This window comes from Salmo trutta, chromosome 1 (genome assembly GCF_901001165.1).
Source record: "Salmo trutta chromosome 1, fSalTru1.1, whole genome shotgun sequence".
NCBI lineage: Eukaryota > Metazoa > Chordata > Actinopteri > Salmoniformes > Salmonidae > Salmo > Salmo trutta.
The window spans coordinates 32387795-32531973 of record NC_042957.1 but is presented as its reverse complement, the minus strand read 5'-3'; the positions used below and the strand labels follow the sequence as shown (position 1 = coordinate 32531973).

Below are 144179 nucleotides of genomic sequence, written 5' to 3'. Positions count from 1 at the left end.
CCAAAGAATATATTGCTAAGAAATTGCATTCCACAAGGGTGTCTTTGTGCCACCTATCTGGTGAAAGACGTCTGGAGAGCAGGACTACATGGTGTTATGACTGTCAAACTGGATCTAATTGAACCCTGCTGGAAGGAATCCACTAATCCTCTCATTTTATGCCCTGTAATTGCACCCCATGTATATCCAATGTCAGACAACTGAAATATGGCTTACTGCATGTGTAGCCGCAACAACACTAATGATGTCCTTGTACAAAACGACCAGCTTCTGAACTCTAACCTCAAATTCTTCTGTTATCTTTAGAGGTAATTGTTTTAGCACTCAAGGGGGACCTGTTGTTTGTCTTGTTCTTCAGTGATTCATGTGTGAGTTTATTCTAGAAGTCCACCACGCAACCATTCAGCTCTACATGTATATGGGGGGAAATGGATGTATTTGATGGTATTCAAAAGCATCTCTGTTTTGGCTTAGCTTAGCTCTCTCCCTCCCTCCCTCCACCCAATTCTCTGTCTGCAGATGTGTGCTGCAGCTGACAGCTGAGTTCGTCACGGAAATAGAGTAAACAATTGTAAATAAAAGTTACATTTCTTGTTAACAATTACTGTTGAATGGAGACCAGGAGGTTAAGCTAGTAATCAGTGAATCTGCATAAACGAGAGAAGTAATGAATTATGTAAACTAGAGGCATTCTCCCCAAAAAGTAAGACAGGTTGTTTCCCAAAACGCATATTTACACTGAACAAAAATATAAATGTAGCATGTAAAGTGTTGGTCCCATGTTTCATGAGCTGAAATAAAAGATCCCAGAAATGTTCCATATGCACAAAAAACGTATTTCTCTCAAATTTTGTTCATTAATTTCTTTACATCCCTGTTGATGAGAATTTCTCCTTTGTCAAGATAATCCATCCACCTGACAGATATGGCATATCAAGAAGCTGATTAAACAGCATGATAATTACACAGGTGCACCTTGTGCTGGGGACAATAAAAGGCCACTCTAAAATGTGCAGTTTTGTCACACAACAATGCCATATATTATCACAACTCAGGATAAGACTCAGATGCAGACACAGGAGGCGGATAGTATAATTCTCAGAATATTTATTATAACAAAGGGGGCAGGCAAAAGGCAGGTCAAGGGCAGGCGGAGGTTTGTCAAACAGATCAGAGTCAGGCAGTTACAGGACGACAGGCAGGCTCAGGGTCAGGACAGGCAGAAAGGTCAGAACCGGAAAGATTGGAAAAGAAAAACTTGAGAACAGGAAATAGGAGACATGTGCTTTGAGACAGAGGTTTAATCCTAGACACATGAAAAGTGGGATGTACACGGAAGGTGCGGGGCAAAAGAAGACGAACAGCAGTGGGGCTTAGGATTTTAGCGGGGTTAAAGCGAGGTTAAGGTTTACGGATGGAAAGCCATACTCTCTGCCCAAGACGATAGCGGGGAGCAGTGGTCCAGTGGCGATCCACCTGTCACCGATACCTGGAGGTGGAGGTCGAAGACTCAATGAGGGTGCAGAACGCCTTCCAGAACCGGGACGAGAACTGAGGACCGCGATCGGAGACCATGTTGACCGGAAGTCCATGGATCTGGAAGACGATCCATGAGCACCATGAGCTGGGCCGTCTGCTTGGCTGAGCGTAACTTAGGAAGGGGAATGAAATGGGCGGCTTTGGAAAACATCTTTTCACCACTGTAAGGATAATGGTGTTGCCATCTGACAGAGGGAGACCAATGATGAAGTCCAGGGATATGTGGGACCAGGGGCCTTGAGGAACATGGAGTGGTTGAAGAAGGCCAGCCGGAGCTTTCCGTGGAGTCTTATTCTGTGTACAGTTCAGGCGGCGACAAATGCGGAGATGTGAGGAACCATAGTGGGCCACCAAAAACGTTGTCGGGTGAAAGCAAGGGTCCGACGGGAGCCAGGATGGCAGGTCAGTCTAGAGGAATGTGTCCATTCCAGTACCGGGGAATGGGCAGAGTCCTGGACAAACATCCGGTTAGCTGCCCCCCCCCCCCTGGGCTCTATATACCCCAGATGACTGCAGCCGCTAGACAGGAGATAGGGAGGATGGTCTCGGGGTCAGACAGTGTAGTAACGGGGCTATACAGGCATGAGAGCGCATCAGGCTTCACATTCTTGAACCCAGGGCGGTAGGATATAGTAAAATTAAACCGAGTGAATAATAGGGCCCATCGAGCCTGCCTTGAGTTGAGGCGCTTAGCAGTGCAGAGATATTATGGTCAGTCCACACTAAGAACGTGCTCTTGAGATGAACGGGAAAAAACAAGTATGTCGTTGAGGTAGACAAACACAAACTGGTTCAACATGTCACGGAGCACATCGTTGACCAGGGCCTGGAACACTGCGGGAGCAGTCCGAATGGCATAACAAAGTACTCGTGGTGCCCGCCAGCCGTGTTAAAGTCTGTCTTCCAATCGTCTCCTTACCGTATCCGAAACAGATGGTAGGCGTTCCGAAGGTCCAACTTCGAGAAGATCATCGCCCCCGGAGAGGTTTGAAAGCCGAGGAGATGAGTGGTAGAGTGTAACAGTTTTTAACCGTGATGTCATTAAGGCCCAGGTAGTTGATACGCAGGTGCAGGGTTTTGTACTTCTTCTCCACAAAGATGAACCCTGCGCTAGCGGGGGAGCAATGCAGAGGGAGAGATGTAGCGAGGGCCTTGTTGAAAAGTTCCCAGAGGTTCTGGTACTCCGTGGGAGTGGTGGAGAGATCTGAGGCTTCTCCCAAGCTGGCAGGAAGACATCCCGCTCAGGTTGTGCCGACTTCGCCCATGGCAGAACGGGCTCCAACCCATGATAGAACCAGTAGCCCAGTCGATCAAGGGATTGTGCCTCTGGAGCTATGAAAACCCCAAAACCACGGGTACATGAGGAGATTCAATGAGCAGGAACTGAATAGACTCACTGTGATTACCTGACACTTGCAGGTTAATAGGAACCGTATTGTGAGTGACTATGCCAATAGAGCACCCATCCAGCACTCTGACGTCCATGGGAATGGAGAGGGGTTGTGTGGAGATTCCCAGCTCCGACACCAGGGTAGCGTCCATAAGGCTCTTGTCGGCCCCAGAGTCAATAAGCACCTGGAGAGATTTGGACTGGTCACCCAACAACAGGAATGGACAGGTAGATATGTAATGTTCTGTTGTTCCACAATACAGACAGCTCTTGGTGCTCAGTCTGCATAAGCGTTCAGTGGGAGACAATCCAACCCTGCCCAGTTGCATGGGCTACAGAGGAGGTGTCGACAGCCCTCAGTGATTCCCGATGGAACTCGGCTGACATCGGATTCTCCCAATGTTGTAGATGCTGGAGACTTCCGTGATGCCTCGGAGGCGAGGTGGGAGCCGTGGATGAGTGAGTGTGACTGAGAACATAACTCCTCTCCCTCCTACGTTCCCGTAGCCGCCCATCGATGTGTATGGTCAAGGCTATGAGAGAGTCGAGGTTCATGGGAAGCTCCCGGGCTGCGAGCTCGTCTTTAACCACCTTCGATAAGGAACATGTCGAATAGAGATTCCGGTTTCCATGCAATCTCGGCGGCCAAAGTGCAAAGATCTACTGCGTAGTCTGCCACACAAAGGGAGTCTTGATGCAGTTGAAGTAGGTTCCGAGCAGCCTCTCTCCCAGACAACGGAGAATCAAACACCTTTCTAACCTCCGCCACAAACTCCTCCAGTTTGAGGCAATTGTTGTGGATTGTTGCTCCCACAACACCATAGCCCAGGCGAGTAGCCCATCAGCGTTATCAGGTACACTATCTTCGAGCAATCTGAGGGAAACAAAGAGGGCTGCAGCTCGAAGATGAGGGAGCACTGGGAGAGAAATGCCCGGCAGGTTCCTGGATCTCCAGCATAGCACTCCGGAGGAGGTAAGCGTGTTTCTTGGTAAGCCAGGGCAGGCTGGAGAGAAGTGTCACTGGTAGCGGGATTACTGGGAGTCTGGGGGGTTACTGTTAAGTCTTGCTGCCTAGTAGGTAATCTGCGGAATTGCTCCAGCAATGCAGTGAAAGCATAGTCATGGTGTCCCGCCAAGGTCTGGAGTCTATCCATAAGGGTTTAAAGTAACTCCTTGTGTCTTCCAATGGCGGCTCCTTTAAAGGAGACAGTGTTGCGGAGCTGGTCCAAGTCTGCTGGATCAATCATGGCCAGTTCATACTATCACGACTCAGAATATGACCCAGATGCAGACACAGGAGGAGGATAGTACGATTCGCTGAATATTTAATAGAACAAAGGGGGCAGACAAAAGGCAGGTCAAGGGCAGGCAGTGGTTTGTGAACCAGGTCAGAGTCAGGCAGGTACAGGACGGAAGGAAGGCAGACTCGGGGTCTGGACAGGCAGAAAGGTCAGAACCAGGAAGATTAGAAAACAAAAACTTGATAACAGGAAAAACGGGAAACACGATGGTACGACCGGACAAGACAAGACGAACTGGCAACAGAAAATGCAGGTATAAATACACAGGGGATAATGGGGGAAATGAGAGACACCTGGTGGAGGGTGGAGGCAAGCACAAAACAGGTGAACCAGATCAGGGTGTGACACAGATGTATCAAGTTTTGAGGGAGTGAGCAATTGGCATGCTGACTGCAGGAATGTCCACCAGAGATGCTGCCAGAGAATTGAATGTTCATTTCTCAACCATAAGCCTCCTCCAATGTCGTTTTAGAGAATTTGGCAGTACGTCCAACCGGCCTGAAAACTGCAGACCATGTTTAACCACGCCAGCCCAGGACCTCAACATCTGACTTCTTCACCTGCGGGATCGGCTGAGACCAGCCTCAAAGACAGTGGATGAAACTGTGGGTTTGCACAACTGAAGAATTTCTGCACAAACCGTCAGAAACCATCTCAGGGAAGCTAATCTGCGTGCTCGTTGTCCACACCAAGGTCTTGACCTGACTGCAGTTTGGCGTCGTAACCGACCTCAGTGGGCAAATGCTCACCATCAATGGCCACTGGCATGCTGGAGAAGTGTGCTCTTCACCGGTGAATCCAGATTTCAACTGAACAGGGCAGATGGCAGACATCGTGTATGACGTCATGTGGGCAAGGGGTTTGCTGATGTCAACATTGTAAACAGAGTGCCCCATGGTGGCGTTGGGGTTGTGGTAGCATAAGCTACGGACAACGAACACACCTGCATTTTATTGATGGAAATTTGAGTCCACAGAGATGAGATCCTGAGGCCCATTGTTGTGCCATAAATCCGCCGCCATCACCTCATGTTTCAGCATGATAATGCACAGTCCCATGACGCAAGGATCTGTACACAATTCCTGGAAGCTGAAAATGTCCCAGTTCTTCCATGGCCTACATACTCACCAGACATGTCACCCATTGAGAGTGTTTGGGATGCTCTGGATCGACGTGTATGACAGCATGTTCCAGTTCCCACCACTATCCAGCAACTTCACACAGCCATTGAAGAGGAGTGGGACAACATTCCACATACCACAATCAACAGCCTGATCAACTCTATGCAAAGGAGATGTGTCGTGCTGCATGAGACAAATGGTGGTCACATCAGATACTGACTGGTTTTCTGATTCATGCCCCTACCTTTTTTTTAAGGTATCTGTGACTAACAAATGCATATATGTATTCCCAGTCATGTGAAATCCATAGATTAGGGCCTAATAAATGTATATAAATTGACTGGTTTCCTTATGTGAACTGTAACATATATAGAAATCAACTGCCTACAAACTGGTTGAGGAAGACGAGGAAGTAGACGAGAAACATGCCTCCACAACCGACATCTCAGATCATACAACATTTGAGCACAGCCCAAAATCTATACGGAAACATTCTCAGTGCTAGGGAGAAAAGAACTTCCTGTAGAAATTCTCCATATAGGTCAGGGTGAATTGCCATAAGTTGATTTAGATCCTTTTCCAGACAGTTCCCTAACTGAAGTATGATTTACACTCATCTAAGTCATATCAGAAATATCAGTGGCACCCCACATCTCTCCCATTAACCCTGGAGGGCTGATCAAGCTGGAATCAGGGCATGATGGATGTTGGTGGGATTTCAACTTCCCATGACCCTTTGCACCACATACCAAACTTCACTGGCAAAGGTGACTGGGAGCTAACCTAGTTTACATTGTAATAACACCCCACCAAGGTTATTAGGGGACATGCACTCCATACATCATCGAGGCTACAGCTTTAAGCAGATTTTCAAACAGGGGCTATACACCATACAGAGCAGCTTACCTCATGTATCATAAGTTCCTTCAACATAAATTCTCAATATTCGTACAAGTCCGACAAGAGTTCTGTTGCTAGGTGCCATTTTAAATACTCTCTACATTGTTGGTTTATCAAGCGGGAATCGATCTGTGAGATGGAAAATACAATGTGTCTGGGGCACAACAACTACTCGGTACACTTTCCAAGAACAAAACAGAACCATGTGGCCCTTCCTTTTCCCCCCAATTCTAAGTTCAGCACAGTCTTTCCCATTAACCCATGGGGAGAGTACTGGGCCTCGATCAATAGTGGCCCCATTAGGGACACCCGTGGAGGGTGGGCTCAAGGCATTGACTGGTCTTTAGCCATCATAATAAGAGTCTGGTAGCAGCAGTTGTGATGTGTGTGCGTTTGTGTGTGTGTGTGTGTGTGTGTGTGTGTGTGTGTGTGTGTGTGTGTGTGTGTGTGTGTGTGTGTGTGTGTGTGTGTGTGTGTGTGTGTGTGTGTGTGTGTGTGTGTGTGTGTGTGTGTGTGTGTGTGTGTGTGTGTGTGTGTGTGTAAGGTGTAGAGAATCAGAGCAGTTGGTCAGTCCAGTTCAAGTGTTCAGTAGTCTGATGGCTTTGTAGATATTGTAGAAACGGTCGCTGAGCCTGTTGGTATCAGACCTCATTCCCCGATACTGTCTACCCGACGGTAAGGGAGAGAACGGCTCGTGGTTGCCCTGTGTGGGGTCCTTGATGATGCTGCGGCCCTTCCTCAGGCACTGTTCAAGTAGATGCCCTTGATTGATGGGAGCACGTTCCCAGTGATGTACTTGGCTGTCTTCACCACCTGCTGGAAGGCCTTGAGATCGTGGACAGAGCAATTCCCATACCAGGCCATGATGCAACTGGTCAGGAAGCTCTTGTATTTTGAGAGGATCCGGCGTGGCATGCCGAAAGTAGAGATGCTGTTTCTCCCTCTTGACAAGAGTGGTGGTGTTGGTCCATGACAAGTCCTCAGTGATGTGAACGTTGACAAACTTAAAACTGCTGACTCTCTCTACTGCAGTCTCGGGGCATGTTCCCTCCTCGGCTTCCTGATGTCAACAATCAATTCCTTTGTTTTGCTGACACTGAGGGAGAGTTTGTTGTCCTGGCAACACAATGCCAGTTCGCTTACCTCCTCCCTATAGGCTGACTCGTCCTTGTTGGTTAACAGGCCTACAACTGTGGTGTCGTCAGCAAACTTGATGATGGAGTTGGTGTCGTGCAAAGCCACGCAGTCAGGGGGGCCCTCTGTTAAGAATCAGTGTGAAGCAGGTGTTGTTGCCAATCAGGAAGTCCAGAAAAAAATGATGAAACAATAAAGCATTTTCCTTTTTAGATAAAACTATACTAAATATGTTCACGTCACCAAATACCTGATTAAAACACACCGTTTTGCTATGAAGGTCTACAGTAGTCTCAACAACACACTCTAGTCTAGCACCATTGTGTAGCTGGAGGACAGCTATTCCCCCTCTTCCTCTGGCTATATTGACTTCAATACAAAACCTAGGAGGCTCATATGCCTTACCCCCTTCCATAGATCTACACGGCAATTATGACCACTTCCCGGAGGAAAGTAACCAATCAAAGCTTTTGTAATATGAACTAACGTTGTCCATCCAATCATAGGATTAGGAACAGAGAGCTAACTTAGTGTGGTGTATTGTGGTTGTGCCACAGAGCCTTATGAGGGTTCTATGTGTTGAGAAGCTTGGTGAGTTGGTGACATATTGGATAGAGATTGAGAGTGAAGAATGATAGTTGAGCATTTTTAGGATATTATTAAATTCAAACTTGTTTCTTCAAACTACAGGAGACGGAGGAGGTAGATTCTATATTGTTTTCTTGGTTTTAGAACTTTATTTTTGTGTTTGCAATTAACTTTAGTAGCAAGTGCTAACGTTAGCTAGCTGCCAGAGTGCAGTTTTCTCCCCCAGAATGGCTAGCTAATGCAAGCAACAATGAGGTGAATTTTTTGTTGAAGAATCCCTTTCATTGGCCACATCAGATACAGGCTCCTTGGAAAAAGCCTCATCGAACATGTAATGGACAAATGTCCGCATATTCATACGGCGCAACACAATGAGAAGGTAAGAAGATACAGGGTCATGAGCAGCTTATCGGCAAGAGTTGGCTTTTACTAAGGGGCATGATGAGAGAGAAAGTTCAGCCAAAAAAGGCAACTAAACTCAGCAAAAAAATAAACGTTCCTTTTTCAGGACCATGTCTTTCAAAGATAATTCATAAAAATCCAAATAACTTCACAGATCTTCATTGTAAAGGGTTTAAACACTGTTTCCCATGCTTGTTCAATGAACCATAAACAATTAATGAACATGCACCTGTGGAACGGTCGTTAAGACACTAACAGCTTACAGACGGTAGGAAATTAAGGTCACAGTTATGAAAACTTAGGACACTAAAGAGGCCTTTCTACTAACTCTGAAAAACACCAAAAGAAAGATGCCCAGGGTCCCTGCTCATCTGCGTGAATATGCCTTAGGCATGCTGCAAAGAGGCATGAGGACTGCAGACTTGGCCAGGGCAATAAATTGCAATGTCCGTACTGCGAGAAGCCTAAGACAGCACTACAGGGAGACAGGACGGACAGCTGATAGTCCTTGGAGTGGCAGACCATGTGTAATAACACCTGCACAGTATCGGTACATCCGAACATCACACCTGCAGGACAGGTACAGGATGGCAACAACAACTGCCCGAGTTACACCAGGAACGCACAATCCCTCCATCAGTGCTCAGGCTGAGAGAGGCTGGACTGAGGGCTTGTAGGCCTGTTGTAAGGCAGGTCCTCACCAGACATCACCGGCAACAACGTCACCTGTGGGCACAAACCCACCGTCGCTGGACCAGACAAGACTGGCAAAACGTGCTCTTCACTGACGAGTCGCGGTTTTGTCTCACCAGGGGTGATGGTCAGATTCGCGTTTATCGTTGAAGGAATAAGCGTTACACCGAGGCCTGTACTCTAGAGTGGGATCGATTTGGAGGTGGAGGGTCTGTAGTCTGGGGCGATGTGTCACAGCATCGCCGGAATAAGCTTGTTGTCATTGCAGGCAATCTCCACGCTGTGCGTTACAGGGAAGACATCCTCCTCCCTCATGTGTTATCCTTTCTGAAGGCTCATCCTGACATGACCCTCCAGCATGACAATGCCACCAGCCATACTGCTCGTTCTGTGCATGATTTCCTGCAAGACAGGAATGTCAGTGTTCTGCCATGGCCAGCGAAGAGCCCGGATCTCACTCCCATTGTGCACGTCTGGGACCTGTTGGATCGGAGGGTGAGGGCTAGGTCCATTCCCCCCAGAAATGTCTGGGAACTTGCAGGTGCCTTTGTGGAAGAGTGGGGTAACATCTCACAGCAAGAACTGGCAAATCTGGTGCAGTACATGAGGAGGAGATGCACTGCAGTACTTAATGCAGCTGGTGGCCACACCAGATACTGACTGTTACTTTTGATTTTGACCCCCCCCCCCCTTTGTTCAGGGACACATTATTCAATTTCTGTTAGTCACATGTCTGTGGAACTTGTTCAGTTTATGTCTCTTTGTTGATTCTTGTTATGTTCATACAAATATTTACACATGTTAAGTTTGCTGAAAATAAACTCAGTTGACAGTGAGAGGACGTTTCTTTTTTTGATGAATTTACAAAGAGCTTGCAGAGGTAATTGTACGGTACGATACTTTACTTGCTGAGCATGTGGAAGTTTCTACTGTCTTCTCTGGGATGTCGAAATCAATTCAGAATTATTTGATCGCTTCCATCGCATCGTCCATTAAAAGTGAGATTAAAAAGAGAGTTTGATTTAGTGCATTTTTTTGCGCGAGCTTAAGTAGGCTTTTTACTTTCCTCCAGTATTTATTTAGAAAGGTGATTTAGAAAGGTGATAACACATAATCACTCCAGACAGACACAAACAAAAACTCATTACATAAATGTTGCAGCACCCTAGACTACACCCAAACATTACAGATCTGACATGCTGTATGGGATGAAAACGAGATGATTTTTCAGTCTGATCAACTGTAGGCTACTAGTAATAGCAGCTGCATACATCCAATGCGCCCTGTCCATCTGGCCAGGGTAATAAAATTGGTAACGTTATGCATTTATAGTCCATTTGTTTGTCAGGAGAAAATGTGAATGTGATCAAATTTGGTTTATATTCAAAAATTGGCTGGCTAGGCTGCCTAAAACTTTTAAATTCAAAATGATTAACTGGAATGAATCACTCAACATAGTAGTTGTATCGGTCTGCATGATGCAAACGTGCATAAAGCAAGCTCAGCCCTGTGGATTCTATTGTCTATCAGTTGTTGTCTCTATGTCTGGGTAGAGGAAACCCGCCTGTTAGCCTAGTCTAAATATAATTCATATGAACAAGTATAAGGTTGCTGCAGTTTGACAGTGTTGTAATCCCCAGACCTGGAGTTTTTTTTAAAACCATGTGATCTGATGAGAAAAACTGGTCTCATCATAACCCACATAAAATATTTTTACAACTGATTCATCACTCTCATACCCTATAGGGTCCAGAGTTTTCCTGGTTAGCTTACCAGATAAGGAACAACTCTGGGACCCAGGGGGAAAAAATTGCCCCACCACTCTGGGACCTATGGTGCCACCAGTCTGCTCGCAGTTGTCAGGTATGTGGATGATCAGGGCATTGTTCAGGAACATTTCTTGTCAAGTGGGCGAGATGCTGTGTTTGACTTTGTGAATTCGGAGATATCTGAGTCTAACTTCATGGAGAAACTTGTTGCGCTGCTGTAATGGAATGCATCTGCTATTTGTATTTACACCTAAGTCCCATCCTGTTCCCTTATTAGCGGTCATGACCTCTCCACTCCACTACCATTGTCAACTCTCTCCTGGCATGAACTGCAGCCATGTCTCATGTGTCCACTCATCCACTGGCACATTGAATGTTTCCTCTCCATGCACTGTGAGTAGACCTGTCAGTTTTCTCTCATTACTGTATGTTGAGTCAATCTCATACACAAACACATTATCAAACATCAACGATTTACTCCTTGCTTGGACAAACTCATTCTTAGCTCTTTTGTCTAACTGTGTAGTGTATTGTGCTATAGTTTTTTGTCTTCCCAGTCAAATCCTGCCCCCAGTGGAGGAGTTGAGCTCTTCTCCAACACCATCCATCCATGAGGAGCCTGTCCTGCACTATGAACACCTCAACCCCTATCCTGTGCTGAAGTCAAGCCTCTAAACACCTCAACTCATGCCTCATACCCTCGTTCAATTACTGCTGTGGTCCCTTCCCAACACTGTGTAAGAAGCCCTCTCATTCCCATTCCCCATAATATTGTACTATAAATGTCTTTATTAAATGCTTTAGGTTAAAATAATTAATGTTTGACAATTTTTTAAACACGCTTTGTCGTGTCCGCGCCTATACCGTAGGTTTCCCATCCTCCTCAATTTTTCAAGTCACCAGTCTCCTCTGAACTGTACTCATCCATCAGGCCCTAGTTTATCTCTCCAGCCACAGCCACCACAGCTCCCTCTCCCAGGTACACAGCGCTAATGGCGGCCTCTCATCTATTCTAGTGGGTTTCAGTGTTATTATGAGCTGTGATTATTGGCTACTTAGGCAGCGCATTTATCAGCTGTGTTTATCCAAATCAAGCATCCTGCGAGAGGACAGCCAAACAGCTGTTGACCACTTTTGCTGCTGGACTACTATGCATTCACTGTGTATTATTTCAGGTCTCAATGAATTGTTGCTAATTTTATTTTAGTCCTTTGGAGATTTTCTTGTGTTGTTTTTCACATTCGTAAGGGCTTATGTACAATACCACTACAAAGGGATAGAGAGGGGAATTGCCGTTAATTTGGCACAAGAATGTAATCGTTTTTATAGGGACGGGGTATCATGCATGTATCGGTTCATAAACAATCATAAAGCAAGATTTCTTCTATATCACAAACCCTGGTCTATCACATTTACCCAGCTACCCCTCTGCTGCCTGAGCCCTTGGCATCTCCTATAGTATCTATTCATTTTACCATGAATAATGTGGCACATATTGTGTGAGATGGAAAGATAATGGTGTCACAAAGCTTGCACACATCTCTCTATTGACAATGGGCTACTCTGTGATTTCACTGCCTCTTCATGCCTCGCATTGCTGGCCAATGAGAGGGCTATTTGCAAAGAAGATGCATGATTGACCCTTCGGCTGACCCTCAGTAGGGTAGCACCCACGCAGCTCACAATACTTGACCTCTTGGTGCAGTGGATGGTAAAGATCAGGTCTGATTTCACTGATTTGTTCCCCACTTCTCCCCCCCTCTCATGATTCCCTTGAGGCGTAAAAACAGAATTGCTTTGTTATTTTCTCAGGTTTGATTTATTTCTATCCTCCCTCCTTAGAACCCAGCTGAGCAAGTGGTACCAATGCTCCAAGTCTGGAACCAATAGAACCCTGAACAGCTTTAACCCTCAAGCCATAAGACTACAAAATAGTTAACCAAATAGCTACCCGGACGATCTGCATTGACCCACTTTGCAGTAACTATTTTGACTCATCACATATGCTGCTGTTACTGTTTATTATCTATCCTGTTGCCTAGTCACTTTATCCCTACCTATATGTACATACTGTATCTACCTCAAATACCTCGTACCCCTGCACATCGACTCGGTACTGGTATCCGTGTAAGTAGCAAAGTTATTGTTACTCATTGTGTATTTATTCCTAGTGTTATCATTTTTTTCTATATTTTTGTCTGCATTGTTGGGAAGGTCTATAAGTAAACATTTCACTGTTAGTCTAGACCTGTTGTTTTACAAAGCATGTGACAAATAAAATTTGATTTAATCAATGATCTTTGCACTTTAGCTGACTAACCCTTCCGTAATGTTATGGAATAGTCATCATCATGCTCTCATTACACTGCAGTGAACAGCAAAATGCAAAGAGATAGATAGGGAATATCTATGATGGTGAGTAAACACCATTGACCTCTCTGAACCCAAGAATTCTGATTCTTTAGATTTCATAAGAAGGGCAGCTGGACATAAATGGCATTTCAAATCCTCCCTCAGCCCAAAAATGTTATCATGAATATATTCCACCATACTGTGTGCAGCTACATGGCTTTGCGAGGCTCGTCTTCACAGTCAGCCATTACTGGGACAGAAATAGAGCCTTGACTAGCTCATGCCATATGAGCTGTCTTCGCCACTGACCAGCTAATGGCAGGGATGCCGTAAATCATTTCTCTCCACTGTGTCTTTGAAGAAACCATCAGATCTGCCAAATCCATCAGCCTTCTCCTCAGAGGCATTTGCCAGCCTGTGAAATTGATCAGCTTCCCAGGGGATGGCAGTCCATAGAGGGGGAGCCATATCTAACTATCCCCTAAATACTTAATGCTGCAAGGTGCCATGGGCCAGGCCGTAAAAAGGAAGCCGTGTGAATCCATGGTGTCCAGGCTATTCCCAATCAAATAGCCCGCGGTAGACTGATATGGTAAAAGCATCTGAAAGGCTTTTCATACTCAAGTCATGCAGCACTCTTCATAAAAAAAATGAGATATTTTGAAAGGTATTAAAATAAAAAGGATTATGATTTAGTATTCTTTGGGGTAAGACGAATGTCAGATTTGCATCAAAAACGCAAGTGACAATTATCCATTCATCTGCCTTGAGCAAACCAGGCTTCAATCAACTTAGCGTGAGTTTGCGAAGTTTATGTCTTTATTTCACCCTAATAAGGACTGATGATTCTTATCTTTAAGCGTTTGAATGTCAAGCAAAGAAATGACTCTGCTGTCATTATCTTAGGTGTGCAGACAGAGACTGTGGTTATTATCCGGAAACCTTTCCCTGCACTTTGTTAATTATTTCTCTGCGTTTCCAGGAAATATTACATAAGCAAAGAAATTATAACGTTTCTGTTTGTCTTCTGAAGGGAAGTCGTGTCTGAGGTAGATCAGTTAAATTGATGACAGATTGTCTCTTCAATTCATACAATCGTTATGTGAATTACATTCTCTCATTAATTCAACTCATATTTCTTAAAGCCAAATATGTGTTTTTAAAATGCCCTTGTATTGGATTTTCATGCTTTTAATTTGCATACAATCCTGTTCATTTGTCTTTATATGTCAAATAAATCGAGCCCCAGAGGATACATTTCTTCCTTCGAATATAAATATACTTCCTGATGTAATGATCAAACCCGACTGAAGCGTAAATGGAGACGTTTGAGTTTTGGCTCATTCTTCTTACCTGACAGAGTTGGTGCAATATCACGTCCACTGTAGTTTCAATGACATACCTTACAACAACAGAAGACATATGTTTTAAAATAGTCTTCAATTACATATATTCACATGTTTTGTGGAAAGACTAAAGACAGACTCTCAAACAATGCTATTAACGATCTCAAACAATGCTATTAAACACCTGCAGGTTTTCGTTCGCCTAGAATAGGGGGCGCTACAGCGATTTTTGAAAAAAAAATTGTGCCCATTTTAAACGGCCTCCTACTCAACCTCAGAAGCTAGGATGTGCATATAAATAATACTAAAACACCCTAAAGTTTCTAAAACTGTTTGAATGATGTCTGTGAGTATAACAGAATTCATATGGCAGTCAAAACCCAGAGACCGATCGTAACAGGAAGTGGAATTCTGAATTGCGGACTCAACTTCAGCACTTTGCCTGTAAATCACACAGTGAGCAATGGTTCATTGAGCACTTCCTATTGCTTCCACTAGATGTCCCCAGTCTTTACAAAGTGATTTGAGCCTTCTACTGTGAAAACTGACTGAATGAGACACTGTGGAAAGTGGTCACATGGAGAGGGCCATCACCATTAGGACGCTGGCGCCCCTGGCTACCCTCCCCTTTCGAAACTTTTTGAAAGACAATGCAATCGTCCCCCTTGAATCTTATTGGAGCTCTGGTTGAAAAAGGCCCTAAAGATTTATGTTATACAACGTTTGACATGTTTGAACGAAACTACATTTTTAAAAAATGAATTTTTTCGAAAGAGGAGTCCCGCGCACGACGGAACTTTTGGTGCAGCCTTCAGAAAGCGCTAACAAGAACAAGCTATTGGAACATAAAGGATTAACTTTTTCGAACAAAAATACATTTGTTGTGGACCTGGGAAACATAGAAGTGCTTTCTGATGAAGACAATCAAAGGTAAGGGATTATTGACAATAGTATACAAGACTAGATTTGATATGCGATTGTTCCAAGATGGCGCTGACCTGTATTGCTAGCCTATTTTCTGAGTATCGCATCCCCTTTTATCGCAAAGTGTGATTACCCAGTAAAGTTATTTTTAAATCTGGCATTACAGGTGCTTTCAAGAGACATTCATCTATAAATCTTAGAATGACAATATTACATTTTAAAAATGTTTTCGAATAGTAATTTAGTAATTGTAGCGCTGTTTCACCGGATGCATTTGAGGGAAAATAGTTAGTCAACGTTACGCGCCGATGTAAAATGCTGTTTTATAAATAAATATGAACTTTATCGAACAAAATAATGCATGTATTGTGTAACATGATGTTCTAGGAGTGTCATCTGATGAAGATTGTCAAAGGTAAGTGCTGCATTTAGCTGTTTTTTGGTTATTTGTGATGCATGTGGTTGGTCGGAAAATGGCTATGTGGCTACTTTTACGATATACTCCTCTAACATAATCTAATGTTTTGCTTTTGCTGTAAAGCCTTTTTGAAATCGGACAACGTGGTTCGATTCAGGAGAGGTGTATCTATAAAACGATATAACATAGTCCTATATTTGAAAAAAATATATATTAAATTTCGTTATGCTAATGGCGATAGGATTTTTCGCTGGATGTCCGTCTCGCATACGGGACGAGCCCGTCATATCCTCAAATTGTAGTGTGTTTTTGAATGTTTAATCAAATCCTTAATTGCTTTTTAAAAAATGTATCTTTTAAGGAAATATGGTCAGTCTTTACCTGGCTAAAAGAGAAGGTATAGAATATATTTTGTTTACACGAACTCATTCTACAAGTTGTGTAGAAAAGGACGGGGGGCTAAGAAACTCAAAAGGTGTGATGATAATTATGCCATTAAATATGCTATTGGACCATAAACATACAGTTGAAGTCGGAAGTTTACATACACTTGGGTTGGAGTCACTAAAACTAGTTTTTCAACCACTCCACAAATTTCTTGTTAACAAACCACAGTTTTGGGAAGTCGGTTAGGACATCTACTTTGTGCATGACACATAATTTTCCAACAATTGTTTACAGACAGATTATTTCACTTATAATTCACTATATCACAATTCCAGTGGGTCAGAGGTTTACATACAGTAAGTTGACTGTGCCTTTAAACAGCTTTGAAAATTCAAGAAAATTATGTTATGGCTTTAGGAGCTTCTGATAGGCTAATTGACATCATTTGAGTCATTTGGAGGTGTACCTGTGGATGTATTTCAAGGCCTATCTTCAAACTCAGTGCCTCTTGCTTGACATCATGGGAAAATCAAAAGAAATCAGCCAAGACCTCCACAAGACCTCCACAAGTCTGGTTCATCCTTGGGAGCAATTTCCAAATGCCTGAAGGTACCACATTCATCTGTACAAATAATAGTACGTAAGTATAAACACCATGGAACTACGCAGCCGTCATACCGCTCAGGAAGGAGACGCGTTCTGTCTCCTAGAGATTAACGTACTTTGGTGCAAAAAGTGCAAATGAATCCTAGAACAACAGCAAAGGACCTTGTGAAGATGTTGGAGGAAACAGGTACAAAAGTATCTATATCTACAGTTTAACGAGTCCTATATGGGCGTAACCTGAAAGGCCGCTCAGCAAGGAAGAAGCCACTGCTCCAAAACCGCCATAAAAAAGCCAGACTAAGTTTGCAACTGCACATGGGAACAAACATCGTACTTTTTGGATAAATGTCCTCTAGTCTGATGAAACAAAAATAGAACTGTTTGGCCATGATGACCATCATTATGTTTGGAGGAAAAAGGAGAAGGCTTGTAAGCCAAAGAACACCATCCCAACCGTGAAGCACGGGGGTGGCAGCATCATGTTGTGGGGGTGCTTTGCTGCAGGAGGGACTGGTGCACTTCACAAAATAGATGGCCTCATGAGGAAGGAACATTTGGTGGATATATTGAAGCAACATCTCAAGACATCAGTCAGGAAGTTAAAGCTTGGTTGCAAATGGGTCTTCCAAGTGGACAATCACCCCAAGCAAACTTCTAAAGTTGTTGCAAAATGGCTGAAGGACAACAAAGTCAAGGTATTGGCGTGGCCATCACAAAGCCCTGACCTTCATCCAATAGAAAATTTGTGGGCAGAACTGAAAAAGTGTGTGCGAGCAAGGAGGCCTACAATCCTGACTCAGTTACACCAGCTCTGTCAGGAGGAATGGGCCAAAATTCACAGAACTTATTGTGGGAAGCTTGTGGAAGGCTACCCAAAATGATTGACCCAAGTTAAACAATTTAAAGGCAATGCTACCAAATACTAATTGAGTGTATGTAAACTTCTGACCCACTGGGAATGTGATGAAAGAAATAAAAGCTGAAATAAATCATTCTCTCTACTATTATTCTGACATTTCACATTCTTAAAATAAAATGGTGATCCTAACTGACCTAAGACAGGGAATTGTTACTAGGATTAAATGTCAGGAATTGTGAAAAACTGAGTTTAAATTTATTTGGCTAGGGTGTATGTGAACTTCCGACTTCAACTGTAAATTATTAGGCTCATTAATCTATATGGTCCAAATAATGAAGATCCACACTTATTTGAAAATATATATCATAATTTATTATGTTTACAGGCAATACATGAGTCAATTATTATGATGGGAGATTATAATACGGTTTGAGGTACCTCAATGGACCGTAAAGGAAATCACACTACAAACTATCACCCTCATGCACTTAAGGATATTAAGAATATTATGGATTTTGGAACTAGTGGATATATGAAGGCTTAAATATCCTGACCTAGTGAGATATACAGTATATGGCAGAGGCTCAGTCAAGCTGGTTGTCTTGACTACTTTCTTATGTCATTTTCACTGGCACCGAAAGTTAATAGATAGAAGACAGAATGTGGTCGGACCATCAAATCATTTGTATACTCGTTACTCTTACAGAATTTCCGCGAGGTCGAGGATATAGGAAATTTAATCGAAGCCTACTGGAAGACAACTTGTTTTTAACCAAGACAGAAGAATTTATAACAGACTTTTTCCCTACATAACATGGGTACAGCAGATCCCCTTAACTTAACTTAACTGACTTGCCTAGTTAAATAAAGGTTAAATAAAAAGAAAAGAAAAAATATTTGTGTGGGACACTTTTAAATGTGCCTTTAGAGGCTATGCAATTCAATACTCATCTTTAAAACAAAAACTATTTAGGTTATAATAGTTTCATCTTAACAAAGGAAATAGTAACAGTACAGATAGCAATAAAAAGCTGTAACATAGAGGCATAAAACAAGTCAGAGGAAAAACAAAAAGAAATAGAAAAAATAAATGGAAGAACTTATTCAAGAAAGATCAAGTGTATCATATTATAAAAAATAAAGCCAATTTGATGGAATATGGGGGAAAATGAACCAAATAGTTTTTTTTATGTTCAACATAGAAATGCTACTATAAATAATTTACAGAAACTTGTTACAAATGACGGAGTCATCCATGATTCACTAAACAATAAAAAAAAAGAGGAAGCAAAGTACTTTAAGCATATGTTTTCGTTTCAGTCTCCTCCATCTCTACTAACTGAAGTTAATTGTAAGGATTTTTTTGTTATTAATAATGTAAAATGAACAGCTATACAGAAAGAGTCACGTAAAGACCAAATTACAGAGGAGGAACTTCTAGATGCAATTAAAGCCTTCATAGGGACTCGCACAATTGGCCCTGCGTCGTCCAGGTTAAGGTTTGGCCGGGATAGGCCGTCATTGTAAATAAGATTTTGTTCTTAACTGACTTGCCTAGTTAAATAACAGTTCAAAAAAACATAAAAATTAAAATAAATAAATAATAAAAGTCAGGGAAAACTCCAGGGCTGGATGGCATACCAGTTGAGGTATATCAAATATTTTTCAATGTACTCAAAGGTCCGTTAACATGTTTTAACCGCTCCTATAGAAATGGTAGACTGTCATACTCAGCAAGAAGATGATATTTCACTATTACTGAAACAGGACCCAGGTGGTAAAGATCCAGTCCACCTAAAAAACTGGAGACCCCTTACACTTCAGTGTTGTGATGCCAAAATCCTAACAAAATGCATAGCGTATAGAATTCAAAAGATATTGTGAGATATTAGTCATTCTAATCAGACAGGTTTTTTACATGGACCATACATAGGAGATAAAAGAAGACAAGTATTGGAAACAATAGAACACTATGACATCTGGGAAGCCACGCCTGGTATTCATAGCTGACTTTAAAAATACAACTGGAATTATATATAAATGCCTGGACTATTTTTTATTTTGGAGAATCTCTTATAAAATGGGTTAAAGTTATGTATACTCACCCCAGGTGTAAAAGAATGAACAATGGCTACTTCTCAGAAAGTATTATATTGTCAAGAGGAGTAAAAGAAGTTTGTCCACTATTGGCATATCTATTTATTATCGCCATCAAAATGTTAGCTATTAAAATCAGATCCAACAATAGTATCGAGGGGCTAGACATCCAGGGCTTAAAAACTGGTGACATTGTACGCTGACGATTCATATTTTCTTTTAAATCCGCAATTTAAACATTTTTACTTTTACATTACCGTGTAGTTTACTAATAAAATGGTTTTACAGTGAAGTGGACATACACTGTATTTAAATCCCAAAATAAATTATCTCACTGCAATACATTTTAATAGAAAGTTAGCCAAATTAGATAAGATCTTGGTACCATGGAAAGGACAATACCGTCTATTTGTGGAAAAATCCTTTAGTCATATCCCAATGTACCTATTTACTTATGGGCCTGGCTACACCTAACGACTTGTTTTTTTAAATTATATGAGCAAAAACATATTCCACTTTACTTGAAATGGCAAGCCAGACAAAATTAAATGGGTCTATTTATATAATGAGTATGAATTCAAAGGGCAGAAATTATAAATATTAAAGCATTGGACCTCTCAAAAAATGCTTCAGTCATACAAAAACTATACTTAAATCCGAACTGGTTTTCTAGCAGACTAGTAAGAATGGCTCACACCGTGTTCAAGAATGGCCTTTTCCCCTTTATTCAGGTTACAACCTCTCACTTTCGGTTATTTTAAAAAGAAATCATCTCCAAAATATTGCTATTTGTTTAAAACAAGAAAGCTGGTTGCAATTTATGTTTAATCCACCAGAAAAGACAGAACAATATTACAAAAAATATTATGTTTAAACTCAAATATACTAATTGAGTAAAACATTTTTAAAAAAGGTTTAAAAATGGTATAATCTTTTAAAATCATATCATAAATAGGACTGGTGGAGTTATGTAACACATGCAGCAAAACAAATGACATGGATATGTCTGCTCTATCTAATTACAACCAACTGATTGCAGCATTACAACAAAAATGGAGGAGGTAAGTGGAAAGGGGAGGAGGTAAGGAACTTGTCTGTTGGCCCTGCATTAAAGACCAATCTTGGCTAAGAAAAATTGTGATGAATACAAAAGTATACCAGTTTAATTTAAAACGTGACAGCTGCGCCATACAGGTTGCAAAATAGCACAGTAGAAAAATATATGGCAGCTATAAATCAACTGGACGGTCTTCAGAGATAGATGGGAGGGGTTGAGGGAAGCTGAAGGCAAAAAAAAGAAGAAAAAAAGATAAACTAATGTAAAATATACTGTGTCCGTAAGCTATAATTAGAAGCATAAATGTTGTTGTCCATTATTTTACTGAAATTAGGTGAGGGGTGGTAGGGTTGGGAGAAAATAATGAAGAAGGAAAATATATTTAAAAAATATATATATAAAAAATAATATATACATATTTACAAAAATATATATATTGTGATTGGAAATGATGCAGACAACTATGTTGATAGAAGACACAATCTATCAGCAATATTAAATCTGATCTACTCCCTAATTTTTATTTATTTCTAAATAAATACATTTATATTTTGGCTGCATTAAAACCCCCACAAACAAATACATTTGCATGCTCAACGTCATCATTATTTAGTCATCAACGTCGTCACCTTGGGATCAGACATTATAAATAGTCCCGTGCCCAGTCAATTACAGGCCCAGAACAAAAAAACTAAATTACAGGCCCAGATGACCTTTGATGTAGTCTCCCCCAGCAACATGTACCTTTTCTTTGTTTGGGGATTTTTTTCATGTGTGCAAATTACATATCTACCCTTGTCTTTTTTTTGTTCTGACAAGTCCACTAGCTCCAATATTCATATTTCAACCAGAAGTGGGTTATATGAGGCATTAAGCAGCAAGGAAGGCACGTTTTCTAGTTAGGCACCTACTACACACCTGACTTACATTGTATACTACACAGAAGAAAACATCAGAATATTGGATGGTGAGCACTTCCGTTATAGACTTTATTGTATCAGAATGGAGTGTAATTTTAGATTTGATAGTACCAGGATGGAGTGTAGTTTTAGACTTTATTGTACTAGGATGGAGTGTAGTTTTAGACTTTATTGTACCAGAATGGAGTGTAGTTTTAGACTTTATTGTATCAAGATGGAGTGTAATTTTAGAGTTGATAGTACCAGGATGGAGTGTAGTTTTAGACTTTATTGTACCAGTATGGAGTGTAGTTTTAGATTTGATCATACTAAGATGGAGTGTAGTTTGTTTCTTGAGTGTACAACGATGAAGTTGTTTGCATGCATTCAGTCTGGAATATCAGAGCAAGTAAGGCTGCAGTAAATGAATGATGAGCAGGTGAATGTGTATTTGCATTGTGTCCGAGAGCCGAGGATGACCCTACCCTGTCCTCTCTGTCCTTTCTACAGTTAATGGAAACAGGAAGTTGGTGACCCACACTGCAGGTGCCAGCCCACACAGGCCTGTGGCCCAGCCAGAGGAGACTGAGGACCACTCCATGGCCCAGGGTGGGCCCAAGAAGACCATGGAGGAGGCCAGACCACCTCCACCACAAGCTTCTCAAGCTCTTCAAGCTCCGCAAGCCACACAAGCTCCTTAAACTCCACAAGCTCCACAGACCCCACAGTCTCGTGACAGGAGCAAGGCAGTGCCCCCAGTCCTGCCACAGCCAAGTCACAGTGAACAGGAGAGCCCTGTCAGTCATTGTGTAAATATTACTTAGCTATGTACATCCTAGCTATAACTCTGGGCTCCTGAGTGGGGCAGCAGTCTTAGGCACTGCATCTCAGTGCAAGAGGCATCACTGCAGTCCCTGTTTCGAATCCAGGCTGCAACACATACGGCCGTGATTGGGAGCCCATAGGGCGGTGCACAATTGGCCAAGTATCGTCCGGGTTTGGCCATCATTGTAAATAAGAATTTGCTCTTAATTAACTGACTTGCCTAGTTAAAAAAAATAAAACCTTTATTTAACTAGGCAAGTCAGTTAAGAACAAATTCTTATTTACAATGATGGCCTAGGAACAGTGGGCTAACTGCCTTGTTCAGGGGCAGAACAACAGATTTTTACCTTGTCAGCTCAGGGATTCAATCCACCAACCTTTCAGTTACTGGCTCTAACCACTAGGCTACCTGTCGCCAGGTAGCCTAAATAAAGGTTATATATATATATATATATATGTATATATATATATATATTTTTTTTTTAAACCCAGTAGGCAATTTAATGCACATGAATCAAAACACCATATGAACAGCTTTGGACAAAAATCTAAAAGAGTTCAACTCCCTGTTCACCCATGACTGCATGGCCATGCACGCCTCCAACTCAATCATCAAGTTTGTAGACGACACAACAGTAGTAGGCTTGATTACCAACAACGACGAGACAGCCTACAGGGAGGAGGTGAGGGCACTTGGGAGTCTGGTGTCAGGAAAATAACTTCTCACTCAACGCCAGCAAAACAAAAGAGATGATCGTGGACTTCAGGAAACAGCAAAGGGAGCACCCCCCTATCCACATTGATGGGACAGCAGTGGAGAAGGTGGAAAGTTTTTTAAGTTCCTCGGTGTACACATCACGTACAAACTGAAATGGTCCACCCATACAGACAGTGTGATAGCGTCTCTTCAACCTCAGGAGGCTGAAGAAATGTAGCTTGTCACCTAAAACCCTCATGAACTTTTACTGATGCACAATTGAGAGCATCCTGTTGGACTGTATCACCACCTGGTACGGCAACTGCACCGCCCACAACCACAAGGCTCACCAGAGGGTGGTGCGGTCTGCACAACGCATCACCGGGGGCAAACTACCTGCCCTCCAGGACACTTACAGCACCCGATGTCACAGGAAGGCCAAAAGGATAATCAAGGACAACAACCATCCGAGCCACTGCCTGTTCACACCGCTACCATCCAGAAGGCGAGGCCAGTACAGGTGCATCAAAGCTGGGACCGAGAGGCTTCTATCTAAAGGCCATCAGACTGTTAAACAGCCATCACTAACACAGAGATGCTGCTGCTGCCTACATACAGACTCAAATCATTGGCCACTTTAATAAATGGATCACTAGTCACTTTAAATAATGCCACTTTAATAATGTTTACATATCTGACATTACTCATCTCATATGTATGTACTGTATATTATACCATCTATTGCATCTTGCCTATGCCGCTCTGTCATTGATCACCCATATATTTATATGTATATATTCTTATTCCATTCCTTTACTTACATTTGTGTGTATTAGGTAGTTGTTGTGGAATTGTTAGATTACATGTTAGATATTGCTGCACTAGATATTGAAGCACAAGCATTTCACTACACCCGGAATAACATCTGCTAACCATGTGTATGTGACCAATAAAATTTGATTTGATTTGATTATAGATTAAAGGTTTTGGTCAGCTGTGAAGAAATGTAATCCATTTGGTATGACTGCATATTATTTTGTGTGTTAGCTAGTAAGCGCAGAGAGAGACAGATTGAGCCACAGAGGAGTCTGATTATCTCATCAACGGCATGTACCTGTAGCAGCCCAGCAGGCACATGCACAGATCGGGCTGTACCTGTGCAGAGCCCAGTTATCTAAAAGGGTCATGATCTATTAACCTGTGGCGGCATACTGGTATTTATCTAAGCCAAGTAAATTGAAATACATTTGAACTGCCTCTTAAACATTCATCTCAATATCAATGTTGACCTTAGTATTTGATGTGAATTGTATGAATAGTAGGAAACTAGTGCTTCAGATTATTAAAGAAATAAAGACATTTCTTCCCCTTAATCCTCTACTGGCAGTCTTTCAGTTTTTCTCCCTCCCTGTCTGACGGTTGAGTTTAGTGCATTATATCTGGGAGATATAAGCTTTTCCTATTCAGACATGGAGAGAAGGCTTTTATAAAGAAGATCATTAACGTAACACCTCAAGCAACTGACTGGAAATAAAACCTCGCCTTTTCCAGCGAGCTTGCACTTTGCAGAGCTCCTTTTCTTTACTTGTTCTGTTGGAGTTTGCATGTTTTCAGCATTAATACTATGTCCAATCAGCCTGCAACCACTCAAAGTGTCCCCATGGTCGTGAGAAAAAAACAACCTCTACCAAAATACCTTTAACATAAATCTGACAAACTAGGAGCCATGAGGCTGGAAGAACACTCTGTGTTCCTATTAAATCAGTCCAACTTTACTGTGTATATCAAAATACCTAAACATTTCCCCATCCCTGTTAGATGGCAGGGTGATAAGCAGGCTGCAATGTACTGTAGGGATTAGTGACAGAGGAGTAACCATGGATCCTCTCTTCCTCTCCCAAAAATGCATGGATGGGGGCCAAACTCCCCTGGAAACATACATTATGGATGTGTCTTAAATGGCACCCTATTTGCTATATAGTGCACTACTTTGACCAGAGACCTATGGACACTGGTGAAAAGTAGTGCACTATGAAGGGAATAAGGTTCCATTTGGAACGGATATTATATGTTTTATGATTGAATTCCATCAGCCTCTGGGACGAGATGTTAAGATTCCACCAACTTAATAAAATAAATATTACAATAATGGGAGATATAATCTTTATAAATCCATTAAGGTTCCTTTGTTTAGCCTAAGTCCCTCAGGATGGAGCTTAATTAGATTTTTTTGTGCAAGGTTGGAGGGCTGGTAATGTCTTTTTAATGACACCATCCCTTGCTGCCTTTCTTCATATATACTTTACCCACCCATGTCATTCACACACACACACACACACACACACACACACACACACACACACACACACACACACACACACATCACGCAAACACACACCATCACGCAAACACACACACACAATCACACACACACACACACACCATCACACACACACCCTCACGCAAACACAAAAAGGTCATGCATTCCATTTGTTTACATTCAATCAAAACAAGTTTGATCATATTCTTACTTTAACATTCAAAGAACACTGATTAATGATTTACAAAATGGTGCATGCTGATGGATATATAAAACGAGATCCTATGTAAAGACATGACACTAATTACGATGGAAAAGACTCCAATGAGAGAGGATTTCTATAGAGATTGTATTATATTTCCAAAAATATATGTACAGTCTATTACAAAGGTTACGAAGCAAAAAAGAAACGTCTATTTAACAAGAAATCGTCTAAGTAATGATTTTACACTTCTGCTGTTTGGGGAAAATACTCTTGACCAATGAATACTCTTAATACTCTCATCACAGAAAAATAAATAATAAATTGACAATTCGTATTACTGTACATTAAACTAAAAGGCAAAAATAAAAACAAAATACAATTCTAAATGGAAAACCTATCAGCTGTCTTTGGTCCTAAATGAGAAAGTATGTACAACTGAAATCTTCTGGGTGACAGTAATCATCTGCAAGTGAGATAGAAAAATATAGTGCATTTTCAATGTATTCAGAGCTCACTACAGAGTAATGTGTGTAAAAAGACAACAACAATATAAATAAAAATGTACAAGTTTTACAATTAGAACATATAAAAAGTTCCCCTCGGACCTCTGATCTTTCTGACACCATCAACAGTGCTGAACTCTTTGGAATTATCCACCATCTATGCAAAGGCGCGTTCACAATTTCCAACAGTTTGTCCAAAAGGTTTGCAAAATATTAACCAGTCTACTTAATATTTTAAATGACTTCTCATTCTTGAATCCAATAAACCCGCCACACAATCTGCCTTAAACTTAGTTGAAACACAATAACACCCCCATATATTGAGTTAAACATCCTCAACTACAAAATGGGTAAGAAACAAAGTAAAAGCGAACAGTAAAAGGTGACATTGCCCGTGAAGGTTACAGATGATTTATATGGCGGATCGATTGTATCCACGTCTTAATCTCAATTTGGCTCAAATTGCTGTCTCTACAGGACCCCTGACTCAGAGGGAGAAGGGGGAGTGGGGGCCTCCAGCACCGAGGTGTGAAGGCCCCCAGGGGCCCGCTGTTTGAGATCAGAGCAGGGGAGAGTAGACAGAGAGAGAGCGGGAGAGGGGGAGAGAACGAGGACTGACTGCTGCCTGCCTGTGAACTGGGGAGTTTTGTGCTGACTGAATGCCTTTGCGCTGGTATTCAATTCAAAGGGCTGGCATAGACCCAATTGCTGAGCTTTGCTGTATGGATAAAGAGTGGCTCTGTCTGTCTGTGACATGGGGCCCAGAGCAGGCTGGGCAAGGTCTGATTCCCAGGTATCCCCCTACCACAGGGGTGAGTCCCTTTGGACTGAGCACAATGGAAATGTATCTAGGAAAGAATAGACAAAATCGCTAATGGCTTTACAAATGCTAAGCTTGCAGCCAAAGTCCATGATGGTGTTTCAGGGTTGGCTTTCCCGAAGACCATTTCATTCTCTACAGGCAAATTGAAGGGCATCTTAAATAATCATTGGAAAAACTGCAGCTTTAAAAATCTGTATCTATGATGAGTCCACAGGAACAAAGACAGCATCAGCTACAGCCAAATACTCTAACATTGGGTACATATACAGTACCAGTCAAAAGTTTGGACACACCTACTCATTCCAGGGTTTTTCTTTATTTTTACTATTTTCTACACTGAAGAATACTAGTGAAGACATCACAACTATGAAATAACATACATGGAATCATGTAGTAACCAAAAAAGTTAGATTCTTCAAATAGCCACCCTTTGCCTTGATGACAGCTTTGCACATTGTTGGCATTCTCACAACCAGCTTCATGAGGTAGTCACCTGGAATGCATTTCGATTAACAGGTGTGCCTTGTTAAAGTTCATTTGTGGAATGTCTTTCCTTTGCAATGTGTTTGAGCCAATCAGTTGTGTTGTGACAAGGTAGGGGTGGTATACAGAAGATAGCCCCATTTGGTAAAAGACCAAGTCCTTATTATGCAAGAACAGGTCAAATAAGAAAAGAGAAAAGACAGTCCATCATTACTTTAAGACATGAATGTCTGTCAATAGGGGAAATTTCAAGAACTTTGAAAGTGTCTTCAAGTGCAGTTGCAAAAACCATCAATCGCTATGATGAAACTGGCTCTCATGAGGACCACCACAGGAAAGGAAGACCCAGAGTTACCTCTGCTGCAGAGGATACGTTCATTAGAGTAACCAGCCTCAGAAATTGCAGCCCAAATAAATGCTGCACAGAGTTCAAGTAACAGACACATCTCAACATCAACTGTTCAGAGGAGACTGCGTGAATCAGGCCTTCATGGTTGAATTGCTGCAAAGAAACCACTACTAAAGGACACCAATAAGAAGAAGAGACTTGTTTGGGCCAATAAACACGAGCAATGGACATTCAACCTGTGGAAATTTGTCCTTTGGTCTGATGAGTCCAAATGTGACAATTTTGGTTCCAATCGCAGGTGAATGGTTGATCTCAGCATGTGTGGTATCCACTGTGAAGCATTGAGGAGGAGGTGTGATGGTGTGGGGGTGCTTTGTTGGTGACACTGTCTGTGATTTATTTAGAATTCAAGGCACACTTAACCAGCATGGCTACCACAGCCTTCTGCAGCGATATGCCACCCCATCTGGCTTGGGCTTAGTGGGACTATCATTTGTTTTTCAACAGGACAATGACCCAACACCTCCAGGCTGTGTAAGATCTATTTGACCAAGAAGGAGAGTGATGGAGTGCTGCATCAGATGACCTGGCCTCCACAATCACCCGACCTCCACCCAATTGAGATGGTTTGGGATGAGTTGGACCGCAGAGGGAAGGAAAAGCAGCCAACAAGTGCTCAGCATATGTGGGAAATCCTTCAAGACTGTTAGAAAAGCATTCCAGGTGAAGCTGGTTGAGAGAATGCCTAGAGTCTACAAAGCAGTCATCAAGGCAAAGGGTGGCTACTTTGAAGAATCTAAAATCTAAAAATTTGTTTAACACTTCTTCGGTTACTACATGATTCCATATGTGTTTCATAGTTTTGATGTCTTCACTATTAGTCTACAATGTAGAAAATATGAAAAACCCTTGAATGAGTAGGTGTGTCCAAACTTTTGACTGGTACTGTATGTTTATCCACCTCTTCTCAAAATACTGTGAACCCCCCCTCCCCCCTTTTTTTTACACAACTGCAGTTGGAAATACCTATATTTTCCTTACTTTTAATGAGAAAGAAATGAGTGAACCAACCATTCGTCAGAGAATAATACAATGCTGAAGACATATATGATAACATTCATTTTGTTGTAAAAGGTGAAGACTGATGGCACCATTAGGTTGGCTTTTTAGCACATCTTCGCAGAGCCCATTCCTAATCTCTGTGCCCTGATTAGCATACAAAGGGCCAGGGAAGTAAAAAAAAAAAAAAAAAAAAGCATGGAAACACTTTTATGCATGTTACATCACCCATACTGTTTGCCTGGCTCTCCTGAATGGCTAGGGCTGGGACGGTAAGTGATTTTCACAGTTTGATCATCGTAATAAGGAGTATCAGGATTTTCTATATATCATGATATTGGGTTATTAGATACTGTAAGTACCTCATATCAAACTGAAGGCCTTCAAATTCAGTGTGGTGCAATGGAAAGGATGATGTCATGACTAATGCATGTGCCTCTCTGCTGCTTGAATGTCATTTCACCCCACTGTTACAGCCATATATTCCAAATATATTCATACACTGTGACCTCGTTATTAAGTCATTAGCATATTCCGGGATACCATTTCGTAAGTGGCATTACTATTTAATGATTTGATAACTTAGTATACCGGTATATTATCCCAGCACAACAGACATTTCTGTAAAACCTAGCACCTTCAAATCTCAGAGGAGGACCATTTCTACCTGGGCTAATTATTGCTCTGTTTGGTCAATCTTCTACCCTACACTGACTGTGTCAATCATCAATCGTGAAATTCAACATACGCAAGTGTGCATGATTTTCAAGTTCAGGATGAATGGAGCAGGTTGGCATTTACTTTCATGAGTCTTGCCCTGGAGGCAGCTCTGCAGGGTGGTCACTAGCTGGCACAGCCACAAAGTCATAAAATCAGATTTTATACCTAACACTAACCTTAACCCTAACCTTGAGGGGTTGGGTTAAATGCAGAAGACACATTCCAGTTGAAGGCATTCGGTTGTACAACTGACTAGGTATCCCGCTTTCCCTTTCCTTTCCTTTAACCACACTACTAACCCTAATGTCTAACCCTTACCTTAAATTAAGACCAAAAAGCGAATGTTTGTTTTCATGAATTTTTACGATATATCCAATTAGGATTTTACAGCTGGCCCATCTAGCGGAAACTGCTCAGTTCTGCCTCCAGGGCAAGATTCGTAACAATAAACGTCAACCTGCATGAAAGGATACCACAAAGAAAATGGGGAACCTTTCCATTCAACCCTACACAAGACCTGTCTCACTGAACTGCAAAAAACATTGCCATTGAATAGCCTAAAAATAATGTCAATACATTAGTCTAACACATTTTAAGGCATTATTACTTCTAGAAAGAACGTACACAGCATTTCCTAGATTCACCCTCAACCACTGTATTCACTAAAATACGAAACAAATACTGTTTGCTGCAACATTGTTTTTTGGGGGGGGGGGGGATTTCAATGGCAACACCGTTTGCGGTGGATCAAGTCATCTCATTAAGTTTCAATACAATCTTTCTGTAGAGCTATCTGTGGAAACGTTCAATTAATGAATTAAACAACGGAAATCAAAGTTCAAATTGAAAGCACATTGGACAATATGATCAAATGATTAATGTGGTAAACATGAACATGTAAAGAATGTTGCCACTTTGATGCTTGATATTAGATATAAAAGTTGTGATCAATCTTAAATCAATTTGAATGATTGGTGTAATACTGTTTCAAAATGTCTACATACAAATTTGAAATCTGATTTTTCCATCATAAAATGGGAGCATCTGTGTTCAAAAAAATGCATACAGCAAAGCACTCCTGTAAGCTTCAAACGACCAAGAGAATACTACTATCTCTGAAGTCACTTATCTGAGGTGCAAGATACCATTTTTCACTTCAAAAACATCAGGAAGAAAAAACACAACTCACTGCAAACAGTTAAAACAGCCAGTAGTGTCTCAAGACAAACTGGTCAAAGTACCTCTAAATCATTTCCACCAAAATGTTCAGACACCATATTCATCCTTTTGGATGGGAACGTTTACCCTGTTGTCAAGTCCAAAATAGAAAAAAGGAAGAAAACAATTGTATGGGGAAAATAAAAATGAAAGATTACGGTACGTACCACACCATATCACTGTGGCTCCTGACACTAACAAAATGAACAAACTAGTAAAGAAAATACTGAAAAACCACCGCAAGGGGAATAAACAAATTGTTTGAAATCTTTTTTCTTTTTCCTTTTTTTAAGTGAAATCCATTTTCATGGTGCACAAATAAAATCATTCACGAGGTTAAAAGAACAAGGTAATACGTATCAAACTCATTTTCCAAAGCTCCATCTCTGTTTGATATGTTGTTGAGAGTTCCTCAGAGCGTTTTAAGTTCGGCGTCATGTTCAGGTAGTATTCTGTCATTCTCTCCTTAGTACCCGTTCTAAAGAGGGGTTAAATCCTTCGCCAAGGATCACAGGAATTATTTCATTCCGAAACATCCGGAAAAAAATAGTCAGATAGGAGACGACATCACGTCACATGATTTTCAAAGATTATCCTGGGAGGTTTTGCCTTAGTGCTGCTCTAGATAGCCCGTCCACAGGGGGCACTGTAGTCTGTCATCACACCTGGATTCCTGTGCCATGGAGATGCAGCATCTGGGCTCTCATAGTCTGTATGCTGCTCATGATCTTCTTCTGATGGCCCACTAAACTGATCCCCAAGCTCATCACATCCCTGCAAGACAAGACGGCCAATCATAAATCACAGCAGTTGACAACGGAGAGGCTCAAAACATCCCATGATGTATAGCAGCACCAGGTATTTCATTAATGGACGAATAGATCTGAAAACATGACAGGCTTGTTTATGAATCACAATGATGAAATAAAAATGCAGTAGTGCCATGTCCAATGATATTGAATGAGAAAATAGTTATATGACAACTCTCCAGAACTGGCTATATTGGATTTGACCTCCACAAGGGTTTTAAAGTTCAGGTTCCTTACTCAATTGACATCCTGGCCACAGAGTCCAGTGAGCTGTAGCCAGCGGCGGTGAAGTTGTCTCTGTATCTCTCCATCTTGATGGCCTCCAGCCACTCCCCAACCGAGCGGAAAGTAGTGAAGTCTGGTGTGCTCTGATCTAACAGGGGACTAATCGGTCTGTTGGATGAGCAAGAGGAAGCCATTAACGTCTCATGCGAAAACTGAAACATTCCCATAACAAACACAAATTGAGCCGGGAGCAAAATACAAAGACAGCCAAAGACATCCCGGGGTAACAGTAAACTGCATGTGAAAAACAAATTAACACATTTTGAAAATTTCAATCGATGTCACAATTCAAAAGTGCCGATGCCGTTTGATCCTCTTTTTCAAACAAACGTGTGTGCTATAAGTAACTATCAAAAACACTCAACATCATATGGATGGTAATTTTACTTCAAACCTCCACAAAATGGCCTTCAAAAATGGAAGCACTTTCTAACAGTTATTTTTTTTGGGGGGGGGGGGGTTACGCTGTCAATCTCACCCAGGGAGATTGTGTTCTGAATGTAAATAGAGTTAATTTGACAAATGTCCCAGAGGGGTCCAGAGTTCCCACAGCACTTAAAAACCCCAGGAACTCATTACAGGGATTGATTTAAAAGCCCTGCTATTGACCATAAAGCCATGGAAGCTGCTTTGGCTTATTGATTCTCCGGGATTTATCTTTCATCTGTGAACTCCTGTGGATAAATCAACCCCTGGATGCTTTGGATTGTCCACTAATGTAGCTCCATAGGAAAGAAATATGAAGAAGCAATACATACTTCCATAGCCTTACAGTTACTTCGGTCACATTTTATAACTGAAGCTGTTAATTTATTCCATTTGGAGGTTTGTAGTGCTCAGTTACAGGGTTTAATGAGACAAGCGTTCCTTACCTCGTGCAGGTTCCCACCGGGGTTTTCAAGGTATTGGGATTGCGAATCATCTTATCAAGGATGCCAACTATTTGATCAAATTTGGGTCGATCGGCCCTGTCTTTCTGCCAGCAGTCCAGCATTAGCTGGTGCAGACCTGGAGGGCAGTCCATGGGAGCAGGGAGGCGGTACCCCTCTTCTATGGCCTTTATCACCTGGGAAAACCAAAACACAGGCAAGTCTTTAAGGGCTATTACCACTACCATTACCACCACATTAACACAAGTCACCATTTACTAGAGTTCATTTCCATTTCATTCTCTAATCAAGATGTTTGTAAACAGGAAGTGTCAGTACAAGTCTTGTGTGGTTCCCTATTTACAGAAGTGGTGCTTTGAGGAGAAACAGGCCTAACCAGATGTAATCACTCAGTCTCAGCTTGTTAAGATGATGGTGAGACCCAAGGACCCAGAGTAGCAGGACCCAAATTAGGAGATATTGAGAGTAGCATCTAGTGTCCCTGTATGGTACAGAGATGGGTCTCTAGAACACCTGCCCATGCCTGTCATATTATACAAATAGACCTGATTGTAATTAATTAAGCAAACACTGGCTCTGTTTTCCCTTAGATGCATCCTTCATATTGTTTGTACTCTTTGTCTCATCAATAGACTGGATTTACACAGGTCTAATGAATAATGAAAATACACAAAGTTGCATATCTTCAAGCTACTTCTATTCTCACTGTGTCAATAGTTAAAAACAAAGTCCATTGAAAGTCAACGGCGTGAGAACTTTAAACATTAGGGGCAATGGGCACCTTTGATTTGAGACTCAACCGTCTCTTCCTCTATTTCGGGGAATGTGAGTTTGTTAATTTTCTGCACATATTCATCTGTTATTCCTGTCAGGGCTATTCAAACAAGACTGAGCTAAGGAAGAAAAAGTGTCAAAGGAGCTGTTTGCCGACATCTTGACAGAGGAACTGTAATCTCTGACATTGATGCCTGTCAAGCACGCTACTTCCATAACCAATCATGTTTAGCATTTCTAACAGCTGATTGTTCAATCAGCAGGCTTCCCATTAGGAGGAGCTGAGCGTAATATAATCCTATTTAGTCTTTCTGCTGAGGAGAAGACTGTTTGTCCTACTGGATTATGTCATCTTTAACTTCGCCACGGGAGAAAACTACCACTGGAGCATCTTTCAGACAAGTACTTGCAAACAGTGGCAAATGAAACCATTTTACCGGTTATTAAGTATCATCGTTACAGACTTTCAAATCGGCGGCCAAACTCCTCTAAAGCCACTCTTACGATCAGCACGATGAACAGATTTGCAATGTTCATCTGTTCCAATTTAGCCTGAAACAAAGCAACGACCGCAGCTAAAACTGAAAGTTCCATATGACTAACTAGATAGCTCCGGCATTATTGAACTCTGACAAACAAGGTTCAATTATCATAACTCATTATAAAGGTTAAAAGCAGTTTTGAAGTCCAAAAAGTATTTTGTATGCCAAGTATTAAGTCTTTCTTTGTATTATCATATAAAAGCATTTTATGAATATCAATCTCTGATTAAAACAGAATGAATGAATACCTAACAATCCTCCTCATTCAACTCTAAATAGTCATTGTGGCCCACGTTTCAATCAGTCCTAAGAATTCAGCAAATTCTGTTATTCTGTTCATTTCTGTAATATGATGGCCAGTCTCTGAGTAACATGTGAAACCTGACATGTATTTGGTGAATGATTGACGTCATGTAAGAGAGCAACTCACATCTTGATTGGACATGTCCCAGTAAGGCCGTTCACCATAGGACATGACCTCCCACATGACAATGCCATAACTCCACACATCACTAGCGGAAGTGAATTTACGGTACTGGATGGCTTCCATTGCTGTCCATCGAACAGGTATTTTTCCACCCTGTTCAGTAAAATGCAGGTCAGTGGCTGGAGTAAAGATCAAATTCATTATATCCTGCATCTTCCCCTAAAACATCAATTAGAATAGAGTTACAACTTTGCACACAGGGTCAGCAAAACTTCCAAACGTTCAAAGCTAAAACTTCACCAAAGAGACTGCAGGCCTTGCATATTGAATAACTAGGCCCAGACATGCATGGGCATGCATGCGTAGTTTATACTCCATTCCCATGCATTGGCTGTTGGCTTGATTTGAGTGTTCAGAGAGAGAGCTCAGGGAGGCTAGGCAGGGAAAGCAATACGGGGCTGGTTTAATTGACTCACCGTTGTTGTGTAGACAGCCTCGGGATCGTCATCGATCACTCTTGACAGGCCGAAGTCAGACACTTTACATACGAGATTGCTGTTGACAAGTACGTTTCGTGCAGCCAGATCTCGATGGACATACCCCATGTCGGAGAGATATCTCATCCCTGCTGCTATGCCCCGCAGCATCCCCACTAACTGGATCACTGTGAACTGACCATCATGTTTCTGTACACAACAGAGGAAAAGAGTCAGCTAAGCAAAATCCACTCAGTTCACAAACGTATTGCAGTGCTATTATTTATAGAATAAGGAACGCTTAATGCGAACATACTGTATTTCACATGTATAACTGGCAAGGGAGTTGCGGTTTACATTTTTTTTGTTACATTTAACCTTTATTTAACTAGGCAAGTCAGTTAAGAACAATGACAGGCTACCCCGGCCAAACCCGAATGACGCTGGGCCAGTTGTGCGCCGCCCTATGGGACTCCCAATCACGGCCGGATGTGACACAGCCTGGATTCAAACCAGGGACAATAGTGACGCCTCTTGCACTGAGACGCAGTGCCTTAGACCGCTGCCCCACTCGGGGAGCATTGAACGCGTTGAAAGGTACTCACCCTGAGAAAAGCGTCTAACGAGCCGTTTTCCATATATTCAATCACAATCATCACCGGTTTGCCTGAAAACAAGGGTGACACATCCATTATTTGACAACAACAACAAAAAATGTCTTGCAATTGTTTATTAACGGCTTGCTAAAACACAAATCCGCCTTTAGTGTTATATTGAACCATTTGTTTCACTGGGTTGTAATTAAGTGCTAACATCTGTTCCTTATTTTAGGCTGTCTAAATGAGACAATATAAAGCAGGGAGCAAGGCTATTTTTATCAGAAACACTATATGTACAAAAGTTTGCGGTCACCCCTTCAAATTTGTGAATTTGGCTGTTTCAGCCACACCCGTTGCCGACAGCTGTAGAAAACTGAGCACGCAGCCATGCAATCTCTATAGACAAACATTGGCAGCAGAATGGCCTTACTGAAGAGCTCGGTGACTTTCAACGTGGCACCGTCATAGGATGCCACCTTTCCAACAAGTCAGTTCGTCTAGCAGGGCAGATATCTGAGCTGCACCGGTCAACTGTATGTGTTATTATTGTGAAGTAGAAACATTGAGGAGCAACAACGGCTCAGCCGCAAAGTGGTAGGCCACACAAGCTCACAGAACGGGATCGCCGAGTGCTGAATCGCATAGCGCGTAAAATTGTCTGAGTTCCAAACTTCCTTTGGAAGCAATGACAGCACAATAACTTTTTGTTGGGAGCTTGAAATGGAATGGGTTTCCATGGCCGAGCACCCGCACACAAGCCTAAGTTCACCATGCGCAATGCCAAGCGTCGGCTGGAGGGGTGTAAAGGTTGTCGCTATTGGACTCCGGAGCAGTGGAAACATCTGAAGTGATGTATCATGCTTCACCATCTGGCAGTCCAAGGGACAAATCTAGGTTTGGTGGATGCCAGGAGAACGCTACCTGCCTCTATGCATAGTGCCAACTGTAAAGTTTGGTGGAGGAGGAATAATGGTCTGGGGCCTGTTTTTCATGTTTTGGGCTAAGTCCCTTAGCTCCAGTGAAGGGACATTTTAATGCTACAGAATACAATGACATTCTAGACGATTCTGTGATTCCAACTTTGTGGCAACAGTTTGGCGAAGGCCCTTTCCTGTTTCAGCATGACAATGCCCCCATGCACAAAGCGAGGTCCAAACTGAAATGGTTTGTCGGGATTGGTGTGGAAGAACTTGACTGGCATGCACAGAGCCCTGACCTCAACCTCATCGAACACCTTTAGGATGAATTGGAACGCAGACCGTGAGCCGGGCCTAATCGGCCAACATCAGTGCCTGACCTCACTAATGCCCTTGTGGCTGAATGGAAGCAAGTCTATTAGTAATACTTTTGGTCAGGAACAAAAAAAGTATGTGCACACCTGCTCGTTGAACATCTCATTCCAAGATCATGGGCATTAATATGGAGTAGGTCCCCCCTTTGCTGCTATAACAGCCTCCAGTCTTCTGGGAAGGCTTTCCACTAGATATTGGAACATTGCTGCGGGGACTTGCTTCCATGCAGCCACAAGAGCATTAGCATTAGTGACGTTGGGCACTGATGTTGGGCATTTAGGCCTCGCTCAAATTTGACAAACTGACTTGTTGGAAAGGTGGCATCCTATGATGGGTGCCACGTTGAAAGTCACTGAGCTCTTCAATAAGGCCATTCTACTGCCAATATTTGTCTATGGAGATTGCATGGCTGTGTGGTCGATTTTATACACCTGTCAACAACGGATGTGGCTGAAATAGCCCAATCCACTAATTTGAAGGGGAGTCCACATACTTTTGTATATATAGTGTATGTACATATTAAGAATGGTCTTTGAGTGCACTTGCTTTACTTTCTTGCTGCAGCTGTAGGCGTGTGTGTGTGTGTGTGTGTGTGTGTGTGTGTGTGTGTGTGTGTGTGTGTGTGTGTGTGTTTGAGAGAGAATGCAGTCCTTACCTCTGGTCACCACTCCCTCCAGATGGACAACATTGGGATGGTCAAACTGGCCCATAATGCTGGCCTCACACAGGAAGTCCCTCCTCTGTTTCTCTGAGTAGCCCACCTTCAGGGTTTTAATGGCCACTGACATGTCCCGTTTCCCTGGGAGCTTCATCCGTCCACTACACACCTCCCCAAACTCTCCTGTGATACAGACACAGAGACAAAACCCCTCATGAGTCATGAACCTTCAGAAAAACTAGCAATCATGTTTTTTTACAAAGTGCTTAGTGTACGTTCAGAGAAAACAGCTGTGCTGCAGGAGATAATAAATTGGAGTAGGACATCTTGTTATGCCCAAGCTGTGGAAATATAGATACTCTCATTGACTGCATCTCTAAAACTGATGTGGCAGCAATTCATCAGCCGTGAAGCATCTTTGCTATTGTCGTACCTTTAAAAAAGATGCAGGCCCACACATTAACTGCAATGAACTTTTCCCCCCTTTTTGCAATTGCCCTATCAATATACAGCGAGGATAAACCGTGTCCCAATTCAAAGTGTAAATATGTGGCTGTCATTGTGATGTATGAGTGTATGGTATGACTAAACAGAGAGAGCTGGGAGACACCAGCCAGACTCACCTGCTCCAATAACTCGCTCAATCTTAATGCAGGACGCGTCCAGCTCCTTGGCAAATTGATGGACAGCCCTGTTCGGGTCCTCGTAGGTTTCAGGGTCAATGTATGTTTTGGTGCCTGGAAATTTAACTGTAGAAAGGTAAGGGGATTACTGTTATGATTAAATATGCATACAGCATGCCGGGCCGACCGGGCGCTTGTCAGACACACCATTACCAACAGCAACCATTCAGAAGGAATTGCTAAACAGCCAGCTGATGGAAAGCACCTGTGTCAAAAAGCTCTTTCTACAAACACCCTTATACCAGACATTTATTCTTTTTTCCTTTTTTATTTTTCCTCCAATAGAAATGAACACGTTATTATATTTTCTTCTCAACCTCCTCACAAAAGGACCAACAAAGGTTTGAGCAGCCTAGAACGAGATTTACTGCCAAGGTTGTCTGCTATACTGAGCAGGTTTTGGAGCTAGCTCAGACCAATCAAGCTCTGCCAGTGAATGAACAGTCTGTTAGACAGACCCTGATATACAGTAATGCCAGTCACGAATGCAAGTTATTTACTTATGGTCGTTTCTGTGGCTTGATTAACCTCCTGAATCATGCTGCCCAGGTAATGGTGACTGTAGTTATATCACAGTTAGATCAGCACAACGAGTACATGTTTTGAATCATGTATCACCATAAAATATGAAGTAACACAAATGGTACTGGAATGACTCATACGTATTCATGCACACATAGGGGAAATGCGTAGTACAAAGAAAAATAAGCATTTAGCTGACCGTGGTTTGAGAAAAAATATATGATATAATGCCACACTAATAAATGACACTGTTATGGTACATGTGTGTGTTCCGCTGACCTAATTTGTTCATATCAAATTCCCCCTAATTACAACATAACCTGCCAACTTCCATACCACAAGCTATTTAATGAGATGCATATAGCTGAAGACAATAACATACAAGGAAAACAGACACACCAAAACACCATAATTAAATTACTAATCAGCTCCAGGCTCAATAACGACAAGCAGAACAAAAAAATTCTGCAATATCCTCTGTTTGCGTCCTGGAAAGCCATATTGGCCGACCCACTAACAAACACTATGCATTGTTTTCCAGCTAGGAGCTCCAGCGATGGCAGCTGATATTTCCCTCCACTCGCTCCTATAATTGCTTCGTCCATCCAAGCTGTCACTGGATCTGATAGGGAGACGTCTTATCACGACTTCTCGCGCTACACAGCGGACAAATTAAGCCTACATGTTGAATTCACGCACTATCTGGCTTCTGTCGCCCTGGCAGCGTTTCCTCATTTAATATTGTCGAGCAAGTCCCTCTATTAGGCCCAACAACAGCGGAGCCGCTCTTGTTTGTGTTTTCATCAGCCAGTGTTTTTAGCAAGAGGACCTGTGCCTTCCTACAGCTTGATCTGTCAAGTACTTAGCAGCCGAGGACCGTGGAACGCCAACACAGCCCTCTTTCTACCGCTGTGGCCATGCCGACACCCTGAACCTTTGTTTCCAAATCGTCAGTTTGCCTGCAGCAACAGATCATTACGGCTTCGCTTGGGAAGATGTCTGCGGCTGCATCTCCAGGGGCATCGTTAGGACTGGGTGGTGTGGTGTGTGTGTTGGTTAAAGGAGCGTGGAAGGAGAACCTTAGGATGGAGTGAATGTATCTCTATCTCTACTCCGAGGAACCCCAGGAAACGAACAGTATACGCCGAGCATACGAAAGAGCCTGAAAAGTTAGTTTTTTTTTCATTTTTAATGAAATATTATCACTTTGAGCTCAGCCCTGGCTCACGGCTCTCTCGCAAATCTCATACGCATGTATTTGCAGTTTGGAACTAAGCCTAATGTCCTCATCTCAACAGATTTGTCCATTAAATCCCAAACAGATGCTAGTGCGAGGGTTCCTGTCTTTCGTTAGAATAAAAACCTATCAAATGAAAGGGATCAAACATTACGGCGCGGGGGCCTTGTTGATGGACCCGTTTCCCGTGTCACGGCGAGGCCGTGCTGTAATTGAGGTGTTTCAATGTGTGCGTGTGAGCTGGCGGGGAAAGAAGGGACTCACATTGGAAATACAGCTCCTCGTCTCCTTCCTGGTCCGCCTTGCTGTAGCCACAGTGTCTGACAGGGAGAGAGGTAGACACACAATCAACTGATTGGGCAGAGGCAGAAGGTAGAATGGTCTGTTTTGCTAGAATCTTAATGCAGCGAAGCCATAATGCAGTCTATACAGATACAGTACCAGCGGAGAGGTATGGGAACAATGTTTGGCTGCTGATGTTGAACTAAAGTACCCTCGTGTGGTACTACTACATGCTGTTCTCTGTAAAAGACTGATCAGCATTCCTTGTTATATTAATTTGCAACACTGATGTATTGAATGCACCCTCAAGCAGGTAATTCATTGCACTATACAATAGTGTTTGCTGGCAAACTGAAAAATGGATGGATGGGAAACATCAAGTAACAAATGGTTGACATGCAGGTTAATATGTCAAATGCATATAGAAATTCCATGTGTACAAGGCTCTACCCCCATGTAAGGCATGCTGTGATGAAATGCTATCCATATAGTAATGAAGCATCATTGGAGGAGCGCACCAGGAAATGGCGGTAATGGTGACTGACACACAGGAGGGTTGCTCTGGTAGGAGATGGCTAGAAGTACTGCCAAACAGTACTTCATCCACCCGAGTGTATTACTGTATAACACCACAGATGTAACACACGCACGCACACACATACATACACAAACACACAGTTAACGGACACACACGGACACACACTCACCATCACCCTCTCACTCGCACGCACACAGAAATATGAGCAAAAACCTTTCATTTTAGAGTACACTTGTCTCTATAATGGATCCATTACAACAACAACAAAAAGACATGCAAAAAATACGGTCCGTTTTTCTTCACAGTGTGAGGACTGGAAAATGATGCATCACAAACCATTAGCACAGCATGCCACAGATGATGGGTGCGTGTGGTGTGTGGTGGCCTGACTCCACGGCTATGGAGGCCAGTGAGTGACAGAAAGGCTAATTGACAAGCAGAGACTCACAGCAGCGGAGAGTCAATGGGGCCCGCGAGAGCGTACCTTCTCCCAATGATGAAGCCGAACACCATGAAGACCAGGATGATGGTCCCCGCCACGGCTACCACCGCGATGATGATGACGGGATTCTGCTCGCTGGAGACAATGGTGGCTGCTTGGAGAGGGACACACACACGCAAGCAGACACACACACACACAAAGGGCACACAGTGTGAACTTTCAGCACATCAGACGTTGGAATCTACAGGGCATAATAGAACCAATGAGGAGTGAGCGGGGAGACTGATAACCCCCTTCTCGCCCTTTACCACAGAGACAAGGGTGTCTAGTTCTATTTCTAGCCTCCGCATGCACGGCTCCACTGTTTCAGAAAGTGGGCTTAATAGTCCCAGATGGTAATGCTGGTGCCCTTCTCCTGAAACAACGACACATTCAGGTTGGATTGTCTCCCATTCAGAGACACATTACACCGCTAGACTATTTGCATTGACAAACCACCAATTGCTCAAAAGAATGGGTGCAGTGGCATTTTCTGCTGTCAGTGCAAACGGTGCATTACTGGGAGAATCCGTGCATTTTAAATCAAGTGAGTTCAGTTGCTATATAAACACCAGCGACAGAGGACGGCAATGATTTCTGAGCCCTGCCACTTTAGTTGAGACCTACTGCTCCTTGTGGACGATCCTCAAGCATATTTCTAAAAGGGAAAATTGGAGCTATGAGATCAGCAGTAACTCGACGAAGGTCTGAACACACTAATCATCTCTATAGAGTGTGTGTGTGTGCTTATGCGTGTGTCCGTGCGTGCCTTTGTGTGTGCACGCCCATGCATGTGTTCTGCTGGTACCTGAGGCCTCCTCCTTGGTGGTGACCTCCAGCCGGGGTCCGTAGGTGCCGTAGCCGGCCGCGGTGAAGGCTCGGATCTGGAACACGTAGGCCGTGCTGGGCTTCAGGTTGTTCACTGTGGCTGACGTGGACCTGGACTTCACTGTGGAGTAGATGCGATCCTTCTGGTCCTTTAGAGAGGAACAGACATTGGCTTTGTGTTATGTTATGTTAGTCCTGTCAATCATAGACACCAAGATACAGCCATTTTTTGAGCATAAATGTTTTGACAATGACAATTGAATCGCGACCCAACATTTATTGTGTGTGTGTGTGGCCTATCAGTGGGAAAGCTGGAATGTTTCTTCAGTTTGATACGTTTATTGAAACTGGGGTGATGGGGTGATGGTTGACAGGTCAACTCGGAGGACATGCTGGCTGTCCAGTCTGTTTCTGCTTTAAGTTTTCAGCACGGCCCTAGCAGAGAAGCCACTTTCACACAGATAGGTAGTGCTGAACGGTAGCAGGATTCTGATTGCATGACAGGCGAGAGCAGGATACTCATTTCCCGGGAAGCGCATGCTCAGTCCGCAAAGAAATGACAGCTCCACCAGCTGATCCTCTTCATTGCCTGGCAACGTGATGCTTACCATCTCCACTCAAAAGGGCTCCCGTATCCAGTCGTCTTGTCTCCTGTTATCCTCTGTGAAGTAGTTGCAAGACTTTCCCTGCAGCTTGACAAGATGCTGTTCAATGTTTTTTTTCTTCAGTGTGTCGCCGTGCGCTTTGTTGACCAGATTCGGAATCTCTACATCAGCATTGGGAAACATGTCAATCCTTCCGTTAGAAACATGACTTTCCCAAACGGTGAGCTTCATCTTGAAGGCATCTACTTTGTCCCTCTGTTCACATCGATTGTGCCCCCTCCCTAGCATTGACACATTGAGCGAATTCAGATGATCAAAAATATCTGGCAGGTAGGCTACCTGCGCCAGCCATTCCTCACAATCGAAATGTTCAGCCAGAGGTGACTTGTTTTCCGAAAGAACCTCAGTAATCTCCGCTCGAAGCTCATAAAAATGACCCAACACTTTAGCCCTGGAAAGCCAGCGGACCTCTGCATGATAAAGCACCTGCTGGTGCTTTACCGTCATGGCAGCTGCCCCATCAGTGGTCACACCGACGCACCAATCCTAGGCCAGTCCCACGGAGTCCAGGAGCATATCCATTGTGTTAAAGATATCCTCTGCAGTGGTGGTGGTGGGCAAATCAGCACTAAAAAGGAACTGCTCCTCGAAGTTATTATCCAAGACGTGTCTGACACAGACCATTAGAATTGCATGGTTGGCCACATCTGTGGATTCATCAAGCCGCACTGCGTAATGGCCATTTGCACTGATGCGCTGTGCTGTCTGGTGCATTGTGTCCTCAGACATGTCCTGGATTCTCCTCATAGTGTCATTGGATAGGGGTGTAGTTTTAAGTTTGTTGGCGTGTGACTCTCCCAAGATTTCAGTGCACATATCAATCGCAGCAGGGAGTATGAGATTCTCTGCGCTGGTGCGGGCTTTTTTGCACTTAGCAATGCGCTGGGCCACAAGGTATGATGTGTGAAGTGCTTTTTCTTGTACCTTGTATACGTTCTTCAATGAATCTTGTGAGGCCTCCAGATATTGACAAGCTCGGATGCTTGGTGTCCAGATGCAGTCTACACTCACCCTGCCTGTCTTCTATACACAGCACCAGTCAAAAGCTGTCATCAAGGCAAAGGGTGGCTACTTTGAAGAATCTCAAATATAAAATATATTTTGATTTGTTTAACACTTTTTTGGTTACTACATGATTCCATATTATTCTAAAAAATATTATTCTAGAAAATAGTAAAACTAAAGAAAAACCATGGAATGAGTAGGTGTGTCCAAACTTTTGACTGGTACTGTATGTAAAACCATATATGAGGAAGTCGGGGTTGTATTTTCTCTTCTTGACAGGGACCGGGTTGTCTGCCTTGCTGTTGACATTGGAAGCAGCAGTAGATGAAGTGGGAGCTGCATGTTTTAAAAACTTGTCCATGATTTTACTCTGACAGCTAGCCTGCATGAGTTAAATGACAGTTAACTATTAACATGTGCAATGCCTGCAGAACACATCTGCATAGCTAGCTGTCAATCAAGCTAGCTGTCTGAAGAAAATCTGTATTATCTGATTGGACGTGTCACATTTAAAACAAAACAATGTTGCAGAGTGCCATTTTTATTGGATCAGTGTGTGTGTGTGTGTCGGGAAATCTGTCATTTCATTGGATCAGTGTGTGTGTGTGTGGGGCGAGGACGTTATTGTATTGGTCAGTGAGTGTGTGCAGCGCGAAACCCTGAGAGTCAGAGTGTAGCTAGCCTTTTCACCACTGCGGACGCCCTGCACGTGTAAAGTCAGCAACAATGAGCGGTGCAGCACACACCTGTGTGTAGCGGTAGCGGTGTGTACAGTCTGCCCCAATAAGCGGTGCGGCGGTATCCTTTCAAAATAAATGTTTTAGTGCGGTGTTTACCTTGCAAAGTAATGTTTTTTAGTGTTTTATTATTCCTGACCGGTAAAGGGGTCTTTTGTCATTGTAGTATGGTCAGGGCGTGGCAGGGGGTGTTTGTTTTGTGTGTTTTGGGGTTTTTGGTCTAGGGGATTTTGGTTCTAGTTTTCATTTTCTATGTTCCGTTTTCCAGGTTTGGCCGAGTGTGGTTTCCAATCAGAGGCAGGTGTCTTTCGTTGTCTCTGATTGGAAGCCATACTTAGGCAGCCTGTTTTTCCTTTGGGTTTTATGGGTGGTTATTTTCCGTTATAGTCTGTGAACCTTACGGAACTGTTTGCTGTCGTTTGTTTTTTCTTTGTTTACGTGTTCTCTTAAAATAAAGAAAGAAGAATGAGCACTATACCCGCTGCGCCTTGGTCTGTCCTTAACAACGCTTGTGACAATATATATATTCTTGCACAAGTCCCGCAACCCCTTAAAATCCTCCTGTGACCACCAGTTGAGAGTCACTGCTGTAAACGCTTTCTATCAAAGCCAATAGGCAGAAAAGAAGCTCTGCGATGCCAGGCTCGGAATCCGTTTGGAATCTACAGACTGCGTGTACTGTGTATTTTGTTGTTGATCTGTAAATTATTTGTCAGCAAAAACACCACATGGAATGCCAAAGACTATTAGGAGAGAAGTCATGCTTGTTTCCAATTTTACAGCTGGGCAGACTACAGCCACAGTACGTGACCCAGGAGACTGATTCCTGGCAGCCTGAGAGGTCGTGCTCAACAGGGTCTGGAACCTCAGGAGCCATGGAATCTAGCCCTTTGATTTGTTGTGTTAAACCCACTCTCCTCAACCTCATCAACCTCCTCACTACCTTGCTCATCTGTTCAGAGTTAAAGCACACGGGAGCTCTATTATATATGAGGGGGCGAGGGAAGATACAGTAAGAGATTGTTAATGCTGGCAAGGTAGTGCAATGAAGTGTGTGCTGCCTGGCATGCGTGTGTGGGTGGCTGTGAAAGACCAGGGACTGATTAAAATCTTATGAGCGTCTCATTCAATTTTGAGACAAAGGACACACTCGCAGAATCCTGCTGATTCCACTCGCAGAGTCTTGCAGATATAATGCAAAATGAAGAGTAGGCTAAATGAAACTAAGAAGAACAGGAGAGAGATAGGGGGAGAGGGTTGAGGAGAGTCAGAGTTGTCTGTGTTCAAAGTTGCCACACACAATCACAGACAGACAGACAGACAGACAGACAGACAGACAGACAGACAGACAGACTCCCTCTGTCTCATTAATGGATTCAGCGGGGCATCACACACTCACTTTTTCGTAGTACTTAATCTCATATTCGGTGATGACTCCATTGGGCTGCTCAGGCTCCTGCCAGGAGAGCTGGATGCTGCGCTGCTGCACTCTCTCCTTGATGACTTCACTGACTTGGGAGGGAGCTGTTGAAAAAAGATGTGTGTCAATACGTGATGGGCAAACATACTCAGAACTCACATCGTGGCACCTGTGTGCTGGAGTTTTACTCTATTAAGTATACTTCCTTTACTTTCTCAAACTCACATCGTCTCACACACACACACACACCACACACACACACGTGCACACGCGCGCGTACGCACACACACACACACACAGTCTTGCAAACTAACCTTGTGGGGACACACAATTCAGTCCCATTCAAAATCCTATTTTCCCTAACCCCTAAACCTAAACTTAACCTTTACCCTAACCCTAACCTTAACCCTAAACCTAGAAATAGGATTTGACCTTGTGGGGACTAACAAAATGTCCCCATTTGGTCAAATTTTTGTTTGTTTACTATTCTTGTGGGGACTTCTGGTCCCCACAAGTATAGTTAAACATGTCCACACACACACACATTCATACACACATACTCACTCCTCCCCTAGCTGCTAAACAACAGTCTTTCTGTGGCCCTCGTGGCTTTGCTACCACTCTGATGAATATTCACATGGCCACTCTTAAATGTTTACACCTCATAATGGATATTTCAATTACAGTAGAAACAGCGGAAGATAGCGTTATCTCAACCAGTGTAAAACAGCAACGTGGGTTATGAATGACAATTAAGTTCAATTCATTCCAGTGAGACTATTCTCCCCCATGGCAGAGGCATTCAAAAAGCATTTTATAGACATTTACCTGTTACCTTGTGACACCTAGTTTATAGCTGAGTAATTATCTGTTGCACTGGGCATGAACTCTGAAACTTTGTCTATTTTTATCTACTTCTACTGCGCAGATACTGTATTGTTGCTGCACCTGGTGTGACGAGCTGTGAAGTTACGATTGTAATTGTACATTGTAGCAGTTCTGAATATTGAAATTCTCACACATTTTTTATATGTCCACAGTTAAGCAAGAGGAAGTAAACACATCGACACGTTTCTTAAGCAAAGATAATACACTCAAGACGTTGAATTCCAATATTTGTGCAGATGGGGCATGCATTGCTCATTGCTGGTGTGAGCTTGAAGATGGACAGATTGATGTCTGATACCCTACTTCCATCTACAGTATCAACCACACAGTCATGCCTCAAGACCAGTTGGCTTCTGAATGAAATGTCACTTTTATTTTCACAGAACCACAAATTATGACCGATACAGTTCAACTCCAAAACTTCAACAGAAAATGGAAAATAGTCCTCGTTGAACTTTAAGTTATTGATATTGTAAGAATATGTCGAAAATATACAACGCAGAGACAGAGGGAAAGAGGGCAAGAAGATGAGAAGTCAATAGAATTAACAATCAATGGAAATTGTGTTTTTTTTCTGTAATGGGGAATTATTTATCAATGGGTCAGAGTCATGGGAGGAATTTATCTATACAGTGAGCCTGAAATAAGATACTTGTTATTTGGCCATTGGCCCAGTTGTACTGCAAGGACTTCTAATTGGTCAACCACAAGCTAGGGCTGGGTAATAAAACAAGATCCTGTCCCTTTGTTCTGGGGAGATAATCACAGGAGAGAACCACTGGAGAGAATCACTGAGAGCATCACTAAGGACAGAGGAGAATGACCATCTACTTCCAAGCATGATTTGTCCTTTTTGAATAAACCTATTTTCCACCCCCTGATTTGCTTTGGGGTCTGTGTTATTAAAGAATAACATAAATTGCTAACAATATTGAGCAGCCATGCTCAAGTGGTGGACCGCAGCTCGGATTCGAACCCAGAACGGGTTCAATATGGACCTGAGGGTCCCGACAAACACAAAAATCACATTTGTAGGAACTCAGTTGGGCTTTTAACTTTCTGCACAAGGTTCAAATTCAAAATTAATTTGCTAGTGAATGGGCAGTTATCCTCTTGTTATGTTTATCACTGACATAACAAAGAGATATTTTTAACCTGTCAGAAATCTCCAGATGATTAACTACTGGCCATGTTAGCGAGATGGGTAAGTTAGGCTAACCAGCTACAGTTGAAGTCGGAAGTTCACATACACCTAAGCCAAATACATTTAAACTCAGTTTTTCACAATTCCTGACATTTAATCCTAGTAAAAATTCACTGTCTTAGGTCAGTTAGGATCACCAATTTATTTTAAGAATGTGAAATGGCAGAATAATAGGACAGAATTATTTAATTCAGCTTTTATTTCTTTCATCACATTCCCAGTGCGTGAGAAGTTTACATACACTCAATTAGTATTTGGTAGCATTGCCTTTAAATTGTTTAACTTGGGTCAACGTTTTGGGAAGCCTTCCACAAGCTTCCCACAACACAGTTGGGTGAATTTTGGCCCATTCCTCCTGACAGAGCTGGTGTAACTGAGTCAGGTATGTAGGCCTCCTTGCTCGCACACGCTTTTTCAGTTCTGCCCATACATTTTCTATGGGATTGAGGTCAGGGCTTTGTGATGGCCACTCCAATACCTTGACTTTGTTGTCCTTAAGCCATTTTGCCACAACTTTGGAAGTATGCTTGGGGTCATTGTCCATTTGGAAGACCCATTAGCAACCAAGCTGTAACTTCCTGACTGATGTCTTAAGATGTTGCTTCAATATATCCACCAAATGTTCCTGCCTCATGATGCCATCTATTTTGTGAAGTGCACCAGTCCCTCCTGCAGCAAAGCACACCCACAACATGATTCTGCCACCTCCGTGCTTCACGGTTGGGATGGTGGTTTTCGGCTTGCAAGCCTCCACCTTTTTCCTCCAAACATAACGATGGTCATTATGGCCAAACAGTTCTATTTTTGTTTCATCAGAGCAGAGGACATTTCTCCAAAAAGTGCGATCTTTGTCCCCATGTGCAGTTGCAAACCGTAGTCTGGCTTTTTTATGGCGGTTTTGGAGCAGTGGCTTCTTCCTTGCTGAGCAGCCTTTCAGGTTATGTCGATATAGGACTCGTTTTACTGTGGATATTGTCACAGTATCCACAGAAGATGGCGCCCCTCCTCGGTCGGGCGGCGCTCGGCGGTCGTCGTCGCCGGTCTACTAGCTGCCACCGATCTATGTTTCTGTGTTCTTTGGTTTTTGTCAGTCTAGGTCCGCACCTGTTTCTTGTCTGTCATTAGTGAGGGGGGGTATTTAGTTTGGTCCTTTGGGTTCGTTTTTTGTGCGGGATTAATTGTATGTCAGCGGGCAGTGTTTGTGTACGCTGTTGTTGTGTGTTCCCAGTAGCGGAACACGTTGAATTATTATTATTGCCGGGCTGCGCCCCGTGCATATTTTTAATTCGTGGATTACCTGTTTTCCCTTTTGGGTATTGTGCGCACCCTGTGCCTTTTTGACCACCGAGTGTTGTCGGTGTAAATAAACTTCGGCACTACTGGACATAAGTCTCCTGCGTTTGACTCTGCCCCTTCCTCCTGCCCTTAAGGATCCGTGACAGATATAGATACTTTTGTACCTGTTTCCTCCAGCACCTTCACAAGGTCCTTTGCTATTGTTCTGGGATTGATTTGTACTTTTTGCACCAAAGTACGTTCATCTCTAGGAGACAGAACGCGTCTCCTTCCTGAGCGGTATGACGGCTGCGTGGTCCCATGGTGTTTATACTTGCTTACTATTGTTTGTACAGATGAATGTGGTACCTTCAGGCATTTGGAAATTGCTCCCAAGGATGAACCAGACTTGTGGAGGTCTACAATTTTTTTTCTGAGTTCTTGGCTGATTTCTTTTGATTTTCCCATGATGTCAAGCAAAGAGACACTGAGTTTGAAGGTAGGCCTTGAAATACATCCACAGGTACACCTCCAATTGACTCAAATGATGTCAATTAGCCTATCAGAAGCTTCTAAAGCCATGACATCATTTTCGGGAATTTTCCAAGCTGTTTAAAGGCACAGTCAACTTAGTGTACGTAAACTTCTGACTCCCTGGAATAGTGATAGAGTGAATTATAAGTGAAATAATCTGTCTGTAAACAATTGTTGGTAAAATGACTTGTGTCATGCATGAAGTAGATATCCTAACAAACTTGCCAAAACTATAGTTTGTTAACAAGAAATTTGTGGAGTGGTTGAAAAACGAGTTTTAATGACTCAAACCTAAGTGTACGTAAACTTCCGACTTCAACTGTATCTAAATATTGTAGTTTTCACAGCCAGATTATGTACCCAGTGACCTCAACCCCCAGGGGTCCCCATTGATTTTGTTGAGTCACTCAGGTATCAAAACACACGACATGGCAAAATGTGTAGAACTGCCAGAAATTTGCTTTAAAACTGCAAAATGTTCTATCTGCCCCATGGCATGGTGTTGAATTGGCGGGAATGAGCTTAAAAATGGCAAAATGTTGTCCATGCCAAAAAGAGGGGTGGGAACAGTTTGGGGTCACAAGGTTGGGGTTTGTTACTACGCCGATAAATGACAATATCAATCCGAACCATTGACATCTAAGAAAAATGTGTGAACGGACCTTCTCAAATAGTAGTTGAGTACCCCTGATATAACGTATATCCTATATCCTATAAGATGAGATGGCAAAGGAATTCCCCATAGGAAGGAGGGGAGGAAAGAGCCCTGATTGTGTGGGAAGGAAGGAATGTTGGTGTTGGAGCTAAAAGCAGATAAAGTGCTGATGTTTCTGTGTCATGCTGCTCAGTGACCCGGTGGGAGAGGGGCTCTAGGCCCTAACACGGCCTGACCCCAGATTTGTTTTAAGATGCCCTCCCCGCTAATGACTGCTGCTGGATTAAAACCTTGTTAGGGCTCATCTGCATTCCTGACAATAATGCACACAGTGGACAGTGGACACCAGAGACGCTGTCACAACCCCCTGTTTTGACATGTCACGTATAATCCCATCAATCCAACCAAAACACTTGAACAATATATCCTTCTCACGATGGCCGGGCAGTTACAGGGACAATTAAGTTTTCCTTTCCGGAGTCACAACAAGCGGTTAGGGCAGCTTAACTTGGACCAGCTTTGATGCTTGTTCTCTGCACCCTGTCATGTGACTAGCCCTTTAATAAGTGCAGACAGCCTCCCCTTCTCCTGATTGATGTAAGTCCTGGTTTGAGTTTAGAACTGCCTCAAGACACCTCTAGTGTGTGTTCCTCTCTGAGGTTCTGCTCTGGCATTTTGTTTTCATATAAACGTGTCAATTACCCTGGGAGGATTTCAGCAGCCATTGATGTGGGTAGATAGATAGATAGATGCAATCTAAAGTGACATTTGTACAGCTGAAAGCACTTGTAGCTCAGTAATTGGATCTTTTTACACTTTACTGTCGGTTACTTGGCTCCATCGACTATTTGTTTGGAGGTTGAACGAAGACGCTGGCTATTGTGTGTCTCTCTCTCGCTCGCTCTCTCTCTCTCTCTCTCTCTCTTCAGCTAAACTAGGACAGCAGCAGCAGCAGCTTGCGTGAGCCACCGTTCCTCACAGAAAACATGACAAAGCCAATAGAATAGATTGAGTCTCTTGCCTGAGATCTGTAATTATACTGAGGTGTTTCTATGATGAGTTGTAACACTGTGACACACACAACCAGACCTCATCATCAGCTCCACCTCATTTAGCCCCCTCTGGCCTTAGGCATTCTGCTGCCATGATTCAGTCAGTCACCCAGCAGCCCCAAAAAATGTAACTCCTCCATCTCACTGCTCCCTCCCCTCCCTCCCTCCTTCACTTAGCCATGGGTGACATAGAGACAAACAATTTGCAGATCAGTTCCACAGGAGAGAAAACCCTAATTCCAGGATAGTAATTCCAAAAAGTAAAGGGTAGCATTGGCCTTTAAGAACCTGCCTCTCCCCTGTGGATTACTATTCAGGCAGCACCCTGTGACGGCCATTAACGACATACTTCAAATTATGGAGGCCAGAACCCAGTCAGCCACTCTGAGACTTTTAACATACCTGAGGGGCTTAGTGTACCAGAAAATGGTATAATTGTTATGCCTGTCTCAAAGTGACTGTTTGGGGGAAAGCGTTTGTGCAATCGCTCACTCTGCAATATTAGAGATCTTATTAGTGACCCGGCAACACCTCCCCCTGTAAAGCTAACTGATCCAGAGACCCACTCTCTCTCTCTCTCTCTCTCTCTCTCTCTCTCTCTCTCACACGTGCCGCACTTGAAAACCTTCATGAATACATTATGCAGGGACATTTTAATATCCGCTTCTTTCACTCAGCCGGTTGGTTCTGAGTAAGTCTACAGTGGCGGAAGCAGTGTCAGAGGCAGAAAAAAATGGCAGCTCGTTATAGAAGCTTCTTTCTTTCTGCTCCTCTGCTTGGCTTGTGAACCAAACCAAGGCTATAAACTACTCGTCTTTTAATTACCAAACTACTGAAGTCACGCTTGAGTATCTTACGCCCACACTATTGATTGAGTATACTAGATGACTTACCGTACACCATCTTAAAAGCCACAGCTACTTGACAGCATTTAAATCCAATACAAGGGGGAGATTGCTGCGTCTATTCTTCAACAGGCTCTGCACAATAGACAGGAAATCTTCTGACAACAGGGACATTTTGAATCAAATGTTTCTGGTCACATGTGCCAAAAACAACAGGTGTAGACTTTGCAGTGAAATGCTTACTTACGAGCCCATTCCCAGCAGTGCAGAGTCAAAAAGTAAGTCACATACATGATGAATAAAAAAAGGAAAGAGCAACACAATAAACACAACAAATACAATAAATAACGAGGCCATATACAAGGAGTGTCAGTACCGAGTCAATGTGCAGGGGTATGAGGTCGTTGAGGTAACTGAGGTAATAAAATATGTACAAGTTGGCAGGGGTAAAAGTGACTAGGCAATCAGAACATAATAAACTGAGTAGCAGCAGCTTATGTAAAGTGTGTCTATGTGTGAGTGTGGCGTCAATATGCATGTGTTTGTGTGTGTTTTGTGGGTGTGAGCGTATGTAGTGTGTGTGTGTGTGTGTTAGAGTGTCAGTGTAGTATGCGTGAGTGTGTGGGTTGAGTCTAGTGAGAGTGCATAGAGCCAGCGCAAGAGAGTCAGTGCAAAACAATTAAGATAAATAAATAAGTAATATAGTGGTCAATGTAAAAAGTCTGAGTAGCCATTTGATTAACTGTTCAGCAGTCTTATGGCTCGAGGGTAGAAGTTGTTCAGGTGCCTTTTGGTCACAGACTTGGCACTCCGGTACTGCTTGCTGTGCTGGAGCAGAGACAACAGTCTATGACTTCGGTGGCTGAAGTTTTTGACCATTTTTAGGGCCTTCCTTTGACACCGCCTGGTATAAAGGTCCTGGATGGCAGGGAGTTCGGCACCAGTGACGTACTGGCCGTACACACTACCCTCCGTAGCCCCTTGCGTTCGGATGTCGAGCAGCTGCCATACCAAGTCAAGTTGCTATCAATGGTGCAGCTGTAGAACTTTTTGAGGATCTGAGAGCCCATGCTAAACTTTTCAGCCTCCTGAAGGGGAAAATGCATTGTTGTGCGCTGCTCACGACTGTGTTGGCGTGTTCGGACCATGATAGGTTCTTGATGTGGACACCGAGGAACTTGAAGGTCTCGGACCCACAATACTACAGCACCGTTGATGTGAATGGAGGTATTTTTTGCCCTCCTTTTCTTGTAGTCCATGATCATCTCCTTTGTCTTGCCTACGTTGAGGGAGAGGTTGCTGTACTGGCACCACACAGCCAGGTCTCTGACCTCCTCCCTATAGGCCAGTTCTATGACCTCCTCCCTATGAACCAGGTTTTTTACCTGTCTCCTCGTCATCGTGTCTTCGGCAAACTTAACGATGGTGTTGGAGTCGTGCGCGGCCATGCAGTCGTGGGTGAACAGGGAGTACAGGAGGGGACTGAGCACAAAACCCTTAGGGGCCCCAATGTTGAGGGTCAGCATGGCGGATGTGTAGATGACTACCCTCACCACCAGCGGGCGGCCCGTCAGGAATTCCAGGATCCAGTTGCAGAGGAAGGTGTTCAGTCCCAGGGTCCTTAGCTTAGTGATGAGTTTGGAGGGCACTGTGGTGTTTAACGCTGAGCTGTTGTCAGTGAGCAGCATTCTTACGTAGGTGTTCCTTTTGTCCAGGAGGGAAAGGGCAGTGTGGAGTGCAATAGAGATTGCATCATCTATGGATCTGTTGGGGCGATATGCTAATTGGAGTGGGTCCAGTGTTTCTGGGATGATGGTGTAGATGTGAGCCATGACCAGCCTTTCAAAGCATTTCATGGCTACAGATGTGAGTGCTACGGTGTGTTAGTCATTTAGACAGGTTACCTTGGTGTTCTTAGGTACAGGGACTATGGTGATTTGCTTGAAATCTGGCCTCCACAATCACCCAACCTCAACCCAATTGAGATGGTTTGGGATGAGTTGGACTGCAGAGTGAAGGAAAAGCAGCCAACAAGTGCTCAGCATATGTGGGAACTCCTTCAAGACTGTTGGAAAAGCATTCCAGGTGAAGCTGGTTGACAGAATGCCAAGAATGTGCAAAGCTGTCATGAAGGCAAAGGGTGGCTACTTTGAAGAATCTGAAATATATTTTGATTTGTTTAATGCTTTTTTGGTACCTACATGATTTCATAAGTGTTATTTCATCGTTTTGATGTCTTCACTATTATTCTACAATGTACAATTAAAAAAATAAAGAAAAATCCTTGAATGAGTAGGTGTGTCCAAACTTTTGCCTGGTACTGTACGTACGGTCACTGTGGGGACAACGTCTTCGATGCACTTATTAATGAAGTCGGTGACTGATGTGGTAAACTCCTCAATGTCATCGGATGAATCGCTGTTTCGCTAGTCTAGCATCCGCTTCATTGGACCACTTCCATATTGAGTGCGTCACTGGTTCTTCCTGTTTGAGTTTTTGCTTGTAAGCAGGAATCAGGAGGATAGAGTTAATGTCCGATTTGTCAAATGGAGAGCTTTGTATGTGTCTCTGTGTGTGGAGGAAAGGTGATCTATAGTTTTTATCCCTTTAGTTGCACAGGTGGTAGAAATGTGGTAAAAACGGATTTCAGTTGTCCTGCATTAAAGTCACCGGCCACTAGGAGCGCCACCTCTGGATGAGCATTATCTTGTTTTCTTACGGCCTTATGCAGCTCATGGAGTGCGGTCTTACTGCCAGCATCGGTTTGTGGTGGTAAATAGACAGCTACGAAACATACAGATGAAAACTCTCTTGGTAAATAGTATGGTCTACAGCTTATCATGAGGTATTCATACTCAGGCGAGCAAACCCTTGAGACTTTCCTAATATTAGAGATCTGTTGTTAATAAAGAGACAAACACCACCACCCCTGGTCTTTCCAGACTCTGAGGTTCTGTCCAGCCGATGCATAAAACCAGCTTGATTTATATTATTCATGTCCTTGTTCAGCCATGACTCCGAGAAGCATAGCATATTACAGTTCTTAATGTTCCGCTGATTCGATAGACTCGAACGGAGCTCGTCCAGTTTATTCTCCAGCGATTGCACATTTGCCAATAGAACATTTGGTAGAGGCGATGTATTCATTCGCTGCTGTAGTCTCACCGTGCCGGCCTCTATAGGGCCTTGTCCGGGTTAATCAACATGTCATTCGCCTCATTCTCGTCCTAATCGAGGTTAGTGATAGCTGTTCTGATGTCCAAAAGCTATTTTCAGTCATAGGAAAACAATGGCGGAAACCGGTGGAGGCTGCTGAGGGGAGGACGGCTCATAATAACGGCTGGAACTGAGCGAACGGAATGGCATCAAACCATGTGTTTGATATATTTGATACCATTCCACCTACTCCGCTCCAGCCGTTACCACGAGCCCATCCTCCCCAATTAAGTTGCCACCAACCTCCTGTGGCGGAATCATTATGCACCAAAAAAGTTAAGCTCAGCACCAAAAAATACACAAAGTAGCAATTGGTCAGGAGCCGGTAAAACGGCCGCAATTCCCTCCCGCGCCATTCTTTTCCCAACACCATAAACACCTACAAACAACATAGACCTACATTGGCTTCTGATATAAATATTAGACTACGGAAACGGCTGTGATATCACACAGACAGGAACCAACTCAGACCTGTATTACACAGAGTAAGTTGTTTTTCGTCTGTCCAGCGTCCTCTAGATTTCCTCCTGTAGAGACCATAATTTTGATATTTATGACCCACTTTGTTAAGGCACTCAACTTTAATAGACTGGGAGCCTTTTTTAAGACATCTTTTCCAGAAGTCTATGAAAACATCAAGATCGGCGACAGAATGGTCCCAGGGTTGACGCTAACGAGCTATGACATAATTCTGATAACTTCCCATTTGACATTGTGACTCCCATAAGAGAGAAAAACTCCCTGGTATTAAATGTTGGCGGCGCCCAGGAGAGAGAGGGACGTTGAAGCAGTGGGCCAGGGGAAGTAGAACTGGTGTGTGTGTATGTGTGCGTGCGTTTGTGTGTGTGTAGGTAGTGGTTGAACTCCCTCATTGTTACACCTAGGTTCCCAAAGCTATATAGCTTGATTGGCTGTGAGGCAGTGTAGTGCTGCCTGGGCTGAAACTAGCCGGGGCCTTAGTAGCCTAGTAGTGAAAGGTATTCAAATCACTCAGTAGTCTGCACACTGGGAGCAGACATGAAAAAGAAGAGAGAGGTGAAAATTCCCTTTTTGTGTCAGTAGAGGCTCAGTGAGTCCGAAAATAAAAACCTCAGACAATGATAGGCTCGGCCTTTGATGAATGTGAGTGGAACTATCGGAATTGGCGTGACAAGGTTCTGGCTAGTGGGCCTCCACCCGTGAGTGTCCTCCGCCCGCCCTCTCTCCTGCCTGCCCGCCAAGACCAGCCACACACGGAAATGTGCTTCCCCATCTGTCGCTCACAGCTTTGTCGCCTCCATTTAGAGCCGGGGAGGGAGACAGAGAGAGCGACCACTGCCGATGTAAATCGTTCAGCCAGTTAAAGTAACGCTTTCATTTTTTGAGGGCTTCAGCTTTCATGTGGATGACATCGCTGAGTGGAGTTCTTTGGAACTGAGAAATGCCCAAGCTCTGCTCTGCACCTTCAGCTAAACGGGGCCTATCTCCTATCACTGCCATCACTTGGCAATCTCATCCTCTTTTCAAACCAGACATCACAAACAGATAATAAGGATCTATGAATTGTAGCTAAAGCTATGTCTTATTCATCGGTAGGTTACAGTTCATTGATCATCTCTATAGTTTATCTGATTCTAATTCCGTGTGAGGGCTACGTATAAATGAGGATGTGTGGAAATACCCATATATAAGTACCCTTGATGGGGTGTGCTTTAAAATAGAGTTAGAAACAGCTAGAGGACAGACACACTACCTGCAAAATGACAATGCTGGAATATAGGACACCTTTGCAAGGGAGGTCACGGGGGCATCTGTTTCAAAGCAATTAGCAAATACTGATTTGGGGAGGCTTGCTCTTTCATGTTCCATCGGAGAACTGACAGCTCCACAACTGAGGGGCCAATGATGAATACATATCTAACACTTCAGTACTGACAGCTAGACGGGGCTTTCAAAATGACATTTCCACATCATTACTTTCCCGCTCAAAGACCTTTTTAGGAAACCTAGCCTCCCCATCGTATATTAATTTGTATTCTCCTGGATCAGTGAGACATCAAATCCAATTTTCTTGGCTTCAGAACTTTTCTGAAAGTGTCACCGTCTATCATGTACTGTATGTTACTACTATTTTTAAATATCACGTGACAATGATATACTATATCTTTTTTTTTTTAAATCGAAGAAAAGCTTTCGGACCGGAATTTGAATCACCAATGAATAATTTCACGATCGCCCAATTTTATGTCTGCAAAGAAATGAGATTGAATGCGTTTCAGTAGGTCTCCTGTGTGTCACCCTCCATAACAACATGAGTAGAGCCTTGTGCCGAGCTGTGAAGCTGTGTGTGTGCCTCATAGCAGAGAGTCCGCGGGGAAAAAATTTGCTCCAGACCCCTTTCATTTTCATGCTACACTGACGTGCACACATTGTGCGCCATGCGCAACATTCCCCCTCCATCGCGTGCTGACAGGGAGTCCGTTCGTTCGACCCTGCCCCTCGATGGCCGTCCCATGCTGTGTGAACACTGTCCTAATCTCTAAATAGCATTCGGTTGTGTAACAGATGCATAAATCACTGGTCAACTTTGTTACATAATTGTTTAGCCAGCAGGGACCCCACTTATTGAAAATCCACTCCGCTGCTCTGTGTCAGTGGTCAAATTAGGGAACAGGGCTAACCGGGCTGGCAGCCTATCATCAGCCTCTCTGAGACACACCCCGATTCCTCCAAGAGAACAGGAGAGTTGAGGTTTTGTTTTCAAGGCCGGGGGCCAAAACAATTCTGTCTTCATTAGGACATTTCCCTGCCTATAATAGTCTGGGCTAATGTACTAAAATGATGGCACAGACAATAATACATGTTTGAACCCAGAAAAAGAATGGCACTGTAACATACGGAGTAAACAAAGGTTTGTGTACTACAGTACAAACCACAACACTACACCGAGACCATGCATTCACCCCTGAAGTCAAATTTGGCCTCTTTACATTTTTTATTTATTTATTTGATTTATTTCACCTTTATTTAACCAGGTAGGCAAGTTGAGAACAAGTTCTCATTTACAACTGCGACCTGGCCAAGATAAAGCAAAGCAGTGTGACACAGACAACAACACAGAGTTACACATGGAGTAAACAAACAAGCCAATAACACAATAAACAAGTCAATGATACAGTAGAAAAAAGAAAGTCTATATACAGTGTGTGCAAAAGGCATTAGGAGGTAGGCAATAAATAGGCCATAGGAGCAAATAATTACAATTTAGCAGATTAACACTGGAGTGATAAATGAGCATATGAAGATGTGCATGTAGAGATACTGGTGTGCAAAAAGAGCAGAAAAGTAAATAAAATAAAAACAATAACTTCATCATAAAATGTGCATTTCTGTCAAATCCTCTGTTGCTCACATTGGGGAGTATACGAGAGCTCAATTTAATGCAATACATTTTACTAGCTGCCAAATGAGGGCTTTTGTTGACTTCCGTTGGCAATCAAAATTTCACTGACTATAAACAGAAGGCCTGGATGTGAGAGGAGAAGAATGGAAACGGCGCTAAACGCAAACGTGTTTCACGGCGGTCGTCAGAAATAAATGACAAGGTCAAAAACAGAGTGAGAGCTCTGCGGCTTTGTAAATAAATCTTGGTTTTGTTTGAGTCCATCTGAACTCACTTAATTAGATTAAATCCCAGTTGGAGAACAGAACAGAACAGCCTTCCTGGAAGATGTACAGTGCCACATCCCGGATCCCAGATCCTAATTGCAGCATTTCCCCGAGATCAACGGAATTCACCGCCCAATAATGAAGTCATAAAAATATGTTATGCCCGTGCTACTCCAAATCCCTTTTTTCTTGTGAGTCGTACTCTAATGATGATATCTAAGTCCTGCTCGGCACACTGAATGTCACAGGGAATCGTCTGTGAAACAACAGATGCGGCCCAGATGAGAAATGAAAGTAGCGGGACAGGCGGTAATGCACTAACGTAGACGCTTGGTTCTGCTTATCGCTCGCCTCAATGACCTTTCTACTGCAGGCAGCTGCCGGGCATGTCTTTTCAAATATACTAACAGGCCTAAGCAGAGATATGCGTTTGCATACACAGTGGCTTCATCATTTATCTTAACAAAACAAAGGCTCTGGCGTGAAAAGGCACAGAGGCAGATTACAGTGGTGGCTCACGCGGACAAACGTTCCTAAGAGTTGGTCTGACTGCAACTGTGGATATTTACAGGAATCCGCTGCTAACCAGCCACAAGGCCCTCCACCTCCTCATCGCTTCTATTAAAGGTCAAAGCACAGCCCCAGGCCCCCGGCGCATGCATCTAAATCCTTGATTGGATATCCAAGCCATACAGGGATTGAAACGCAAGATAATTCATAAAATGCAGTGTGCTGGTGACTGATGGGGCCCTGCTTGGGTCAGAATCCAGGCATGGCTATTATATAGGGGTTTGGAGCATTATGGCTACTTATCTATGCCTTCCCACAGAGGCAGCTCTGCCTGCCTTAAACTGCCTTAACCCCGCATACTCATTTCCTTATCAGCTGCGAATAAATCTTGTGTTTGGCAACGCCACGGCAAATATTAACATTTCAAATTAGACCTCCAAACAAGCGTTTCGCAGGAATGGGGGGGAAAATGTGATCACCGAGGGTTGGCATCGTAAACATCCATTCTACAAATACCTCTGTCATCACCAAGATGATCACATTAATCAGAGTTCTTATGCCCTTAATCACAGTCTTGGACAGCATCCATCGCAAGGAAATCATATCCATAGCCCCTCCAGCCAAGTCTGTAATTTTGCACTGAGCACTGGTGGGACGCATTGTGCTGATTGCCAACAGATCCAGGCCAAGCAGACAGGCCTCTCCCTGTCTGCCTCTACCTTTTTGAAAAAACACTGAGTCAGGTCCATACCTGTGGATTTCAGGCCAAAGGCAGACTATCTCTTCCCCCAGTGTGGAAAAGAACCCTGCCTACTTGAAACAATTTGGACAGATGCGGGGGTGCAGTATGTTGGGAAAGAAAGACATCATCATCACCTCTGGTACTGCTGTGGCCAGCGTACCAGAGTCTGTAAAAAGATAAAGCAGGAGCAGCACAATCATCAAAGGCTGTGTTTTAAAACACCACGTATTTGTGGTAAAAGTGTATTTTTTTAAACGTTTGGCAAGCAGACAGGAAATGATCAGTGGAAAGAGGGACACATCTGTGTGAGTGGGGACATGGTATCAAAATTGGCATCACGGAATCACAACAGTGAGATGAGAGGCGAGCTGTGTTCTATTCAACAAGCACTTGAATGTCGACTAAACAAAAAAAAAACAGAAAAACAGCTCAGATTATTAGTCCCCCCCAAAAAACGAAAACAACTACAAATATCTTAGCCAACCCCAGTAGTTTTCACCACAGCTCTGACACCCTCCGATTACTGCCAGCTCTTGATTCAGGTGAACTGGGTTTCCAAAGCCACAGGTCACGCTCTCAGAGGGGAGGTATGCTGCCTCACAGCTCTCTCATGTCGGCCCGTAAATCCCCCCCCCCCCCCCGCAAATCCAATAAATGCCTCAGCCACAACCCCGCCTAGCAACACCTCATTCTACCTCCTATTTCGCCACGCGATCAATGAAACCTCCTTCGCTACCGCCGCAAACCACAACCCGGCTTGCGCTGAGGTGATAATGACCGTACATGGAAGTCGGAGGAATAGACCAGGTGGGCGTAGGACGGAGCATAACTCATTCCGCCCGTGACAGGCGAGCGTGCCTGTCCATGTAAAAAACAACATCGGCTTTAGCTGTGCCCCATCCGGGAAACGAAGAGAGAAGAGGAGTGCATTACTGGAGTTAGTGTGCCTAGCGATGAGGGACAGAGCTGGCACGCCCACCCAACTCCAAGCAGCCAGTAATGACGGGGAAGGCCCACATACTAGCAGCAGCGGCCGAGATGACTAAACCCTGCCTCACACACCCAGACAAACCTAGCCCTCAGCCCGCCCTCCACTGAGCCATATAGACAGCTAAGACACAGATTGCGCAAAACAGTCTGCTTAGTCACGGTATAGTTTTGGAGGTCGGCTTTTTCAGTCTGTCATCGACGGTGAGCTTCACTATCATTCATCTGTCTGATGTGAAGCAAGCTTGATGTCTTCTTTATGTTCAGACAAAAACAAAATGACAGGGCATGACGAAAAACAGACACACGCGCACACACAAGCATACATTGACAGGGTGTGGCCCCCTTAGCTCACTTTACACTTCAACATCATGCTTCCAACATAGTTCTACCAGAGAATACAGTAGAAATACACAGTAGCGACGGTTCATTCATCTACACTATGTAGATGCGTTGATGATTTGAAATGTGACGGTCCAACCAGCCATATCTAGCTATTCCTTCTGTCATATTAGCTAAACGGAAACACAAACTGATTGTGATTTAATGTCTGCTTAAAATACACAGAGAATCCCAATGACTGTGTCTATGGGGCTTTCCCATATAACACCGCAAGACAATACAACTCCTGCCTTTTGAGAGTCAGTTTGCCACATCTCCCCAGCTTGTAACAATCTGTTTTGATCACAACTGTAACCATGATTAATGATACAGTGTCAGGTAAAAGCTGTTTTTTTGACACGCTAAAACTTACGTTGTTTCCAACCCTAAGTTGGGAATGAGTTGAACCGCATCAGAAAGGGCAGCCTTCCCTCCCCCTGGGATTTCAAATGGCTGTGATGTGCTACCTGCTAAAACAATGACCTCACTCAGGTTGCTTAGCCGAACCCAGAGCTGACTAGAGAGGATATCTCTCTCTCTCTCTGCCCTACAAAGACCAGTCAGACAGTGTCCTTTGTCCCTCCTCCGCCCTACACAGCCAGCTTCCAGGACATGTGATTGGCCATAATTCGCTGGGCACAAATCGGCTTCAGTTTGCCGTGAGAAGCGCAACACCGCTGTAATACCCAGCAGATAACCAGGTTAGCTCCATTTCCCTAGAAAGCAGCCCCCTAATCCTCTTCAACACTGTGCTGTGTGGGATCAGAATAACAATAAAAACGAGAGTTTTGAAGGTAGCCGTCCCACCTCTCAGCTGGTGGGATATTGGCTAAGCTGTACTGTCCACAACAGTATGACCCTTAACCCAGGAAATAGAGCCACAGGAGGTTCTGTCTGCTGATGTAAGAGGATGTGGTCTGTCTGCTGTTGTTTTGTATTCAGTACCTGAACTGCCTGTGGTTAAACTAATTCCCCCAGACCGCAGCTCTCAGGAAAATAACTGATCTTTCAACACAATAGCTGAAATGATTCTACTGCTACACAAGTCAGGGAAATCATTAATGGGGTATTATAAATGTAGTATTTTTTGGTATTCTGACAATACTAGTAAGTGCATGTATGAGTGTGTGAATATGAATGTGTTCTCACATTTTGACATAGTGCCGGAGCCCAGGGTCCCTATCATTATGAGTTACATTGGCATCATTATTTCATGGTAATTATCCCTCAGAACGTTATTCAGTCACCTGACGAGAGGATATATTTGGTTACTAACTCTTGGCCTTTGTAATGACTCTTTCTTCTCCCCTCAATCTCTGACATAAAGCAATATATCGACACTATCAGTGTGGTAGCCTATGGCACTTTGAATAGAATACAAGGAAGTCTCTAGTACTGAATGACAAACGTTATAAAAGCTACAATTCAAAATTTGACTCAAGGTTGAGAAGCGTTTTTGTAGAGGACAGACCAGCTATATTTATGGAGTCGGATTTTGAAGTACCCACAGAAAAGCAGGACAGCTTTTTTGTAATTGTTCCATTAGCTGCATAATGTTTACTGATTTGGGGACCAAAGCAAGACATTTTAATGGCTTTATGATGAAGTTATTGATAGTTGCTTAAAATGACAAACCCAAGGAATGGTCCAATAAAACTCAGCAGATTAATCCGTTTCTCTGGTTGCATGAAAGGAGGAACACGGCCAGCGGAAAGTATTGAAATGTAAGAGGGGAATAGAAAGGCTGGCAAAGGTCTTTGAAGTCTGATTAAAGTTTGGAGCTTGGCTAGATACAAAAAAAAAAACAATCTTACTCCAAATTTTCTCTCGGGAATTGTCATTTATTTCTCTCAAAGAGAAGGCAGGTGCAGTATGAACACAAGTTTCTTTCATCGGAAGGGGGGGGGGAGAAATTCCCTAATCTAGTACAAATGAAATCGCACTCTGGTCAAATAAAATTCTCAGTCGTCCAACTGGAACTAATCAGTAGTCAATGCCTTGAATCACAATCTCATTGTGTTGCTTCTTAGGGCGTTTTCACACATAATTCTTGGCTATAGTTCAAATCAGAGTTTGATTATTTGCTACATTCTATTGTTGGTTGGTTTCACATTGCCACAGTTTAAACAAACTAAACTGCCTAGACAAAACTTTGTGTCCATGCAAGTCCATTTGTTTATTGGAGAAAAGTGCTCACGTTAACCTCTCTAGGGCAGGTGGCACCAAATCGTCCCACCTACGTAACAGCCAGTTGAATCCTGTGGCGCGATATTCAAATACCTTAGAAATGCTATTACTTCAATTTCTCAAACATATGACTATTTTACAGCATTTTAAAGACAAGACTCTCATTAATCTAACCACACTGTCCGATTTCAAAAAGGCTTTACAACGAAAGCAAAACATTAGATTATGTCAGCAGAGTACCCAGCCAGAAATAATCAGACACCCATTTTTCAAGCTAGCATATAATGTCACAAAAACCCAGAAGACAGCTAAATGCAGCACTAACCTTTGATGATCTTCATCAGATGACACACCTAGGACATTATGTTATACAATACATGCATGTTTTGTTCAATCAAGTTCATATTTATATCAAAAACCAGCTTTTTACATTAGCATGTGACGTTCAGAACTAGCATACCCCCCGCAAACTTCCGGCGAATTTACTAACAATTTACTAAATTACTCACGATAAACGTTCACAAAAAGCATAACAATTATTTCAAGAATTATAGATACAGAACTCCTCTATGCACTCGATATGTCCGATTTTAAAATAGCTTTTCGGTGAAAGCACATTTTGCAATATTCTAAGTAGATAGCCCGGCATCACAGGGCTAGCTATTTAGACACCCAGCAAGTTTAGCCTTCACCAAACTCCGATTTACTATTAGAAAAGTTTGATTACCTTTCCTGTTCTTTGTCAGAATGCACTCCCAGGACTTCTACTTCAATAACAAATGTTGGTTTGGTCCCAAATAATCCACAGTTATGTTCCAACAGCGGCGTTTTGTTCGTGCGTTCAAGACACTATCCGAATTGTAAATAAGGGTCATGCGCACAGCGCATTTCGTGACAAAAGATTTCTAAATATTTCATTACCGTACTTCGAAGCATGTCAACCGCTGTTTAAAATACATTTTTATGCCATTTTTCTCGTAAAAAAGCGATAATATTCCGACCGCGAATCTGCAATTAGGTAAACAGACGAAAGAAAATACAGCATGAGGTCGACTCGGGCACGCGCCTAAGCCTTTTGTCCTCTGATCGGCCACTTGGCAAAGGCAATAATGTGTTTCAGCCTGGGGCTGCCTCGATATCGTTCAGCTTTTTCCCGGGCTCTGAGAGCCTATGGGAGCCATAGGAAGTGTCACGTTACAGCTAAGATCCACAGTCTTCAATAAACAGAGGCAAGAACAACAACACCTTGTCAGACAGGCCACTTCATGCATGAAATCTTCTCAGGTTTTTGCCTGCCATATGAGTTCTGTTATACTCACAGACACCATTCAAACAGTTTTAGAAACTTTAGGGTGTTTTCTATCCAAAGCCAATAATTATATGCATATTGTAGTTACTGGGCAGGAGTAGTAACCAGATTAAATCGGGTACGTTTTTTTATCCGGCCGTGTAAATACTGCCCCCTAGCCCTAACAGGTTAAATCCATCTATTATCATCATGTAGCATCACTTACGTGTCCTCATCGTCATATTACTTTCGCTTTGGTCTTCCAACAACACGCGGGAGGAAAACAGCGCGACAGACGCTCTAACCGCGTCACGCAGTCAATACGGTATATTCAGTTGCCTTTAACCCCTGTATAACCCTGGTTTCCTCTAATCTGCAAATGGATGTTTCAGAGATATCACGTTATGATAATGTGTGCATTTTATCAAACGCTCGCAGTCAAACAACAAATAATACTGTTCGAATCGAGTTATTTTCCGTGTGTTTGGTCCGCACCAAGGTAGGAATGGAAAAGGACCCGAGACCATATTTTTTGAGCGAATCCAAGTGCTCTGTTTGATGCGCTCCTGATTCTGGACAGTGTTCACACCAGTCCAAACGAACTGAACTAAGGGTGCAAACGCATTCATATCCATATCCCACACACTCTCCATTTTGCCTCGATGTGGATTTAGGACAGGCGATGAGGGGTAAGGGGGGGTAAGGGGGTGTTTGTAATGCAGATAGATATTCTACACCGAGTAGGACCACCAGCAATGCAGGCAGCACAAACACACCACTTTTACACAGATAGTAGATTTTTTCCCTAACAATGGGCCCAAAGGATAACAAAATTATCTGAAATTGGACTAAGGCGGCTAAATGCTGTGCATATTGGGGGAGTTAGTGACCGAGGATCCCTCAATTGAGAGATCAAGTAAACCTTGTTGATGAAGACAAGCCAGCTGTCACTTCTATCAGCCATTGTGTATTAGAGGGAAGGATTTGCCATTACAGTAATTGGTCATTTCTGTGCGTTGTGAGACAGTAAGGAATAGGCTTAGGCCTAAGTGGGAGGGCTGGACAATCGTTTGCTTTCAGGCCGTTGAGCTTGTCCCGAACTCCGTTCCCAATTACCCCCACAGCACAGTGACAGACAGAGGATTTCGCCTCTCTTTGTGTCACACCGTATGTTTGTCTTTAACAAATCCAAATCCACTTTGTCACCAGTTAATTGGAGGATGTTGTCGTATTATTATGTAAATATCAGGAATGTTCACACAATTTAACATGAGCTACCTTTCAGTTATCTGGAGGTAACAAACGAACAAAACTACCAGTCTGGGAGATCAGCCTCCTCTCACCTGCAAGCAGCAAGCTTAGTAAAGCCATCGTGGAGCAGTATACCTTTTCAGTATCAGCCCATGTGCCAGTTACCTGTAATGTCGTATCCACAGTGAAACAAGAAGGTCTTGCCAAAGTGTATTAGTCTAGCCACTATGTGACAGTATTTATGTTTTGGCCACGGCTAGTCAGTGGTGCGACAGCGAGGCAATTTGAGAGGAATTCAACACATTTCATTATGTCGGTCTCTGAGGACATCAGCTCCTCCAAGTTTCATTTAAATTGAATTTTTCCTGTGAGAATACTTTTCAGAAAACAATCCCCAAAAAAACACAATCCTGGCTCTCTTCAAAGAAAAAGATATTGATAACTCCAGTTAGAAATATGGTCATTTTATATGCATGAGGAACTGTGTGACCTAGAAAGCACTTTTTTTGCCTAAGCTTTAGGCACATCCACACAATCACAACAAACAACAAACACAAAGAATATCAAAAAGACTGAATCTGGTCATGCAAGAATAATGCATCCCCAACACAGACTATTGTCTAATGTACTACCTGAAGAAATATCCTGAGACACCATAGAGGGTAATTAAGCCATTTATCAAGCAGTGTTAAGTTGTGAAACCATGTTTTTGGCACCTGAGTATAAAAGTATTACATTTCACTGATGCTCAAGGTTAATTAGGCAATTAAATTCCCTACTACATGACTCCCTAGTTAATATAGGACACCGAAGGGACCCTTCAAAAAAATGGCTTTTTCTAGATCGTCTCACAGAACTGTCGAAGGATTTTGTTTAAGACAACCAAAGACGACCACAGAGATGACCCCACTCTCTCCTCTGGGCATGGATACTGAGGAAAGGAGGCAGGGAGGAACGTTGGTTTCAAAGCCCACAGAAGGTCACTTCTCGACAGTTAGTCCCAGCTTCTCTCCAGCCCAGATGTGTCCCATCTGCTCCACAACCAGTAACCGACTCTGCGAACTCTGCGGACGCTATAATCTTTTTACTGTTGTTTTTATATCAAATCATTCAAAGCAGCCTAGCAGATGGCTGTCATATATTCCCCGTGCTTTGATAAAAGACAATGTGTTGTTGGTACTGAGCTGCTGGTGTAGCTACGTTGGGGAGGTGAGGGGGCCTCAGTTAGCACAGCTGAGGAGACTAGCAGCTAGTGAGATGAAACCGAGTCGTCGTCGCTGTAAGGCTTTTGAGGCGGCAGCTTTGGGGTCAAGAGGTCGACCATAATTACCAGCGGGCCTTTTCAGAGGTGGCAACTGCTGTTTGAAGTTTTTCCTGGATTTTTGTTCTTTTTCATTTTTCCTCCCGTTCTGAGCCGAAGTGTTCTTCTGACTCAAACTCATTATTATTTCCAAGTGTTATGATCTGAATAAAGGGGAAAGGGTGAAGCATGGGGTTGAAGACATAATTAGTTCCTCTCACTGCAGGAGACAGTGCGCTGATGAGACAATGAAAGAGTGAAACAACAGACCTGTCAATCTGCCTCTATTCTTTTAGTGACTAATGCTCACAGACACAGAGACAAATCTCTCTCTCTCACTGCTATCAAAATACATTGTTGTGTTATGCAACATACAACTTCTGCCAAATCCCTTCCCATAAGACAATCTGTGGTTCTCCCGAAGCTGAACAGAAAAGAAGAAGAAAAGTAAGTAGGTAGTTGTTTGTTTGTTGCAGACATGTTGCAGCTCCTGTTCTGCCGCACAGAGTTGTTTGAATAGAACGGTTCTCTCTGTATAAAAGTCATGGTGACAAGTTGAAATGGACTGATAATGGATATCAAATGTCCTTTAACCTCAGGCTGACCGAGCTGTTTTCCAGTGTGTGGCAGTCTAGCAGACAGAGTTAAACCTGTCACCCTGAGATAAACTGTCTTTGTCGTATGAAAGGTATCCCCCTAGTCTACACCCACAGCAGAGCTGGCAAAATGCCCTCTGTAAAAGGAACAAACCATCAAGGTCTTGAAATTGGGGAATGGCTTCGTGGGAGTGTGTGTTTTTTTTCTCTCAAGTCTATGGGGATTTGGCAACTATCAGGCACCTATGACATACATCACTATTTAGGTTTTATTACCAAACTCCTTTAAGTTCTTCGGCAGGAAATGAAACACTTGAATGCCTATTCTGCAAAGTGCTGGAGCCCTTTCCATCCAGGGGATCTAGCATGCACGAGCATGTGTTCCATATAAACACAGTGCCTGGGAGTCACAGGTGCATGCTGAGTTTGTGTGTGCGTGTGCGTGTGCGTGCGGTGTCAGAGAAAGAGAGAGAGTATATGAGTGTTTACTGGGGCCTCCCAGTCACCCCTATGGGCAGTAAAGGGACTAGAGCCTCTGCATAGCATCACAGGCCAGCCTCAGCTTGCTCTACTTACTGGTCAACTGGACTCATCCAAAGCAGATCCCTGGTACATCGTAAACACAATTTCTGTTTCAAGCACTTTATCTTAATAAAGTTGTTACAACATCATTTCATTCAGCCAAACTTCTATTATTTGATCCATTTGTCACCATGACTATGTACTGTATGTATACTTGTATATTGTACACATACTGTATGTATACTTGTATGTATATTTGTATTTATTAGGGATCCCCATTAGCTCTTGCCAAGGGAGCAGCTACTCTTCCTGGGGTCCAAACACATCAAGACAGTTACATTACACATAAAACAAGACATAAAACAGTACATCATATAACATCGCTAAACCAACAGATATCCACAACAGAAAATGCACAATACCACCATAAAATAAAGCCACAATGTACGAGTGTGTGTGCTAGCATGTGTGTGTGTATGCCTGTGTCGGTACCTGTGTGTGTGCCTCTTCACAGTCCCCGCTGTTCCATAAGGTGTATTTTTATCTGTTTTTTAAATCTGATTCTACTGCTTGCATCAGTTACCTGATGTGGAATAGAGTTCCATGTAGTCATGGCTCTATGTAGTACTGTTAGCCTCCCATACTATGTTGCGAAGAGACCTCTGGTGGCATGAAGAGACGTCTGGTGGCATGTCTTGTGGGGTATGCATGGGTGTCCGAGCTGTGTGCTAGTAGTTTAAACAGACAGCTCGGTGCATTCAGCTTGTCCACACTTCTTACATCTTGAAGGCGCCGGAGGTAATTACACACAAGAGTTTCATACTAATGCTGAATACATTCTCAACAACTCAGAGGTATACAAAAAGTGTGACGTCATTGAAAACAAAGGGTTATGCATTGCGAAATCCATTCCTCTGCATAAGAATGAAGGCATTGTCTCTGAACCTGTGTTATGAGTAATTTTATCAGCGCTAAATATATTTTCATTATTTTCCATTCGCGTTTCATTGTTCGCAGGTCATGCTATTATTTATCCCAGCCCTCATCCGCTATTTCCACCCAGCCATGGACTGCTCCATTTAGGAGCTGTCAGTCAAAGAAACTCGTTAATAATAAGAGTCCAATCAAATTTTAAATTAACTATATTAGAGTTCCATTTTTGTGCTTAATGATATTTCTCAAGTAGACATTTACTTTGTAAGGACATTAATTTCACTGAGCTCATAATCTGTACTACATGGCATTTTCCTATATGCCAGTATCTCCTATATGCCAGTGGTCTTAAACGAATGAGTCATAGAGGAAAAATTGAGATTCCTTGTCCTAGACATAAAAAGTGAAAATTTGAATCGTTGGAACAGTTGAAAACTAGCTAGCTGGCTTAATCTGGCATATTTACAGAAATGTTGACTGATGTGCGTTGTCCCTCTCAAATACATGTAAATAAATAAATAATACGAATATGAAGGGTGTAAATGTTCTGGGACAGTGAAAAGTTCAGCTGCTGTTGCTAAGGTAAACAATAGGTAGCCTGGGAAAAACTTTGTAGCCTCAAACTTGTTTGCAGTTTCACAGGCGTCTAAATAATGGAGCTGGTTTCCATCCTGAATTCTGTGGGAAACACCGGCTAGAAGATAAAACCGAATAAGAATCAGCGCCGTAGCCTTTTCACTTTGACAAGATTCCCAGCTGGGCAAAACAACATCATAATCACAAAAGAATTGCAGTTCCCGGCAGTGTTTTCAATCCAGATATCAAATAACATTCTTTTCTACAAATGTTCACGCATCACTGCAAACGCAACACGCTTAGACACACACATAAACACAAAGAAAGTATAGAATGAGAGACTGATAGGTATTGCTTTCGTCAACATTATCCCAGCTATGAACGGGTAAGGGACAAAAAGTCATTTTTTTGCAAATGCTATTTAGTGGACGGTAACAAATGTGTTTTTCACAGCTCCTCGACACAGCCTGCCTGTAACCGTGTCTGTAAATGTGTCCTTTCCGAGGCAAGAGAGAAAAACGGGGCTGTAATTCTGACAGAGTGCACGGAGCGCTTAAACTATGTGTGTTCTCAGAGAAAGGCCCCTCTGCCACTGGGCTGTCCACTGGTGGTGATAGGCACCAAGTCAAGGGGAAAGAGGGAACACTGTGGGGCTACTGTGAGAGAGAGCTCAGTCATGCACGCCAGATTCGGGGGGATTTAGGTAGCTCGTCTGCCAGCAATAAAAGACTGAAACAGGATACTTGGGGAGATTAATTACCTAGATAGGCCACGATAATGCCATTTAAATAGGAAAGTAATTAAAGTGCACCTTCCATGAAAATTATTCATTGCTGACGGATTGGGTGACAGGCAAATCAGGAGGCATTTACAGAAAGCTACAGGTTAAGTGCCGGAGCGCTTGTGCTTCGGGGAGACCACCGCTGTTTTATTGCAGCTGTTGAATCGGACTGCTTTGCCCAGCTCTCATCAAATTACTGCATGTGGAGGGACAGAGAAAAAAGAGGGGGGGGGGGGCTCCCAGGTAACATAAAACCACTGACAAATGCAACAAAGGAGGATCCGCTTAACTTTAAAATGACACCGTCCACGATGGTGGTGGTCAGTGGGGAATCCTCCGAATCAATCCACTCTATCTAAGGCCACCATGACAGATTAGGACATTAAAAAGAATCAATCAATGGGCCTTTGTTTCCGTAAGTGTTACTCTCACCAACACATTGAGAAATATCCACTCTGCAGTGATAAAGTGCAGATAAAGTGACCATATATATATATTGCCGTTCGAGAACCACAGAGCATCAGCTTGCATGGTTGCCTGTTGAAACACTTCTCACTCCCAACATTTATCTAACTCATTTCACTGTGTTAAAGGGGCAATCAGCAGTTGCTACATCACTTTTTGGACTTTTATTTAATGATATGTACCCATTGATTCTTGAAGAATACAACTTATAAATGCCTCACGATCAACTGTCGTACCCCATCAGAAACCCCAGACAAAAGCTTGTTTTACTCCAATGTTTGTAAACAAAGAAAATGTAAACAAACACTATATGGCCTCAAAACACAGTTCAAACTATCATTTCGATATCATGGATGGTCAATCCTTGCATCTATAGCTCGGTCAATGAATTTCTGAGAGTGATTACATTTCTCCAGCCCCTTCCCTCAGCTTTGTTCATGTTTCTACTGCTGATTGTCGCTTTAAGGGAGATGAATTATCCAATCATAGCACTAATATTTGTTGCTGTAGACCTTCATACAAATGACTGACATCAAACAATAAAGTAGTCCTGACAATACTAGCAGCCCAACAACTTGTGTTGAAAGAGGGATATTTGCTTCTCACGCAAGGCTAGAGCATAGAGGCTTTTCAGATCAAAGCGAAATGCTTAGCTTACACTCATGCGTGCCACAATGCATTTTCTCACTGAGTAAAATGGTGGCAAAGGGAATAGCCCGTTGTTCCCTTTGAATGTTTAAATAGGTTTGCACTTGAGGACACTCTGATCTCATTTGAAGTAAATATGAAGTTACACAACAATAGTCCTGAAGGAGATGATCTGAAAGGAAACCCAGAAAGCAACACTGTTTTATCTGAATCCATTCATCTGCAACAATTGATTCAAAAAAAGGCTATCAACGTGCAACCAATTACAGTTCCGCCATGAAGGAGGTTGGAATGAAGAATAAAATACAACCCCCGATTTTCATTGAAGTGTAAATAAAACATATTGCTAAGTTATATCCCAATCCCACGCTGACTCATACTAGAGGGCTCGGAACACAAATAGCGACAGTAGAAGTTTCTATCGGTATGTAACCTGTTCGCTGCTCCTGGCTAATATGAGCCGTCAGCATTAAAATCAATTTCCACAGCTTCCCCCTTTCCATCTTCAAAGGTGCAATGTACAGAAATCGCTTCGCCATTTCCTGTTTGCTAAAATTCTAACAGTTTGCCTATTTTCTGTTCATATGACAAAACAAGCAATGTACTCTATAGTGTAGAGCAGTGTTTCCCAAACTCAGTCCTGGGGACCCCAAGGGGTGCAGGTTTTGGTTTTTGGCCTAGCACTACACAATTGATTCAAATAATAAACTCATTGTTAAGCTTTGACTATTTGAAACAGCTGTGTAGTGCTATGGCAAAAAACAAAACATGCCCCCCATTGGATCCCCAGTACCGAGTTTGAAAAACACTGGTGTAGAGAATCATTATACCATATAAACCGCTGTGAAATATCTTTTCAATAACCAAAAATATAGTATTTTAAGCTGTTTGAAACTGTTATACAAAACCGAAAGTAAAATACGCAAAAACGAAACTTAAGAACGGGAAGCATAGAAATAGCGCACATAGAACAGATCTACCGCTTCTAAGACTTCAATGAGATTAATCTATAACTCACATTTCTATGTGAATTTGGTCGGTCGCCAAAAAAAGTTACATATTGCAGCTGTAATACATTGTTTACGCCACTTTATGCTCACACCTTAACAGCATCATCCACTGGTCTGTGGCTGAGTATCCCGTCACACATAGTGCTCCTATAGCCCTTCCCCTTAACCAATTCCAATCATATTTCTACCGTGGTTCTCCACAGGGAATTTTCAGGTTGAGATGTGCACACACACTCTCTTGAATAAATATGAATGGTTATTCCATCAGCAGTTCTCACTCACAGGCTTCTGAAAGAACAAAAGTCCTTCTCTACAAGTGTAGCGGCATGAAAGCATCCGGAGTATGGAGGATCTTCGAGGGCAGCTCTCTAGAGTTATCAAGCGACAATAGTGCCCTGATTGAAATGCACTCTCCGTCTAGCTAGCCTAACTTTTTCCGGAAAAATTCCACCTCATCGAGATGTGATGACAAATTCATATTAATTCGCCTGTGTGGGAGGACGTGGTGAGGACACGATGGGGAGAGTCGAAGACAAAACAAGATGATGAACTTGCATGCGCCGCATCTCCAACAGTAGTTATTTAAACACACTTATAGACAGAGCCGGGAGGTAATTTGGTTACCCTGGGAACAATAAGCACTCATCCACGGCTGCAGACTGCCTCACAGCCTTACTCCTCACACGTCCTTTGGTGTAATCAGGGGAGGTGTGAATTCCTAATCAGATGAATCACCGTCTGCATTTTCGCAGTCACCCTGCTCCTCTCCTTCTCTCCTCCTCTCCCTCTGCTCCGCTCCTCCTCTTCACAGGTTGATTATCCTTCAGCAGGGGAGAGAGGCACTACCTGCTAGATGGTCTCTCCTCTCCTCTCTTCAAGGCCTTTTTCAGGACCACGGCTCACTCTCTCGCTACCTCCACCCCGAGGAAAGGTTCATCAATTCTGGATGGCGAGGCGTAAAAGGGTTTGTTATTGCAGTCATTCATTAACAATGTGGCCCGACGGTACATGCTTGCTCGGGAAGGGGCCATTGTTTTAGGAAGCGCCGTCGTTCCAATTAAAAAGCGCTGGAGCGTTCCCTAATGGGCGCCCGGGAACAGCATCCGGACACGATGAAGACCCAGTGGCCAGTGCTGAAAAGCGCCGCAGGACAGAGTTAACGTCTGGGCTGCAACCTGCGCAGCAACACTGATTCTGCTTGCTCTCTCACATGAGGATCTCACTAACAATATGTGTTGGCCCATCATCAAACTGAAGCCAAGCAGTCTGCTACATCCCCAATTGTTGAAATTTGTCATGGTATATCTAGGCTATAGGGTAACAAAAACATCTATAAACACATCTAGTTACACTAAATAGTAGTGAACATCTCAAACTATGTAATCCTTGCTTCAAATAGTAGCCTAATACTAGCTTTAAGACGTAAACATAATTGCTTCCTCATCAAACGCTTCCCTCTATTTCCCACTATTTCTGATGGCTAAATATACCGCAGGGTTAACAGAGTAATTGTCTGTTGTCAACATGCCACGTGTAATTATAAGAGGCTCTGAGGGAGCCATGTGTTAATTGTTTCCCCCATCTTTTCCTGCAGGTCTCCCTCCTTGCGGTGTCCTTGTGTCCTTGGCAAGGCAACCCCTAGAACCATCCAGCGTGTGTCTCTGTCATGAACCGTGTCACGGAACATACATCACTCCCTACAGTTTAACCCACATTCATTCTGCTGCCCGGCCACAATTATCCATTCTATTTCGCTCTCTCTTTCTCTCTCCTCTCTCTCCTTTTGACAGTCTTAGAATGGGGGGTTGTTGCGATATTTGTTCTTCTATCTTGTCTATTTGATTTTTTTTTTCTCAGTACATGCAAACAAATAACACAGTGCAGTATTCTAAATGATTGCACTCCAAACTGTCTGAAATAAAACAGATACTGTATGCATATTCATCTTACTATGAGAGCATCACAGGACATGGCTGCATGTTCAGGATTGCCCCAATTCTTTCAAGAAAAAACTCGAAAGAGTTGCAGCTCTTCTGCGTTCATGTAGAGGGCTGGGTTGGGGTGAAGTTAAGTCTAAAAAGACAACATCCCAAGCCTAATTTCAGGTCATCTGAAAGGTGGTTCAAAGTCAAACTTAAACATATACCACAAGAGCCTCAGTGTGCGCCACACAAGTCCCAGAATTCTCGTAGCTACTGGTTAGCAACATGGTTATGATGATAATATTCCCCAAACACTCTTTACAAGCTACAATGGCTGTGCAACCCTCTTTTAATGACCCTAGTTAGTATTCCCTTTTGACTCCAACTGCGCTTCATGGATGCTTGAGCATGAAAGATAAATCTTGTTTGGTGGATCCATAGAAATAATGAATTAAAAAAGGGTGTAGTGCTGCCTTCAGTCGGAGTGTGTCACCAAGAAAATACAGCATTTTAATTATGCTAGGTTCCCAGGGGAGTTAGCGACACGCACTGTTTCCTATGGTACAACTCGCAGCAAGCCTTGCTATGCTACTAATGTTTTCCACCATAGCTCTGACACACATATTAAATTAATCTGGGTAATATGCCAACTGTAAATGCTGTGTATCAGCCTATGATCATTCATGCCAATGAGGTATGATTAAGGTACTTAGCGTGTTTCCAGTTGAACGGCAGACCTCAGTGCAAAATGGCCATTTGTTTGTATGTAAAATATGCGAAAGTTTGTATAGTGCATAGGCTAAGTGCAAACGTTTCACATTATTCTGTGTCCTAAAAGGGCCATATCTGCCTTGCTTATCCTGAACATCTAGGAGACCATGAAGTGCTGCATCTGAAAATGTGTGTTTCTTTGTAACTTAATCATGAAGGCAATTCTTGATTCACACCAGCAGAATATGAAAGTGCAAGGAATTTAGCAGTAGTTATTAATTAAAGTGTATAGGGAAGGGTGGATGTTAGGATGTAGGACCTTGTTCTGGAATCTAGCCAAACCCCAGAATTCGATCTCTATGAGCCAATCAGACTCCTTACTTGCTTGACTGGTGGCGATGCTGACTGCGGCGAACAGCCTCTGGGTGCGGCTGAGGTCAGATACCCCGTTGACTGCCTCAACCTCGAAGGTGTAGTTGGCGTGGGCCAGCAGGTCCACCACGCTCACGTAGGTGTCCACTAATCCCGCCTGTTGGGGGGAGTATCCCACGTTCCCCCCGCACGGCACGCACTCCTCCGGCTCCCAGCTGCAGCGACGGCACATAATCCTGTAGGTGACGTCGTTGCGGCCACCCGTGTCGGCCGGCGGGCTCCACTCCAGGCTGACCGTGGTCTGGTTGATGTTGTAGACCAGGTTCTGTGGCGCCGAGGGAGGTCCTGTCAGGGAGGGGGGCAGACAAAGAGGGAGAGGAGGGAAGGAAGGAAGGAAGGAGGAAGAGGGGGGAGAGTTAAATAACAGAGTGCCAGGGAGGGGAAAGTGACAGCGGACTGGGTGTGTGCACTGACTGGATATGCGGTTCACTGTTCTGCTCTGTTCTCTCAGACTGACTGGCATGCCAGCTCTGACCCTTTGAGCCACACTGACACACAATTATAATAGAGCTCAGATCTAAAAAGAAAAACTAGTGCAGGTAGGCAGAGAGGAAGTCAAACACCAGCAAAGCCAAGGTCAATGAGGAGTAGGCTGCAAAACTCATCGGGACTATGATAATGCATAATGACTGCATCCCTACCACTCTGATTTGATGCTGTACATGCTAAATACGAATGCGAACGTGTTAAAAGTATCGGTAATTGTCATGTCAAATGTGTAATAGTATTGCCTTTGTGGTGTGATTAGCACTGTTAAGGAACAGGTACCTGTTTAAAGGAGTGAATGGGTCATGCAAGGTGACAGTAGGCCCTTTTTGGATGCCCGTTCTGTTCATTCAATAACCGTGCATTCACGAAGTCACGAATTGTCGTTAACATTCAACCATGGAATATATCAGAAATGTAACATTGGCAGGAAGATCCAGTTGAAATGATCGAGATGTCATTCCATCCCAGAACTATTTATCCTGAACAGGGGATCAGAGGGAGGCAGATACGAGGCATTATTAGCTCTCCCTCAGTCCTCCCCAATATACAATTATCCCAGTGTGAGACAAAGGGTTTCCTTTCCAGTGAATCACAGAGACAAGACACTTAAAGTTGATGTTTTTGAAAAATAGCCCCGGAATTTACAAGTGAGATTAAATCTGAGTTATCACCCCACAATAGCCTCTATATAGAATATCACTGGAAGCACACTAACCACAGGTTCAATAAATTATCCATACTTCACTAGAACATAAACCATTGTCATCTCTGAACAATAGCAAGGAATTACACTCTTCTCATAAAAACAATGATTTACAAATTGCTGCTTTTATCACTCAAATGCAAGCCCTTGCTTTTATGACCCAGATGTTTATATACTGTAGTCCTGCATTTAAGTGATCGTTTTATATCCCTTTTAATGCACTATAGATTATGACTTGTATTCTTTGTTCATGGGCGTTTTTAAAAGCATCTTTCATTTTCTCTGTGAAATACTAAACGACTCCATTTTCATCCAAATCCAAAGAGCTTCTCACCACATTTACTTAGACAAAAGTCTTTACAAATTGGTAACACTTATGCATAGAGCGAAAACTACAATCGTCTGAGTCATTATTTATTTGATTTATTTAACCTTTATTTAACTTGGCAAGTCAGTTAAGAACAAATTCTTATTTTACAATGTCGGTCTACCCCGGCCAAACCCTCCCCTAACCCGGATGATGCTGGGCCAATTGAGCCCAGGATCGAACAAGGGTCTGTAGTGACGCCTCTAGCACTGAGATGCAGTGCCTTAGTGCCACACAGGAGCCCAATATTGCACATTAGTTTATTTTCCTAATTCCTCCCATTAAGAAGAATGAGGCAGGCGGAACCGAGCCATCCATATTCACGGCTACAGAGGGAAATGATGAGATGGAGCCGGTGATACTCTGGGCTCTGGAGATGAAAGAGACACATGTGGCAGCTGAAGAGGAGAGGCGGCACGACTCTCTAGCTAGAGCCAAGGCACGACTTCAGCACTGTCACCTACACTGGACCTGCGCTCATAAAGGGCTAGTTCACTATTTTACAACTTGATGTTAGACAGTTCCTCACCCTAGAAGTAGTCTATGGGCCAGGAGTAATGTAATCCAGGGTTCAGTCTTCTTTAAACAGCCATTACAAATTTCCGCTAACCTTAGCCACCACAAGCTAACAAACTAACAATCAATGTAAGTGATGGGGACATTGTGTTACTTAAAGGTGATTTGGCAACAACAACAAAAATGTACACGCTTACATGCCACCATCACTCCCATTCGTTATTAGCTTGTGGTGGCTAAAGTTAGTAGCGGCTGTTTAAAGAGAACTGAACCATGGATTACAGTTTCTCCTGGCCAATAGACTACTTCCAGGGTGAGGAACCAGCTAACATCAAGTTGTAAAATAGTGAACTAGTCCTTTAATCCTCTTCAGGGACAAAGAGCGAGAGTCACACACATACACACACGTGCACGCACAAACACACACACGCGCACACGCACTCATCTCTCAGGCGTTTGTTTGTACTGCATTACCATGGTCACGGTTACCAACAGACTATTGCTTGTTTTATTTACTCAGCTACTCTCATTGAGTCTCAGGTGACAAGGATCAGGGCAGTGATTTCAGAGATACCAGCTGGAGGAGGATATTGAATTAGAATGAATTTGAGTGGCTTGTGTTTTGTTCTTGTTTTGCGGACATGGAATACAGTGAGCGCAAGCTTCCCTTCGCTGTCCTAGGCTAGACATAGTGCTTCCCGTTCCCTGGGTTGGCTTCGTTCCCCCGCCACCACACAGTTCTCTCCCTGCCTCTGTAAGGTGAGGTGACACTGTCCTCCCCGTCTTACCTGCAGCTAGGAGAGGCGACATCCTGAGCCTCTGCCGTCTGTCTGCTGATCCTCGTAGCTCAAGGGCTTGCCGCCCTCGCTCGCTCGCTCTCTCTCTCTCTCTTTTTCCGTCTCTCGCTCCTCTCCTCTCCTCTCTCTGTCTTATCTCTTTACGTTTCCCCTCTCACCCCCTCCTCCCGGTGAAGTTTCATTTCACGGATTAGCCTTCCATAGCCCTCACAGTCTGAGACGTCTCAATCACATGCTAGCTTCTTCCTTCCAACGCCGCATTGTGTGTGTGTGTGTGTGTGGGTGGGTGGGTGGGTGAATGTGTCCTGTCACCTCCTCCTTATAGCGTAATACAGCTGATTCTCCAGACACTGGGTGAACCTGTGATATTGCTGATGAATAACCGCCTCTGACAGCACATTCACTCATCAACCAAATCGAATGGACCTTTTTAACTGAATGATATTGCATAAACCAAGATGGCTGACTCTTTTTGGATAATAGCAATAGTTACTAGATAATTAGGTCATCTTGCTGAGCCTGTCTCTCTCTGTAGAGCTGAGAGACCTGAGTTAGTCAGAGGGCTTAGGAGAAAACACTAATGTCCTGATCTGCTGGGAGAGAGAGCAGAGCTAAAAGAGAGAGGTGCTCTTGGCCGTCTCAGCCCTCCACTGCCCTATTAGGGGGCTACACACTAATTGGAGGGATGGAGGGAAAGAGGGGAGGCTGGGGGTGAATGGTATTCAAATCAGCCAAGCACTCATCCTTCATCTGCAAACATGTGTCGTGACCTTTGACCTGGGTGGTTTAAAACCTGGCTGAGTGAAGCCATGTGGAAGAGAGGGAGGCCGTGATAGGAGGAAGAAAGGAGGAAAGGGACTCCTACGTTCCACTGGCCCTCATCCGTCCCCTAGCAACTACAGGCTCCAATCAGGATGGAATCTATCTCTTTCTTTCTTTCTTTCTTTCTCGCTCTCTCTCTCTCTCTCTCTCTATTTCTCATTATTTCCTTCTCCCGCTCTCTCTCCCGCTCTCTCTCTCTCTCTCTCCCTCTCCCTCTCTGTGAGATGTCAACTTGTTGAGGTTGCAAATTTGAGTGGGACAACGGGGGCGAGATGGGGGAGAGGGGAGGAAGGGGGAGATGGCTGCTCACAACTGCCCTTTTCAGACCCTGCTAGCGCCAGCACTGCTCACAGCTGTCACATGATTGATGCCCACTCCCCAACCTGTCAGCAGCTTCAAGGCTTTGCTCCGCTTCTGGAAAAATGCTCCCAGCCTTCCTGCAGTGCCATCCCCATACATTTCTCATTATCTCCTGGCTTTGCATAAGAATGGAGTGAGCAAATATTGGAAAAACAATATCATACAATGTGTTTTCCCTTCTCTCTCAACACACAATATTTGCAACAATGATAATGGAAAATATATTGTCCGACGGCCTTTCAAAACTAGTGTCTTAATTTCCGTTTTTGCCTGTTGCAGTGAATTACCTCTCCCAATATATCCACGTTTCATCTTTATCTTCCTCTTCGTCCAATCTTAGTCTCATAAAGACATTCCTAATCCATGTGCTGCAGAGATCTGTCTTTCTGTTTGTACAGAGCCTAAGATAAGGGAGGTTTACAAGCGCCCATTTAAAAATCTGTCAATCAAGCTGTTTGCTCAAGCAATGTAAATTCACTTTCAATTACTATTGAATTCTACCCCAGACCAGACCAGACCAGACCAGACCCCACAAAGGCTGGCCCACGTCGGGGAAAATGTAGGGAAAATGGCGCAGCACACCTTCTACAAAAAGATTCGCATTCAAACTAGGGATTTTGTGGCTAATTGAGGTAAGCAGGTAATTCTGTTAATAGATTATGCATGGATGAACTACACTTGAAACATCCAGCTCAAAGCGGGAGGTTTAAAAAAAGTGTAGTAGTCACCAAAGTTCCAGAGCATGTCTTTATGTAGATAAACAGTGGAATCTATTAAAAAGACAACTTGGCCATGGCCATTTCACATGTCTGTTTCCACCAAAGTAATTCTTCACAGCAGAACAGACAGAGGGCATCAGGAAATAACAAAATAATATAAAACTTCTTCACGGTCAATGGCGTAGCAGTAAAGTTATTGTTTTCATCTTCCGACAGTAAACCCACAGGACGGGCTTGGTGGAGAAAGAAATTGATCAATCTTTCATAAAATCATCTGAGTGGTTACCGTGGAAATGTGGGCTTTTTGTTTACTACCGGTTTCTGGCCCTGTAAAAGCCCCCCGTGGATCTACCTGTCTGGGAGCAACAGATGTGGATTTGGGAGCAAATGAGCCCCGCCTTCTAAAATGAATCCCCTGGCCTGTGTAAACAGGTCATCAATGCCTGTCACATAATTGCAACATTGACCAGAACAAATGGAGACACAGGGTGCTGCTGTTGACTGTAATTGCAATCTTTTAGACGGGAAATGGCAAATTGCTCCTCTGATCATTAACTACCAGCCGGGAGAGGGGGGGTAGAGGAAAAAAACACACTCAGGCCCATGAACATAATTATAAAGACATATTGGGAAGCAGAGGCAGGGGACTGGTATGGGCTCTGGAGTAGATTAGATGGTGAACAGATCTGGGCTTTTCACAATCCTCCAGATTGAACATTCTCAGTGTGGCCAGTGGGGGTCTGGAAGGGAGACTTGCATGTGCACGTGCAAGCATGTGTTCTTGAGTGCATAAATGCAGACTCTAAGACAGGTCCTTCCTGTATTTACCTAGCAACGCTCCAGTACTTACTTGTACAGGCCACAGAGGGCGGGTCCGAGAGTCCCCGGTAGTAGCCGTCCTCACAGTCGCAGCGCCACGAGCCCTCCCGATCATTGTAGCTGTGTGCTGGGCAGCGCGAACACTGCAGGTCCTGGGACGAGGACTTGTAGAACCCACGGCCACATGCTATAATCAGAGAAAGAAGGAAAGGGAGGGGGGGGGGTTTGGTTCACACTTGAATTCCCAGAAAAGAGAAAGGGCATGATAGAACAGAGCATTACACTTTTGTTCACATCACAGAACAGCTGGTGTTCGGATCAACCTGCCCCTCTGGCTTCATCAACCAGCTTAACAAACCCCACTTAAAAACGCATCACCAATATCACCATGTCAAAGCCTGCACTGGATGAGGAAAAATGACTGCTTATTAACCTGAGAGGGAAAATAGGGCTATTTTTGTTCTGTTTTTTTATCCCCCGGTCAGTAAATAAATACGTGTTTTGTTTATCAAAGCCCAGCCTGAGCGGGAGTGCTGTCCTAGTCAGGCATACAGTGCTAAGTGAGGTGTGAATAGAGAAAACAGACAAGGTTGTAGAAACCCTTAATGGATTATTTGAGCGTTTCAGCTTCGTGAATATGCACGTATGCCAGGGATGAGAGACAGCGTAGGAACGATTCCCTGCTGGTCACATGGCTGTTTGTGTGATGGGTAGAGCCCTGTTTTTTGATTGAGCATGTCACATGACCTGGATTTGAAACTTTAAGCCTTTTCCAGAAATGAGAATTACGCCCCAAAAAAAATGAAAGCGTTTGTCTGAGGATGGCGCTGGACCGTCTGACATAAAAATAAAAGAAGAAAGTTTGACGAAAGTAAAGTTTAAAATCCAGGTCACGCGACACGATCAACCAAACAACGGGCCCTAGCGATGAGTTAACTCAGCCACTTGTGAGTTATTAGGGATCATTGTTTCACGCAACAAGCCAAACACTAAATCTGGAGGGGGAAAAAAACAGGGACAGTAACTGACAGAATCCAGCAATAATGAAAAAGAAAATTCCTGTACAACAAACGAAACGATTCATACAGAGGGCTTTGTGAATCACACGCGTGATCCAAATTCACTTTTAAGCATGAGTGAATAGGGAAATGTCTATTTTGGGTATGGCTTTTTTAGTCTCAACACTTCAAGACAAGTAAGCCACAGTGACCCGCTGTTAGTGGAAAATCCAACGCTAAGCCTTGTGGAGAAATAAAACCTCAATCTAGGCCACATGATTTCTGTTCCAATCTGCAAAGGAATCTATATGCCTGTAAATAGCTCTGCATACAAACTATCAAATTATACAAAACATTTATTTTACATGAGCTGCTGGGGAAACGGGCAAAGTGTTTTTATACCGAGGTCCCCCGTTTCACATCTCCGTTACACTCTTTTTTTCAGAGGTTCAGAATCTTGCCGTACTTCTGTGACAGGTCTAAAATAGAGAGGATAAAGGAACCTGGCTTCCCCTCATTCTAACACCTCCACAGCGCGAGGAGGAGACCGAGGGACGGGGTATCCCCGTTTCAGCAACATGAAAGCCCTGTCACTCTCTATTTATCTCACCGCACTAGCCTCGTGAAACAAGACCTTTTTCGGAGAGGGGGAAAATAGATGATTTTATCTCTAATACTTCCTTACCTGAGAACGGCAGTAATTGAAAACAGGGTTTTAAAGCTGTGAGAGAGGTGCCTTGTGATGGGAGCTGTGTGCTGCCTACCGAAACATATTAATCACACAAATTCTCATGTACCAATCCACCATAACGTTAGACATTAAGTGCAAACAATGTACCTACACATATATACCCACACCTAATGCACCATACCACTCTCTGATAAGACTACGTAAATATTCACATACGTTAGCTTGTGCCTGTGATAACACAGAGCAGTCCATTTGCAGAATGTTCAAGATTGGTCAGCGGTGCTTTTTGAAAGGCTGCTCTCTCCTCTCCCACTACGCATGGCTGTTTAAACACTCTGATAAGCCAGCGTGTCTGTTTGCCTTTGGGTTTGGGTAGTGGTGCTCCGCTGGGTGGCCAGCAGTGTTGAGGGGAGGCCCAGCTCTCTCCCATTGCTACTGCCACTCTGCCTGCCTGGCTCTCAGGCATCCAAACTGAGTCTCCAGATTAGTGCTATCTCAGCCACTGGAACAACAGGGCTTTCAGAAGTAAACAGTACTCCAAGTTAAAGTTCCCATGCAAAAATATGGTTTATTTCCCGTTTCTTTTTTTTTCATGATGGCCCCTGTGTTTATCAATGTGTCTGACCGGCTGTTTACAGAAGCAACGAGGCGGCAAAGTAGGGCATCAAATCAAACAGCTGTGTGACATGGGTAACCATTTTTCTGGGCTCGCCTTGGCTCTCCCTCTCCCGTGCTCTCTCACAGTGCACTGAGTGACAAGGGCAAACACAGCCATCCCAGAGCCTGCATTCCTGTCCAAGCAGCACAGACGCTCTTGGCCAGTTCCTGGTCTTGGCATCATCAGCTGAAAACACACTCTTTAACAGAGATGTTGAAGCATTAGATGAAAGCGTGTGATAGTGAGTGATTTTTCTCCTCGTCTTTCCTTTGCAGCAACATATTTCTTCAGAGGGGGGAGAAAAAAAACTTGGCCGCATAATTACCCTGGGTTCACTCTCTAGTGCTTGTCTGTAATATCAGGGCAAACCTGGCGCGCCTCTCGTACAGTACTTGAGAACTTCGCTAACAAAGTGTTACACTGACAGCGAAACCCATTAGAACCCTGTACGTGTCTCCCGACTCACGATAATCCCTAGCACACCCTAGATTGATCACATCCAGCAGACAAACGTATAATTACACGCATGTGAGGGGGGAAAAAGTACATAGTGACAACTTAAAAAGGCCCTTCAACACCACTCAGATGAAGGCTAATACGCTTGTGCTCGTTGACACAGGCGAGGGGGAGAAAAACACAGAAAACACCAGCCTCATTTACACTACACTGCGAATATAGCCAGTCCTTAGAGAACAGGGCTGAGGTTGAGCAGAGAGAGCGAGGGAGGGAGGAAGAAAATACAAATCTGACATTCCACCCCGCTCCTTAGCGAGGAGTAACAGAGCCAGCATCTGTAATTTTCCTTCCAGTGGTCAAACGCTCTCATTCAGCGATGGGGGAAAAAACAGTGTGCAGTCAGCGTTTTTATGCACCACACTGATAGAACAGAAAAGGCCTCAGTTAGGAATGACTATGGCCCCGACTCACTCTATCTCTTCTGAGGACGTTTAAATCACTCTCCACATTGTGTGAGACAACGAGAGGATAAAACAAGAAGCCGTTATCTGGAACAGACACACACTAAGAGACGAAATTCTCAATATTTATTTTTCCTCCGAGTCTGGCTTCTTAACATTTTTGAATTGCATCCAGACAGCGGCTCTCACTGTTTGGCGATTAAATGACAATCTGGATAAAGGACACGGAGGCGGAAAAAAGGGAAGAGGATGGATGAGATTCCTGCGTTGACATTTTGTGACAGGCTGACATATCGCTTCCTGTGGCCTTACCAGATGATAATTATTCCTAATGTCCCGGCGCAATGGCACTTGAACTGTATTTCCTGCGTTTAATCTTCCACTTAGATTGACAGTTTGCATTTCATTTCGACTTCTAGCTAGTGTTACCATTACGGAAAAGCAAAGGTTTTACCTTTGTTTTAGAGAGTCGGTGAAATATGTAAACAACCCTCTTCCACTTCCCGAATTAACCCTCACAACTAATCAGGTTCTCCTTATCAACTATAGAGGACAGAGGGGACAGAGGGGTCTTAATAGGCTAGAAGTAATATAGAGTTTCACCACATCTGCCTCATTGTACTATGGTAGAGGTTCAGAGGGACAGGCGTAGCCCCTAGAAGTAGTACAAGTAATCCTGCCTCGGATGAGAGTGGGGGGAATGGTGCTGGTGGTGATGGTGAGTGTTGTGCTCCAGCTCTCCTGGCCAACAGTGCGATGAGATGGACTAGTGTGTGCCAGTCTGTCTCCATGGCCTGCCGTGATGAGCCCTGTCAGAGCCGGGCCTCCCCCCTGGCCACCCTCCCATCTAGCTTGATTATGTGTTAAATCCGCATGCGTGTCCCATCTAGCTTGATTATGTGTTAAATCCGCTTGCGTGTCTTTCAGGATTGATGTGGAAAGAATGCAAGAGTCGGCCGGCCGGCAAGCGGAGAGGAGCGGAGGCTAAAGAGGCCCGGCGAGAGAGAGAGAGAGCAGCGTGGCGAGATAGCACGCCATTAGAGTGATAAAGGAGGCCGAGGGAGAGAACTGCAGTCGACAGGACCAACAGGCAGGCCAGGCTCTGCTCGCTGATGAATGCCAGGTGGAGCGGGTCAAACGCGATAAAGGAAACAGTTTATTTTCTTATTTCAAAACGCCATTGCCTTTCCTTAAACAGTCTCCGTCGCCACCGCCACCGCTACGATAGGGAAATGTCCTTATAAATATCAACTATAAACACAGGCCCCGCGAAGGATGGGATTCTAGTCTACGATGCTTTTTATTAATCCATTTCCTCCGGGTGTCTTTCTCTCCTTCCTTGTTTTGCTTGTTCTGACCTCGGTGCTCAGTTGTCTGGCTAGACAGCATAAACACATCTACCTCCTATTCTCTCTGCTAGACATTGTTTCATCAACTCCATTATACTGCTAACTCAATGTTAATATTACCAGGGACATTCTTTGCCAGTCATTTTTTTTTTTTTAAACGTCCTGTTTCTAAATGTTCACAGAGCCATGACATTCTATTTCGGAATCATTGCTTTAGATCCATGTTTGGGTTTTAACTTCTAAAGCATAACTAAGCAATAAGGCACGTGGGGGTGTTGTATATGGCCAATAAACCACGGCTAAGGGCTGTTCTTAGGTGCGACGCAACCCCGAGGTTGTTGCTATTATAAACTGGTTACCAACATAATCAGAGCAGTAAAGATAAATGTTTTGTCATACCCGTAGTATACGGTCTGACATACCATGGCTGTCAGTCAATCAGCATTCAGGACTCGAACCACCCAGTTCATAATATACAATTATGACCGTGACACTGTGTTGTAGCTGGAAAGGGATGCCAATAGCTCTGGAGAAGCTGATTTCTTATGCATTACTTAACATTGGCTACAGGGTGTATACTGTGTGGCTTAGATGTAACTTGTGTGCTTGCCTCAGTAAATAGTATGTGTGCACATCCATCAAGCTCTGTTTACTGACATGTTATGTACGCTACACTCTCTTTTATATGCTAATGAAATTTTGTTTCACTGCGTCCGCCTAGCAACAGGTGTTTTTACACTTTTCCACCTCTGTGAGGAAAATAATATTCAGGTAGCCTACTGCACTTTCTATTAAATCTCCCTTTTTTTATCTAGAAAGAAAGAAAAGAAAGGGAAGCTAAGCTGAACAACTGGGCTTTTTCCCTGAGACATGTTAATCTTTCACCTTTGAAAGGCGAGGCGCCTAACCAGCTCGTGGAAACAGTGGCACAACACACACAGAAGTGGAGGGAGAACGAACTGACACCCTGCTGGAACTCTCTTCGCAGGGGACGCAAATTTAGTTTGAATGTCTAACCCCTTCCAAACAAGCTACTTTCAAACACCTACACCTCCTGTGGGCTTTAGATGGGGGGGGAGACAAGGCTACAGTGAGCGAAAAACTATCAAATGTTCAGATTAAGAGTCTTAGCTAGAAAGAACCAGATTAAATGGTTAAAACACCTAAAACTATCATATTGTCGATAATTGTTTCCACATAGGCCCACCACGCACAGCTGGATTGGCTGGCTTGGCACATCCAGACAACTGCTCCATTCATCGGTGCTAACTGTGCTTAGGGGGAGATAAGTAGCTTTACCATGAGAAACAAAGAGAAGATTAGCATTCCCTTACACTGTGTTAGAGGGCGCACTCCCTGAGGAAGTGTCTGGTTAGATGTACCGAGCTAAGATCAAAACTAGCCTACCAATTTTTTATTTTTTTAAATCTACTCTGTTCTGGCTAACCAGACATTCCATATAATTTAAGTCTTAAAGTATTTGGGTTGTAGAATTAGAAATATACACATCATTGGGAATGAAATCTAACAGGGAAATATGGTTTCAATTTCACAGCAAAATGAACTGATTTAAATGATTTAGGCCTCTGATTTAGGCCCAGTGCAGTAAAAAAAATAAAAAAAATATCATGGGTTTTATATATATTTCCACATTATGGAATAATACTGTGAAATTGTGAAAATTATGATAATGCACTTTTACTGTAAGAGCTGAAATTTCCACCTGTTTTGGTGGGAGGGAGTTTTGGCCTTCCATGCAGTACATTAGTTAATAGACCAATAAGTAAGACAGTTCTAAACCTCTCTACCAATAAAAGCTAATTTTCTGTTTTCCCCTGCCCACTCAGACCACTCCCAGACAGTCCTAGCAAAATTCTTGCTTGAGAAATTGCTCTTTGCTAAGAAGCTATTTTTCTTTCTTTTTGAAGCTTTTAATTGAAAACAATCACTGCAAGGTGCTTAATTGTTACCCAGAAGTGATTTGATATTGAGATAAAAAACCACTGCATTGGATCTTTAAGTAAAATAGCAGGGCAATCTAATTACTACTGAATACATTATATTTCTGACAGTCCCATTTGTGTTGGCTCCACTTTGTCGTCCGTAGTACCAAAGGAAGTATCTTTAGCCCCGCTTGTAATTGTTCATGTGTTAAACCTAAAGCCAAGACATCTATGTTAAAATGATGTCTTAGAAGAGAACGTATTGTATCGGCTGTGTTGATAATCATGCCAGCACATCCAATTCAATAATCAATATGTACCGTCGTTTTGGTAAATGTCGCTGCAGTTACAAAAGTCACATGATAGGTGTGAAGAAAACATAACATAATTTACTTATAACCAGTTCATAACTAGTTTCCAAACTTTTCAAAAGACATCTGCTCCTAATGCATTACAGCCTGCGCTGCTGCATGTTGTCAGAAATACAAATAAGCAACAATAAACTCCAGCACCTGTTTCCTCCCTCAGCTTTCATATTGATTTACTGCATGGATCTGCAGATGAAAAATGAAGGATGTTATCACATTAAATCAATTATATTACAGAATTTATAGCTCTGGTCCCGCCTGAGCAGAAACTGAACATTGCGTCCGTACAAAACGAAAGCCTCTTCCAGAGAAAGAGAGAGGTCTTCACTTCTTTAATTCATCATGCAGGGTAAAGGCTTTCCAAATGACTTTCCAGTGACATGGAAAATGTCCCTGCCTAATCGTCTTTTATTTAGTTCATTTAACTCGCATGGCGACGGGAGAGAAAAGTCTTAAGGGCAGCTAGGCCGTGCAGCTACATTTTAATGGAGGATGTGGTCAGCTCTGAGAGGACCTCTGCTGAAAGACTTCTAAGGAAAGGAGAAGAGACTGTGCTGCTCTGGAGATAAAAGCAGTGGGCCAAAGGTTTACCCAGAACCAAAGCCCCCTGCAGCCACAACGAATCAGCACTCAAAATGTCCCCAGTCAGCAACTAAGCATTATATCCAGATTGTGCCAATGCTCCCCACTCTCCCCACTCCCTTCCACCCCACTCCAATCCCCATGGTCCCACTACTGTGACAGAAAGGACTGAAACACAGGGACAATGTCAAACCAGCCGCTAGTTTCCCCACCGCGGTCCAGCCCCCGTGGCCTCCAGTGACACAAAGGTGTCCGTTTGCCCTCAGATGGCCGTGCTGCCGTGCACGCTGCTCCAGAGACAGCCAGGGCCCCTCAGGAGGCCGAGAGAACCATCGATCAAGATTTGACAACCAACCACACCAAATCTAAACCCAGTTCCTGTCCTGACAACTAACCACACCAAATCTAAACCCAGTTCCTGTCCTGACAACCAACCACACCAAATATATACCCAGTTCCTGTCCTGACAACCAACCACACTAAATCTAAACCCAGTTCCTGTCCTGACAACCAACCACACCAAATATATACCCAGTTCCTGTCCTGACAACCAACCACACTAAATATATACCCAGTTCCTGTCCTGACAACCAACCACACCAAATATATACCCAGTTCCTGTCCTGACAACCAACCACACTAAATATATACCCAGTTCCTGTCCTGACAACCAACCACACCAAATATATACCCAGTTCCTGTCCTGACAACCAACCACACTAAATATATACCCAGTTCCTGTCCTGACAACCAACCACACCAAATATATACCCAGTTCCTGTCCTGACAACCAACCACACTAAATATATACCCAGTTCCTGTCCTGACAACCAACCACACTAAATCTAAACCCAGTTCCTGTCCTGACAACCAACCACACCAAATATATACCCAGTTCCTGTCCTGACAACCAACCACACTAAATATATACCCAGTTCCTGTCCTGACAACCAACCACACCAAATATATACCCAGTTCCTGTCCTGACAACCAACCACACTAAATATATACCCAGTTCCTGTCCTGACAACCAACCACACCAAATATATACCCAGTTCCTGTCCTGACAACCAACCACACTAAATATATACCCAGTTCCTGTCCGTGGCCGCTCCAGTTCAAACAAATGCTAATCACAAGTTTATGGATTATAATTATCATGATAATTAGAACAAACTTGATTTTTTGCATCTGAACAAGCAGTATCACTGAGATGCTTTGCTTACGTGAGCAGATACAATTATGTGGAGTGAGGAAAAACAGACGGCTTGAGTCAAAAATACATGATCTGTTTTATAATTTTTTATAACTTGCTTAAATGTTTTATTTGGTAATAACCTAGCACAGAAACACACTCATTGCCTGCCTCACAAAGTAGCTTGTATTCCTCTGTGCAGTGCTTTTGCTCTTTGTAACCCCTAGTTATGAGAAAAGGGCAGTTTCTTCTGCTTCTCATTAGTATAAAGTAGCATAGTTCCTTCCTCTGAGAAATGTAAAGAGCACAAAATGGTTTAAATTGTGAATTTGGAGAGCTATTGAATTGTACATTTGGACAGTTAACAGGGTATTCATTTTAATGTTGGATCCAATGTCTCTCCCTTTTAAATATATACTACCACTTCCGAATGAGAAATAAAATAATACAAAATAAAACTTTTCCCTGGATATCAAGTCTCCTAGCTGCACAATGCTGCCAGGCCTGACATTCTGCAGGAACATCCACATGTCAAATTAAATACAAATGCCTCGTTTTCCTAACAAGAAGGTTTTACTGGGCTCACTCTTTTCCATTCATTTTGGTTTGGTAAATATTTGTTTCAAAGTCATATGCAAAACTAGAATAGCCGATATGCATCGATTCACATGATTATAGGCCTTAATCTAACATTAATGCATATTGGGTTAGGGCAATATCAAACGAAAAGAAAACTCTATTATCTTTCATGTTTGCTCCTACTGTTTGTCATTCTTGCAGATATTATATCTATAGATAAAAGTGGATATAATGAGTATATAATGAGTATAAAATCCACACCTAAAAGTATCCGGTATAAGTCTCCCCGCAGACAACACGTTGTTGCTCGCTTGCTGCCTGGTCATTGGTAAAAGGTTTTTTTTTCACCTCGCTTGATAAGCTGCTGGAACTAACTCATGTACATATGATTAGAAATCAGAGAGTAAAACATAAACCGCTTAAAACTTGTCGGGACACACCAACGTGTCCAGAAGACACTAATAATAGATTACATTTATTTAACCCCTTCGCTGAATAACTGTTAATCAAATGGGGCAAAATCAAATATATTATCCCTCTAGTAAGCACACTTTGAGTCATGCTAGTTCAAAATGGAGAGTAACTAACTGACACACATTAATCATCTATAGATGTGTCACTAAATAAGAGCTGTCAGGCCAAATTAGAGACCCAAGTTGAATTTCATGAATAGACAGAAGCCTAGTAAACATTCTCTGTTTTGAAGCAAACAAAGACAACGAGGAGAGGTATGTGGGTAGACATTGTTGACCCTAAAATGGAGACCTTTGCTATTTTGTGTCAGATTGTGTTATTTCCAATGTGACACCGGGGTCTCTCATTGGCTATGCATAAGGTCAGGGAATATTAACTTCCTTTACACACGGCTACAAACAAGGACGGGCTGGACAATGGAGGCCTGCCTCTTGCGCTTAGTAACGTGAGCGCCCTGGATGACAGGACACTGCCAAGATGGAAGATGGATGATCGCAGCAGATGACCCTTGGTCATCAAAAGAGTCACCTCTCCGGCTCCCTCTCTCCGCACAACAATAGCCCCTTCCCCGTGCCTCAGCAGTCCTCATCTCCACTTGCACTAACAGGTTCAGACACCTCCATCGATCCCCAGTTCTATACCTCTTGAGATTGCGGGCTTTACTTCTCTTTGGCTATCTAAACTGTGGCACAGATGTCTTTTTTTGTAATTGCTCAGCCGCTGACTCTTGGGAGGCATGCGATCGGACAGGCGAACACGATGTCAGAAGACAACGTCGTGCCATTTAGTGGTACTGTCCCTGTGGGTGAAAGTGATATGTGACTGGGCCCGGGGTCTTAGCACCTAGCCGTGTGTCAGGGAGGGCCTTGTCTGTTGTCAGCGAGGCTCTCTCCTCTGGGAGCTCTGCAGACTGGTGGCTCTGCACTTCAATCTTCCTTTAAGAGGAAAATCAATAACTTATTACATAAGCTCACACTTTTTCCCACTTACACCCAGAGCAGGCAGAGGGAGGACTTAAAAATGTGCTTGGAAGTGCTCTGTAGCATGAAAGCCTAGTGGTTTTGTTTCCCAGTGACTTGTTCTCCTTGTGCAAAATAGGCACATGCTCTATTACACAGTAACTATACATTTTGGGGTGTGTAAATAGGTGAGGGTGTTTACTATCTACGTGTCTCTCCAGCTACTAACAAAACAAGCATTACAATCTCCATCAAAATGAACAATAATATCCCAAGCTTGGTAAACATGTATAAGCCTACATACTATTTAGATGAATCCGCCCCAAAATACAAAACAAATTCGTTTTCAGATTCGATGTAAGCTGTCGACCATGTTTGTGTTCAAAAGCAATAGATACAATGGCACATCTGTGCCTATATCACTGTGCTACCTGCCAGGTCAAACAAAAAAAACTGGAACAACCCTGAAGCTGTGAAAGAATGCAGCTATTTACAGGAACTTAGCCAACACTGGCGGTGACAAGACTAAACACAATCTATCACCAAATTATTTCAATCTTGAGTGATTTAAATCCAGTTGCGTCTCCTGGGGATTCCTTGTGTGCCGTTATTTGCATAATTAAGCTTGGTAGCGGTTACAAAAGGACAGCCATTTGGAGCATTAAATTCACACCTTATCAATCAGGAGGAGCGTCAAGATGCATGAGGTCCCCTGACTCCTGGCTTCCTTTGAAATGCTAAGTAGTTGCCTGGGCCTGGAGCTGGGCTGGGGCCTCTCTCCCCTCCACACAGACACACCTTGGCTTCTGTGGTCAACCCCAACACAGCTAGGTCCTTCCCTCAGGGGCCTCGGCCCATCAATCAGCCCCAGACTAACTCCTGTCTGACTTCCTCCTGTCTGACTTCCTGACACCCCAAGATGGATGCCATCGGTGTCTGCAGGATGCTAAATCCTTTCATTAATTCTCTTGTTAGCATGTAGCGATAGCGCTGGGATAAGGTTGTGTTTTTATCTGTTTACTTGAGGTACCAGGCCTTTCACACTGGAGAAATAGTTGAGCAGGTCAATAGTTAATCCGTTTTCAGGATAGGTTGCTAAAAAGGGCAACTCCGACACTTTTAACATTTGGGTTGCTATAATGAAGTATTTAGCAATGTCCTACACAGTTTTAGTGTATATCATGATTTCATGTATATTGACTCTTTAGTGATGAGGAGGATCCCTGAGATGACGAATAAAATCTGTAGTTTTTTGATCATGGTGGAACTCCCTGCTATATGTTGCTCTGGTTGTCTAATAACATCTGGGAATATTTCAAACAGACGCTCAAACATCTAATGACATTTTCAGCCAGCTTACTCCAATATACTTCTGTTGTTCAAGGCTCAAAGTCCCATGATTCCATTCTGCAAAACCACTCCCACCATCCCTGATGAAGTTGCGTGGACATATATTTTTATGGTTACTGCTATCCGGGATCATTGGGACGTCACTACCATGAACCCTAACCTTAACCCCTATCCTTACCCTAACCTTAACCCTTAACTTAACCATTTTAAATGTCAACTTCAATGGGGTAGGCACATCTCAAGGATCACTAATTGCAAGGAACATATTTTCGTATCAAATTACTTGTTAACTTTTTTTATTAGTTCCAATAGGTCTTCAGTGTTGTTGGATGGTTGCTTGGACAGTTCTTAAGGTTGTATTTGGCTTCTTTTTTTAAACACTTTATTTCAGATGCAGCAGGGTTAGCTATGTAGCTAGCTAGCATTGCTAATATTAGCACCAAAGATACAGGTTCAAGCATTTACATTTACATTTACATTTAAGTCATTTAGCAGACGCTCTTATCCAGAGCGACTTACAAATTGATGAGGGACTACGATTCCGTAGTGATGTGCCTGTACATTTCATAACACGCCTGCATGTTTTTTGACTGTTGTTTAAGACAGTCACTAAGATTAAACTTGGCTGTAATTGTTGCAAACACTATTATTTCTGATATAGCAGTCGGGTTAGCTAACTATCAGACACGGTAACTTAGGGTTAGCAATCATTAGAATCTAAATTCGAATTATTTTTGAGTGTAATGCAATTTATTGGTGACAATGTCATGAACATATATTTAGCATGATATTCATGCAAACATTATAATATATTTACAACCCAAAAGTAAAGTGAAATGGACTCATAACTTATGACATAAGTTTCGTCTGGGTTTGCTAGCAAACTAAACTAACTGAAGATTGGCGGAGCATTGCATCTTCGGAGGTGAAATGCACTCTGGGAATTGTAGTATACTGTATATGAGGGCAATGCCGATGATTAAAACATTTTTTTTAAAGGAATTGTGCAGTATGACTAACAAAAACTATAGAAAATGTATATAAAATCTTACAGTTGTGCATTTATACTAACATCATAATAACTGGTTATAAAGTAGTGGAATTGTCCTTTAACAACATAATTATGTGATTATGTATTAAAATTGGACAACATACAGGTCAATAGTTATTCAGCTCTCAGGAGTTGGTTGCTTAGGAACAATTATATGATGTGTTAAAATTGGAAAACATACATTCCTGGGGTTCGAGAACAAATCAGGAAAAAAACACAAGGGCCCTCTCTTTCTCAAAATGACTCAGTGGCTCCATTTCAGTGAGTGGGCCACTGCTGAACAGAACCTGAAAATGAATGCCTACTATTTTAACACCACACACTTCTATGCAAATAAACCCTGCGCACGCTGTAGGACACTTCAAATGGGCCTTTTTCAAAACCCACAACACTGAATCTCCTAACACTGGGAGAGAGAGAAAGACAGGCATTTATAGTGCTGCAGATTGCCACACAAAGAGTTAAAGAGAGACAGAGACAGGGAGGGAGAGGACTGAAAGACATGCAGCCCTTCTCCAGTGACGGTGATGAATGAGTGGATCACAACACGTTTTGGAGGAGGCCGCTGCATCCACAGAGGGGGGCTGCGAGTCCTCGAATGACATGACTGACAGCTCAACTCACTTGCTCCTCCTTCAACCTTCTCCTCGATATATCACAGACGGCCATTTTATAGTTGGGGGATACTGTAGATATTGAAAATGGGACAGTGAGCAATTGTATGAGGGAATGTGTATCTATGATCTATATAGCAAGGCGCAGTATCCCGATCAGGAAGCTAAAAGAGAGGCCTGGGTAAAGACTGTATGAAATCCAACGCAAGTACTTTAGCTGTACTGTTGTAGGGCAATGGCCTGCAGGATAAGCTAGTCGTGGTTACAAAGGACAAAAACATCTTCCATTCTAGGCCCCATTGCAGTGGTGTTCAACCGATGGAAAACTTTCCCCTTTGATTTGCTCCAGAGGAAACCCCTGAATGGGCAGTTTAATATCACCACATATCTGAGAACCTGCTGATGCTGCAGTATGATGTTCATTTTATTTAGATTAACTACCCCATAATACAATAGCCAACCATGCCCCAATCGAAATAAATCTCTTATAAAGTTAAGGACAATTTTTGTTTTTTTGTTGGATCCGTTCATTGCCTGGAATGGGCAACAGTTCAGTTCAAGCAGACCATGTGCACGATGCTTTACAAGCAGAAGAGCAGGCATAAGCAGGCATTTTTTAGACAAAGCTTTTATACTATATGCTACATTGTTTGCTCCTTTGGAAGTGAATCAGAAAATGGCCCAAATTGCTTTTTAATGTAGCTTTTGTCCCTGGGCAGAATTGCACAGCTACTTACCAAAATAACATAAACAACACCAGAAAAAAAAGATTCCTGGGTGTTGAACGAGCTCTACCACATTTGAGGGAACATAACTCAAGAGGCAATTTTTGTTTCTGATAATATCACCTAAGTACACTTCACAGGGTAGAGGGTATATGCCTAACACGCTGGTGAAGGACCATGTTTGGCAGTAGTGGCCTGAAAGTGGCTAGCCTACTTGGACTTCTAATTTGTGCTGAGAAACATTCCCTTTAATTATTACTTGTCAATACCCCTCATAAGCTGCTTTGATGGACCTTGTGAGAGGGGGGGGGAAATTTGGCTGACAAGACAGGGCACTTAAGCTATGTGACCTAAGCAGTTCTCCTTTAATCCAACGTGATTTTTATCTTACAAGTCAGGTGGCCACTGAAAATAATCCTTTGTGCAATTATAGTGACATAAAGCATTTTAATGCTAATTGCAGAGGCTTGGTGCTAGGACCAAACAACACAGCCAAGCTTGACTGTAATTGCGTTTCCTGTTATGGCCCTTCATAAATATCCTGGGGCCTAAATGCCACAGCATGGCGGCTATTTGTTTCCCTTTCTGTCAGGGTCGTTTGGATTGGGCAGAGGGATACTGAAATATTGGATGGACTTCCTTCAGACCTGTGTGTTCTGCAAGTGATTGCCTTGGCCAGTAGCCATCCATAGAGGTAAGTGCTCTTGCAGAGGAGTATTGCGCTAAACTGAAGTGCAAGTTATCATTTAATCCCAGTGTCAACAGAACCACGGATATAAATTAAGAGCCCGCTAATCAAACAATTAACATGGATTCCAATTATAACACTGAGGATTTCTGGGCCTCCATACTTTATCCATCATTATTATTGCCTTCAAATCAGCTGCTTTAATTTTATTTGCCACCACAACTATTCAATGTGGCCTAACTTGTAATTTGCATGCTTTGCATAATTAAAAACTAAAATGCTCAACAGATTTTTTTCTGGTGCTTAGGCATGGTATGGGTGATTCTGTGCGATAATGATTCAAAGGGAAAAAACTATTCTAAACATGTACATTTGAATGAGGCACATTTTCTGCTTACCAATAAGTTTAATATTTCCCTAATTAAAACAATGTTTGGAGTTCAGTAATATTTCTCAATATTGCAAACTGACATTTTTTCAGAGGATGGAAAAAGTTATGCCACTAATGAAAACTGAGTATAGAGAGAATATATACAGCGAGGTTACAATACTATAACTGTACTCACGTTCACATGCATCGCCCTTCTGATGAAATCCCGCTTTGCATATACATTTCCCTATAGGCACCAGCCATTCCCCCTCTGCGCTGCAGTGCATCTTGGGAGAGTTGTCGGCCTCCTCCTCGGCGTCACTGACACACATGCCCTCGACCTCGACCAGAGAGGAGAACTCTGATCCCGTCACTGTGTCTGGGAAAGTGGCCAGGTTCTCAATGATGGACCAGCACTTCTTGTAATAAACTTTGACAGAGACCAGAGCGATGCATGCCCCTACATCCTGGAAGGCCAGGTAAAACCCTCGTCTGGACAGCGGCCCAATGATGCGCACTTCTGTATTCAGCTTCATCTTCCTCTCTCCCAGGTCCCCCTGGGTGAAGCTCTCGTCTGCTGCGATTGTGTCAATTTTCACATACTGGTTCTCTCGTATATTCCTGCCGACTTCCGAATCGGTTTCCTGATAATACAAGTTGAATGTCTCCTTGCACGTGCCCACCACACCGGGTAGACTGTTACAATCCCTCAAGGTGAACTTCAGTTCCACAAAAATCCTTTGGGCATCGCCCTTCTCTATCCAGCTAGTCCGAAGCCAGTTGTTCTGATTCGGCTCCATGACCTGACAAACCTGGTATGTGCGAATGGGGGTGTAGTTTTCATCCAACCCGCTGATCTCTTCCCACTAAAAAAGAACAGAGCACAAGTTTGGTAAATTTATATTGATTGGCTCTTATCAGCGATATATTTTTGCAACGAAATCAAAACCCAACGATGTAAATGACGGACGGTTTTTATGTCCTACTGTAGTATTGTTTCAACGCAGTGTCTTTGTATGTAATACATAGTAATGAGGACTTTCTGAAAAATGTGTAATCCATTATGCTTTTAATCTATTTGGAAATGAGTTTGCAACTATTATACATAACCCATAAACGTATCACTGTTACTCTGAAATCAGGCCCAAAGAAATATTTGGAAATACTAACAGAAATTAACAGAGTAAATACAGTGCCTTCAGAAAGTATTCATACCCCTTGACTTATTCCACATTTTGTTGTTTTACAAAATAAATCTACACACAATTCCCATAATGACAAAGTAAAAACATGTTTTTAGAAATGTTTACAAATTTATTGAAAATGAAATACAGAAATAACTCATTTACATAAGTATTCACAGTCACATACATGTTAGAATCACCATTGGCAGTGATTACAGCTGTAGGTCTTTCTGGGTAAGTCTCTAAGAGCTTTCCACACCTGATTGTAAAATATAATTGTTTTAATTATTCAAGCTCTGTCAAGTTGGTTGGTGATCACTGCTAGACAGCCATTTTAAAGTCTTGCCATATATTTTCAAGCTGATTCAAGTCAATGTCATCTTGGTAAGCAACTCCCGTGTATATTTGGCCTTGGGTTTTAGGATATTGTCCCACTGAAAGGTGAATTTGTCTCCCAGTGTGTCTAGGATTTTGCCTGTGCTTAGTTCTATTCCATTTATTTTTATCCTAAAAAAACTCGGTAGTCCTTGCCGATGACAAGCATACCCATAACATGATGAAGCCCCCACATGCTTGAAAATATGAATAGTGGTACTCAGTGATGGGTTGCGTTGGATTTGCCCCAAACATAAAGCTTTGTATTCAGGACAAACATTTAATTTCTTTGCCACATTTTTTGTAGTTTTACTTTAGTGCCTTATTGCAAAAAAAGATGCATGTTTCCTTCCTCTCTGGCAACTGACTTAGGAAAGGCACCTGTATCTTTGTAGTGACTGGGTGTATTGATACACCATCCAAAGTGTAATTAATAACTTCACCAAGCTCAAAGGGATATTCAATATGCTCGACTGAGGGACCTTACAGATAATTGTAAGTCTTGGGTACAGAGATGATGTAGTCATTCAAAAATCATGTTAAACACTTTTATTGAGTGAGTCCAAGCAACTTATTATGTGACTTATTAAGCAATATTTTTACTCCTGAACTTATTTAGGCTTGCCATAACAAAGGGGTTGAATACTTATTGACTGAAGACATTTCAGCTTTCCATTCGTAATTAATTTGTAAAAATGTCTAAAAACATCACTTTAACATTATGAGTTATTGTGTGTTGGCCAGTGACACAAAATCTCAATTTAATCAATTTCAAATTCAGGCTATAAGACAACATCACGTGGAAAAAGTCAAGAGGTGTGAATACTTTCTGAAGGCACTGTAAGTATACGTAATGAGCATAAAAACAAATGATGGCTCAATTGAGATTACTTCCATACCTGACTTTCCAATCACATTACTGAATTTTGTATTTATTTTTTAAATGTTTTTATTTATGAAAATGTAAAAATATTTAGGGACAAGCTATTATGGAATGTTGATTTGAGGCCTAGGCTACATCAAAAACAAAATGAATATCTCTTCACTTAAATGCCACCCATCCAATAGATTTTCAGGACTGCTACTACTGACATCAATTAACATAAACAAACATCCCACCCAAATGGTCTTTGTTGAACTCAGTCCGACACTGTGGAAATTTGAAAAAGCTTGCCTCTGGATAGCATGGCTGTCAATTACCGAGAGGCACATATGCATGGTAATGAGTCAGCCAGATATAATTATACTGGACCGTGTTGAAATTTCCCATTCCAATTAGCCCTATATTTTCCTCGTTAGTAGTCCTACAAAGCCCATTCCCGACACCAATAAAGAAAATCTGACTACGAGTTATGAGATAGTATGTCATAACTATTAGATAGTAAGTCATTATTATGAGATATATAAATCATAATTCTGAGATATATAAGTCATGATTCTGAGATATATAAGTCATAATTCTGAGATATGTAAGTCATAATTATGAGATAGTAAGTCTGGATTATTGTCACGCCATTTTAAAGGGGCAATTTGGAATTCAAACAAAAACAAAAACAAAACATAGTCCCTGCCACTTTTTTTGGTAAACAGCTGAGGAATGGTGCAGGAGAAATGTAACCACTCTCATACATAGACGCAAGGACTCTCACATATGGAAGCAAGCACTGACCATCCATGATAGTTTAACCATGTTTTGAAGCTGTACCATTTTTGTTTACAATTACATTGTTTACAAACAATGGAGTAAAATAAGCATATATTTGGGTTCTGATGGGGTAAGAACGTTGCTCATGCATTTCTAAGTTACATTCCTCAATAATAAATGGCTATACAGTATATTAATCATTTAAAAGTCAAAAAATGGATGTACCAATGCCAGATTGCCTCTTTAATTGAGGCACCAACTCGCATAAAAAAAACGTTTCAATACATTAATATGGAACAATATCACCACAAACTCTCTCTCTCTCTCTCTCTCTCTCTCTCTCTCTCTCACACAAACACACACACACACACACACGCAATGTGTGATTGACTTTAGGACATACGTAAGGTTGTCCTTGAAAGTTGCGGAGGGCCTGATGTAAAGTGCACATCGGATTCGTGTAATACAGATCGCCTAAATGCATATCATTATAATGATTTACATATCTCATAATAATGACTTACTATCTCATAATTATGACTTACTATCTCATAATGACTTGCTATCTCATAATTATGACTTACTATCTCATAATAATAACATACTATCTCATAATAATGACTTACTATCTCATGACTCGTAGTCAGATGTATTTATTATTTGTGGTGGGAAAGGACTTCCATATGGAGCATAATAACGGTGAAAATAATAGGGTTGATTTAAGTATTTTATGTTAATGTTCTCAGAAGTGTGTAGGCTAGTTAATGTCCGTCCCACTTACCCCACTAGGAGGATAGGATATCCACTCCAGCTCTGTCTGCTGCGCCTTGGAATCCAACAGAATCACTAGCGACAGGAAATAAAATGGTAGAGCAGGCGATTAAATCTCTGAATGTTTTCACTGTCTGTTCGCTGAATATTACTAATAATCTATACAAGTCTACTTTGCGGCTAGATGAGTAGACGTATGACCCACTTTCTGCAGCCAGCTATTAAAATGAACAATTACAGGCTGAGCAGACGGGCATTGATGGCAATACCTTTCACCTAAATGACACTGCATGAGAATACTGCTATATATTCAAGACATTGCAGCACCAAACACTGGATAAACACATGTCCCTTCCTATAGACTTTGGACAACTTGTATCTTTATTTATCTAAAAAGTAAGTGTTGTGTGTGAGAACTTTGTGTTCCATGTAGCCTGCAAACCACATAACATTAGGTAAAATAGCAAAACAATTCAAATCGATCTCTGTGTCTTTTAAGTATGCATGCATGCTGGTGCAATAAGGTTAGACGAGAACACCTGCCTCTATACGTAAATCTAGCACATTAAAAAGCAACGCATGAGTCCTTCCTGTGCCCGGGCGACAGGCGTACTAACAACAGGAAAATTATCCCAAAACAGTTCAGATGTAGTCAACCAACGGCGACATGAATTTGGTGTAAAGTATCACTTGTAAAATATATCCGCTATAGGCATTCAATAGATTATTAGCGGGTAGTCACGGCCGAACCATTCACCGAATACAGCCTGAGAGCGCACTGCCGATTTGTCTCCCTAGAACGCAGGGCCGTGAGAGAGTATGTTTGATAACGGCGTTATTATATGCTTAATATCTGTTAAATATATTGATCAGACATACGACCATATTTATATAGCCCTATATGCTTTTTAAAATAAAAAAACAATTTACACAGCCAATTTCAAACTTCAGACGGACACTCCAGTAGACTATGTCAGAATCAATACAGTGTGTTTACGAACACAACAATCCCCGTATAAGTGAAGGTCAACAGCTTGGTGCCATTATAATCTTATTTATCTCCTTCCGATTGTATTTATTTATTAACACGCGTATTTCTTTAGATTTCGACAGTTCATAGTGATCTTCCTTTCTATCGCTCTGTGTATGTGATAGACTTTCCTTGCGCGCTCTGAGCATCCCAGTTTGTAGAAAAACAGATTTATTTAAGGTATTTCAAATATGAACTCCTGTAATGACAAGGAGGTTTACTGTGTACCATATGTATGGTGTCTAATGCGATAGTAATTAGCCTATCCAACGATCATGGAAGTTAATTCCTAGTCATAATGTATGTATGATATGACACTGAGTGGCATGACAGTCTTCCTAAATGTAGACTTGTAGCCTTGAAAACTAAAATGTAACCATCGTCCATACGGAGCCTTATTTTTGATTGGGTGCCATGCGTAAAAGCCTGCTAAAATAGCCTACAACGGACAGTTTGTCACACAAACGGTGTGAATGCGCACAGAGACTACAATGCAATCTACTGAGTAACAACACTGTAAGTCACTGAACTAATGTCATGACATATTGCATTTTACAGATTTCACAAATACAGGAATGATCGTTCGTGCGCAAGCGACAGAATGTCAGGATGTGCGCTGTCTTTGGATATCACTTCGCGCCATTGCCGATCAGTTTTCGGGATGTACCCTGGATGATGAGAGGGTATCAAACTTTATTACATACCTTCTTTCGCATTCTGTGCTTTTCCAGTGTCCATAAAACAACATAAATGAATGCAAAATGTAATCCACAAACACGGAATCGACGTGGAACCCATGTTGTAAATGGAAGTTAGCTAGACAGTATTCGCTTTTCCACCGTGTCGTGTGCTTCCCATTGACGACGCGAAACCCCCTGCTACTTTAGGTTAATGTACAAGAAACTGCCGTCTCTCACTCAAATAGCATCAGCAGCTGCTGGGCGGGGACTGTAACACAACCGATGTCACTAAACTAGACTGATAGAGGAATTATCCACTCACGGCTCGTAGAAAAAGATCATGTGCAAGCTTTGTGACCAATACATTCTTTGCAGATTCTGTTCTTAGACATAAGGCATAAAGTCTGATTTTAGGAAATGTTACAGTCTAGTCCTCTTTGGCCAAGTTGGACCTCTTTTGGGTAATATGATGGTAAAAGCTTTTATTTATGTACAAGACAACACATATTTTTTATCAGCCTTACATTTCCTTAGCCTAGATAAAAAAATACCAATAGGCCTATTTGACCCCGTCTTTCTCTCGCTCGCTCGCTATCTCGCTCGCTCTCTCTCTCCCTCAATTCAATTTCAATTTAAGGGCTTTATTGGCATGGGAAACATATGTTCACATTGCCAAAGCAAGTGAAGTAGATAATAAACAAAAGTGAAATAAACAATAAAAAGTAACAGTAAACATTACACTCACAGAAGTTCCAAAAGAATAAAGACATTTCAAATGTCATATTATGTCTATATACAGTATTGTAACGATTTGCAAATAGTTAAAGTACAAAAGGGAAAATAAATAAACATAAATATGGGTTGTAATTACAATGCTGTTTGTTCTTCACTGGTTGCCCTTTTCTCGTGGCAACAGGTCACACATCGTGCTGCTGTGATAGCACACGGTGGTATTTCACCCAGTAGATATAGGAGTTTATCAAAATTGGGTTTGTTTTCGAATTCTTTGTGGATCTGTGTAATCTGAGGGAAATCTTTCTCTCTCTTTGTCTCTCATCTCTCGAAGTAAGGGTTTGAGGATGAGGGTTGGAAAAGGGAATATACTCAATGGAAAAAGTACACAATTGTCATACCTTAATAGAAAATGACTCAAGTAAAAGTGAAAGTCACCCAGTAAAGTACTACTTGAGTAAAAGTCTAAAAGTATTTGGTTTTAAATATACTTAAGTATAAAAAGTCAATGTAATTGCTCAAATATACTTAAGTGTCGAAAGTAAAAGTATAAATCATTTCAAATTCCTTACATTAAGCAAACCAGACGGCGACATTTAAAAGAAAAAAAGGACGGATAGCCAGGGGCACGCTCCAACACTCAGACATCTTTTACAAACGGAGCATGTGTTTAGTGAGTCCGCCAGATCAGAGGCAGTAGATGACCAGCGATGTTCTCTTGATAAGTGAGTGAATTAGACCATTTTCCTGTCATGCTAACCATTTCAAGTGTAACAAGTACTTTTAGGTGCCAGGGAAAACGTATGGAGTAAAAAGTACATCATTTTCATTAGGAATGTACTGAAGTAAAAGTAAAAGTTGTCAAAAATATAAACAGTCAAGTAAATTACAGATACCCCAAAAAACGACTTAAGTAGCACTTTCAAGTATCTGTACTTAAATACTTTACACCACTGGATATACTCTATATCAAAGCATGTGGTGCATTAACCTGAAATAACAACATATATACACTAAACTTAAGGGGCATCTGGGCAAATAATGTTGTGTTCATAACTTGTTACCATTGTTTACCATGTTACCGCTTGATTCTGTGCTGTAATGTATTGAATTGAAATTAATTTATTTGGGGTAACAGACATATACAATAAAATGTACAATGTGGACCCAGAGGATATCACTTGAAATTATTATTGTTTCCAAAGTGGTCCTCGATTGTAAAAACAATAGCACATATAATGCAGTACGGAGTAACATGCTAGTAAGGAGCCTCCATTTTAAACTCCACAGTCCCATGTATTTTTGTATTTGCTGAGAAGAGTGAGTAGAGACAGCGAGACACAGTTGTGTGCATCATCTTCAGAAGGTCACCTTAAGATAGGAGGAGTCCCACTGAGTCTGGTCATTGGGAGGAGGAGAGTTTGACTCATTATGTTGTGTTGTGTTTCTGCATGAAAGACTGCTACCATACTGATTGAACTAACTGCATCCTGGGGTTCTAAGTAGCGCTCTAGAATCAAGATAAACACAAAACACAATTAAAAAGTGTAAAGTTCATTTCCAGTCACTCAGATGACTTGGCAAATCACTGATAAATTGCAGCATAAAAGAGAAACTCATTAGCCCTTTACATATACAGCATGTGTTTCAGGTCACTAATTAATCTCCATTTACCTCATACCAAGTAAAAAACTGCTATAATTATGACTCACAAATATTGATTAATAAACGATGTACATCATGAATGGATGGTAGGAGACAAGGACTAACTTCAAGGTTTATTTACATCAATTTTTTGTTTGGCCTGTTTATTATGCAAATTCCTGTTAATCCTCTTTACCCTTGATACATGTTCCACCGTGGCATTATTCTGTATGCCGCATTATTAGAGAATTAAAATGTATTAAAGTTAACTTCATTACACAGCGTTTTGTATTATTTATAGCTTAACTTAACAATATAAATTGTGCCATTTAATTTTTGATTCGAATAAGAAGAAAAAAACTTAAGGAAATATAAGGGAAAAAAATTATGTTCAGGAGGGCATCATTTCAGACCTGTTGCTTGTGTTGTTTTACTGTTCCACTGACTGTCAAAGGTAGATAGTACTCTGCCACTTGGATTTGTATCAAAGATGTTTGAATATTCATGGTTATTGGTCATTCACTCTCCATCTTTGGCTTGATTCCCATGTGACAAACTAAGGCATTACAAGGCTCCCTCTTCCAATTCTCTAGAATAGACTGAATCACTGGATAATAGATTCATGAGGATATATACAAAGAGTAAGCAATCCATATATGTTTGTACACTTACATTGTACAATAGTTATATGTAAGGCGTGATGCAGTCTTTTTATGATATTATTAACATTTGGGCATTGCTACATCATAGAAGATCTATATTCTGTATCATGCCAAGGAATTGTCAAGCTAGGTCAGATTTCAGGTCATTATAAGCTTCTGAGATTAATTAGCTATATTAGCTTTTATTATCTGTTGCTTACTGTTACCATGGCACTCTCTAATTGGGTTCTTGTTATTATACCATGCTGTGGTCAGGTGGAAGTGACACTCTGGACAAGGGAATAAGACTGTATTAGTCGTGTGTTCAGTGTTTTCTAGTAAAGCTATCAGCAGCAACTAGTCTATCCTTTGGTCTGGGGTGTGGATTGGTTATTACACAGGAACCCATATAACCCATACAACATGTGACAGATGAAATCTTAGTTTTTCAAAGGTTTAATATTTAAATTATAGTGGGTGAGAGTTGCACTTGAAGCTATTTCAGATTACGGCTGTCCAACTGCCCATCATATGGGGAAACAATGATGAGGGAGTGTCCGGAGGGAGAGATGCAGCTGTTGCTGCAAAACCAAGTGTTATTGCAAGCTGTGAACTGACAGACACTTACCGCTCCCATTCAGTCTGTTTGAAGACCCCCCTAGTTGTCGAGATATCAATGGAAATTAATGTGAAATCATTAGGCAAGTGAACGTAGCTAGACCCACTCCCCAAAACCAAAATAAATAATAGAGCCTGAGAAAAAATGACCACCTGTGACCAATAATTCACAAGAGTAACTACAGGTTTAATGACAAGGACACGATAGTTTATTATACAGTATTAAACATTCATTACTTTTCTGGTTCCCTTCCAGTGAAAGCCAAACCTCCACCAACCAGACTGTCCTCGTCAGCAGGAAGTGACACGCCACTTCTTCTAAAGCTTCTTTCCCTGCAGGACTGAATGATGTGGTTCTCACCCAGAGCAACGTGAAGACTGCTGAGATGTAAAGAGGGTGAAGGACTACTTCTGTTTACAGCTCTGTCTTGTTCCCATGTACCTCTGGCTGTGTTAGTAAGTAGTGGGAAATGCCTTCACAGCAGCTTGCTACAGGCTGATCCTGGCATCCTGCATGGCTGGGCGGGGGCAGTCGGAACGTCTGTGAGGCCCTGGAGGAACACACCATCCAGAGGTTTAATAGCGACAATGAGGAAAAAGCCATGAGGCCCTGTCAAATGGTGGTTGGATTGGTCTAGCAGGTAATTCAGTTCTTTTTATAGTTCCCTAATATGGAATTGTGGTCCCATAGGAAATCTCAAGTGTTGAAAATTCACTGGGGCTGTGGGGCAGCTCACACCCATTTGCACCTGACACCGGTTTGTTGATATAATCACATTCCTGTCGGAGTCTGTCTCTGTTAAAAAAAATGCAAAGCACTGAAGAAACTGTAATCATGCCACCCAATTTCCCCAGTGTTAAAACAGATAGAAGCCTCATATTCATGCCTTGGGTCACAATTAAGTTAATATGAAAAAGTAAAAAAAAAATTGGGAAGTATGCTGGAAATCCTTAATATGCAGTGATCCAATTAAACAGTTCAAATAGAGCGATATGCAAACGTATCTTTATTAAGCATGTTCCCATCTAGCATGTATGTCTATTCCGAGATAACAGGAAGAAAATAGCAGGAAGGTTCCATTCGAGGCATATGTATAAAAGAGAGAACATAGACTGTGTTCTAGGCTACTTGTATAGGCCATTGGAACCACCAGTACGATGATTTTTCAGTGTATAAAGGCAGGCTGGTTAGTGTGACTAATTGTCATAGCAACATAAAAAAAAATAATAATAATCTTTAATTTAATTACATGAAGAGATAAGTCAGAATGGAAAATTACAGACACAACCGAAGACTAATGGAGCCTCAAACAACACAACAGTGTCACCAGAGGAGGAAAAAACATGTATTGACCGATGTGCTCATATTAAAGTTAAGCAGCAACAACACTTGTGCTTTCAATTCGAGCCTGTTATTTCATAGCGAGTGGAAATGAATTCAAACTCTCAAACACTATATGTACTGTGTATGCAATAGCACTGCCTTTATGCAACGATTTCAAATTAATCGGACATTTTACCAACTGCAAACGGGGATAGAGCCAGTTGGTTTTCTGAAAATGTATACTCTGGTTTCCATCAACATTTATAATTCAAGTTTCAGTAGTTTTGAGGGGAGCCCTTGAGTTCTGCTTGTGTCCTGTGAGTTCTGCCTCTGCGTGTCGGTTCCTTAGAGGTCTTCCTTACTAATGACTGGGTCAGTGCCTGCACCATGGGTCTTTGGGCTAGCCCAGACATGGGGGGATTCTTTTAGTGACAGCTGAAGACATCCAGACATCAATATGTATGGAAATCATGTGGTTGGTACGTTCCTCCTTCATGTTTCAGGAGAAGCAATTTGATTGGCTCAGCCAGGATCATTAATGTCTCTCTGTGTATTTTGGCATTGTGAAAAAGACCCCGCCTGCACAGCCTCAGATGTTTACTTTAAACGGCTGCCACTTTGTAGCTGGAAAAATTAGGAACAATAAGGTTCCTTTGAGCCAAGAATAAATTCTCAAATCAACCGTTTGCATAATCTGTAGGAGGAAGGGTGGGGCATTGTTGTGATCAATGATTGAGTTGTTTTTAAGTGTGAGAACATTATGGTGTAGCAATGATATACATTACAATTTTTCTCCCTATACCTGACAATAAATGTGATCTTTACATCCTCTGAAACACAGATGAAAGCATAAGGTGAGAACTGATAAGGTTAGAACTGGATCAGATCATAAGGCCGCTATATCTTCTTATGATATAATGAACCCCGAGGAGTTTAGAAGTTAAGACTGAAAGGATGTGAAAAGATGAGGAGTCACAATGACGCTAAGAACCTATAAGCCTCCAATTACTGTCCATGTTGCATGCAGATCACTGTTCCACTAACTGTACGCGTGTACACTATTCTTCTCTAATAATTCATGCAAACATAGTGTCTATGTATGTAGTGTGTAATATAAAGTGTTACCATACATGTATTAATATCCTGCTGAAGTACTTAAGCACGGGGTATGTGCTGCAAGGTTTTTGTGGTGGAGACAAAGTCACAACTGGACTCATAATTTAAAGTTATCATTGTTCAGCTGTTCATGCAATGATAAATCTAATTTTACCGACAAAAATAGATACGGATTTCTGGGCTCAAATAACGGGAACGCATCCCAAATGGCACCCTATTTCCTAGATAGTGCACCCTATTCCCTACATAGTGCGCTGCTTTTGACTAGGCCCCAAAGTCTCTCTCTTTCAGGTATTGCAGCTCTGTCAGACTGTTACTGTACGTGTCACCAAGATCCAAATGTGGTAACAGTATAGCATTACTCAACTGTCTCTTATAAATCAACTACCTCAGAGAGAAAAAAACAGCCAGGGAGTTGGTAAGGATTTCCATAGCGTGAAATAGTAGTCAGTGGCCCCTGTGAATCTGAAGGATGCCCAGCAGAAAGGTGTTTTATTTCACTGTTTCTCCAGCTGCCTGCTCCAAAATGCTGACGGCATCCACTTTGGTGATGGTTGGCTTGCGTCTCCCTGGCCTGTTCAGTCAGTCAGCCAGGCCAAAGGGGGCCCACAGCCCAGACAGAAGCCAAGCTCGGCTAGTTGCTGTCTGGCAGCCATGGCTCCTGAGAAATATTACATGTCCTGTCCTCCAATCGTGGTTTAATCAGTTCCCTGCACAACATATTGACCAATTCTAATTCCTTTAGGCCTTTTTGTTTTGGATATTGCAACAGTATCCTCTTGTGCCATTGTCTCACTCTTTGGGGAATGTTATTAGATGGCAAGGCTATTTTTGGCTAATTTGCTTAGGGGCTTAGTCTGTAACAAACTTGCACAAACCGCAAACTTCAGAAATAAGAGATTGGGGAACTTGCTCAGTGCAATAATAGTGTATTGACAGGGATTTCATGGGGGTTCAGCATAAGCAACAAAAGAATGATTCAATAATCAACAACAAATGAATTGAAAACTTTAGTCCTACCAGAACCTCTGATTGGGTCTGAGTCTTGAATGGAAATCCAAGTCCAGGTCCAAATAACTATTTGTAATCCAATGGAAAACCCCTAAAAAATAAAAAAAAACGAATCCCTACAAAATCCTAGATATTATAGTTTCGCCGGTCAGCACGACTATAGCATGGGATTGGTTGAAGCTCAATGTTAAATTCAAATATCCTTACCATTATATTTAAGCCAATATGACTTGTCGATGAAAATTCGCAAATCACCTTGATTGTAGGTACACAAAACTCTCCTCGCCTTTCATCATGATCAAAGAACTACTATACCTGATTTTTGACAGAGTCATTAGCATTAGGGTTGCCAGACAATTTTTTGCCCAAACCTAGCTCAAATTCTAGACATTGGATTAAAACGAGGCTGCAGCATCCATAAATTGACCAATAGACGTAGATACATTTGGACTGAATACGTTTGTAGGTGCAACACATTTCTGCCCAATAAAAAACAACAATATGCTACCTTTTTGTAGCATGTATGACAATGCTGACATCTTTTCTGCCGAATCTCAGTGTTCTAAAACCGGGTTGAGCAACTTGGTTGCTGTGCAACAGTAGCAGCTAGGTAGTAGAAGGCTAGCAGCTGTAGCTAGCTAGCTAACACCAGTTGGATGAGAAGCAAAAGAAAGGTATATTCTGCTATGGAAGGTTTTTCATAGTCATCGGTGTAAACTGTTGAGCTGTGGACAATTGCGTGGAATCAGAGCACAAACAAATAAGCAAGCAAATGTCCTTGGCTGCCATTATATCTGACCAGTTAGCCATGCTATGCTGCTAAATTCTGTCAGTACAATTTCCTTAATGTCATTAGAATCCAAATTTGCGCTGACTTTTCAATGTGCAACCCGAAAACCTGAAGTCGCCATCTGCAAGTAGAAAATAGCAGGGGCGCCGGTTGCACACGAAGCATCCAGATAAAACAACATCAGCATCATAATGATCATTGCTTGCGCAACCTATGCTCAGTCAAAAGAAAACGCCGTGCTTGCTAACTTGGTTGGCTATGTGATCAAATGAAACTGTTTTCAACACGTCAACTGTTTTAGACAACAACAAAGAATGACCAAGCCAGATAAATAAACGTTCAATCAGTACTGGGTGAATTAAAAATATATATAATTTGGAACGAATGCATGCTGACATCCTCAGACTGTCCATTTAAATAGTGTCAAGTTGACAGGGGTTTGTAATGTAATGGTTAGTGTCACTGCCCTGGGATTTGGTTCTGGATTTGCATACCAGAGAAGATATTTTGACCATTCTCTTTCCCGACACACACACACGGTGTATGCTTATTTTCATTTATTAGGTGCCTCTTAAAAGAGCCATTGGGTTTGTTAGGCATCATTGAGGTGACAAGGGACAGGGAGTGTGATGTGTACTAGCTGAATAAACTAAGTTTGAGCCTATTCCTGGAAACATTGAACTACTGTAGTTTACATCAATTATAATTTCTAAAGTGGAAATTGGAAAAGTTATATTTGAGTGTTTCAGTGAATGGTTAGTGAGGGAGGCCCTGCTCTCTCGCTTCCCCAGTTGTTCAGTTAATTTTCATTCCAATCTCCTTTGCATTAGCGTAGCCTCTCCTGTAGCCTGTCAACTATGTGTCTGTCTATCCCTGTTCTCTCCTCTCTGCACAGGCCACACAAACGCTTCACACCGTATGGCCGCTGCCACTCTAACCTGGTGGTCCCAGCGCGCACGACCCACATGGAGTTCCAGGTCTCCGGCAGCCTCTGGAACTGCCGGTCTGCGGCCAACAAGGCAGAGTTCATCTCAGCCTATGCTACCCTCCAGTCCCTCAACTTCTTGGCGCTGACAGAAACATGGATTACCACAGAAAACACTGCTACTCATACTGCTCTCTCCTCGTCTGACCACGTGTTCTCGCATACCCCCAGAGCATCTGGTCAGCGGGGTGGTGGCACTGGAATCCTCATCTCTCCCAAGTGGACATTCTCTCTTTCTCCCCTGACCCATCTGTCTATCTCCTCCTTTGAATTCCATGCTGTCACAGTCACTAGCCCATTCAAGCTTAACATCCTTATCATTTATCGCCCTCCAGGTTGCCTTGGAGAGTTCATCAATGAGCTTGACGCCTTGATAAGTTCCTTTCCTGAGGATGGCTCACCCCTCACAATTCTGTGTGACTTTAACCTCCCTACGTCTACCTTTGACTAATTTCTCTCTGCCTCCTTCTTTCCACTCCTCTCCTCTTTTGACCTCACCCTCTCACCGCCCCCCCCTACTCACAAGGCAGGCAATACGCTTGACCTCATCTTTACTAGATGCTGTTCTTCTACTAATCTCACTGCAACTCCCCTCCAAGTCTCCGACCACTACCTTGTATCCTTTTCCCTCTCGCTCTCCTCCAACACTACTCACTCTGCCCCTACACAGATGGTATTGCGCCGTCGCAACCTTCGCTCTCTCTCTCCTGCTACTCTCTCCTCTTCCATCCTATCATCTCTTTCCTCTGCTCAATCCTTCTCCAACCAATCTATTGATTCTGCCTCCTCAACCCTCCTCTCCTCCCTTTCTGCATCCTTTGACTCTCTATTTCCCCTATCCTCCCGGCCGGCTCGGTCCTCCCCTCCTGCTCCCTGGCTTGACGACTCATTGCGAGCTCACAGAACAGGGCTCCGGGCAGCCGAGGAAATGGAGGAAAACTAGCCTCCCTGCGGACCTGGCATCTTTTCACTCCCTCCTCTCCACATTTTTTTCCTCTGTTTCTGCTGCTAAAGCCACTTTCTACCACTCTAAATTCCAAGCATCTGCCTCTAACCCTAGGAAGCTCTTTGCCACCTTCTCCTCCCTCCTGAATCCTCCTCCCCCTCCTCCCTCTCTGCGGATGACTTTGTCAACCATTTCCGGAGACCTTCTCCCTTACCTCACCTCGCTCATCAACTCATCCTTGACCGCTGGCTACGTCCCTTCCGTCTTCAAGAGAGCGAGAGTTGCACCCCTTCTCAAAAAACCGACACTCGATCCCTCCGATGTCAACAACTACAGACCAGTATCCCTTCTTTCTTTTCTCCAAAATTCTTGAGCATGCCGTCCTTGGCCAGCTTTCTTGCTATCTCTCTCAGAATGACCTTCTTGATCCAAATCAGTCAGGTTTCAAGACTGGTCATTCAACTGAGACTGCTCTTCTCTGTGTCACAGAGGCTCTCCGCACTGCTAAAGCTAACTCTCTCTCCTCTGCTCTCATCCTTCTAGACCTTTCTGCTGCCTTTGATACTGTGAACCATCAGATCCTCCTCTCCACCCTCTCCGAGTTGGGCATCTCCGGCGCGGCTCACTCTTGGATTGCGTCCTACCTGACAGGTCGCTCCTACCAGGTGGCGTGGCGAGAATCCGTCTCCGCACCATGTGCTCTCACCACTGGTGTCCCCCAGGGCTCAGTTCTAGGCCCTCTCCTATTCTCGCTATACACCAAGTCACTTGGCTCTGTCATATCCTCACATGGTCTCTCCTATCATTTCTACGCAGACGACACACAATTAATCTTCTCCTTTCCCCATTCTGATAACCAGGTGGCGAATCGCATCTCTGCATGTCTGGCAGACATATCAGTGTGGATGACGGATCACCACCTCAAGCTGAGCCTCGGCAAGACGGAGCTGCTCTTCCTCCCGGGGAAGAACTGGCCGTTCTATGATCTCGCCATCACGGTTGACAACTCCATTGTGTCCTCCTCCCAGAGTGCTAAGAGCCTTGGCGTGACCCTGGACAACACCCTGTCGTTCTCCGCTAACATCAAGGCGGTGACCCGATCCTGTAGGTACATGCTCTACAACATTCGCAGAGTACGACCCTGCCTCACACAGGAAGCGGCACAGGTCCTAATCCAGGCACTTGTCATCTCCCGTCTGGATTACTGCAACTCGCTGTTGGCGGGGCTCGCTGCCTGTGCCATTAAACACCTACAACTCATCCAGAACGCCGCAGCCCATCTGGTGTTCAACCTTCCCAAGTTCTCTCACGTCACCCCGCTCCTCCGCACACTCCACTGGCTTCCAGTTGAAGCTCGCATCTGCTACAAGACCATGGTGCTTGTCTACGGAGCTATGAGGGGAATGGCACCTCCGTACCTTCAGGCTCTGATCAGTCCCTACACCCAAAGAAGGGCACTGCGTTCATCCACCTCTGGCCTGCTCGCCTCCCTACCTCTGCGGAAGCACAGTTCCCGCTCAGCCCAGTCAAAACTGTTCGCTGCTCTGGCACCCCAATGGTGGAACAAGCTCCCTCACGACGCCAGGACAGCGGAGTCAATCACCACCTTCCGGAGACACCTGAAACCCCACCTCTTTAAGGAATACCTGGGATAGGATGAAGTAATCCTTCTAACCCTCCCCCCTACCCTCCCCCCCAAAAAAGATATAGATATACTATTGTAAAGTGGTTGTTACACTGGATATCATATGGTGAATGCACCAATTTGTAAGTCGCTCTGGATAAGAGCATCTGCTAAATTACGTAAATGTAAATGTAAATGTAATAGTGCACGAGGAGAGAACGGTGGAGAGACCAACTCTCAAACTATCAAGGAAGACTTCATTGCCCTCATCCGTCAGATGCACGCCATCCCTACAGTACATCCTAGAGACAGTTGATTACCCCCCTCTACCGACATGCAGGGAAAGCCCCAGTCTGCTTAATGGCCAGGATAAATGCCATTTATAAAAGTGTGAATGTGTACTCTATGACTGGAGTTGGACAGCTGTGTACAGCATTACTAAGAACATTTGTAGCTAAAGGATTTAGAGCACCTATCCCATGTCATATTTGTAAATATGTATTCTTAAGTGTTTTGTACTTGTTTAATGACTTTGTATTTTACAGGTGCTTCTTAGCAGTTTGTCATTTGTCACAGTGTTTGAATCAGGAGTTACCAAAATTGCTATTGACGAGCCACAAGGTTATGCATGTTTTTTTGTTCAAGCCCAGTGCTACCACACCTGATTCTACTACTCAGCTGTTCATCAAGACATTAGCTGTTCATCGAGACCTTAAATAGTAGAATCAGTTGTGGCAGAAATGAGCTTTAACAATAAAGCCTGCATAACCCTGTATATGTTTAAGTGCAATTGTGGCCATTCCTGAATTGTATGACTATATATCTGATGAATGTACGTTTGATTACACATTTTATATTTTGTAATAACTCACTATTGTTTACAGGTAACGAAGTACTAGGCTTTTCTTCAGTAAACTTTAAAGTACGTTTTCATGTTAATAGTTTATAGTTGTATTTTGATTATTTGTGTATTTTCCAGGAGCTTTCTCGATTGCCTTGTTTAAAGAGATCATGGACATTTTCTCCAGTTTATTCCATATTGGCTTAAATGGGTTTGTGTTTTTTTCTTTTTACTAATAACTACATTATTTCTGTTGCAATTTGTCATTATTGTGTACTCTTACTTTACTTTTATTGCTGTGTTTTGCTGTATTATAATGTTGTATAATAATGTTGTATAATCACCTAAAAACCACGAAAAACCAACAAAAAGAAACAAAGTTTTAAGTGAGAAATAGGTATTGGACGAAAGCCGAAAAATAAAGGAAATTCACATGATCACCACAATGTGTACTTCACCCATGCTCTACCAAGGTTTTCCAGCACAAAGCTTTGACCTACTACAGTAGCTATGTTGGTCTATTGTACCTCCAACAATGTGTAGGCAGATTGCTTAGGATACTAACCTTCTCAAAAAGCCCAATTCATACTCTTCAGAGGGATAATGGATTTTACGATGTCCTGCTATTCAAATAATGTATACACATATATACAGTATATACCATACAGTTGAAGTCGGAAGTTTACATACACTTAGGTTGGAGTCATTAAAACTCGTTTTTCAACCCCTCCACAAATTTCTTGTTAACAAACTATAGTTTTGGCAAGTCAGTTAGGACATCTACTTTGTGAATTTTACCAACAATTGTTTACAGACAGTTTATTTCACTTATAAATCACTGTATCACAATTCTAGTGGGTCAGAAGTTTACATACACTAAGTTGACTGTGCCTTTAAACAGCTTGGAAAATTCCAGAAAATGATGTCCTGGCTTTAGAAGCTTCTGATAGGCTAATTGACATCATTTGAGTCAATTGGAGGTGTACCTGTGGATGTATTTCAAGGCCTACCTTCAAAATCAGTGCCTCTTTGCTTGACATCATGGGAAAATCTAAAGAAATCAGCCAAGACATCAGAAAAAAATCCTTGGGAGCAATTCCCAAATGCCTGAAGGTACCACGTTCACCTGTACAAACAATAGTACGCAAGTATAAACACCATGGGACCACACAGCTGTCATACTGCTCAGGAAGGAGACACATTCTGTCTCCTAGAGATGAATGTACTTTGGTGTGAAAAGTGCAAATCAATCCCAGAACAACAGCAAAGGACCTTGTGAAGATGCTGGAGGAAACAGGTACAAAAGTATTTATATCCACAGTAAAACAAGTCCTATATCGACATAACCTGAAAGGCCGCTCAGCAAGAAAGAAGCCACTGCTCCAAAACCAGCATAAAAAATACAGACTATGGTTTGCAACAGCACATGGGGACAAAGATCGTACTTTTTGGAGAAATGTCTTCTGGTGTGATGAAACAAAAATAGAACTGTTTGGCCATAATGACCATCGTTATGTTTGGAGGAAAAGGGGGAGGCTTGCAAGAACTCCATCCCAACCGTGAAACACAAGGGGTGGCAGCATCATGTTGTGGGGGTGCTTTGCTGCAGGAGGGACTGGTGCACTTCACAAAATAGATGGCATCATGCGGCAGGAAAATTATGTGGATATATTGAAGCAACATCTCAAGACATCAGTCAGGAAGTTAAAGCTTGGTCGCAAATGGGTCTTCCAAATGGACAATGACCCCAAGTATACTTACAAAGTTGTGTCAAAATGGCTTAAGGACCACAAAGTCAAGGTATTGGAGTGGCCATCACAAAGCCCTGACCTCAATCCAATGGAAAATTGGTGGGCAGAACTGAAAAAGCATGTGCGAGCAAGGAGGCTAACAAACCTGACTCAGTTACACCAGCTCTGTCAGGAGGAATGGGCTAATATTCACCCAAGTTATTGTGGGAAGCTTGTGGAAGGCTACACGAAACGTTTGACCCAAGTTAAACAATTTAAAGGCAATGCTCCCAAATACTAATTGAGTGTATGTCAATTTCTGTACCACTGGGAATGTGATGAAAGAAATAAAAACTGAAATAAGTAATTCTCTCTACTATTATTCTGACATTTCACATGAAGTGAAGTGGTGATCCTAACTGACCTAAGACAGGGATTTTTTACTAGGATTAAATGTCAGGAATTGTGAAAACTGAGTTTAAGTGTATTTGGCTAAGGTGTATGTAAACTTCTGACTTCAACTCTATATGTACTATAAAAGTACCAGTCAAATGTTTGGACACACCTACTCATTCCAGGGTTTTTATTTATGTTCACTATTTTCTACATTGTAGAATAATAGTGAAGACATCAAAACTATGAAATAAAACATATGGACTCAAGTAGTAACCAAAAAAGTGTTAAACAATAATATATTTCATATTTGAGATTCTTCAAAGTAGCCAGCCGTTGCCTTGATGACAGCTTTGCACACTCTTGTCATTCTCTCAACCAGCTTCGTGAGGTTAAAAGTTATTTATGTCCTTCTTAAACCTCTTGCGTATATCCTACCACTGGGGGCGCCACAGCGCATTTTGGAAAAAATTCGTTCCCATTTTCAACGGCCTACTAATCAAACTCAGAAGCCAGGACATGCATATACTTATTTTATATGGATAGAAAACACCCCAAAGTTTCTAAAACTGTTTGAATGGTGTCTGTGAGTATAACAGAACTCGTATGGCAGTCAAAACCCCGAGACCGATTGAACCAGGAAGTTGGATTCTGAATTGTGGACTCGACTTCACAGCCTTCCCTGTAATTCACAACGTGAAAAAATGATAATTGAGCACTTTCCAGTGCTTCCAATAGATGTCCCCAGTCTTTACAAAGTGTTTTGAGGCTTCTGCTGTCGAAACTCAGTGCAGGAGACGATGTGGCAATTGGTCACAGTAGGAGGGCCATCAGCATTGTGACTTCGGCGGCCGTGTCTGCCCCCACCTTTGGAAACGTTTTGAAACACAATGAAATCGTCCCACTCGAATCTGATTGGCTCTCTTGTTGAAACAGGCCCTGAAGATTAATGTTATACAACGTTTGAGATGTTTGAACGAACCTACAGGAGGGAAAAAAGTCATTTTTCGTTAGCCAAGTCCCGCGCCCGTATCAACATTTGGATACAGCCTTCTGACGCGCTAACAACAGCAAGCTAATGGAACATAAAGGATGGACTTTTTCGACCGAAAATACATTTGTCGTGGACCTGGGATTCCTGGAAGTGCTTTCTGATGAAGACAACTAAAGGTGAGGGATTATTGGCAATATTATACAAGATCAGATGTGATGTGCGATTGTTCCAAGATGGCGACGAGCTAGGCTTTCTAGCTCATTTTCTGAGTATCGCATCCCCTTTTATCTCAAAGTGTGATTACCCTGTAAAGTTAATTTAAAATCTGTTATGACGGGTGTTTTCAAGAGATATTCATCTATAAATCTTAGATTGACAATATAAAAAAAAAAAATCGTTTTCGAATAGTAATTTATAAAATTGTAGCACTGTTTCCCGGGACGCATTTTATGGGAAAATAGTTAGTCAACGTCAGGTGCCGATGTAAAATGCTGTTTTTATATAGAAATATGACCTTTATTGAACAAAAGATTGCATGCTGTGTGTAACATGATGTCCTAGGTGTGTCATCTGATGAAGTTTGTAAAAGGTTAGTGCTGCATTTAGCTGTTTTTTGGTTATATGTGATGCATGTGCTTGGTCGGAAAATTCATATGATGCTACTTTTACCATGTACTCCTCTAACATAATCTAATATTGTGCTTTTCCTGTAAAACCTTTTTGAAATCGGACAACGAGGGTCGATTCAAGAGAGGTGTATCTATAAAACGATATGAGACAGTCCTATATTTGAAAAAAATAAAATATTGAATTTCGTTATGCTAATGTCGCTAGGAGTTTTTCGCTGGAAAATGATCCCGCTAACGGGATGAGAGTCTCAAGAGGTTTTAATGTGTTTGAGACAATCAGTTGTGTTGTGACTAGGGGTGGTATACAGAAGTTAGCCCTATTTGATAAAAGATCAAGTCCATATTATGGCAAGAACAGTTCAAATAAGCAAAGAGAAACGACAGTCCATCATTACTTTAAGACATGAATGTCAGTCAATACGGAACATTTCAGGAACTTTGAACGTTTCTTCAAGTGCAGTCGCAAAAAACCATCAAGCTCTATGATGAAACTGGCTCTCATGAGGACCGCCACAGGAAAGGAAGACCCAAAGTTACCTCTGCTGCAGAGGATATGTTCATTAGAGTTAACTGTACCTCAGAAATTGCAGCTCAAATAAATGCTTCACAGAGTTCAAGTAACAGACACATCTCAAAATCAACTCAGAGGAGACTGTGTGAATCAGGCCTTTATGGTTGAATTGCTGCAAAGAAACCACTACCAAAGGACACCAATAAGAAGAAGAGATTTGCTTCGGCCAAGAAACAAGAGCAATGGACATTCGACCAGTGGAAATCTGTCCTTTGGTCTGACGAGTCCAAATTTGAGATCTTTGGTTCCAACCGCCATGTCCTTGTGAGACGCGGTGTCGGTGAACGGATGATCACCGCAGGTGTGGTTCCCACCGTGAAGCATATAGGAGGAGGTGTGATGGTGTGGGTGTGCTTTGCTGGTGACACAGTCTGTGATTTATTTAGAATTCAAGGCACACTTAACAAGCATGACTACCAAAGCATTCTGTAGCGATACGCCATCCCATCTGGTTTGTGCTTAGTGGGACTATCATTTGTTTTTCAACAGGACAATGACCCAACACACATCCAGGCTGTGTAAGGTCTATTTGACCAAGATGGAGAGCAATGGAGTGCTGCATCAGATGACCTGGCCTCTATAATCCCCCGACCTCAAACAAATTGATATGGTTTGGGATGAGTCAGCCCACAGAGTGAAGGAAAAGCAGCTAACAAGTGCTCAGCATATGTGGGAACTCCTTGAAGACTGTTGGAAAAGCATTCCAGGTGAAGCTGGTTGAGAGAATGAAAAGAGAGAATAGTTGAGAGAATGTGCAATGCTGTCATCAAGGCAAAGGGTGGCTATTTGAAGAATCTCAAATATAAAACATATTTTGATTTGTTTAACACTTTTTCGGTTACTACATGATTCCATACGTGATATTTCATAGTTTTGATGTCTTCACTATTATTCTACAATGTAGAAAATAGTAAAAATAAAGAAAAGGCCTTGAATGAGTCAGTGTTCTAAAACTTCTGACCGGTAGTGTATATATATATACTGCTCAAAAAAATAAAGGGAACTCTTAAACAACACATCCTAGATCTGAATGAAAGAAATAATCTTATTAAATACTTTTTTCTTTACATAGTTGAATGTGCTGACAACAAAATCACACAAAAATAATCAATGGAAATTCAATTTATCAACCCATGGAGGTCTGGATTTGGAGTCACACTCAAAATTAAAGTGGAAAACCACACTACAGGCTGATCCAACTTTGATGTAATGTCCTTAAAACAAGTCAAAATGAGGCTCAGTAGTGTGTGTGGCCTCCACGTGCCTGTATGACCTCCATACAATGCCTGGGCATGCTCCTGATGAGGTGGCGGATGGTCTCCTGAGGGATCTCCTCCCAGACCTGGACTAAAGCATCCGCCAACTCCTGGACAGTCTGTGGTGCAACGTGGCGTTGGTGGATGGAGCGAGACATGATGTCCCAGATGTGCTCAATTGGATTCAGGTCTGGGGAACGGGCGGGCCAGTCCATAGCATCAATGCCTTCCTCTTGCAGGAACTGCTGACACACTCCAGCCACATGAGGTCTAGCATTGTCTTGCATTAGGAGGAACCCAGGGCCAACCGCACCAGCATATGGTCTCACAAGGGGTCTGAGGATCTCATCTCGGTACCTAATGGCAGTCAGGCTACCTCTGGCGAGCACATTGAGGGCTGTGCGGCCCCCCAAAGAAATGCCACCCCACACCATGACTGACCCACCGCCAAACCGGTCATGCTGGAGGATGTTGCAGGCAGCAGAACGTTCTCCACGGCGTCTCCAGACTCTGTCACGTCTGTCACGTGCTCAGTGTGAACCTGCTTTCATCTGTGAAGATTGATTGATAAATTGATAAAACAGGACCGTGTTTGAAAAACAAGTGGTTCTGAGCTTATGTCAATATTACACAGGTAAGCTTACGATTACAGAAATGAGGAATGAAGACATGCATGCTCTGCAGACCTCTATATCTATATGAGTGACTGTGCCAACACACCACCGCTTGTTGTTATGTTGGGCACCTACTGACCAAAAATGATGTTATGAAATATATTTATTTTTCAATGTATTGTTAAAATAAAGGTTTACGAAAATACAGTCAAGCACCATATTACTACAAGATAAAAGAGCTCACTCACTCAAGCCTTATGGTGTTGCAAGTATAAAAGCCAAGCTTGCTTTCATATAATAAAACAAGCTTGAAAAGGTAGTGGAATGGGGTAATGTCTAAGTGTGGGAAGCATGCAGTACATTACCTTGTATGCGGTACAAATCACATTATTGTGGGAGCACCTCCTCTAAGAGCATGAATTAGGCTTTTTGAGAAGGTTTGAATCCTAAGCAACCAGCCTTCATATTGTTAGAAATACAATAGACCAACATAGCTTCTTTAGCAGGTCAAAGCTTTGTGCTGGAAAACCTTGGTAGAGCATGGGTGAAGTACGCATTGTGATGCTCATGTGAAGTTCTTTCTTTTTTGGCTTCAGACCACTAATAAAGTAAATCATACAAAATAAATGGAAGGTGGTGACTATCAATGTATACCAAAACAGTGGAATATGGGAGGAAAGAGTCCTGAAAACCATTTGAGCAAACAATGCTAGCTGTCAATGGGCCTTAATTTTCATTGTATGCTTTCATGGTAACACATTTTACAACTCTACTATACTTTATTGCAATTTACCCCAAAAGTAACATTCACCAATTCCACAGATGGACACACACTGTAATTTTTCACTGCATTAAGCTATGAGATGGTAAGTGTAATTTCAGAAGTTTTGTCCTAAAAGGCCAATTAATACTTACAGTACTCCCTATCCATCTCTATTATTAATTTAGTATGTCTTTACCCATGGAGAAAAATGGCCAAGGTCCTTAATCTGGTGAGTCAAAGTAAAATAATTCTATCCTCTCTAGATTTTGCAGAAGCCCTGAGCTTTCATATAATGAACGAGTGGCCTTGGGAAGAACCTGCCATCATAAAAAAAGAAATTGTCATTCTGCTTTTCTTTCAGCTCTTTCTTTTTACTCAGAAAACCCATTTTCTAACCCGTATGCCTTAACTCAGAAGGGAGACAAAATAAGGGACCAGGAAGAAATCCTTTAACACCGCCTCTAACCTGTGAGACACGTTAATGAGATACCACTGGCTCGCTACAAAGTTTCTGCTCATCTCTGTCATTAAGGCACCGGAGTTGACTTTTGACTTCAGATTTAGTTCATTTTTCCTGCAGGGAAACAAAAGGGATCATGTAAGCTTTAAAGAGATTGGCCTGCATCTAGCCCTGCTCCTCTGTTCCGTTTCATCTCCTGATTGGGTCAATTTTTGGTTGGGGTAAAGGAGGAGAGAGAAGTGCTGAGTGATAGAGAGAATGACTTTGAAGCAGGGCCAGACATGCCATGCTGCAACCATACATACACTGTTCTACCAGAGCCCTCTCTCTGCTCAGAGTACACAGGCTGAGGAGCCACTCTCCTTCTATTCTCATTCTCTCTCTTCTCTCTGTCCGCCTCTCGTTTCTTTCTACACATCACCATGTGTCTACTGTCTCTACCTATGTTTCCTTACCTCTCTCGCTCTCTCCCTCTCTCTCTCTCAATTCAATTACATTTAAGGACTTTATTGGCATGGGAAACATTTGTTTACATTGCCAAAGCAAGTGAAATAGATCATAAACAAAAGTGAAATAAACAATAAAACTCTCTCTTTGCGTGCATGGATTTTGCGCCAGCTCTCACTCTCTTTGCACTGCCCCACTCCCCCTCTATCTATATGTACAGCATTATGTGAAACTTCCTCCTTTCCTCTACTACTCCCTCTGTGAAGCCACACTCCTTCATTTCTTCCTGTGTACATCAGTTAGAGAGAGAGAGAGAGAGAGAGAGAGAGAGAGAGAGTCTGACTATACTTGAGCTGACAGCCATGCAAACCCCAAAGTCACACGCAAGTTAACAAGTGGCATATTTTCATATGCTAATTCAGGCGCCCTGGGTAGTGTGGGTATGCAACGGTGATCTCTCTCCGAGTCAATGTACGCCAATAGCATATTAATGCCAACATAAACATACTCCAGGGGTAAATTACACTAGTAGGGCAAAATCACCTACATTTTAATCAATATGATGTATTATTTCACATTTATGGTGTTTAAAATGTCCACTTACTGTAACATGAAAGGGCAAGAAAATAAATGCAAGATAAATTACGCCAAGCAAGCCCCTAAGGGTAGTACTGTATTTGCATTTTTGTCCCCACCCCAGAAAATACAACAATCATCACAAAGTGACCCCAAGAACCGCCAGACTCCCACACTCACCTACACTCTGAGAAAAAAAATGCTTCTCTCGAGAACCTAAAAGGGTTCTTCGGCTGTCCTCATATTAGAACCCTTTAAAGTAAAACCATTTTGGGTTCCATGTAAAACTCTTTCCAGGGTTCTCCCATGGGGACAGCCTAAGAACCCTTTTGGAACCCTTTTTTCTAAGTGTAGACAAGGCATCCTGAGGGAGTGTGAAACACATTTTACCTTTGTCTCAAATTACAAACACGGTGGCACAATACACATTACAATATCTTTATCAATGAGATACCTATAGAAATACCTAATACAACATTTTCAATGTGTAGCCAGAGGTTGACATACAGCCAAAACGGACATTGTCAAAACGAATATTATCATATGTGACCAAAAGGAAAAAGCAGATAAAGCATCAAAAGATTTGATTTGAAGATAGACAAAATACACCATTAACTTTATGACCCTGAGGACTGTTGGGAAAAGGGGAACAAAGTGTTCGGGCTCTTGTGAGGATTGACAAGACAGATCCAGATACCTGGGATTTAATTGGAAAAGTATACCTCTTACAATGTTATCAGATAATTAAATCATAGAACAATTGTGTTTCACATGTCCTTAAATGTCTGATTCAACATGTGAAATCTAAACCGGCACTCAGAGACACAAAGCACAAAAAGAACAGACACTTTTAATTCCCAGCGATAGCTCAACATCAAAGGATTAGAAAGCTCAATGTTATGAAGAATTACATTACCAATCGTTCCCCGTTCCGAGAGCTTTCGCTTAATAATAGCCACTGTATAACAAAGGGAGCACTAAAGTGCACTTTATGGGTTTAAATGGATATAGTTATATTTGCTGTTAAAAAATAAATTCCTGTTCCCTTGACATAACAGATATGGCATTGAAAATAATAATAAGTCATTTTAACAGCTCATCAACATTGCCCCGCTAGCTTGGGCTCTGCTCAATGGACATTTATGTCTCTTTGGCTTGAGGGGATAATGTACTTCCTGTCAAGTTGGCGGTAGAGTGATATTCTAAGACAGCTATTAGACATTCCCTCCTAAGCATGTCTTTTATTAATGTCCTCAGAGTATGAAGACGCAGGGTGAGACAGACATTGTTTAGTGAAATGATCCTTGCTCCATGCTGCTTTCGCTAAATAAATGTTTTTCTACTCCCCTGGGCAAGTCATCAGTGTTAGCGTCGTATCACCACATGACACTCATATTAGTTCCCTCGGTTTCATAGCGGTGCACTACTAGACTTTATAAGACTGTTAACATTTCTCTCTAGGCCCATGCATCTGCAGCATTTGATTGTCAGGCCCGAAATTATTGGCACTTGATAAAGATGAGCAAAAAAATACTATTAAAACAATTTTTCAAATACTGAGCTGTATTGTATGCTAAAAAAATTGTACATTATATTATTTTATATTCATACAATTTCTCAGAGAAATATATTTTCTTATTATATTTCATATCATATTTTAAATTTCTCACAAAGAGACTTTTTCTGAAATGTTTTATGAGATTGGAGAACACGCTGGTAGGGATCTTAGACCATTCCTCCATACAGAATCTTTCCAGATCCTTGAAATGCTTCATCTGTGACTGTGCTTATGGACTGCCCTCTTCAATTCAAACCACAGGTTTTCAACAGGGTTCAAGTCCAGAGAATGGCCATTGCAAAATGTTGATTCTGTGGCCAATTAACCCTATAAAAAAAATCAGCTTTTCATTTATCTGTATGCCCAGCCCTTATATTTAGCCTCACATTGAAGTGTTTTTACCATTTTCTTTTCAGGACAACCAGGGCTACAAGTAGAACACAAAACTATTTGACATAAATAGTTGCATTCATGAGTTTTATTGACAAATGTCCGCCAACACAAAAATCTGATAAAAATGAATTTATATGAATGTTGTAAGTACAGAAACTGAATATCCAACTGAATATGAATATCAGTGACAACTGTGTGGAGGTGTGGAGTTTGTGACAGCAACTATGTGAGCTTATTACAGTATGTAGACACTTATGTCCTGGGCTTTCCTATGACCTTCTATGAAGAAAAACCCCTTACCTTCTAACGACTCTTGCGAAGCTTGATGTTATGGGGCTGTTTTGCTTCCACTAGTCCTGGAGCCCTTGTTAAGGTCAACAACATCATGAACCTTACCCAGTATCACAACATTTTAGCCAAAAACCTGGTTGCCTCTGCCAGGAGGCTGAAACTTGGCCGCAAGTGGATCTTCCAGCAGGACAATAACCCAAAGCACACATCAAAATCCACACAGAACTTGTTAATTGACCACAAAATCAACATTTTGCAGTCTCCGGACTTGAACCCCATTGAAAACCTGTTGTTTGAATTGAAGAGGCCAGTCCATAAGCGCATATGAAGGATATCAAGGATCTGGAAGATACTTTATGGAGGAACGGTCGAATATCCCTCCCAATATGTTCTCCAATCTCATAAAACATAGAAAAGGGCTCAGTACCATTATCCTCGCAAGGTGAGGTATTGAAAGTTATTGAAAACAGGGGTCCCAATAATTTTGAAACCCATCTTTTTTTAGAAAAAATGTATTATTGTTTAACATGACTGCTTGGTATGGCAACATCACCACCCTCGATGGCATGACGCTACAGAGGGTGGTGTGAACAGCCCAGTACATCACTGGGACAGAGCTCCCTGCCATCCAGGACCTCTATACCAGGCGGTGTGAAAGGAGGGCCCGGAAAATTGTTAATGACTCCAGCCACCCAAGACACATAGAGCACGTGCCCTCATTGATTTTGTTAGTTACTCTCACTCAGAAATCATTAACATGGCTTAATAAGACATGGCAAAATGTGCTTTAAAACTGCAAACATTTCCCTCCACCCCATAGCAAAATGTGTAGAATTACAGGAAACTTGCTTTAAAACTGCAAAAATGTCTCTCTGCCCCATGGCAAAATAAGTAGAATTGCATGAAATGTGTTATACAATTTGCAAAATGTTCTCTCTAACTTCAAAAATGTTGCCTGCTTGGTGGGGGTTCCTGCCAACCAAATCTCACTTAGGGCCTCCAAAAAGCTAGAGCTGGCCCAGTACAACATGAGGAGCTCTCCTAAATTCAAAGTGTTTTTGTCTTCAATATTTAATGACTCTAGGCAAAACGGTGAAGTTGAACATGCAGAAGTTTAGTCCTGCACAGGCATGTCGTCGATCACAGCGTTTTGCTTTTCCCCATGCCTCTGTGTTGAAATACTGTTTATGTACAAAGGTCACATCCATTCACATCTCGCTCACTGATCAGACAGAGCTGACCATTGTGGCTCACTACACACATAATGACATTTACCCTCTGGCCTTCACAAACATAGTCATCAGCTGGTAATTGCTTAATGGTGCCGGGGTGCTAGGTCAAAATGAATGTGTTGCTGTTAATAGCTGAGCCTCATGCTGTCTGTATGCACCAATGTAATCTACATGATTACTTTGACTCTGTAATAATACAGTGCCTTCAGAAAGTATTCATACCCCTTGACCTATTCCACATTTTGTTGTGTTACAGCCAAAAATCTAAATATATTTAAAAAATAACAAATTCTAACCCATCTACACACAATACCCCACAATGACAATGTGAAAACATGTTTTTAGAATATTGAAAATGAAATACATAAATATGTCATTTACATAAGTATTCACACCCCTGACTCAATACTTTGTAGGAACACCTTTGGAAGCCATTGCAGCTCTGAGTCTTTCTGGGTAAGTCTCTAAGAGCTTTCAACACCTGGATTGTGCAACATTTGCCCATTCTTTTTTTCAAAATTCTTCAAGCTCTTTCAAATTGGTTTGTTATCATTGCTAGACAACCATTTTTAGGTAGTGCCATAGATTTTCACGTAGATTTACGTCAAAACTGTAATTCGGCCACTAAAGAACATTCACTGTCTTCTTGGTAAGAAACTCCAGTGTATATTTGGCCTTGTGTTATAGGTTATTGTCCTGCTGAAAGGTGAATTCATCTCCCAGTGTCTGGTGGAAAGCTGACTGAACCAGGTTTTCCTCTAGTATTTTGCCTTTGCTTAGCTCCATTCCATTTATTTTATATCATGAAAAACTCCCCTGTCCTTAATAATTACATGCATCCCCAGAACATGACGCAGTCACCACAATGCTTGGAAATATGGAGAGTGGTACTCAATAATGTGTTGTATTGGATTTGCCCCAAACATAACACTTTGATTTCAGGACAAAAAGTGAATTGCTTTGTAACATTTTTGCAGTATTACTTTAGTGCCTTGTTGCTAAGAGGATGCATGATTTTGAAAATGTTTATTCTGTACAAGCTTCCTTCTTTTCATTCTGTCAATTAGGTTAGTATTGCGGAGTAACTACAATGTTGTCGATCCATCCTCAGTTCTCTCCAATAAAATGTAATTTGTCACATGCGCCGAATACAACCGGTGTAGACCTTAAAGTGAAATGCTCAATTATAAGCCCTTAACCAACAATGCAGTTTTAAGAAAAATACCAAAAAAAAGGGAAAAAAAGGAAAAATATTTAATGTGCCACAGTAAAATAACAATAGTGAGGCTATATACAGGGGGTACCGGTACAGAGTGAATGTGAGGGGGAACTGGTTAGATGAGGTAATATGTACAGTTGAAGTCAGAAGTTTACATACACTCAGGTGAAAGTAATTAAAACTCGTTTTTCAACCACTCCACACGTCTTGTTAACAAACTATAGTTTTGGCAAGTCGGTTAGGACATCTACTTCGTGCATGACACAAGTAATTCTTCCAACAATTATTTACAGACAGATTATTTAACTTAGAATTCACTGTATCACAATTCCAGTGGGTCAGAAGATTTACATACAGTAAGTTGACTGTACCTTTAAACAGCTTCCAGAAAATGATGTTATGGCTTTAGAAGCTTCTGATAGGCTAATTGATATAATTTGAGTCAATTGGAGGTGTACCTGTGGATGTATTTCAAGGCCTACCTTCAAACTCAGTGCCTCTTTGCTTGACATCATGGGAAACTCAAAAGAAATCAGCCAAGACCTCAGAAAAAAACGGTAGATCTCCACAAGTCTGGTTCATCCTTGGGAGCAATTTCCAAATGCCTGAAGGTACCACGTTCATCTGTACAAACAATAGTACGCAAGTATAAATACCATGGGACCACGCCTCCGTCATACCGCTCAGGAAGGAAACGCGTTCTGTCTCCTAGAGATGAACGTACTTTGGTGCGAAAAGTGCAAATCAATCCCAGAACAACAGCAAAGGACCTTGTGAAGATGCTGGAGGAAACAGGTACAAAAGTATCTATATCCACAGTAAAACGAGTCCTATATCGACATAACCTGAAAGGCCGCTCAGCAAGGAAGAAGCCACTGCTCCAAAACCGGCATAAAAAAGCCAGACTACGGTTTGCAACTGCACATGGGGACAAAGATTATACTTTTTGTCCTCTGATCTGATGAAACAGAAATAGAACTGTTTGGCCATAATGACCATTGTTATGTTTGGAGGAAAAAGGGGGAGGCTTGCAAGCCGAGGAAACACCATCCCAACCGTGAATCACGGGGGTTGCAGCATCATGTTGTGGGGGTGCTTTGCTGCAGGAGGGACTGGTGCACTTCACAAAATGGATGGCATCATGAGGTAGGAAAATGATGTGGATATATTGAAGCAACATCTCAAGACATCAGTCAGGAAGTTAAAGCTTGGTCGCAAATGGGTCTTCCAAATGGACAATGACCCCTAAGCATACTTCCAAAGTTGTGGTAAAATGGCTTAAGGACCACAAAGTCAAGGTATTGGAGTGGCCATCACAAAGCCCTGACCTCAATCCTATAGAACATTTGTGGACAGAACTGAAAAAGTGTGTGCGAGCAAGTAGGCCTACAAACCTGACTCAGTTACACCAGCTCTGTCAGGAGGAATGGGCCAAAATTCACCCAACTTATAGTGGGAAGCTTGTGGAAGGATACCTGAAATGTTTGACCCATGTTAAACAATTTGATGGCAATGCTACCAAGTACTAATTGAGTGTACGTAAACTTCTGTCCCACTGGGAATGTGATACCAGGCAGTGATGCAACCAGTCAGGATGCAACCAGTCAGGATGCTGAGCGGGAATAGGTTTTGTGGTGCCCTCTTCATGGCTGTCTTGGTGCACTTGGACCATGTTAGTTTGTTGGTGATGTGGACACCAAGGAACTTGAAGCTCTCAATCTGCTCTACTACAGTCCTGCCAATGAGAATGGGGGGCGTGCTCGTTCCTCCTTTTCCTGTATTCCACAATCAATTTTTCTTGATCACGTTGAGGGAGAGGTTGTTGTCCTTGCACCACACTGTCAGGTCTCTGACGTCCTCCCTATAGGCTGTCTCGTCGTTGTCGGTGATCAGGCCTACCACTGTTGTGTCATCGGCAAACTTAATGAGGGTGTTGGAGTCGTGTCTGGCCCTGCAGTCATGAGTGAACAGGGAGTACAGGGGGGACTGAGCATGCACCCCTGAGGAGCCCCTGTGTTGAGGATCAGTGTGGCGGATGTGTTGTTACCTACCTTTACCACCAGCGGGCGGCCCGTCAGGAAGTCCAGGATCCAGTTGCAGAGGGAGGTGTTTAGTCCCAGGTTCCTTAGCTTAGTGATGAGCTTTGAGGGCACTATGGTGTTAAACGCTGAGCTGTAGTTAATGAATAGCATTCTCACATAGGTGTTCCTTTTGTCCAGGTGTGAAAGGGCAGTGTGGAGTGCAATAGATTGTATCATCTTTGGATCTGTTGGGGCGGTATGCAAATTGAAGTGGGTCTAGGGTTTCTGGGATAATGGTGTTGATGTGAGCCATAACCAGCCTTTCAAAGCACTACATGGCTACAGACGTGAGTGCTATGGGTCGGTAATCATTTAGGCAGGTAACCTTAGTGTTCTTGGGCACAGGGACTATGGTGGTCTGCTTGAAACATGTTGGTATTACAGACTCAGACAGGGAGAGGTTGAAAATGTCAGTGAATATTCTTGTCAGTTGGTCAGCGCATGCTTGGAGTACACGTCCTGGTAATCCGTCTCGCCTTGCGGCCTTGTAAATGTTGACCTGTTTAAAGGTCTTACATCGGCTGTGGAGAGCATGATCACACAGTCATCCGGAACAGCTGATGCTCTCATGCATGTTTCAGTGTTACTTGCCTCCAAGTGAGCATAGAAGTAATTTAGCTCGTCTGGTGGGCTCGTGTCACTGGGCAGCTCTCGGCTGTGCTTCCCTTTGTTGCCCGTAATAGTTTGCAAGCCCTGCCACATCCGACGAGCGTCGGAGCCGGTGTAGTATGACTCAATCTGAGTCCTGTATTGACGCTTTGCCTGTTTGACAGTTCGTCGGAGGATATAGCAGGATTTCTTTTAAGCTTCCGGGTTAGAGTCCCACTCCTTGAAAGTGGCAGCTCTACCCTTTAGCTCAGTGCGGATGTTGCATGTAACCCATGGCTTATGGTTGGGGTATGTACGTACAGTCACTGTGGGGATGACGTCATCGATGCACTTATTGATGAAGCCAGTGACTGATGTGGTGTAATCCTCAATGCCATCGGAAGAATCCTGGAACATATTCCAGTCTGTGCTAGCAAAACAGTTCTGTAGCTTAGCATCTGCTTCATCTGACCACTTTTTTATTGACCAAGTCACTGGTGCTTCCTGCTTACATTTTTGCTTGTAAGCAGGAATCAGGAGGATAGAATTATGGTCAGATATGCCAAATGGAGGGCGAGGGTGAGCTTTGTACGCGTCTCTGTGTGTGGAGTTAAGGGGGTCAAGAGTTTTTTTCCCTCTGGTTGCACTTCACAGCCATTTCTCTCCAGCAACTGTGTTAGGAAGGACTCCTGTATCTTTGTATTGACTGGGTGTATTGATACACCATCCAATGTGCAATTAATTAATACATTTTTTATTTTTACCCATCTGCCAATATCTGCCCTTTGCGAGGCACTGGAAAATCTCCCTGGTCTTTGTGGTTGAATCTGTGTTTGAAATTCACTGCTTGACTGAGGGACCTTACAGATAATTGTATGTGTGAGGTACAGAGATGAGGTAGTCATTAAAAAATAATGTTAAACATTATTATTGCACACAGAGTGAGTCCATGCAACTTCTTATGTGACTTGCTAAGCACATTTTTACTACTGAAGTTATTTAGGCTTGTCATAGCGAAGGGGTTGAATACATTTCAGCTTTTCATGTTTAATTCATTTGTAAACATAATTCCACTTTGACATTATGGGGTATTGCGTGTAGGCCAGTGACAAGACATCTCAATTGATTCCACTTGAAATACAGGCTGTAACACAACAAAAGTTGGGATAAGTAAAGGGGTGTGAATACTTTCTGAAGGCACTGTAGGTCTCATTAATGCTGGACTGGAAGCTTTAGTTTCATGAGTTCATTGGTGTTACCTTTTACCTTTAAGCTTTTCCTCTGCTTGTGATTTGCTATCTTTTCTCATCTTTCAGATCCTCCTGATATCTCTCCCTTTCAACATTCTGCCCTTTCTTTACCTGTCAGATGGAGAAGTGCAAGCTGTCAAAGGGATGCATGCAGTTTTTGTCTTTCTTACCCAGGACACATTGCAATCACACACTCAGATAGGTTTTCCATTCCCTGCTTTTCTTTCACTTCTTCTGGAAATAGCAACTATAGACTTCAGGTCAGGACACCGCCTATCCCATTTTGACAACAGACACGCACAATAATTTATCTTCTTAACGTCTCGGAAAACAAAACAATTTAGACTTCCCAGAAGAACCCTGCCCATATAATTCCAAATGTAGTTTTCTTCCGTAGAACCAGAACATAAGAACTAAGCTAGGAAAAGCCTGAGTGTAGACGTCAAGTTATTTGACACCGACGACAGCCCAGATGACTAAATCTCCCATGGGAATGCTACTGTACAGTATGCATAGGTGGAAAACTATATAACATGCTTTTGATGCAGTGTCCTCTGCATTTTGCAACTCAGCAACATTTTTATACAGGCTAGTCTAAAGGGATACTTCGGGACTTTGGCAATGAAGCCCTTTCTCTACTTCCCCAGAGTCAGATTAACTCATGGACAGCATTGTTATGTCTATGCATACATTATGAACGAAGTTAGAGGTATTTTTGCGAGCCAATGCAAACTAGCGTTAGCGCAATGGCTTGAAGTCTATGATAACAGCTAGCATGCTAACTGATTACGCTAGTGGCAGGTGAGCTAACGCTAGTTAGCAACTTCCTTCAAACTGCATGCAGAGACATAAAAATGGTATTCATGAGTCCATCTGACAGTGGGGAAGTAGATAAAGGGCTTCTTTGCCAAAATCCCAAAGTATCCCTTTTAAAACATATATCCAGCAAGTTCAAATATTTTATTATTACAAAACATTTACAAACAATTATATCTTATTACAAAAATCTAGCTTTTAAACACCAGCAATAACAAATCTGTACATAACCATAGTTTCAGTTGAACCTAAATATTACATTTTATTCATGTCACATTCATTTCTGACACAGGAACCTATTTCAGGCGCTCTAAACGATTACAAGAGGGTGTACAGCATTATTAAATGTTAAAAATGGTTTTGGTGAGGAAATGTATATGGTTATTGCACCTGGGAATATGGGGCTAAACCACAGTGACTTTAATGGACTATCAGTGTCTTCAAACATAATTGAATGACCTTTATAATCAAGATATATCTCCAACAGAGTAGATTGCTGTAGGCTACGGCATTGCAAACATTTGTTCGCAATTCTATCGTTGCCATTGGCAAAGACAATGACCAGTCAATGCAGTTTGTATTCAAATGCATTGGTCCCCATAGGATTTAGTGTCATTCAAATACATACAGCCTTCCACTTATAAGCCTAAACCCCCACCTCCCATTCTCATCCCCACCCCAACAGCTAACCATGATCTGCCTGAACATTGATACACACAATACTGCACAAAGCTAATTAAAAGTCACATGAGATCATTGCATTCCCTATCATTTTATGAGTCATCTGGCACAAATAATAATTTGACTCACGTTTGGATGATTCCACAGATGTGCCCCAAATGAATACATTAAATGGGTATATTTTGGGAATCCAAATAATGTAATTGTGATTTCCTGTACTCACTCACTCGTGAAAACACTACTCATTGTCTATCCCCTTTTAGATTGAAATCAGATGAGTCTAACATGAAAATATGAATTACAGTAATGCGTCATGAGCAATGATGGGGGAATTTATGTTGTCTTTGAAGAGTGTCCTCTATCTTTGGAGCGTGGCCACCGGCTTTGGAATAAGGTTGTCACCCTCCCATGCTGCTGGGAGGCTTTTAGGAAGTCCTACAATAAGCAAAGCCTTATGTCTCTGTGTGTAACGACCCCAGCACTTCCCTTTTTTGTTTTGGGCATGACAAATCCACCAATGAAAGCTCGTAGCCTGAAGGGAAAGGGCTACAATCGGCTGTTTAGCGCAGGTCTGCAAAGTTTATATCGGAGGAGGGTGGAGGAAAAACAGAGCAGATTCACAGGATCACTTCTGTTACCAGATTTCCCAGCAGGTAACAGGCCCAGATTGCTTATCTCCCCACCTGGGTGTTCTTCTCTTCCCATTCCCCTCTGCATTCCCAGTGGCTCCTGATCTATGACGCTGTGTGGACGTTTTGTTCACGTTCTTGGGTTTGTGTGTTGTTTTGATGTACTGTGCTTCATACAACCTGTCATTCGCACTGGCCTAACAGATTTGGAAGAAAGCATGAAAGACATAAGTGGTGTTCTTTTTCTCAGGGCTTGAGTTCCACATCAGAATAATGTGGGTTTACTTATTCCCCATAGTGAACCTGCATTGCAGTCCTGTTTCCTATGCCAGGGATACATGTCTGTGTTGTATTGTGTTTTGGACGACGTTAACGTAATACAAGCCATTTCTCATTTATCTTCTCTAATTCAGATCCGTCTGTCGGTGGCAAGTAGTGCGGGGTCTTGCAGCGCTCCCAGTGATTATTTCAGACACAGACCTGGCTTTGACTCACAGCTGTCACTTGTATTTTCAGAGCTCCTTCACAAACTATTACCATAGCAGTACATGCAGGCTAAGAAATTAAATGGGAACAGTGAATGCATGCTAGCCAACCAAACAATATTTGTCCCACTTTACGGTGCCTGTTCTCCCTGAGTCAGTATTTTGTATTCTGTTCTCACTCTACACCATGCCTTTAGTGATCAGGGAATCAACCCGGCAGAGCATATAGTTCAGTAACACAGTAACTGCATTTTCTTTGTCCAAAATATCGCTACTTATGAGGTCCAAATAAGTCTAACTGAATAAATTGTGGAGGTACTGTGCAGTAGTCTGGATCTGACGTTCTATTAAATGGCTCTGTCTGGGCCCTTGCATTTGCAGCGAAGCATTTAAGGCACTGTGCACTGCTAATAGATCCACAGCTAGGGCTGGGAGACCAGAGCACGACGACGACAATGTCTGTGGGTCTGGGATCAGACGATACGCTGAAGTCTTAACTCCCTCTGGTCACATGGCACTTATCTCAAAGAGGATTATCATTAACCTCTGCATACTGGACAACTTCCCTGCCCACTTCTCTCATTGTCTCCACCTAATTATCCCAAAGTTTAATTGGCTAAATAAATCACAGCCAGGCCTTAACAACTTCAGTGTCGGGGACTAGTCTGGAACCCAATGGGCAGTGTGAATCAAATCACCCAGGTGATTTAAACATAATTGAGAAACATAGGTCACTTCAGGGCTTTTGTCTTAGTGTACTATGGTGTTGATTGTGGTAGAATGCTAAATTGAACAGATATTGTATAGATGTTTCTTTTATTTAATAGATAGCCAGCATTCATATTCGTATAAGAGAGTTATAATGGAGTATCAAGTATGGTTCCCAAAAGGGTGCCATGTACTCCCTTTATACAAACCATGCAAACTCAAAGGGTTACCTGCAAGCGGTTTGATTAAACCATGGCTTGGTTCAGAACAAGGTACAAAAGGTTTTTTTGAATTGCAGGTGTAATGGTAGTCAGCTATTGAAGTCCCCCTATCAGGTGGTAAACATGTTGTCAAGCAGAACCCGAAATATCTGTGGTGGATTGAAGGCATAGCACCCTTCCCATTTCATGCTGCAACGGTTTAAAGAATTCTAAGCAGTCAATTCATGGCTCAGGTTAGACACGATCTGAGGTGCACCTCAGAAATAACTGGTGAGATCGGTCACAGATGAAAACCATGTTTAATAAAGCCACTGTGTTGTCAGCTCATAACCAGAAAGCTTTTTTTCACACCATGCCATTTGATCATGGGGGATTTTCGTGCTCTCGCTTCTTTTTTGTTGTTGTTGCAACTGCTTAACCCTGTGAGACCCAACATTGCAAAAAGGTTTCCTAAATTGCATCCTGTACAGGGCCTAAACCAAAAGGTAATGTCAAACACTACGCAGTGGATCTTAGAACCAGAATCTCTTAGTAGTATGTGTTGTGTGTCAGTATGATTATAGTGGCCTCTGTAGCCTCTGAAACATTAGAAACCTGTCCTCTCATCTGACACCACACTTGTCCCCTACACAAGCATGTGTTGTAGGCCATCTGTGTAAGTACATGATTTCAACAACAACAAAAAATCCTGTCTTCTCAAAGATGTAGTTATTATGTAGAGAAGAAAAGAAATTGAGAAACAAACATTCTGCGCCAGCGCTAGATGTCATTTGTAAGTGTTGCAAAAATGCATCATCGGGCTTAAGGACTGTTTGAAAAGACCGCCTGAAATTTCAGCCTGTTTTGGTGAGAGGGAGTGTTGGCCTTCCATGGTGACAACACCATGGGGTATATTAGACCAATAAGACAGAGAGTTCCAAACCTCTCTGTCAATCACAGCACATTTTCAGTTTTCCCCTCCCCACTCAAACCACTCCATATTGAGAAATGTTTCTTTGCTAGAAAGCATTTTTTAAATAATTTTTTATCATTTTAATTGAAAACAATCACAGGACAGGTTCTTAATTGTTACGCAGAAATGATTTGATATTGCGATAAAAACAGCTGCATTGGACCTTTTAAGCTTTCTCTCTCTTTGTGAGGTAGAAAGTCCAATGCAGTGGGTCAGCATGGGTCTCTTGTTCTGTGGGGAGGGAACGTATGATACTAGATTGACTCTGACACATTCTTTACCAACAATCTCTTTGTGATAGAAACCAATGAATAAAAATCCTAAGCTATTTGTTGTCCAGTAGAGAACACTGAGGTACGGAAGAGGCTTTTTTTAATCCATGTAATAGGTTATTGACTTTGACCCCTTGGGAGCTCAGTTTGAGGACATTGGTGTTCCTATTTTACTTACATTACAGTTCTGCAATGAGACAGTCAGAATACACCTATTTACTTTCATCTGTTTAAGAATTTGAAATGCGTTTGAAGCATTTCTTTTCCAAGGGTGAAACAAATTGCTTTCAGAGCCTATATAGGTGTATTTACTGCTTTGATTTATCCTCTAGTTTTCTCTGCGTCTCAGGCAGATCAGGAAGATAAACGCGAACACATATACTTCTACAATTATTGTTCAAACACAAATGCCATTTAAATTTGCTATGACAGCTTTATACTTTTCTCAATTTCATCCTTTAATTTTTCTACAATGCCATTTTATAAATGACAGTGAAATCAAACGTCAAGAGATCTCTAATTGATCTACCTCAATTTTCTAAAATAACATTTACATCAGCCTACAATTTCTATGGAAAACTGCTATGTTAACTATATATATACATATATATATATATATACGCATTGTGGATGGACAAGCTACAATACGAGGCAAAACAATGCTATATCTTTTTATTAGTTGGAGAATGCGCATATGAAATATCACCTGTGGAAAGCCATTACCTAGTAGCGTAGAAAGGCATTTGTGATTATGTTGATTGCCACTGTCAAAATCTCATGTCAAAGTTTGTTTTAATTATACTAAACAGGTGTTGCTAAGCAAGAGACAGATAACGGAATCATGAACCACATTTGCAAAACAATGAACATAATGCAACAGATTTGGCTGTCATTTTAAAGACTTTGCATAATTACGCTCCCATTGAATAACTCTCCATAATTGCCCATGCACTAATGCTCACCAAGAATAACACACTATTCAGTAAACTAGAAACCAGAAGTGTGTTTGTCTTTAATTGCTGTCCATTCTTTTTAACCTCATCTTCAAAGGTCAAGTGTATTCAAATCTATTATATTGTGTATTAAATAATATTTGATGAAGCTAATAGTAAAGAACGTATTCAAGGTGGACAAAGGTGCCAAATCAGCTATTCTCCCATAAGCACTGTTCATTAATATTTTCAAAGGTGATTAATGTGTCCTTTCTCCCCATCCCTTCTCAGTAACACTGAATATGTGTGTGTGTGTGTGTGTGTGTGTGTGTGTGTGTGTGTGTGTGTGTGTGTGTGTGTGTGTGTGTGTGTGTGTGTATTGAGTTGGCCTGAGGAATATGCTAAAATCCAGGGTCCATACAGCCCATCTCCAGTCAGACTCTGGCAGCCCCACTGGGCCCTAAAGCTTCAGATGAGGTGATTTCAAACCCGCTATTGTCAATTTCACATTTCTGTCTTGAAAAGGTAGAAGAAAGCAGACGTGACTGTTTTTTATTTCTTCTTTGAAGTGTGGAAACCTGAAGGTAAACAACCTACAGGACGGCACGGGGGTCAGCAGCGTGTCTGGACCGAGCCTCTCCCCATAGACTGAGGCTGTCAGAGGCCTGGCTCGGCCCTGTTTGGCTGAGCCACCTGGGCTGGCTGTCTGACACGCCGTCAAGCTCCGGGGCAGGGATTGTCATGGAGCAGAGCTGCCTCGTGAATCCCCCGCCCCTTTTAGCATGCAGGGTTCGTACGTCATGGCTCATGTTCTGGGAGCTCCCTCTTGTCAAAGGCCGGGGGTGGCTTTGGAGGGCTAAATGGCTGGCCAAATGAACCCATAATCCCTTGCAACCGTTCAAAATGTATGGGCAGAGAGAGAAGACAGGGGGCTCAAAGGGGGGTGCCCAGGTCTATCAGAGTTGGGGACTTCTGGAACAGCACATCGGCAATCTCATCTGTCGCCCTGCAGGTAGCCTCCCACCCAGCCTCAGCACTGGAGACATGCAGAGCTGAAATAGCATAGAATGTGTTCCTTCTCTGTGCCCCTGAGGAAACAAAGTACAATGTCACCAAGTTAGTTTCAGGATCCGAGTTATGGAGATCTGTTCAAGAGTGAACTGAGGGAATTATGTGTGGGGGTTGTTAAATAGTCATATCGACATTATCAAGGTTCACATAGGGAGATGTTTAATTAATAGAAAACATTGTATAACTTTTCTCTTTTGTTAGTCACTATAAACTACTTGAAATTCGATTTTTCAAACTTTTCAACCATCTACTCAGTCTTTCAGTCTTTCACATATAGTATAACGAAGAGGACTAAGGTTAGGTTATTCAATATGGACAGATCTTAAACAGGCTCCGTTTTTAAAGTCACAGCGAATCACGACTGGTTTGAGGGTCTTTCACGTCAGTCGTCTATGTCTATGTAGCATTATGTTCAGTGAATTGACCCAGAGCGTTCTCAAGTAATATGTTGACGGAATCTTCATTTGAATTTGCCCTTGAGACATATGGAGGCTATGAATCTGGTTTTGAATGAGTCGGCAACATTGTCATATTTTCTATCCAGTCCAGATATGTTAAGAAAAATTATAATCTTCATGATGGATTTCTTCCCTTTGTGAACACAGAGTCCATAAGCATTTATGTAACTCACTTGGAATGCATCGTCTGATCACATTGAGACCGTGACTGTTTTGACGTTCCCACCTCTATTCACTGAATCAAAACCCAGACAGTTCAGCTTGTTTAAATATCTGTGTTGGGAGAAAATGAAGCAGTGAAACTTTCTCAGACCCAGCTGACTGGGAGCCCCCCCGTTTCAGGGAGATTAGGTTGCTTGTGTATCAGCTTAAAACAGGGGACAAGACAAGCACCCTGACCTGACCTTTTCACATCTGTAGTGGGCCTGAATGTCCTGCAAATCACCGACATGGGCGGGAGCATATATGTCCAAGAGCTTAGAGCTCAGTAAGACCTGCAGGACCTAGGCACTTGACGACTTATTAAAAGCAGAAGGCATAGAAGAGGGAGAATGTCTGCCTCATCACCCCCTCAATAAGGCACCAGATGTCACCCAGGCCAGCCCTGTTCCTATGGCATTTGATTAAACCATCATGTCAAAATGATGACTTGTGGGGAGAATATTGGGTAACACTTTACTTGACACCTACCGTCATAACACGATAATTTGTCATAATATGTCATAACCCATCATAATATGGTCATAACACTGTCATGACCCATATATTTACACCTGTTGTGACATAAGAGTGTCAAAACCCACATTTATTTAAATGTGTTTTTTCCCTGCCAAGAACTTTCCTTTCATTTGAAAGTTTGTTTCTTAAATCCTTCGTTGTTGTTGCAATTAATTCTTTAAAGTCATGTTTTTACACTTTATGACACTGTCAAGAAGCATTATGACTATACCGTGTCACTTTACTTGGACTAAGAAAATACACTTTATGACACTGTCAAAAAGCATTATGACCATCAGAATACAAGCCAGATAGGTCTATCACGTACATGCCCTTATATCAATCGTGTTATGACGCTAGGTGTCAAGTAAAGTGTTACCGAATATTGCAAGTTAACCTCTCTAGTACATGTGGGACGAACTCGTCCCACCTACGTAACAGCCACTGAAATCCAGTGGCGCGATTTTTGAATCGTTAGAAATGCTATAACTTCAATTTCTCAAACATATGACTATTTCACAGCTATTTAAAGACAAGAATCTCGTTAATCTAACCCCACTGTCCGATTTCAAAAAGGCTTTACAACAAAAGCAAAACATTAGATTATGTCAGCAGAGTACCCAGCCAGAAATAATCACACAGCCATTTTTCAAGCTAGCATATCATGTCACATAAACCCAAACCACAGCTAAATGCAGCACTAACCTTTTATAATCTTCATCAGATGACACACCTAGGACATTGTGTTATACAATACATGCATGTCTGTTCAATCAAGTTCATATTTATATCAAAAACCAGCTTTTTACATTAGCATGTGACGTTCAGAAAAAGCATAACCACCGCAAACTTCCGGTGAATTTACTAACAGTTTGCTAAATTACTCACGATAAACGTTCACAAAAAGCATAACAATTATTTTAAGAATTATAGATACATTACCCCTCTATGCACTCGATATGTCCGATTTTAAAATAGCTTTTCGGATGAAGCACATTTTGCAATAATCTAAGTACATAGCCCGGCATTACAGGGCTAGCTATTTAGATACCCACCCAGGTCAGCATCCACCAAAATCACATTTCCTATAAGAAAGATGTTCTTACCTTGCTTGTTCTTCATCAGAATACACTGCCAGGACTTCTACTTCAATAACAAATGTTGGTTTGGTCCCAAATAATCCATCGTTATGTTCCAACAGCGACGTTTTGTTCGTGAGTTCTAGAATGCTTTTTCGCGGTGTCGCGCATGGCGCATTGGCGTGTCAAAAATGTCTAAATATTCCATTACCGTACTTCGAAGCATGTCAACCGCTGTTTAAAACCAATTTTTATGCCATTTATGTCATAGAGAAGTGTTAATATTCCGACCGGGAGTATGCATTGAGCCTAAACAGCCGAATAAAATTTCTCCTCAGAAGCGACTCATGCACGCGCATCATTGAAAGGTCCTCCGAGCATCCACTTACAAAAGGCGATAATATATTTCAACCTGAGGTTCCCTCGTAAACCTTCAGTTATTTCGCGGGCTCTGAGAGCCTATTGGAGCCCTGGGAATTGTCACGTTACAGCTAAGATCCTTACTTTTCAATAAAAAGAGGTAAGACGCACGACTCCTTGTCAGACAGGGTACTTCCTGCTTGAAGCCTTGTCAGGTTTTTGCCTGCCATAGGAGTTCTGTTATACTCACAGACACCATTCAAACAGTTTTAGAAAATTCAGAGTGTTTTCTATCCAAACCTGAACAATAATATGCATATTCTAGCTTCTGAGTTGGTGTAGGAGGCCGTTAAAAATGGGAACATATTTTTTCCAAAATTCTCAATACTGCCCCCTATACCAAACAGGTTAAATCAATTCTGATATACAATCATCCACTGTAAGATGTTGTGTATGCAATTATGCATAAAAGCTCAACAGTACAGTGGCAAGAAAAAGCATGTGAACCCTTTGGAAATACCTGGATGTATTCTTGGGATGTCTGGTGTGAACTGCTCTCTTGAGGTCATGCCACAGCATCTCAATCGGGTTGAGGTCAGCACTCTGACTGGGCCACTCCAGAAGGTGTATTTTCTTCTGTTGAAGCCATTCTGTTGTTGATTTACTTCTGTGTTTTGGGTCGTTGTCCTGTTGCATCACCCAACTTCTGTTGAGCTTCAATTGGCGGACAGATAGCCTAACATTCTCCTGCAAAATGTCTTGATAAACTTGGGAATTCATTTTTCCATCGATGATAGCAAGCTGTCCAGGCCCTGAAGCAGCAAAGCAGCCCCAAACCATGACGCTACCTCCACCATACTTTACAGTTGGGATGAGGTTTTGATGTTGGTGTGCTGTGCATTTTTTTTCCACACATAATGTTGTGTGTTCCTTCCAAACAACTCAACTGTAGTTAATCTGTCCACAGTGTGACGTCCTGACCAGTATAAGGGGTTATTTGTTATTGTAGTTTGGTCAGGACGTGGCAGGGGTGTGTTTGTTTTGTGTTGTCGGGGTTTTTGGGAAGTGTTCTATGTTTTGTATTTCTATGTTCTATTTTCTAGTTATTCTATTTCTATGTTTAGTTTATTGTTTTGACCTTCAATTGGAGGCAGCTGTTCCTCGTTGCCTCTAATTGAAGGTCCTATTTAGTAGGGGTGTTTTCATGGGGTTTTTGTGGGTAGTTGTTTCTTGTTTAGCTGTGTACCTGACAGGACTGTTTTCGTCATTATTTTTGTTCAGTGTTCATTTATTTTAATAAAGAAGAAAATGAGCATTCACGTACCCGCTGCATTTTGGTCCAATTCATACGACGCCCGTGACACACAGAATATTTTGCCAGTAGCATTCTGGAACATCCAGGTGCACTTTTGCAAACTTCAGACGTGCACCAATGTTTTTTTTGGACCGCAGTGGCTTCTTCCGTGGTGTCCTCCCATGAACACCATTCTTGTTTAGTGTTTAACGTATCGTAGACTCGTCAACAAAGATGTTAGCATGTTCCAGAGATTTCTGTAAGTCTTTAGCTGACACTCTAGGATTCTACTTAACCTCATTGAGCATTCTGCGCTGTGCTCTTGCAGTCATCTTTGCAGAACGGCTACTCCTAGGGAGAGTAGCAACCGTGCTGAACTTTCTCCATTTATAGACAATTTGTCTTACCGTGGACTGATGAACATCAAGGCTTTTAGAGATACTTTTGTAACCCTTTCCAGCTTTATGCAAGTCAACAATTGGTAATCTTAGGTCTTCTGAGATCTCTTTTGTTCGAGGCATGGTTCACATCAGGCAATGCTTCTTGTGAATAGCAAACTCAAATTCTGTGAATGTTTTTTATAGGGCAAGGCAGCTCTAACCAACATCTCCAATCTCGTCTCGTTGATTTGACTCCAGGTTTGCTTACTCCAGGTTAGCTTTTGGGGTTCACATGCTTTTTCCAACCTACACTGTGAATGTTTAAA

General features: G+C 42.4%; 1 protein-coding gene across 5 annotated transcripts; it reads right to left on the bottom strand.

Moving 5' to 3' along the window:
* Positions 1-30544: 30544 nt before the first annotated feature.
* On the bottom strand, positions 30545-103713 carry LOC115194258 (ephrin type-A receptor 7). 5 transcript variants are annotated; one of them, XM_029753794.1, is made up of 17 exons: positions 103506-103713; positions 101782-101846; positions 97993-98662; positions 82317-82472; positions 76643-76978; positions 46114-46238; positions 42288-42456; positions 41483-41594; positions 40443-40498; positions 38360-38485; positions 37734-37919; positions 35793-35854; positions 35188-35397; positions 34715-34930; positions 32951-33144; positions 32031-32186; positions 30545-31758 (listed from the first exon to the last, which is right to left on the bottom strand). In XM_029753794.1, exons 1-17 carry the CDS (start codon positions 103597-103599, stop codon positions 31644-31646), a joined length of 3048 nt encoding a protein of 1015 aa, XP_029609654.1. In that variant the 5' UTR covers positions 103600-103713; the 3' UTR covers positions 30545-31643. The 5 variants fall into 5 exon arrangements, with proteins under 5 accessions (XP_029609654.1, XP_029609687.1, XP_029609676.1 ...); XM_029753827.1 differs by having other exon boundaries at positions 34715-34864; XM_029753816.1 differs by having other exon boundaries at positions 38360-38473.
* Between the last annotated feature and the right edge of the window lie 40466 nt (positions 103714-144179).

Bases quoted from the DNA above. Each gene is read 5' to 3' on its own strand.
- LOC115194258 (XM_029753794.1), bottom strand. From the start codon at position 103,599: ATGGGTTCCACGTCGATTCCGTGTTTGTGGATTACATTTTGCATTCAT. The intron at 38,486-40,442 runs GTGAGTCCCTTC...ACCTTTCTACAG, and splicing joins CGAGGAGCTGTATTTCCAAT to TTAAATTTCCAGGCACCAAA. The intron at 32,187-32,950 runs GTAAGGAACGCT...CTCATCCAACAG, and splicing joins CCGGTGGGAACCTGCACGAG to ACCGATTAGTCCCCTGTTAG.